The following is a 144,179-nucleotide window of genomic DNA, read 5'->3' on the forward strand; positions in this document are numbered from 1 at the left end:
CTATTATGTTGGTGCAGCTTCGGAACTTTTAACTATCTTGATATATCTCGAGAACTACGCATCTGATCAAAAAATATCATGGAAGGTAAAAAGTAGGAAACTTAATTCTCTACAAAAAAGGTCTCTTAACATTTTGCCATAGCTCGCTTCGTTTCCGAGATATTTGCAGATTTATCTCAAGGGAAGGGGCCTAACGGACATATTTCGTGATATTTCTTCTTCATGTTGTTCTTCTTCTGCACAGCTAAGCTGGAAGTGGCATTTGCAGCTCGCAATAGTGCAGAGTTATCTCAAAGAAAGGGGCCACGGTGTTTCTGTATCTCTATTATGTTGGTGCGGCTTCGGAAGTTTTAAATATCTCGATATATCTCGAAAACTACGCTTCTGATCAAAAAATATCATAGAACATAAATTGTAGGAAACATAATTCTCTACAAAAAATGTCTCTCAACATTTTCCATAGCTCGCTTCGTTTCCGAGATATTTGCAGATTCAGCTCGAAGGAACGGGCCTGACGGACATATTTCGAGATATTTCTTCTTCTTGTTGTTCTTGTTCTGCACAGCTAAACTGGAAGTGGCATTTCCAGCTCGCAATAGTGCAGAGTTATCTCAAAGAAAGGGGCCACGGTGTTTCTGTATCTCTATTATGTTGGTGCGGCTTCGGAACTTTTAAATATCTTGATATATCTCGAGAACTACGCATCTGATCAAAAAATATCATAGAACATAAATTGTAGGAAACATAATTCTCTACAAAAAAGGTTTCTTAACGTTTTGCCATAGCTCGCTTCGTTTCCGAGATATTTGCAGATTTATCTCAAGGGAAGGGTCCCGACGGACATATTTCTAGATATTTCTTCTTCTTGTTGTTCTTCTTCTGCACAGCTAAACTGGAAGTGGCATTTCCAGCTCGCAGTAGTGCAGAGTTATCCCAAAGAAAGGGGCCACGGTGTTTCTGTATCTCTATTATGTTGGTGCGGCTTCGGAACTTTTAAATATCTCGATATATCTCGAAAACTACGCTTCTGATCAAAAAATATCATAGAACATAAAAAGTAGGAAACTTAATTCTCTACAAAAACGGTCTCTTAACATTTTCCCATAGCTGGCATCGTTTCCGAGATATTTGCAGATTTAGCTCAAGGGAAGGGGCCTGACGGACATATTCCGAGATATTTCTTCTTCTTGTTGTTCCTCTTCTGCACAGCTAAGCTGGAAGTGGCATTTGCAGCTGGCAATAGTGCAGAGTTATCTCAAAGAAAGAGGCCACGGTGTTTCTGTACCTCTATTATGTTGGTGCAGCTTCGGAACTTTTAACTATCTTGATATATCTCGAGAACTACGCATCTGATCAAAAAATATCATGGAAGGTAAAAAGTAGGAAACTTAATTCTCTACAAAAAAGGTCTCTTAACATTTTCCCATAGCTGGCATCGTTTCCGAGATATTTGCATATTAATCTCAAGGGAAGGGGCCTAACGGACATATTTCGAGATATTTCTTCTTCTTGTTGTTCTTCTTCTTCACAGCTAAGCTGGAAGTGGCATTTGCAGCTCGCAATAGTGCAGAGTTATCTCAAAGAAAGGGGCCACGGTGTTTCTGTATCTCTATTATGTTGGTGCGGCTTCGGAACCTTTAAATATCTGGATATATCTCGAGAACTACGCATCTGATCAAAAAATATCATAGAACATAAAAAGTAGGAAACTTAATTCTCTACAAAAAGGGTCTCTTAACATTTTGCCATAGCTCGTTTCGTTTCCGAGATATTTGCAGATTTATCTCAAGGGAAGGGGCCTGACGGACATATTTCGAGATATTTCTTCTTCTTGTTGTTCTTCTTCTGCACAGCTCAGCTGTAAGTGGCATTTGCAGCTCGCAATAGTGCAGAGTTATCTCAAAGAAAGGGGCCACGGTGTTTCTGTATCTCTATTATGTTGGTGCGGCTACGGAACTTTTAAATATCTTGATATATCTCGAGAACTACGCATCTGATCAAGAAATATCATAGAACATAAAAAGTAGGAAACTTAATTCTCTACAAAAAAGGTCTCTTAACATTTTGCCATAGCTCGCTTCGTTTCCGAGATATTTGCAGATTTATCTCAAGGGAAGGGGCCTGACGGACATATTTCGAGATATTTCTTCTTCTTGTTGTTCTTCTTCTGCACAGCTAAGCTGGAAGTGGCATTTGCAGCTCGCAATGGTGCAGAGTTATCTCAAAGAAAGAGGCCACGGTGTTTCTGTACCTCTATTATGTTGGTGCAGCTTCGGAACTTTTAAATATCTTGATATATCTCGAGAACTACGCATCTGATCAAAAAATATCATAGAGAATAAAAAGTAGGAAACTTAATTCTCTACAAAAAAGGTATCTTAACATTTTGCCATAGCTCCTTCGTTTCCGAGATATTTGCAGATTTATCTCAAGGGAAGGGGCCTGACGGACATATTTTGAGATATTTCTTCTTCTTGTTGTTCTTCTTCTGCACAGATAAACTGGAAGTGGCATTTCCAGCTCGCAATAGTGCAGAGTTATCTCAAAGAAAGGGGCCACGGCGTTTCTGTATCTCTATTATGTTGGTGCGGCTTCGGAACTTTTAAATATCTTGATATATCTCGAGAACTACGCATCTGATCAAAAAATATCATACAACATAAAAAGTAGGAAACTTAATTCTCTACAAGAAAGGTCTCTTTACATTTTGCCATAGCTCGCTTCGTTTCCGAGATATTTGCAGATTTATCTCAAGGGAAGGGGCCTGACGGACATATTTCGAGATATTTCTTCTTCTTGTTGTTCTTCTTCTGCACAGCTAAACTGGAAGTGGCATTTGCAGGTCGCAATAGTGCAGAGTTATCTCAAAGAAAGGGGCCACGGTGTTTCTGTATCTCTATTATGTTGGTGCGGCTTCGGAACTTTCAAATATCTTAATATATCTCGAGAACTACGTGTCTGATCAAAAAATATCATAGAACATAACTTGTAGGAAAGATAATTCTCTACAAAAAAGGTCTCTTAACATTTTGCCAGAGCTCGCTTCGTTTCCGAGATATTTGCAGATTTATCTCGAGGGAAGGGGCCTGACGGACATATTTCGAGATATTTCTTCTTCTTGTTGTTCTTCTTCTGCACAGCTAAGCTGGAAGCGGCATTTGCGGCTCGCACCAGTGCAGAGTTATCTCAAAGAAAGGGGCCACGGTGTTTCTGTATCTCTATTATGTTGGTGCGGCTTCGGAACTTTTAAATATCTCGATATATCTCGAAAACTACGCTACTGATCAAAAAATATCATAGAACATAAATTGTAGGAAACATAATTCTCTACAAAAAAGGTCTCTTAACATTTTGCCATAGCTCGTTTCGTTTCCGAGATATTTGCAGATATATCTCAAGGGAAGGGGCCTGACGGACATATTTCGAGATATTTCTTCTTCTTGTTGTTCTTCTTCTGCACAGCTAAGCTGGAAGAGGCATTTGCGGCTCGCACTAGTGCAGAGTTATCTCAAAGAAAGGGGCCACGGTGTTTCTGTATCTCTATTATGTTGGTGCGGCTTCGGAACTTTTAAATATCTCCATATATCTCGAAAACTACGCTTCTGATCAAAAAATATCATAGAACATAAATTGTAGGAAACATAATTCTCTACAAAAAACGTCTCTTAACATTTTGCCATAGCTCGCTTCGTTTCCGAGATATTTGCAGATTCAGCTCAAAGGAACGGGCCTGACGGACATATTTCGAGATATTTCTTCTTCTTGTTGTTCTTCTTCTGCACAGCTAAACTGGAAGTGGCATTTCCAGCTCGCAATAGTGCAGAGTTATCTCAAAGAAAGGGGCCACGGTGTTTCTGTATCTCTACTATGTTGGTGCGGCTTCGGAACTTTTAAATATCTTGATATATCTCGAGAACTACGCATCTGATCAAAAAATATCATAGAACATAAAAAGTAGGAAACTTAATTCTCTACAAAAAAGGTCTCTCAACATTTTGCCATGGCTCGCTTCATTTCCGAGATATTTGCAGATTTATCTCAAGGGAAGGGGCCTAACGGACATACTTCGAGATATTTCTTCTTCTTGTTGTTCTTCTTCTGCACAGCTAAGCTGGAAGTGGCATTTGCGGCTCGCACTAGTGCAGAGTTATCTCAAAGAAAGGGGCCACGGTGTTTCTGTATCTCTATTATGTTGGTGCAGCTTCGGAACTTTTAAATATCTTGATATATCTCGAGAACTACGCATCTGATCAAAAAATATCATGGAACATAAAAAGTAGAAAACTTAATTCTCTACAAAAAAGGTCTCTTAACATTTTGCCATAGCTCGCTTCGTTTCCGAGATATTTGCAGATTTATCTCAAGGGAAGGGGCCTGACGGACATATTTCGAGATATTTCTTCTTCTTGTTGTTCTTCTTCTGCACAGCTAAGCTGGAAGTGGCATTTACAGCGCGCAATAGTGCAGAGCTATCTCAAAGAAAGGGGCCACGGTGTTTCTGTATCTCTATTATGTTGGTGCGGCTTCGGAACTTTTAAATATCTCGATATATCTCGAAAACTACGCTTCTGATCAAAAAATATCATAGAACGTAAATTGTAGGAAACATAATTCTCTACAAAAAAGGTCTCTTAACATTTTGCCATAGCTCGCTTCGTTTCCGAGATATTTGCAGATTTATCTCAAGGGAAGGGGCCTGACGGACATGTTTCGAGATATTTCTTCTTCTTGTTGTTCTTCTTCTGCACAGCTAAGCTGGAAGTGGCATTTGCGGCTCGCACTAGTGCAGAGTTATCTCAAAGAAAGGGGCCACGGTGTTTCTGTATCTCTATTATGTTGGTGCGGCTTCGGAACTTTTAAATATCTTGATATATCTCGAGAACTACGCATCTGATCAAAAAATATCATAGAACATAAAAAGTAGGAAACTTAATTCTCTACAAAAAAGGTCTCTTAACATTTTGCCATAGCTCGCTTCGTTTCCGAGATATTTGCAGATTCAGCTCAAAGGAACGGGCCTGACGGACATATTTCGAGATATTTCTTCTTCTTGTTGTTCTTCTTCTGCACAGCTAAACTGGAAGTGGCATTTCCAGCTCGCAATAGTGCAGAGTTATCTCAAAGAAAGGGGCCACGGTGTTTCTGTATCTCTACTATGTTGGTGCGGCTTCGGAACTTTTAAATATCTTGATATATCTCGAGAACTACGCATCTGATCAAAAAATATCATAGAACATAAAAAGTAGGAAACTTAATTCTCTACAAAAAAGGTCTCTTAACATTTTGCCATAGCTCGCTTCATTTCCGAGATATTTGCAGATTTATCTCAAGGGAAGGGGCCTGACGTACATATATCGAGATATTTCTTCTTCTTGTTGTTCTTCTTCTGCACAGCTAAGCTGGAAGTGGCATTTACAGCTCGCAATAGTGCAGAGTTATCTCAAAGAAAGGGGCCACGGTGTTTCTGTATCTCTATTATGTTGGTGCGGCTTCGGAACTTTTAAATATCTTGATATATCTCGAGAACTACGCATCTGATCAAAAAATATCATACAACATAAAAAGTAGGAAACTTAATTCTCTATAGAAAAGGTCTCTTAACATTTTGCCATAGCTCGCTTCGTTTCCGAGATATTTGCACATTTATCTCAAGGGAAGGGGCCTAACGGACATACTTCGAGATATTTCTTCTTCTTGTTGTTCTTCTTCTGCACAGCTAAGCTGGAAGTGGCATTTGCGGCTCGCACTAGTGCAGAGTTATCTCAAAGAAAGGGGCCACGGTGTTTCTGTATCTCTATTATGTTGGTGCAGCTTCGGAACTTTTAAATATCTTGATATATCTCGAGAACTACGCATCTGATCAAAAAATATCATGGAACATAAAAAGTAGAAATCTTAATTCTCTACAAAAAAGGTCTCTTAACATTTTGCCATAGCTCGCTTCGTTTCCGAGATATTTGCAGATTTATCTCAAGGGAAGGGGCCTGACGGACATATTTCGAGATATTTCTTCTTCTTGTTGTTCTTCTTCTGCACACCTAAACTGGAAGTGGCATTTCCAGCTCGCAATAGTGCAGAGTTATCTCAAAGAAAGGGGCCACGGTGTTTCTGTATCTCTATTATGTTGGTGCGGCTTCGGAACTTTTAAATATCTTGATATATCTCGAGAACTACGCATCTGATCAAAAAATATCATAGAACATAAAAAGTAGGAAACTTAATTCTCTACAAAAAAGGTCTCCTAACATTTTGCCATAGCTCGCTTCGTTTCCGAGATATTTGCAGATTTATCTCAAGGGAAGGGGCCTGACGGAGATATTTCGAGATATTTCTTCTTCTTGTTGTTCTTCTTCTGCACAGCTAAGCTGGAAGTGGCATTTGCAGCTCGCAATAGTGCGGAGTTATCTCAAAGAAAGGGGCCACGGTGTTTCTGTATCTCTATTATGTTGGTGCGGCTTCGGAACTTTTAAATATCTTGATATATCTCGAGAACTACGCATCTGATCAAAAAATATCATAGAACATAAAAAGTAGGAAACTTAATTCTCTACAAAAAAGGTCTCTTAACATTTTGCCATAGCTCGCTTCGTTTCCGAGATATTTGCAGATTTATCTCAAGGGAAGGGGCCTGACGGACATATTTCGAGATATTTCTTCTTCTTGTTGTTCTTCTTCTGCACAGCTAAGCTGGAAGTGGCATTTGCAGCTCGCAATAGTGCAGAGTTATCTCAAAGAAAGGGGCCACGGTGTTTCTGTATCTCTATTATGTTGGTGCGGCTTCGGAACTTTCAAATATCTTAATATATCTCGAGAACTACGTGTCTGATCAAAAAATATCATAGAACATAACTTGTAGGAAAGATAATTCTCTACAAAAAAGGTCTCTTAACATTTTGCCAGAGCTCGCTTCGTTTCCGAGATATTTGCAGATTTATCTCGAGGGAAGGGGCCTGACGGACATATTTCGAGATATTTCTTCTTCTTGTTGTTCTTCTTCTGCACAGCTAAGCTGGAAGCGGCATTTGCGGCTCGCACTAGTGCAGAGTTATCTCAAAGAAAGGGGCCACGGTGTTTCTGTATCTCTATTATGTTGGTGCGGCTTCGGAACTTTTAAATATCTCGATATATCTCGAAAACTACGCTTCTGATCAAAAAATATCATAGAACATAAATTGTAGGAAACATAATTCTCTACAAAAAAGGTCTCTTAACATTTTGCCATAGCTCGTTTCGTTTCCGAGATATTTGCAGATATATCTCAAGGGAAGGGGCCTGACGGACATATTTCGAGATATTTCTTCTTCTTGTTGTTCTTCTTCTGCACAGCTAAGCTGGAAGTGGCATTTGCGGCTCGCACTAGTGCAGAGTTATCTCAAAGAAAGGGGCCACGGTGTTTCTGTATCTCTATTATGTTGGTGCGGCTTCGGAACTTTTAAATATCTCCATATATCTCGAAAACTACGCTTCTGATCAAAAAATATCATAGAACATAAATTGTAGGAAACATAATTCTCTACAAAAAACGTCTCTTAACATTTTGCCATAGCTCGCTTCGTTTCCGAGATATTTGCAGATTCAGCTCAAAGGAACGGGCCTGACGGACATATTTCGAGATATTTCTTCTTCTTGTTGTTCTTCTTCTGCACAGCTAAACTGGAAGTGGCATTTCCAGCTCGCAATAGTGCAGAGTTATCTCAAAGAAAGGGGCCACGGTGTTTCTGTATCTCTACTATGTTGGTGCGGCTTCGGAACTTTTAAATATCTTGATATATCTCGAGAACTACGCATCTGATCAAAAAATATCATAGAACATAAAAAGTAGGAAACTTAATTCTCTACAAAAAAGGTCTCTCAACATTTTGCCATAGCTCGCTTCATTTCCGAGATATTTGCAGATTTATCTCAAGGGAAGGGGCCTAACGGACATACTTCGAGATATTTCTTCTTCTTGTTGTTCTTCTTCTGCACAGCTAAGCTGGAAGTGGCATTTGCGGCTCGCACTAGTGCAGAGTTATCTCAAGGAAAGGGGCCACGGTGTTTCTGTATCTCTATTATGTTGGTGCAGCTTCGGAACTTTTAAATATCTTGATATATCTCGAGAACTACGCATCTGATCAAAAAATATCATGGAACATAAAAAGTAGAAAACTTAATTCTCTACAAAAAAGGTCTCTTAACATTTTGCCATAGCTCGCTTCGTTTCCGAGATATTTGCAGATTTATCTCAAGGGAAGGGGCCTGACGGACATATTTCGAGATATTTCTTCTTCTTGTTGTTCTTCTTCTGCACACCTAAACTGGAAGTGGCATTTCCAGCTCGCAATAGTGCAGAGTTATCTCAAAGAAAGGGGCCACGGTGTTTCTGTATCTCTATTATGTTGGTGCGGCTTCGGAACTTTTAAATATCTCGATATATCTCGAGAACTACGCATCTGATCAAAAAATATCATAGAACATAAAAAGTAGGAAACTTAATTCTCTACAAAAAAGGTCTCTTAACATTTTGCCATAGCTCGCTTCGTTTCCGAGATATTTGCAGATTTATCTCAAGGGAAGGGGCCTGACCGACATATTTCGAGATATTTCTTCTTCTTGTTGTTCTTCTTCTGCACAGCTAAGCTGGAAGTGGCATTTACAGCGCGCAATAGTGCAGAGCTATCTCAAAGAAAGGGGCCACGGTGTTTCTGCATCTCTATTATGTTGGTGCGGCTTCGGAACTTTTAAATATCTCGATATATCTCGAAAACTACGCTTCTGATCAAAAAATATCATAGAACGTAAATTGTAGGAAACATAATTCTCTACAAAAAAGGTCTCTTAACATTTTGCCATAGCTCGCTTCGTTTCCGAGATATTTGCAGATTTATCTCAAGGGAAGGGGCCTGACGGACATATTTCGAGATAATTCTTCTTCTTGTTGTTCTTCTTCTGCACAGCTAAGCTGGAAGTGGCATTTGCAGCTCGCAATAGTGCAGAGTTATCTCAAAGAAAGGGGCCACGGTGTTTCTGTATCTCTATTATGTTGGTGCGGCTTCGGAACTTTTAAATATCTTGATATATCTCGAGAACTACGCATCTGATCAAAAAATATCATAGAACATAAAAAGTAGGAAACTTAATTCTCTACAAAAAAGGTCTCTTAACATTTTGCCATAGCTCGCTTCGTTTCCGAGATATTTGCAGATGTATCTCAAGGGAAGGGGCCTGACGGACATGTTTCGAGATATTTCTTCTTCTTGTTGTTCTTCTTCTGCACAGCTAAGCTGGAAGTGGCATTTGCGGCTCGCACTAGTGCAGAGTTATCTCAAAGAAAGGGGCCACGGTGTTTCTGTATCTCAATTATGTTGGTGCGGCTTCGGAACTTTTAAATATCTCGATATATCTCGAAAACTACGCTTCTGATCAAAAAATATCATAGAACATAAATTGTAGGAAACATTATTCTCTACAAAAAACGTCTCTCAACATTTTCCATAGCTCGCTTCGTTTCCGAGATATTTGCAGATTCAGCTCGAAGGAACGGGCCTGACGGACATATTTCGAGATATTTCTTCTTCTTGTTGTTCTTCTTCTGCACAGCTAAGCTGGAAGTGGCATTTGCAGCTCGCAATAGTGCAGAGTTATCTCAAAGAAAGAGGCCACGGTGTTTCTGTACCTCTATTATGTTGGTGCAGCTTCGGAACTTTTAAATATCTTGATATATCTCGAGAACTACGCATCTGATCAAAAAATATCATAGAGAATAAAAAGTAGGAAACTTAATTCTCTACAAAAAAGGTATCTTAACATTTTGCCATAGCTCCTTCGTTTCCGAGATATTTGCAGATTTATCTCAAGGGAAGGGGCCTGACGGACATATTTCGAGATATTTCTTCTTCTTGTTGTTCTTCTTCTGCACAGCTAAACTGGAAGTGGCATTTCCAGCTCGCAATAGTGCAGAGTTATCTCAAAGAAAGGGGCCACGGTGTTTCTGTATCTCTATTATGTTGGTGCGGCTTCGGAACTTTTAAATATCTTGATATATCTCCAGAACTACGCATCTGATCAAATAATATCGTAGAACATAAAAAGTAGGAAACTTAATTCTCTACAAATAAGGTCTCTTAACATTTTGCCATAGCTCGCTTCGTTTCCGAGATATTTGCAGATTCAGCTCAAAGGAACTGCCCTGACGGACATATTTCGAGATATTTCTTCTTCTTCTTGTTCTTCCTCTGCACAGCTAAGCTGGAAGTGGCATTTGCAGCTCGCAATAGTGCAGAGTTATCTCAAAGAAAGGGGCCACGGTGTTTCTGTATCTCTATTATGTTGGTGCGGCTTCGGAACTTTAAAATATCTTGATATATCTCGAGAACTACGCATCTGATCAAATAATATCATAGAAAATAAAAAGTAGGAAACTTAATTCTCTACAAATAAGGTCTCTTAACATTTTGCCATAGCTCGCTTCGTTTCCGAGATATTTGCAGATTTATCTCATGGGAAGGGGCCTGACGGACATATTTCGAGATATTCCTTCTTCTTGTTGTTCTTCCTCTGCACAGCTAAGCTGGAAGTGGCATTTGCAGCTCGCAATAGTGCAGAGTTATCTCAAAGAAAGGGGCCACGGTGTTTCTGTATCTCTATTATGTTGGTGCGGCTTCGGAACTTTTAAATATCTCGATATATCTCGAAAACTACGCTTCTGATCAAAAAATATCATAGAACATAAATAGTAGGAAACTTAATTTCCTACAAAAAAGATCTCTTAATATTTTGCCATAGCTCGCATTGTTTCCGAGATATTTGCAGATTTAGCTCAAGGGAAGGGGCCTGACGGACTTAATCCGAGATATTTCTTGTTCTTGTTGTGCTTCTTCTGCACAGCTAAGCTCGAACTGACATTTGCAGCTCGCAATAGTGCAGAGTTATCTCACAGAAAGGGGCCACGGTGTTTCCGTATCTCTATTATGTTGGTGCGTCATCGGAACTTTTAAATATCTTGATATATCTCGAAAACTACGCATCTGATCAAAAAATATCATAGAACCTAAATTGTAGGAAACGTAATTCTCTACAAAAAAGGTCTCTTATCATTTTGCCATAGCTCGCATCGTTTCCGAGATATTTGCAGATCTAATTCAAGGGAAGGGGCCTGACGGACATATTTCGAGATATTTCTTCTTCCTGTTGTTCTTCTTCTGCACAGCTAAAGTGTAAGTTGCATTTGCAGCTCGGAATAGTGCAGAGTTATCTCAAAGAAAGAGGCCACGGTGTTTATGTATCTTTATTATGTTGGTGCGGCTTCGGAACCTTTAAATATCTCGATATATCTCGAAAACTACGCATCTGATCAAAAAATATCATAGAACATAAATAGTAGGAAACTTAATTTCCTACAAAAAGGGTCTCTCAACGTTTTGCCATAGCTCGCATCGTTTCCGAGATATTTGCAGATCTAATTCAAGGGAAGGGGCGTGACGGACATATTTCGAGATATTTCTTCTTCTTGTTGTTCTTCTTCTGCACAGCTAAACTGGAAGTGGCATTTCCAGCTCGCAATAGCGCAGAGTTATCTCAAAGAAAGGAGCCACGGTGTTTCTGTATCTCTATAATGTTGGTGCGGCTTCGGATCTTTTAAATATCTCGATATATCTCGAAAACTACGCTTCTGATCAAAAAATATCATAGAACATAAATTGTAGGACACATAATTCTCTACAAAAAAGGTCTCTTAACATTTTGCCATAGTTCGTTTCGTTTCCGAGATATTTGCAGATATATCTCAAGGGAAGGGGCCTGACGGACATATTTCGAGATATTTCTTCTTCTTGTTGTTCTTCTTCTGCACAGCTAAAGTGGCAGTGGCATTTCCAGCTCGCAATAGCGCAGAGTTATCTCAAAGAAAGGGGCCACGGTGTTTCTGTATCTCTATTATGTTGGTGCGGCTTCGGAACTTTTAAATATCTTGATATATCTCGAGAACTACGCATCTGATCAAAAAATATCATACAACATAAAAAGTAGGAAACTTAATTCTCTACAAAAAAGGTCTCTTAACATTTTGCCATAGCTCGCTTCGTTTCCGAGATATTTGCAGATATATCTCAAGGGAAGGGGCCTGACGGACATATTTCGAGATATTTCTCATTCTTGTTGATCTTCTTCTGCACAGCTAAACTGGAAGTGGCATTTCCAGCTCGCAATAGTGCAGAGTTATCTCAAAGAAAGGGGCCACGGTGTTTCTGTATCTCTATTATGTTGGTGCGGCTTCGGAACTTTTAAATATCTTGATATATCTCCAGAACTACGCATCTGATCAAATAATATCGTAGAACATAAAAAGTAGGAAACTTAATTCTCTACAAATAGGGTCTCTTAACATTTTGCCATAGCTCGCTTCGTTTCCGAGATATTTGCAGATTTATCTCAAGGGAAGGGGCCTGACGGACATATTTCGAGATATTTCTTCTTCTTGTTGTTCTTCTTCTGCACAGCTAAACTGGAAGTGGCATTTCCAGCTCGCAATAGTGCAGAGTTATCTCAAAGAAAGGGGCCACGGTGTTTCTGTATCTCTATTATGTTGGTGCGGCTTCGGAACTTTTAAATATCTTGATATATCTCCAGAACTACGCATCTGATCAAATAATATCGTAGAGCATAAAAAGTAGGAAACTTAATTCTCTACAAATAAGGTCTCTTAACATTTTGCCATAGCTCGCTTCGTTTCCGAGATATTTGCAGATTCAGCTCAAAGGAACTGCCCTGACGGACATATTTCGAGATATTTCTTCTTCTTCTTGTTCTTCCTCTGCACAGCTAAGCTGGAAGTGGCATTTGCAGCTCGCAATAGTGCAGAGTTATCTCAAAGAAAGGGGCCACGGTGTTTCTGTATCTCTATTATGTTGGTGCGGCTTCGGAACTTTAAAATATCTTGATATATCTCGAGAACTACGCATCTGATCAAATAATATCATAGAAAATAAAAAGTAGGAAACTTAATTCTCTACAAATAAGGTCTCTTCACATTTTGCCATAGCTCGCTTCGTTTCCGAGATATTTGCAGATTTATCTCATGGGAAGGGGCCTGACGGACATATTTCGAGATATTCCTTCTTCTTGTTGTTCTTCCTCTGCACAGCTAAGCTGGAAGTGGCATTTGCAGCTCGCAATAGTGCAGAGTTATCTCAAAGAAAGGGGCCACGGTGTTTCTGTATCTCTATTATGTTGGTGCGGCTTCGGAACTTTTAAATATCTCGATATATCTCGAAAACTACGCTTCTGATCAAAAAATATCATAGAACATAAATAGTAGGAAACTTAATTTCCTACAAAAAAGATCTCTTAATATTTTGCCATGGCTCGCATTGTTTCCGAGATATTTGCAGATTTAGCTCAAGGGAAGGGGCCTGACGGACTTAATCCGAGATATTTCTTGTTCTTGTTGTGCTTCTTCTGCACAGCTAAGCTCGAACTGACATTTGCAGCTCGCAATAGTGCAGAGTTATCTCACAGAAAGGGGCCACGGTGTTTCCGTATCTCTATTATGTTGGTGCGTCATCGGAACTTTTAAATATCTTGATATATCTCGAAAACTACGCATCTGATCAAAAAATATCATAGAACCTAAATTGTAGGAAACGTAATTCTCTACAAAAAAGGTCTCTTATCATTTTGCCATAGCTCGCATCGTTTCCGAGATATTTGCAGATCTAATTCAAGGGAAGGGGCCTGACGGACATATTTCGAGATATTTCTTCTTCCTGTTGTTCTTCTTCTGCACAGCTAAACTGGAAGTGGCATTTCCAGCTCGCAATAGTGCAGAGTTATCTCAAGGAAAGGGGCCACGGTGTTTCTGTATCTCTATTATGTTGGTGCGGCTTCGGAACTTTTAAATATCTCGATGTATCTCGAAAACTACGCTTCTGATCAAAAAATATCATAGAACATAAATTGTAGGAAGCATAATTCTCTACAAAAAAGGTCTCTTAACATTTTGCCATAGCTCGCTTCGTTTCCGAGATATTTGCAGATTCAGCTCAAAGGAACTGGCCTGACGGACATATTTCGAGATATTTCTTCTTCTTGTTGTTCTTCCTCTGCACAGCTAAGCTGGAAGTGGCATTTGCAGCTCGCAATAGTGCAGAGTTATCTCAAAGAAAGGGGCCACGGTGTTTCTGTATCTCTATTATGTTGGTGCGGCTTCGGAACTTTTAAATATCTTGATATATCTCGAGAACTACGCATCTGATCAAAAAATATCATACAACATAAAAAGTAGGAAACTTAATTCTCTACAAAAAAGGTCTCTTAACATTTTGCCATAGCTCGCTTCGTTTCCGAGATATTTGCAGATTTATCTCAAGGGAAGGGGCCTGACGGACATATTTCGAGATATTTCTTCTTCTTGTTGTTCTTCTTCTGCACAGCTAAGCTGGAACTGGCATTTGCGGCTCGCACTAGTGCAGAGTTATCTCAAAGAAAGGGGCCACGGTGTTTCTGTATCTCTATTATGTTGGTGCGGCTTCGGAACTTTTAAATATCTCGTTGTATCTCGAAAACTACGCTTCTGATCAAAAAATATCATAGAACATAAATTGTAGGAAACATAATTCTCTATAAAAAACGTCTCTTAACATTTTGCCATAGCTCGCTTCGTTTCCGAGATATTTGCAGATTCAGCTCAAAGGAACTGGCCTGACGGACATATTTCGAGATATTTCTTCTTCTTCTTGTTCTTCCTCTGCACAGCGAAGCTGGAAGTGGCATTTGCAGCTCGCAATAGTGCAGAGTTATCTCAAAGAAAGGGGCCACGGTGTTTCTGTATCTCTATTATGTTGGTGCGGCTTCGGAACTTTTAAATATCTTGATATATCTCGAGAACTACGCATCTGATCAAAAAATATCATAGAGAATAAAAAGTAGGAAACTTAATTCTCTACAAAAAAGGTCTCTTAACATTTTGCCATAGCTCGGTCGTTTCCGAGATATTTGCAGATATATCTCAAGGGAAGGGGCCTGACGGACATATTTCGAGATATTTCTTCTTCTTGTTGTTCTTCTTCTGCACAGCTAAGCTGGAAGTGGCATTTACAGCTCGCAATAGTGCAGAGTTATCTCAAAGAAAGGGGCCACGGTGTTTCTGTATCTCTATTATGTTGGTGCGGCTTCGGAACTTTTAAATATCTTGATATATCTCGAGAACTACGCATCTGATCAAAAAATATCATAGAACATAAAAAGTAGGAAACTTAATTCTCTGCAAATAAGGTCTCTTAACATTTTGCCATAGCTCGCTTCGTTTCCGAGATATTTGCAAATTCAGCTCAAAGGAACTGGCCTGACGGACATATTTCGAGATATTTCTTCTTCTTGTTGTTCTTCCTCTGCACAGCTAAGCTGGAAGTGGCATTTGCAGCTCGCAATAGTGCAGAGTTATCTCAAAGAAAGGGGCCACGGTGTTTCTGTATCTCTATTATGTTGGTGCGGCTTCGGAACTTTTAAATATCTTGATATATCTCGAGAACTACGCATCTGATCAAAAAATATCATACAACATAAAAAGTAGGAAACTTAATTCTCTACAAAAAAGGTCTCTTAACATTTTGCCATAGCTCGCTTCGTTTCCGAGATATTTGCAGATTTATCTCAAGGGAAGGGGCCTGACGGACATATTTCGAGATATTTCTTCTTCTTGTTGTTCTTCTTCTGCACAGCTAAGCTGGAACTGGCATTTGCGGCTCGCACTAGTGCAGAGTTATCTCAAAGAAAGGGGCCACGGTGTTTCTGTATCTCTATTATGTTGGTGCGGCTTCGGAACTTTTAAATATCTCGATGTATCTCGAAAACTACGCTTCTGATCAAAAAATATCATAGAACATAAATTGTAGGAAGCATAATTCCCTACAAAAAAGGTCTCTTAACATTTTGCCATAGCTCGCTTCGTTTCCGAGATATTTGCAGATATATCTCAAGGGAAGGGGCCTGACCGACATATTTCGAGATATTTCTTCTTCTTGTTGTTCTTCTTCTGCACAGCTAAGCTGGAAGTGGCATTTGCGGCTCGCACTAGTGCAGAGTTATCTCAAAGAAAGGGGCCACGGTGTTTCTGTATCCCTATTATGTTGGTGCGGCTTCGGAACTTTTAAATATCTCGATATATCTCGAAAACTACGCTTCTGATCAAAAAATATCATAGAACATAAATTGTAGGAAACTTAATTCTCTGCAAATAAGGTCTCTTAACATTTTGCCATAGCTCGCTTCGTTTCCGAGATATTTGCAGATTTATCTCAAGGGAAGGGGCCTGACGGACATATTTCGAGATATTTCTTCTTCTTGTTGTCCTTCTTCTGCACAGCTAAGCTGGAAGTGGCATTTACAGCTCGCAATCGTGCAGAGTTATCTCAAAGAAAGGGGCCACGGTGTTTCTGTATCCCTATTATGTTGGTGCGGCTTCGGAACTTTTAAATATCTCGATATATCTCGAAAACTACGCTTCTGATCAAAAAATATCATAGAACATAAATTGTAGGACACATAATTCTCTATAAAAAACGTCTCTTAACATTTTGCCATAGCTCGCTTCGTTTCCGAGATATTTGCAGATTCAGCTCAAAGGAACTGGCCTGACGGACATATTTCGAGATATTTCTTCTTCTTGTTGTTCTTCCTCTGCACAGCTAAGCTGGAAGTGGCATTTGCAGCTCGCAATAGTGCAGAGTTATCTCAAAGAAAGGGGCCACGGTGTTTCTGTATCTCTATTATGTTGGTGCGGCTTCGGAACTTTTAAATATCTTGATATATCTCGAGAACTACGCATCTGATCAAAAAATATCATACAACATAAAAAGTAGGAAACTTAATTCTCTACAAAAAAGGTCTCTTAACATTTTGCCATAGCTCGCTTCGTTTCCGAGATATTTGCAGATTCAGCTCAAAGGAACTGGCCTGACGGACATATTTCGAGATATTTCTTCTTCTTGTTGTTCTTCCTCTGCACAGCTATGCTGGAAGTGGCATTTGCAGCTCGCAATAGTGCAGAGTTATCTCAAAGAAAGGGGCCACGGTGTTTCTGTATCTCTATTATGTTGGTGCGGCTTCGGAACTTTTAAATATCTTGATATATCTCGAGAACTACGCATCTGATCAAAAAATATCATAGAACATAAAAAGTAGGAAACTTAATTCTCTACAAAAAAGGTCTCTTAACATTTCGCCATAGCTCGCTTCGTTTCCGAGATATTTGCAGATTTATCTCAAGGGAAGGGGCCACGGTGTTTCTGTATCTCTATTATGTTGGTGCGGCTTCGGAACTTTTAAATATCTTGATATATCTCGAGAACTACGCTTCTGATCAAAAAATATCATAGAACATAAATTGTAGGAAGCATAATTCTCTACAAAAAAGGTCTCTTAACATTTTGCCATAGCTCGCTTCGTTTCCGAGATATTTGCAGATATATCTCAAGGGAAGGGGCCTGACCGACATATTTCGAGATATTTCTTCTTCTTGTTGTTCTTCTTCTGCACAGCTAAGCTGGAAGTGGCATTTGCGGCTCGCACTAGTGCAGAGTTATCTCAAAGAAAGGGGCCACGGTGTTTCTGTATCCCTATTATGTTGGTGCGGCTTCGGAACTTTTAAATATCTCGATATATCTCGAAAACTACGCTTCTGATCAAAAAATATCATAGAACATAAATTGTAGGACACATAATTCTCTATAAAAAACGTCTCTTAACATTTTGCCATAGCTCGCTTCGTTTCCGAGATATTTGCAGATTCAGCTCAAAGGAACTGGCCTGACGGACATATTTCGAGATATTTCTTCTTCTTGTTGTTCTTCCTCTGCACAGCTAAGCTGGAAGTGGCATTTGCAGCTCGCAATAGTGCAGAGTTATCTCAAAGAAAGGGGCCACGGTGTTTCTGTATCTCTATTATGTTGGTGCGGCTTCGGAACTTTTAAATATCTTGATATATCTCGAGAACTACGCATCTGATCAAAAAATATCATACAACATAAAAAGTAGGAAACTTAATTCTCTACAAAAAAGGTCTCTTAACATTTTGCCATAGCTCGCTTCGTTTCCGAGATATTTGCAGATTTATCTCAAGGGAAGGGGCCTGACGGACATATTTCGAGATATTTCTTCTTCTTGTTGTTCTTCTTCTGCACAGCTAAGCTGGAACTGGCATTTGCGGCTCGCACTAGTGCAGAGTTATCTCAAAGAAAGGGGCCACGGTGTTTCTGTATCTCTATTATGTTGGTGCGGCTTCGGAACTTTTAAATATCTCGATGTATCTCGAAAACTACGCTTCTGATCAAAAAATATCATAGAACATAAATTGTAGGAAGCATAATTCTCTACAAAAAAGGTCTCTTAACATTTTGCCAAAGCTCGCTTCGTTTCCGAGATATTTGCAGATATATCTCAAGGGAAGGGGCCTGACCGACATATTTCGAGATATTACTTCTTCTTGTTGTTCTTCTTCTGCACAGCTAAGCTGGAAGTGGCATTTGCGGCTCGCACTAGTGCAGAGTTATCTCAAAGAAAGGGGCCACGGTGTTTCTGTATCCCTATTATGTTGGTGCGGCTTCGGAACTTTTAAATATCTCGATATATCTCGAAAACTACGCTTCTGATCAAAAAATATCATAGAACATAAATTGTAGGAAACATAATTCTCTATAAAAAACGTCTCTTAACATTTTGCCATAGCTCGCTTCGTTTCCGAGATATTTGCAGATTCAGCTCAAAGGAACTGGCCTGACGGACATATTTCGAGATATTTCTTCTTCTTGTTGTTCTTCCTCTGCACAGCTAAGCTGGAAGTGGCATTTGCAGCTCGCAATAGTGCAGAGTTATCTCAAAGAAAGGGGCCACGGTGTTTCTGTATCTCTATTATGTTGGTGCGGCTTCGGAACTTTTAAATATCTTGATATATCTCGAGAACTACGCATCTGATCAAAAAATATCATAGAACATAAAAAGTAGGAAACTTAATTCTCTACAAAAAAGGTCTCTTAACATTTTGCCATAGCTCGCTTCGTTTCCGAGATATTTGCAGATATATCTCAAGGGAAGGGGCCTGACGGACATATTTCGAGATATTTCTTCTTCTTGTTGTTCTTCTTCTGCACAGCTAAGCTGGAAGTGGCATTTACAGCTCGCAATAGTGCAGAGTTATCTCAAAGAAAGGGGCCACGGTGTTTCTGTATCTCTATTATGTTGGTGCGGCTTCGGAACTTTTAAATATCTTGATATATCTCGAGAACTACGCATCTGATCAAAAAATATCATAGAACATAAAACGTAGGAAACTTAATTCTCTACAAAAAAGGTCTCTCAACATTTTGCCATAGCTCGCTTCGTTTCCGAGATATTTGCAGATTTATCTCAAGGGAAGGGGCCTGACGGACATATTTCGAGATATTTCTTCTTCTTGATGTTCTTCTTCTGCACAGCTAAGCTGGAAGTGGCATTTGCAGCTCGCAATAGTGCAGAGTTATCTCAAAGAAAGGGGCCACGGTGTTTCTGTATCTCTATTATGTTGGTGCGGCTTCGGAACTTTTAAATATCTTGATATATCTCGAGAACTACGCATCGGATCAAAAAATATCATAGAACATAAAACGTAGGAAACTTAATTCTCTACAAAAAAGGTCTCTCAACATTTTGCCATAGCTCGCTTCGTTTCCGAGATATTTGCAGATTTATCTCAAGGGAAGGGGCCTGACGGACATATTTCGAGATATTTCTTCTTCTTGTTGTTCTTCTTCTGCACAGCTAAGCTGGAAGTGGCATTTGCGGCTCGCACTAGTGCAGAGTTATCTCAAAGAAAGGGGCCACGGTGTTTCTGTATCTCTATTATGTTGGTGCGGCTTTGGAACTTTTAAATATCTCGATATATCTCGAAAACTACGCTTCTGACCAAAAAATATCATAGAACGTAAATTGTAGGAAACTTAATTCTCTACAAAAAAGGTCTCTTAACATTTTGCCATAGCTCTCTTCGTTTCCGAGATATTTGCAGATTTATCTCAAGGGAAGGGGCCTGACGGACATATTTCGAGATATTTCTTCTTCTTGTTGTTCTTCTTCTGCACAGCTAAGCTGGAAGTGGCATTTGCAGCTCGCAATAGTGCAGAGTTATCTCGAAGAAAGGGGCCACGGTGTTTCTGTATCTCTATTATGTTGGTGCGGCTTCGGAACTTTTAAATATCTCGATATATCTCGAAAACTACGCTTCTGATCAAAAAATATCATAGAACATAAATTGTAGGAAACATAATTCTCTACAAAAATGGTCTCTTAACATTTTGCCATAGCTCGCTTCGTTTCCGAGATATTTGCAGATATATCTCAAGGGAAGGGGCCTGACGGACATATTTCGAGATATTTCTTCTTCTTGTTGTTCTTCTTCTGCACAGCTAAGCTGGAAGTGGCATTTACAGCTCGCAATAGTGCAGAGTTATCTCAAAGAAAGGGGCCACGGTGTTTCTGTATCTCTATTATGTTGGTGCGGCTTCGGAACTTTTAAATATCTTGATATATCTCGAGAACTACGCATCAGATCAAAAAATATTATAGAACATAAAAAGTAGGAAACTTAATTCTCTACAAAAAAGGTCTCTTAACATTTTGCCATAGCTCTCTTCGTTTCCGAGATATTTGCAGATTTATCTCAAGGGAAGGGGCCTGACGGACATATTTCGAGATATTTCTTCTTCTTGATGTTCTTCTTCTGCACAGCTAAGCTGGAAGTGGCATTTGCAGCTCGCAATAGTGCAGAGTTATCTCAAAGAAAGGGGCCACGGTGTTTCTGTATCCCTATTATGTTGGTGCGGCTTCGGAACTTTTAAATATCTCGATACATCTCGAAAACTACGCTTCTGATCAAAAAATATCATAGAACATAAATTGTAGGAAACATAATTCTCTACAAAAAAGGTCTCTTAACATTTTGCCATAGCTCGCTTCGTTTCCGAGATATTTGCAGATATATCTCAAGGGAAGGGGCCTGACGGACATATTTCGAGATATGTCTTCTTCTTGTTGTTCTTCTTCTGCACAGCTAAGCTGGAAGTGGCATTTACAGCTCGCAATAGTGCAGAGTTATCTCAAAGAAAGGGGCCACGGTGTTTCTGTATCTCTATTATGTTGGTGCGGCTTCGGAACTTTTAAATATCTTGATATATCTCGAGAACTACGCATCTGATCAAAAAATATCATAGAACATAAAAAGTAGGAAACTTAATTCTCTACAAAAAAGGTCTCCTAACATTTTGCCATAGCTCGCTTCGTTTCCGAGATATTTGCAGATTTATCTCAAGGGAAGGGGCCTGACGGACATATTTCGAGATATTTCTTCTTCTTGTTGTTCTTCTTCTGCACAGCTAAACTGGAACTGGCATTTCCAGCTCGCAATAGTGCAGAGTTATCTCAAAGAGAGGGGCCACGGTGTTTCTGTATCTCTATTATGTTGGTGCGGCTTCGGAACTTTTAAATATCTCGATATATCTCGAAAACTACGCTTCTCACCAAAAAATATCATAGAACATAAATTGTACGAAACATAATTCTCTACAAAAAAGGTCTCTTAACATTTTGCCATAGCTCGCTTCGTTTCCGAGATATTTGCAGATATATCTCAAGGGAAGGGGCCTGACGGACATATTTCGAGATATTTCTTCTTCTTGTTGTTCTTCTTCTGCACAGCTAAGCTGGAAGTGGCATTTACAGCTCGCAATAGTGCAGAGTTATCTCAAAGAAAGGGGCCACGGTGTTTCTGTATCTCTATTATGTTGGTGCGGCTTTGGAACTTTTAAATATCTTGATATATCTCGAAAACTACGCTTCTCACCAAAAAATATCATAGAACATAAAAAGTAGGAGACATAATTCTCTACAAAAAACGTCTCTTAACATTTTGCCATAGCTCGCTTCGTTTCCGAGATATTTGCAGATTTATCTCAAGGGAAGGGGCCTGACGGACATATTTCGAGATATTTCTTCTTCTTGTTGTTCTTCTTCTGCACAGCTAAGCTGGAAGTGGCATTTGCGGCTCGCACTAGTGCAGAGTTATCTCAAAGAAAGGGGCCACGGTGTTTCTGTATCCCTATTATGTTGGTGCGGCTTCGGAACTTTTAAATATCTTGATATATCTCGAGAACTACGCATCTGATCAAAAAATATCATAGAACGTAAAAAGTAGGAAACATAATTCTCTACAAAAAACGTCTCTTAACATTTTGCCATAGCTCGCTTCGTTTCCGAGATATTTGCAGATTTATCTCAAGGGAAGGGGCCTGACGGACATATTTCGAGATATTTCTTCTTCTTGTTGTTCTTCTTCTGCACAGCTAAGCTGGAAGTGGCATTTGCGGCTCGCAATAGTGCAGAGTTATCTCAAAGAAAGGGGCCACGGTGTTTCTGTATCTCTATTATGTTGGTGCGGCTTCGGAACTTTTAAATATCTTGATATATCTCGAGAACTACGCATCAGATCAAAAAATATCATAGAACACAAAAAGTAGGAAACTTAATTCTCTACAAAAAAGGTCTCTTAACATTTTGCCATAGCTCTCTTCGTTTCCGAGATATTTGCAGATTTATCTCAAGGGAAGGGGCCTGACGGACATATTTCGAGATATTTCTTCTTCTTGATGTTCTTCTTCTGCACAGCTAAGCTGGAAGTGGCATTTGCAGGTCGCAATAGTGCAGAGTTATCTCAAAGAAAGGGGCCACGGTGTTTCTGTATCTCTATTATGTTGGTGCGGCTTCGGAACTTTTAAATATCTTGATATATCTCGAGAACTACGCATCTGATCAAAAAATATCATAGAACATAAAACGTAGGAAACTTAATTCTCTACAAAAAAGGTCTCTGAACATTTTGCCATAGCTCGCTTCGTTTCCGAGATATTTGCAGATTTATCTCAAGGGAAGGGGCCTGACGGACATATTTCGAGATATTTCTTCTTCTTGTTGTTCTTCTTCTGCACAGCTAAGCTGCAAGTGGCATTTGCGGCTCGCAATAGTGCAGAGTTATCTCAAAGAAAGGGGCCACGGTGTTTCTGTATCTCTATTATGTTGGTGCGGCTTTGCAACTTTTAAATATCTCGATATATCTCGAAAACTACGCTTCTCACCAAAAAATATCATAGAACATAAATTGTACGAAACATAATTCTCTACAAAAAACGTCTCTTAACATTTTGCCATAGCTCGCTTCGTTTCCGAGATATTCGCAGATATATCTCAAGGGAAGGGGCCTGACGGACATATTTCGAGATATTTCTTCTTCTTGTTGTTCTTCTTCTGCACAGCTAAGCTGGAAGTGGCATTTACAGCTCGCAATAGTGCAGAGTTATCTCAAAGAAAGGGGCCACGGTGTTTCTGTATCTCTATTATGTTGGTGCGGCTTCGGAACTTTTAAATATCTTGATATATCTCGAGAACTACGCATCTGATCAAAAAATATCATAGAACATAAAAAGTAGGAAACTTAATTCTCTACAAAAAGGTCTCTTAACATTTTGCCATAGCTCGCTTCGTTTCCGAGATATTTGCAGATATATCTCAAGGGAAGGGGCCGGACGGACATATTTCGAGATATTTCTTCTTCTTGTTGTTCTTCTTCTGCACAGCTAAGCTGGAAGTGGCATTTGCGGCTCGCACTAGTGCAGAGTTATCTCAAAGAAAGGGGCCACGGTGTTTCTGTATCCCTATTATGTTGGTGCGGCTTCGGAACTTTTAAATATCTTGATATATCTCGAGAACTACGCATCTGATCAAAAAATATCATAGAACATAAAAAGTAGGAAACGTAATTCTCTACAAAAAAGGTCTCTTAACAATTGGCCATAGCTCGCTTCGTTTCCGAGATATTTGCAGATCTATCTCAAGGGAAGGGGCCTGGCGGACATATTTCGAGATATTTCTTCTTCTTGTTGTTCTTCTTCTGCACAGCTAAGCTGGAAGTGGCATTTGCGGCTCGCACTAGTGCAGAGTTATCTCAAAGAAAGGGGCCACGGTGTTTCTGTATCCCTATTATGTTGGTACGGCTTCGGAACTTTTAAATATCTCAATATATCTCGAAAACTACGCTTCTGATCAAAAAATATCATAGAACATAAATTGTAGGAAACATAATTCTCTACAAAAAACGTCTCTTAACATTTTGCCATAGCTCGCTTCGTTTCCGAGATATTTGCAGATTTATCTCAAGGGAAGGGGCCTGACGGACATATTTCGAGATATTTCTTCTTCTTGTTGTTCTTCTTCTGCACAGCTAAGCTGGAAGTGGCATTTGCGGCTCGCACTAGTGCAGAGTTATCTCAACGAAAGGGGCCACGGTGTTTCTGTATCTCTATTATGTTGGTGCGGCTTCGGAACTTTTAAATATCTCGATATATCTCGAAAACTACGCTTCTGATCAAAAAATATCATAGAACATAAATAGTAGGAAACATAATTCTCTACAAAAAACGTCTCTTAACATTTTACCATAGCTCGCTTCGTTTCCGAGATATGTGCAGATTTATCTCAAGGGAAGGGGCCTGACGGACATATTTCGAGGTATTTCTTCTTCTTGTTGTTCTTCTTCTGCACAGCTAAGCTGGAAGTGGCATTTGCGGCTCGCACTATTGCAGAGTTATCTCAACGAAAGGGGCCACGGTGTTTCTGTATCTCTATTATGTTGGTGCGGCTTCGGAACTTTTAAATATCTCGATATATCTCGAAAACTACGATTCTGATCAAAAAATATCATAGAACATAAATTGTAGGAAACATAATTCTCTACAAAAAAGGTCTCTCAACATTTTGCCATAGCTCGCTTCGTTTCCGAGATATTTGCAGATATATCTCAAGGGAAGGGGCCTGACGGACATATTTCGAGATATTTCTTCTTCTTGTTGTTCTTCTTCTGCACAGCTAAGCTGGAAGTGGCATTTACAGCTCGCAATAGTGCAGAGTTATCTCAAAGAAAGGGGCCACGGTGTTTCTGTATCTCTATTATGTTGGTGCGTCTTCGGAACTTTTAAATATCTCGATATATCTCGAAAACTACGCTTCTGATCAAAAAATATCATAGAACATAAATTGTAGGAAACATAATTCTCTACAAAAAACGTCTCTTAACATTTTGCCATAGCTCGCTTCGTTTCCGAGATATTTGCAGATTTATCTCAAGGGAAGGGGCCTGACGGACATATTTCGAGATATTTCTTCTTCTTGTTGTTCTTCCTCTGCACAGCTAAGCTGGAAGTGGCATTTGCGGCTCGCACTAGTGCAGAGTTATCTCAAAGAAAGGGGCCACGGTGTTTCTGTATCCCTATTATGTTGGTGCGGCTTCGGAACTTTTAAATATCTCGATATATCTCGAAAACTACGCTTCTGATCAAAAAATATCATAGAACATAAATTGTAGGAAACATAATTCTCTACAAAAAACGTCTCTTAACATATTGCCATAGCTCGCTTCGTTTCCGAGATATTTGCAGATTCAGCTCAAAGGAACTGGCCTGACGGACATATTTCGAGATATTTCTTCTTCTTGTTGTTCTTCCTCTGCACAGATAAGCTGGAAGTGGCATTTGCGGCTCGCACTAGTGCAGAGTTATCTCAAAGAAAGGGGCCACGGTGTTTCTGTATCCCTATTATGTTGGTGCGGCTTCGGAACTTTTAAATATCTCGATATATCTCGAAAACTACGCTTCTGATCAAAAAATATCATAGAACATAAATTGTAGGAAACATAATTCTCTACAAAAAACGTCTCTTAGCATTTTGCCATAGCTCGCTTCGTTTCCGAGATATTTGCCGATTCAGCTCAAAGGAACTGGCCTGACGGACATATTTCGAGATATTTCTTCTTCTTGTTGTTCTTCCTCTGCACAGCTAAGCTGGAAGTGGCATTTGCAGCTCGCAATAGTGCAGAGTTATCTCAAAGAAAGGGGCCACGGTGTTTCTGTATCTCTATTATGTTGGTGCGGCTTCGGAACTTTTAAATATCTCGATATATCTCGAAAACTACGCTTCTGATCAAAAAATATCATAGAACATAAATTGTAGGAAACACAATTCCCTACAAAAAAGGTCTCTTAACATTTTGTCATAGCTCGCTTCGTTTCCGAGATATTCGCAGATTTATCTCAAGGGAAGGGGCCTGACGGACATATTTCGAGATATTTCTTCTTCTTGTTGTTCTTCTTCTGCACAGTTAAGCTGGAAGTGGCATTTACAGCTCGCAATAGTGCAGAGTTATCTCAAAGAAAGGGGCCACGGTGTTTCTGTATCTCTATTATGTTGGTGCGGCTTCGGAACTTTTAAATATCTTGATATATCTGGAGAACTACGCATCTGATCAAAAAATATCATGGAACATAAAAAGTAGGAAACTTAATTCTCTACAAAAAAGGTCTCCTAACATTTTGCCATAGCTCTCTTCGTTTCCGAGATATTTGCAGATTTATCTCAAGGGAAGGGGCCTGACGGACATATTTCGAGATATTTCTTCTTCTTGTTGTTCTTCTTCTGCACAGCTAAGCTGGAAGTGGCATTTACAGCTCGCACTAGTGCAGAGTTATCTCAAAGAAAGGGGCCACGGTGTTTCTGTATCCCTATTATGTTGGTGCGGCTTCGGAACTTTTAAATATCTCGATATATCTCGAAAACTACGCTTCTGATCAAAAAATATCATAGAACATAAATTGTAGGAAACATAATTCTCTACAAAAAACGTCTCTTAACATTTTGCCATAGCTCGCTTCGTTTCCGAGATATTTGCCGATTCAGCTCAAAGGAACTGGCCTGACGGACATATTTCGAGATATTTCTTCTTCTTGTTGTTCTTCCTCTGCACAGCTAAGCTGGAAGTGGCATTTGCAGCTCGCAATAGTGCAGAGTTATCTCAAAGAAAGGGGCCACGGTGTTTCTGTATCTCTATTATGTTGGTGCGGCTTCGAAACTTTTAAATATCTTGATATATCTCGAGAACTACGCATCTGATCAAAAAATATCATAGAACATAAAAAGTAGGAAACTTAATTCTCTACAAAAAAGGTCTCTTAACATTTTGCCATAGCTCGCTTCGTTTCCGAGATATTTGCAGATTTATCTCAAGGGAAGGGGCCTGACGGACATATTTCGAGATATTTCTTCTTCTTGTTGTTCTTCTTCTGCACAGCTAAGCTGGAAGTGGCATTTGCGGCTCGCACTAGTGCAGAGTTATCTCAAAGAAAGGGGCCACGGTGTTTCTGTATCTCTATTATGTTGGTGCGGCTTCGGAACTTTTAAATATCTCGATATATCTCGAAAACTACGCTTCTGATCAAAAAATATCATAGAACATAAATTGTAGGAAACACAATTCTCTACAAAAAAGGTCTCTTAACATTTTGTCATAGCTCGCTTCGTTTCCGAGATATTCGCAGATTTATCTCAAGGGAAGGGGCCTGACGGACATATTTCGAGATATTTCTTCTTCTTGTTGTTCTTCTTCTGCACAGCTAAGCTGGAAGTGGCATTTACAGCTCGCAATAGTGCAGAGTTATCTCAAAGAAAGGGGCCACGGTGTTTCTGTATCTCTATTATGTTGGTGCGGCTTCGGAACTTTTAAATATCTTGATATATCTCGAGAACTACGCATCTGATCAAAAAATATCATAGAACATAAAAAGTAGGAAACTTAATTCTCTACAAAAAAGGTCTCTTAACATTTTGCCATAGCTCGCTTCGTTTCCGAGATATTTGCAGATATATCTCAAGGGAAGGGGCCTGACGGACATGTTTCGAGATATTTCTTCTTCTTGTTGTTCTTCTTCTGCACAGCTAAGCTGGAAGTGGCATTTGCGGCTCGCACTAGTGCAGAGTTATCTCAAAGAAAGGGGCCACGGTGTTTCTGTATCTGTATTATGTTGGTGCGGCTTCGGAACTTTTAAATATCTTGATATATCTCGAGAACTACGCATCTGATCAGAAAATATCATAGAAGATAAAAAGTAGGAAACTTAATTCTCTACAAAAAAGGTCTCTTAACATTTTGCCATAGCTCGCTTCGTTTCCGAGATATTTGCAGATTTATCTCAAGGGAAGGGGCCTGACGGACATATTTCGAGAAGCTTCTTCTTCTTGTTGTTCTTCTTCTGCACAGCTAAGCTGGAAGTGGCATTTGCAGCTCGCAATAGTGCAGAGTTATCTCAAAGAGAGGGGCCACGGTGTTTCTGTATCTCTATTATGTTGGTGCGGCTTCGGAACTTTTAAATATCTTGATATATCTCGAGAACTACGCATCTGATCAAAAAATATCATAGAAGATAAAAAGTAGGAAACTTAATTCTCTACAAAAAAGGTCTCTCAACATTTTGCCATAGCTCGCTTCGTTTCCGAGATATTTGCACATTTATCTCAAGGGAAGGGGCCTAACGGACATATTTCGAGATATTTCTTCTTCTTGTTGTTCTTCTTCTGCACAGCTAAGCTGGAAGTGGCATTTGCGGCTCGCACTAGTGCAGAGTTATCTCAAAGAAAGGGGCCACGGTGTTTCTGTATCTCTATTATGTTGGTGCAGCTTCGGAACTTTTAAATATCTTGATATATCTCGAGAACTACGCATCTGATCAAAAAATATGGTGGAACATAAAAAGTAGGAAACTTAATTCTCTACAAAAAAGGTCTCTTAACATTTTGCCATAGCTCGCTTCGTTTCCGAGATATTTGCAGATTTATCTCAAGGGAAGGGGCCTAATGGACATATTTCGAGATATTTCTTCTTCTTGTTGTTCTTCTTCTGCACAGCTAAACTGGAAGTGGCATTTCCAGCTCGCAATAGTGCAGAGTTATCTCAAAGAAAGGGGCCACGGTGTTTCTGTATCTCTATTATGTTGGTGCGGCTTCGGAACTTTTAAATATCTTGATATATCTCGAGAACTACGCATCTGATCAAAAAATATCATAGAACATTATAAGTAGGAAACTTAATTCTCTACAAAAAAGGTCTCTTAACATTTTGCCATAGCTCGCGTCGTTTCCGAGATATTTGCAGATTTATCTCAAGGGAAGGGGCCTAACGGACATATTTCGAGATATTTCTTCTTCTTGTTGTTCTTCTTCTGCACAGCTAAACTGGAAGTGGCATTTCCAGCTCGCAATAGTGCAGAGTTATCTCAAAGAAAGGAGCCACGGTGTTTCTGTATCTCTATTATGTTGGTGCGGCTTCGGAACTTTTAAATATCTTGATATATCTCGAGAACTACGCATCTGATCAAAAAATATCATAGAACATAAAAAGTAGGAAACTTAATTCTCTACAAAAAAGGTCTCTTAACATTTTGCCATAGCTCGCTTCGTTTCCGAGATATTTGCAGATTTATCTCACGGGAAGGGACCTAACGGACATATTTCGAGATATTTCTTCTTCTTGTTGTTCTTCTTCTGCACAGCTAAACTGGAAGTGGAATTTCCAGCTCGCAATAGTGCAGAGTTATCTCAAAGAAAGGAGCCACGGTGTTTCTGTATCTCTATTATGTTGGTGCGGCTTCGGAACTTTTAAATATCTTGATATATCTCGAGAACTACGCATCTGATCAAAAAATATCATACAACATAAAAAGTAGGAAACTTAATTTTCTACAAAAAAGGTCTCTTAACATTTTGCCATAGCTCGCTTCGTTTCCGAGATATTTGCAGATATATCTCTAGGGAAGGGGCCTGACGGACATATTTCGAGATATTTCTTCTTCTTGTTGTTCTTCTTCTGCACAGCTAAGCTGGAAGTGGCATTTGCGGCTCGCACTAGTGCAGAGTTATCTCAAAGAAAGGGGCCACGGTGTTTCTGTATCTGTATTATGTTGGTGCGGCTTCGGAACTTTTAAATATCTTGATATATCTCGAGAACTACGCATCTGATCAGAAAATATCATAGAAGATAAAAAGTAGGAAACTTAATTCTCTACAAAAAAGGTCTCTTAACATTTTGCCATAGCTCGCTTCGTTTCCGAGATATTTGCAGATTTATCTCAAGGGAAGGGGCCTGACGGACATATTTCGAGAAGTTTCTTCTTCTTGTTGTTCTTCTTCTGCACAGCTAAGCTGGAAGTGGCATTTGCAGCTCGCAATAGTGCAGAGTTATCTCAAAGAGAGGGGCCACGGTGTTTCTGTATCTCTATTATGTTGGTGCGGCTTCGGAACTTTTAAATATCTTGATATATCTCGAGAACTACGCATCTGATCAAAAAATATCATAGAAGATAAAAAGTAGGAAACTTAATTCTCTACAAAAAAGGTCTCTCAACATTTTGCCATAGCTCGCTTCGTTTCCGAGATATTTGCACATTTATCTCAAGGGAAGGGGCCTAACGGACATATTTCGAGATATTTCTTCTTCTTGTTGTTCTTCTTCTGCACAGCTAAGCTGGAAGTGGCATTTCCGGCTCGCACTAGTGCAGAGTTATCTCAAAGAAAGGGGCCACGGTGTTTCTGTATCTTTATTATGTTGGTGCAGCTTCGGAACTTTTAAATATCTTGATATATCTCGAGAACTACGCATCTGATCAAAAAATATGGTGGAACATAAAAAGTAGGAAACTTAATTCTCTACAAAAAAGGTCTCTTAACATTTTGCCATAGCTCGCTTCGTTTCCGAGATATTTGCAGATTTATCTCAAGGGAAGGGGCCTAACGGACATATTTCGAGATATTTCTTCTTCTTGTTGTTCTTCTTCTGCACAGCTAAACTGGAAGTGGCATTTCCAGCTCGCAATAGCGCAGAGTTATCTCAAAGAAAGGGGCCACGGTGTTTCTGTATCTCTATTATGTTGGTGCGGCTTCGGAACTTTTAAATATCTTGATATATCTCGAGAACTACGCATCTGATCAAAAAATATCATAGAACATTATAAGTAGGAAACTTAATTCTCTACAAAAAAGGTCTCTTAACATTTTGCCATAGCTCGCGTCGTTTCCGAGATATTTGCAGATTTATCTCAAGGGAAGGGGCCTAACGGACATATTTCGAGATATTTCTTCTTCTTGTTGTTCTTCTTCTGCACAGCTAAACTGGAAGTGGCATTTCCAGCTCGCAATAGTGCAGAGTTATCTCAAAGAAAGGAGCCACGGTGTTTCTGTATCTCTATTATGTTGGTGCGGCTTCGGAACTTTTAAATATCTTGATATATCTCGAGAACTACGCATCTGATCAAAAAATATCATAGAACATAAAAAGTAGGAAACTTAATTCTCTACAAAAAAGGTCTCTTAACATTTTGCCATAGCTCGCTTCGTTTCCGAGATATTTGCAGATTTATCTCAAGGGAAGGGGCCTAACGGACATATTTCGAGATATTTCTTCTTCTTGTTGTTCTTCTTCTGCACAGCTAAACTGGAAGTGGAATTTCCAGCTCGCAATAGTGCAGAGTTATCTCAAAGAAAGGAGCCACGGTGTTTCTGTATCTCTATTATGTTGGTGCGGCTTCGGAACTTTTAAATATCTCGATATATCTCGAAAACTACGCTTCTGATCGAAAAATATCATAGAACATAAATTGTAGGAAACATAATTCTCTACAAAAAAGGTCTCTTAACATTTTGCCATAGCTCGCTTCGTTTCCGAGATATTTGCAGATTTATCTCAAGGGAAGGGGCCTAACGGACATATTTCGAGATATTTCTTCTTCTTGTTGTTCTTCTTCTGCACAGCTAAACTGGAAGTGGAATTTCCAGCTCGCAATAGTGCAGAGTTATCTCAAAGAAAGGAGCCACGGTGTTTCTGTATCTCTATTATGTTGGTGCGGCTTCGGAACTTTTAAATATCTTGATATATCTCGAGAACTACGCATCTGATCAAAAAATATCATAGAACATAAAAAGTAGGAAACTTAATTCTCTACAAAAAAGGTCTCTTAACATTTTGCCATAGCTCGCTTCGTTTCCGAGATATTTGCAGATATATCTCAAGGGAAGGGGCCTGACGGACATATTTCGAGATATTTCTTCTTCTTGTTGTTCTTCTTCTGCACAGCTAAGCTGGAAGTGGCATTTGCGGCTCGCACTAGTGCAGAGTTATCTCAAAGAAAGGGGCCACGGTGTTTCTGTATCTGTATTATGTTGGTGCGGCTTCGGAACTTTTAAATATCTTGATATATCTCGAGAACTACGCATCTGATCAGAAAATATCATAGAAGATAAAAAGTAGGAAACTTAATTCTCTACAAAAAAGGTCTCTTAACATTTTGCCATAGCTCGCTTCGTTTCCGAGATATTTGCAGATTTATCTCAAGGGAAGGGGCCTGACGGACATATTTCGAGAAGTTTCTTCTTCTTGTTGTTCTTCTTCTGCACAGCTAAGCTGGAAGTGGCATTTGCAGCTCGCAATAGTGCAGAGTTATCTCAAAGAGAGGGGCCACGGTGTTTCTGTATCTCTATTATGTTGGTGCGGCTTCGGAACTTTTAAATATCTTGATATATCTCGAGAACTACGCATCTGATCAAAACAATATCATAGAAGATAAAAAGTAGGAAACTTAATTCTCTACAAAAAAGGTCTCTCAACATTTTGCCATAGCTCGCTTCGTTTCCGAGATATTTGCACATTTATCTCAAGGGAAGGGGCCTAACGGACATATTTCGAGATATTTCTTCTTCTTGTTGTTCTTCTTCTGCACAGCTAAGCTGGAAGTGGCATTTGCGGCTCGCACTAGTGCAGAGTTATCTCAAAGAAAGGGGCCACGGTGTTTCTGTATCTCTATTATGTTGGTGCAGCTTCGGAACTTTTAAATATCTTGATATATCTCGAGAACTACGCATCTGATCAAAAAATATGGTGGAACATAAAAAGTAGGAAACTTAATTCTCTACAAAAAAGGTCTCTTAACATTTTGCCATAGCTCGCTTCGTTTCCGAGATATTTGCAGATTTATCTCAAGGGAAGGGGCCTGACGGACATATTTCGAGATATTTCTTCTTCTTGTTGTTCTTCTTCTGCACAGCTAAGCTGGAAGTGGCATTTGCAGCTCGCAATAGTGCAGAGTTATCTCAAAGAAAGGGGCCACGGCGTTTCTGTATCTCTATTATGTTGGTGCGGCTTCGGAACTTTTAAATATCTTGATATATCTCGAGAGCTACGCATCTGATCAAAAAATATCATAGAACATAAATAGTAGGAAACTTAATTCCCTACAAAAAAGGTCTCTCAACATTTTGCCATAGCTCGCTTCGTTTCCGAGATATTTGCACATTTATCTCAAGGGAAGGGGCCTAACGGACATATTTCGAGATATTTCTTCTTTTTGTTGTTCTTCTTCTGCACAGCTAAGCTGGAAGTGGCATTTGCAGCTCGCAATAGTGCAGAGTTATCTCAAAGAGAGGGGCCACGGTGTTTCTGTATCTCTATTATGTTGGTGCGGCTTCGGAACTTTTAAATATCTTGATATATCTCGAGAACTACGCATCTGATCAAAACAATATCATAGAAGATAAAAAGTAGGAAACTTAATTCTCTACAAAAAAGGTCTCTCAACATTTTGCCATAGCTCGCTTCGTTTCCGAGATATTTGCACATTTATCTCAAGGGAAGGGGCCTAACGGACATATTTCGAGATATTTCTTCTTCTTGTTGTTCTTCTTCTGCACAGCTAAGCTGGAAGTGGCATTTGCGGCTCGCACTAGTGCAGAGTTATCTCAAAGAAAGGGGCCACGGTGTTTCTGTATCTCTATTATGTTGGTGCAGCTTCGGAACTTTTAAATATCTTGATATATCTCGAGAACTACGCATCTGATCAAAAAATATGGTGGAACATAAAAAGTAGGAAACTTAATTCTCTACAAAAAAGGTCTCTTAACATTTTGCCATAGCTCGCTTCGTTTCCGAGATATTTGCAGATTTATCTCAAGGGAAGGGGCCTGACGGACATATTTCGAGATATTTCTTCTTCTTGTTGTTCTTCTTCTGCACAGCTAAGCTGGAAGTGGCATTTGCAGCTCGCAATAGTGCAGAGTTATCTCAAAGAAAGGGGCCACGGCGTTTCTGTATCTCTATTATGTTGGTGCGGCTTCGGAACTTTTAAATATCTTGATATATCTCGAGAGCTACGCATCTGATCAAAAAATATCATAGAACATAAATAGTAGGAAACTTAATTCCCTACAAAAAAGGTCTCTCAACATTTTGCCATAGCTCGCTTCGTTTCCGAGATATTTGCACATTTATCTCAAGGGAAGGGGCCTAACGGACATATTTCGAGATATTTCTTCTTTTTGTTGTTCTTCTTCTGCACAGCTAAGCTGGAAGTGGCATTTGCGGCTCGCACTAGTGCAGAGTTATCTCAAAGAAAGGGGCCACGGTGTTTCTGTATCTCTATTATGTTGGTGCGGCTTCGGAATTTTTAAATATCTCGATATATCTCGAAAACTACGCTTCTGATCAAAAAATATCATAGAACATAAATTGTAGGAAACACAATTCACTACAAAAAAGGTCTCTTAACATTTTGCCATATCTCGCTTCGTTTCCGAGATATTAGCAGATATATCTCAAGAGAAGGGGCCTGACGGACATATTTCGAGATATTTCTTCTTCTTGTTGTTCTTCTTCTGCACAGCTAAACTGGAAGTGGAATTTCCAGCTCGCAATAGTGCAGAGTTATCTCAAAGAAAGGAGCCACGGTGTTTCTGTATCTCTATTATGTTGGTGCGGCTTCGGAACTTTTAAATATCTTGATATATCTCGAGAACTACGCATCTGATCAAAAAATATCATAGAACATGAAAAGTAGGAAACTTAATTCTCTACAAAAAAGGTCTCTTAACATTTTGCCATAGCTCTCTTCGTTTCCGAGATATTTGCAGATTTATCTCAAGGGAAGGGGCCTGACGGACATATTTCGAGATATTTCTTCTTCTTGTTGTTCTTCTTCTGCACAGCTAAGCTGGAAGTGGCATTTGCGGCTCTCACTAGTGCAGAGTTATCTCAAAGAAAGGGGCCACGGTGTTTCTGTATCTCTATTATGTTGGTGCGGCTTCGGAACTTTTAAATATCTTGATATATCTCGAGAACTACGCATCTGATCAAAAAATATCATAGAAGATGAAAAGTAGGAAACTTAATTCTCTACAAAAAAGGTCTCTTAACATTTTGCCATAGCTCGCTTCGTTTCCGAGATATTTGCAGATTTATCTGAAGGGAAGGGGCCTAACGGACATATTTCGAGATATTTCTTCTTCTTGTTGTTCTTCTTCTGCACAGCTAAACTGGAAGTGGCATTTCCAGCTCGCAATAGTGCAGAGTTATCTCAAAGAAAGGGGCCACGGTGTTTCTGTATCCCTATTATGTTGGTGCGGCTTCGGAACTTTTAAATATCTCGATATATCTCGAAAACTACGCTTCTGATCAAAAAATATCATAGAACATAAATTGTAGGAAACATAATTCTCTACAAAAAACGTCTCTTAACATTTTGCCATAGATCGCTTCGTTTCCGAGATATTTGCAGATTCAGCTCAAAGGAACTGGCCTGACGGACATATTTCGAGATATTTCTTCTTCTTGTTGTTCTTCCTCTGCACAGCTAAGCTGGAAGTCGCATTTGCAGCTCGCAATAGTGCAGAGTTATCTCAAAGAAAGGGGCCACGGTGTTTCTGTATCTCTATTATGTTGGTGCGGCTTCGGAACTTTTAAATATCTTGATATATCTCGAGAACTACGCATCTGATCAAAAAATATCATAGAACATAAAAAGTAGGAAACTTAATTCTGTACAAAAAAGGTCTCTTAACATTTTGCCATAGCTCGCTTCGTTTCCGAGATATTTGCAGATATATCTCAAGGGAAGGGGCCTGACGGACATATTTCGAGACATTTCTTCTTCTTGTTGTTCTTCTTCTGCACAGCTAAGCTGGAAGTGGCATTTACAGCTCGCAATAGTGCAGAGTTATCTCAAAGAAAGGGGCCACGGTGTTTCTGTATCTCTATTATGTTGGTGCGGCTTCGGAACTTTTAAATATCTTGATATATCTCGAGAACTACGCATCTGATCAAAAAATATCATAGAAGATGAAAAGTAGGAAACTTAATTCTCTACAAAAAAGGTCTCTTAACATTTTGCCATAGCTCGCTTCGTTTCCGAGATATTTGCAGATTTATCTGAAGGGAAGGGGCCTAACGGACATATTTCGAGATATTTCTTCTTCTTGTTGTTCTTCTTCTGCACAGCTAAACTGGAAGTGGCATTTCCAGCTCGCAATAGTGCAGAGTTATCTCAAAGAAAGGGGCCACGGTGTTTCTGTATCCCTATTATGTTGGTGCGGCTTCGGAACTTTTAAATATCTCGATATATCTCGAAAACTACGCTTCTGATCAAAAAATATCATAGAACATAAATTGTAGGAAACATAATTCTCTACAAAAAACGTCTCTTAACATTTTGCCATAGATCGCTTCGTTTCCGAGATATTTGCAGATTCAGCTCAAAGGAACTGGCCTGACGGACATATTTCGAGATATTTCTTCTTCTTGTTGTTCTTCCTCTGCACAGCTAAGCTGGAAGTCGCATTTGCAGCTCGCAATAGTGCAGAGTTATCTCAAAGAAAGGGGCCACGGTGTTTCTGTATCTCTATTATGTTGGTGCGGCTTCGGAACTTTTAAATATCTTGATATATCTCGAGAACTACGCATCTGATCAAAAAATATCATAGAACATAAAAAGTAGGAAACTTAATTCTCTACAAAAAAGGTCTCTTAACATTTTGCCATAGCTCGCTTCGTTTCCGAGACATTTGCAGATTTATCTCAAGGGAAGGGGCCTGACGGACATATTTCGAGATATTTCTTCTTCTTGTTGTTCTTCTTCTGCACAGCTAAGCTGGAAGTTGCATTTGCGGCTCGCACTAGTGCACAGTTATCTCAAAGAAAGGGGCCACGGTGTTTCTGTATCTCTATTATGTTGGTGCGTCTTCGGAACTTTTAAAGATCTCGATATATCTCGAAAACTACGCTTCTGATCAAAAAATATCATAGAACATAAATTGTAGGAAACATAATTCTCTACAAAAAACGTCTCTTAACATTTTGCCATAGCTCGCTTCGTTTCCGAGATATTTGCAGATTCAGCTCAAAGGAACTGGCCTGACGGACATATTTCGAGATATTTCTTCTTCTTGTTTTTCTTCCTCTGCACAGCTAAGCTGCAAGTGGCATTTGCAGCTCGCAATAGTGCAGAGTTATCTCAAAGAAAGGGGCCACGGTGTTTCTGTATCTCTATTATGTTGGTGCGGCTTCGGAACTTTTAAATATCTTGATATATCTCGAGAACTACGCATCTGATCAAAAAATATCATAGAACATAAAAAGTAGGAAACTTAATTCTCTACAAAAAAGGTCTCTTAACATTTTGCCATAGCTCGCTTCGTTTCCGAGATATTTGCATATTTATCTCAAGGGAAGGGGCCTGACGGACATATTTCGAGATATTTCTTCTTCTTGTTGTTCTTCTTCTGCACAGCTAAGCTGGAAGTGGCATTTGCGGCTCGCACTAGTGCAGAGTTATCTCAAAGAAAGGGGCCACGGTGTTTCTGTATCTCTATTATGTTGGTGCGGCTTCGGAACTTTTAAATATCTCGATATATCTCGAAAACTACGCTTCTGATCAAAAAATATCATACAACATAAATTGTAGGAAACATAATTCTCTACAAAAAAGGTCTCTTAACATTTTGCCATAGCTCGCTTCGTTTCCGAGATATTTGCAGATATATCTCAAGGGAAGGGGCCTGACGGACATATTTCGAGATATTTCTTCTTCTTGTTGTTCTTCTTCTGCACAGCTAAGCTGGAAGTGGCATTTGCGGCTCGCACTAGTGCAGAGTTATCTCAAAGAAAGGGGCCACGGTGTTTCTGTATCCCTATTATGTTGGTGCGGCTTCGGAACTTTTAAATATCTCGATATATCTCGAAAACTACGCTTCTGATCAAAAAATATCATAGAACATAAATTGTAGGAAACATAATTCTCTACAAAAAACGTCTCTTAACATTTTGCCATAGATCGCTTCGTTTCCGAGATATTTGCAGATTCAGCTCAAAGGAACTGGCCTGACGGACATATTTCGAGATATTTCTTCTTCTTGTTGTTCTTCCTCTGCACAGCTAAGCCGGAAGTCGCATTTGCAGCTCGCAATAGTGCAGAGTTATCTCAAAGAAAGGGGCCACGGTGTTTCTGTATCTCTATTATGTTGGTGCGGCTTCGGAACTTTTAAATATCTTGATATATCTCGAGAACTACGCATCTGATCAAAAAATATCATAGAACATAAAAAGTAGGAAACTTAATTCTCTACAAAAAAGGTCTCTTAACATTTTGCCATAGCTCGCTTCGTTTCCGAGACATTTGCAGATTTATCTCAAGGGAAGGGGCCTGACGGACATATTTCGAGATATTTCTTCTTCTTGTTGTTCTTCTTCTGCACAGCTAAGCTGGAAGTTGCATTTGCGGCTCGCACTAGTGCACAGTTATCTCAAAGAAAGGGGCCACGGTGTTTCTGTATCTCTATTATGTTGGTGCGTCTTCGGAACTTTTAAAGATCTCGATATATCTCGAAAACTACGCTTCTGACCATAAAATATCATAGAACATAAATTGTAGGAAACATAATTCTCTACAAAAAACGTCTCTTAACATTTTGCCATAGCTCGCTTCGTTTCCGAGATATTTGCAGATTCAGCTCAAAGGAACTGGCCTGACGGACATATTTCGAGATATTTCTTCTTCTTGTTGTTCTTCTTCTGCACAGCTAAGCTGGAAGTGGCATTTGCAGCTCGCACTAGTGCAGAGTTATCTCAAAGAAAGGGGCCACGGTGTTTCTGTATCTCTATTATGTTGGTGCGGCTTCGGAACTTTTAAATATCTCGATATATCTCGAAAACTACGCTTCTGATCAAAAAATATCATAGAACATAAAAAGTAGGAAACTTAATTCTCTACAAAAAAGGTCTCTTAACATTTTGCCATAGCTCGCTTCGTTTCCGAGATATTTGCAGATTTATCTCAAGGGAAGGGGCCTGACGGACATATTTCGAGATATTTCTTCTTCTTGTTGTTCTTCTTCTGCACAGCTAAGCTGGAAGTGGCATTTGCAGCTCGCACTAGTGCAGAGTTATCTCAAAGAAAGGGGCCACGGTGTTTCTGTATCTCTATTATGTTGGTGCGGCTTCGGAACTTTTAAATATCTCGATATATCTCGAAAACTACGCTTCTGATCAAAAAATATCATAGAACATAAAAAGTAGGAAACTTAATTCTCTACAAAAAAGGTCTCTTAACATTTTGCCATAGCTCGCTTCGTTTCCGAGATATTTGCAGATTTATCTCAAGGGAAGGGGCCTGACGGACATATTTCGAGATATTTCTTCTTCTTGTTGTTCTTCTTCTGCACAGCTAAGCTGGAAGTGGCATTTGCGGCTCTCACTAGTGCAGAGTTATCTCAAAGAAAGGGGCCACGGTGTTTCTGTATCTCTATTATGTAGGTGCGGCTTCGGAACTTTTAAATATCTCGATATATCTCGAAAACTACGCTTCTGATCAAAAAAAATCATAGAACATAAATTGTAGGAAACATAATTCTGTACAAAAAAGGTCTCTTAACATTTTGCCATAGCTCGCTTCGTTTCCGAGATATTTGCAGATATATCTCAAGGGAAGGGGCCTGACGGACATATTTCGAGACATTTCTTCTTCTTGTTGTTCTTCTTCTGCACAGCTAAGCTGGAAGTGGCATTTACAGCTCGCAATAGTGCAGAGTTATCTCAAAGAAAGGGGCCACGGTGTTTCTGTATCTCTATTATGTTGGTGCGGCTTCGGAACTTTTAAATATCTTGATATATCTCGAGAACTACGCATCTGATCAAAAAATATCATAGAAGATGAAAAGTAGGAAACTTAATTCTCTACAAAAAAGGTCTCTTAACATTTTGCCATAGCTCGCTTCGTTTCCGAGATATTTGCAGATTTATCTGAAGGGAAGGGGCCTAACGGACATATTTCGAGATATTTCTTCTTCTTGTTGTTCTTCTTCTGCACAGCTAAACTGGAAGTGGCATTTCCAGCTCGCAATAGTGCAGAGTTATCTCAAAGAAAGGGGCCACGGTGTTTCTGTATCTCTATTATGTTGGTGCGGCTTCGGAACTTTTAAATATCTTGATATATCTCGAGAACTACGCATCTGATCAAAAAATATCATAGAACATAAAAAGTAGGAAACTTAATTCTCTACAAAAAAGGTCTCTTAACATTTTGCCATAGCTCGCTTCGTTTCCGAGATATTTGCATATTTATCTCAAGGGAAGGGGCCTGACGGACATATTTCGAGATATTTCTTCTTCTTGTTGTTCTTCTTCTGCACAGCTAAGCTGGAAGTGGCATTTGCGGCTCGCACTAGTGCAGAGTTATCTCAAAGAAAGGGGCCACGGTGTTTCTGTATCTCTATTATGTTGGTGCGGCTTCGGAACTTTTAAATATCTCGATATATCTCGAAAACTACGCTTCTGATCAAAAAATATCATACAACATAAATTGTAGGAAACATAATTCTCTACAAAAAAGGTCTCTTAACATTTTGCCATAGCTCGCTTCGTTTCCGAGATATTTGCAGATATATCTCAAGGGAAGGGGCCTGACGGACATATTTCGAGATATTTCTTCTTCTTGTTGTTCTTCTTCTGCACAGCTAAGCTGGAAGTGGCATTTGCGGCTCGCACTAGTGCAGAGTTATCTCAAAGAAAGGGGCCACGGTGTTTCTGTATCCCTATTATGTTGGTGCGGCTTCGGAACTTTTAAATATCTCGATATATCTCGAAAACTACGCTTCTGATCAAAAAATATCATAGAACATAAATTGTAGGAAACATAATTCTCTACAAAAAACGTCTCTTAACATTTTGCCATAGATCGCTTCGTTTCCGAGATATTTGCAGATTCAGCTCAAAGGAACTGGCCTGACGGACATATTTCGAGATATTTCTTCTTCTTGTTGTTCTTCCTCTGCACAGCTAAGCCGGAAGTCGCATTTGCAGCTCGCAATAGTGCAGAGTTATCTCAAAGAAAGGGGCCACGGTGTTTCTGTATCTCTATTATGTTGGTGCGGCTTCGGAACTTTTAAATATCTTGATATATCTCGAGAACTACGCATCTGATCAAAAAATATCATAGAACATAAAAAGTAGGAAACTTAATTCTCTACAAAAAAGGTCTCTTAACATTTTGCCATAGCTCGCTTCGTTTCCGAGACATTTGCAGATTTATCTCAAGGGAAGGGGCCTGACGGACATATTTCGAGATATTTTTTCTTCTTGTTGTTCTTCTTCTGCACAGCTAAGCTGGAAGTTGCATTTGCGGCTCGCACTAGTGCACAGTTATCTCAAAGAAAGGGGCCACGGTGTTTCTGTATCTCTATTATGTTGGTGCGTCTTCGGAACTTTTAAAGATCTCGATATATCTCGAAAACTACGCTTCTGACCATAAAATATCATAGAACATAAATTGTAGGAAACATAATTCTCTACAAAAAACGTCTCTTAACATTTTGCCATAGGTCGCTTCGTTTCCGAGATATTTGCAGATTCAGCTCAAAGGAACTGGCCTGACGGACATATTTCGAGATATTTCTTCTTCTTGTTGTTCTTCCTCTGCACAGCTAAGCTGCAAGTGGCATTTGCAGCTCGCAATAGTGCAGAGTTATCTCAAAGAAAGGGGCCACGGTGTTTCTGTATCTCTATTATGTTGGTGCGGCTTCGGAACTTTTAAATATCTTGATATATCTCGAGAACTACGCATCTGATCAAAAAATATCATAGAACATAAAAAGTAGGAAACTTAATTCTCTACAAAAAAGGTCTCTTAACATTTTGCCATAGCTCGCTTCGTTTCCGAGATATTTGCATATTTATCTCAAGGGAAGGGGCCTGACGGACATATTTCGAGATATTTCTTCTTCTTGTTGTTCTTCTTCTGCACAGCTAAGCTGGAAGTGGCATTTGCGGCTCGCACTAGTGCAGAGTTATCTCAAAGAAAGGGGCCACGGTGTTTCTGTATCTCTATTATGTTGGTGCGGCTTCGGAACTTTTAAATATCTCGATATATCTCGAAAACTACGCTTCTGATCAAAAAATATCATACAACATAAATTGTAGGAAACATAATTCTCTACAAAAAAGGTCTCTTAACATTTTGCCATAGCTCGCTTCGTTTCCGAGATATTTGCAGATTCAGCTCAAAGGAACTGGCCTGACGGACATATTTCGAGATATTTCTTCTTCTTGTTGTTCCGCCTCTGCACAGCTAAGCTGGAAGTGGCATTTGCAGCTCGCAATAGTGCAGAGTTATCTTAAAGAAAGGGGCCACGGTGTTTCTGTATCTCTATTATGTTGGTGCGGCTTCGGAACTTTTAAATATCTTGATATATCTCGAGAACTACGCATCTGATCAAAAAATGTCATAGAACATAAAAAGTAGGAAACTTAATTCTCTACAAAAAAGGTCTCTTAACATTCTGCCATAGCTCGCTTCGTTTCCGAGATATTTGCATATTTATCTCAAGGGAAGGGGCCTGACGGACATATTTCGAGATATTTCTTCTTCTTGTTGTTCTTCTTCTGCACAGCTAAGCTGGAAGTGGCATTTGCGGCTCGCACTAGTGCAGAGTTATCTCAAAGAAAGGGGCCACGGTGTTTCTGTATCTCTATTATGTTGGTGCGTCTTCGGAACTTTTAAAGATCTCGATATATCTCGAAAACTACGCTTCTGACCATAAAATATCATAGAACATAAATTGTAGGAAACATAATTCTCTACAAAAAACGTCTCTTAACATTTTGCCATAGCTCGCTTCGTTTCCGAGATATTTGCAGATTCAGCTCAAAGGAACTGGCCTGACGGACATATTTCGAGATATTTCTTCTTCTTGTTGTTCTTCTTCTGCACAGCTAAGCTGGAAGTGGCATTTGCAGCTCGCACTAGTGCAGAGTTATCTCAAAGAAAGGGGCCACGGTGTTTCTGTATCTCTATTATGTTGGTGCGGCTTCGGAACTTTTAAATATCTCGATATATCTCGAAAACTACGCTTCTGATCAAAAAATATCATAGAACATAAAAAGTAGGAAACTTAATTCTCTACAAAAAAGGTCTCTTAACATTTTGCCATAGCTCGCTTCGTTTCCGAGATATTTGCAGATTTATCTCAAGGGAAGGGGCCTGACGGACATATTTCGAGATATTTCTTCTTCTTGTTGTTCTTCTTCTGCACAGCTAAGCTGGAAGTGGCATTTGCAGCTCGCACTAGTGCAGAGTTATCTCAAAGAAAGGGGCCACGGTGTTTCTGTATCTCTATTATGTTGGTGCGGCTTCGGAACTTTTAAATATCTCGATATATCTCGAAAACTACGCTTCTGATCAAAAAATATCATAGAACATAAAAAGTAGGAAACTTAATTCTCTACAAAAAAGGTCTCTTAACATTTTGCCATAGCTCGCTTCGTTTCCGAGATATTTGCAGATTTATCTCAAGGGAAGGGGCCTGACGGACATATTTCGAGATATTTCTTCTTCTTGTTGTTCTTCTTCTGCACAGCTAAGCTGGAAGTGGCATTTGCGGCTCTCACTAGTGCAGAGTTATCTCAAAGAAAGGGGCCACGGTGTTTCTGTATCTCTATTATGTAGGTGCGGCTTCGGAACTTTTAAATATCTCGATATATCTCGAAAACTACGCTTCTGATCAAAAAAAATCATAGAACATAAATTGTAGGAAACATAATTCTGTACAAAAAAGGTCTCTTAACATTTTGCCATAGCTCGCTTCGTTTCCGAGATATTTGCAGATATATCTCAAGGGAAGGGGCCTGACGGACATATTTCGAGACATTTCTTCTTCTTGTTGTTCTTCTTCTGCACAGCTAAGCTGGAAGTGGCATTTACAGCTCGCAATAGTGCAGAGTTATCTCAAAGAAAGGGGCCACGGTGTTTCTGTATCTCTATTATGTTGGTGCGGCTTCGGAACTTTTAAATATCTTGATATATCTCGAGAACTACGCATCTGATCAAAAAATATCATAGAAGATGAAAAGTAGGAAACTTAATTCTCTACAAAAAAGGTCTCTTAACATTTTGCCATAGCTCGCTTCGTTTCCGAGATATTTGCAGATTTATCTGAAGGGAAGGGGCCTAACGGACATATTTCGAGATATTTCTTCTTCTTGTTGTTCTTCTTCTGCACAGCTAAACTGGAAGTGGCATTTCCAGCTCGCAATAGTGCAGAGTTATCTCAAAGAAAGGGGCCACGGTGTTTCTGTATCTCTATTATGTTGGTGCGGCTTCGGAACTTTTAAATATCTTGATATATCTCGAGAACTACGCATCTGATCAAAAAATATCATAGAACATAAAAAGTAGGAAACTTAATTCTCTACAAAAAAGGTCTCTTAACATTTTGCCATAGCTCGCTTCGTTTCCGAGATATTTGCATATTTATCTCAAGGGAAGGGGCCTGACGGACATATTTCGAGATATTTCTTCTTCTTGTTGTTCTTCTTCTGCACAGCTAAGCTGGAAGTGGCATTTGCGGCTCGCACTAGTGCAGAGTTATCTCAAAGAAAGGGGCCACGGTGTTTCTGTATCTCTATTATGTTGGTGCGGCTTCGGAACTTTTAAATATCTCGATATATCTCGAAAACTACGCTTCTGATCAAAAAATATCATACAACATAAATTGTAGGAAACATAATTCTCTACAAAAAAGGTCTCTTAACATTTTGCCATAGCTCGCTTCGTTTCCGAGATATTTGCAGATATATCTCAAGGGAAGGGGCCTGACGGACATATTTCGAGATATTTCTTCTTCTTGTTGTTCTTCTTCTGCACAGCTAAGCTGGAAGTGGCATTTGCGGCTCGCACTAGTGCAGAGTTATCTCAAAGAAAGGGGCCACGGTGTTTCTGTATCCCTATTATGTTGGTGCGGCTTCGGAACTTTTAAATATCTCGATATATCTCGAAAACTACGCTTCTGATCAAAAAATATCATAGAACATAAATTGTAGGAAACATAATTCTCTACAAAAAACGTCTCTTAACATTTTGCCATAGATCGCTTCGTTTCCGAGATATTTGCAGATTCAGCTCAAAGGAACTGGCCTGACGGACATATTTCGAGATATTTCTTCTTCTTGTTGTTCTTCCTCTGCACAGCTAAGCCGGAAGTCGCATTTGCAGCTCGCAATAGTGCAGAGTTATCTCAAAGAAAGGGGCCACGGTGTTTCTGTATCTCTATTATGTTGGTGCGGCTTCGGAACTTTTAAATATCTTGATATATCTCGAGAACTACGCATCTGATCAAAAAATATCATAGAACATAAAAAGTAGGAAACTTAATTCTCTACAAAAAAGGTCTCTTAACATTTTGCCATAGCTCGCTTCGTTTCCGAGACATTTGCAGATTTATCTCAAGGGAAGGGGCCTGACGGACATATTTCGAGATATTTTTTCTTCTTGTTGTTCTTCTTCTGCACAGCTAAGCTGGAAGTTGCATTTGCGGCTCGCACTAGTGCACAGTTATCTCAAAGAAAGGGGCCACGGTGTTTCTGTATCTCTATTATGTTGGTGCGTCTTCGGAACTTTTAAAGATCTCGATATATCTCGAAAACTACGCTTCTGACCATAAAATATCATAGAACATAAATTGTAGGAAACATAATTCTCTACAAAAAACGTCTCTTAACATTTTGCCATAGGTCGCTTCGTTTCCGAGATATTTGCAGATTCAGCTCAAAGGAACTGGCCTGACGGACATATTTCGAGATATTTCTTCTTCTTGTTGTTCTTCCTCTGCACAGCTAAGCTGCAAGTGGCATTTGCAGCTCGCAATAGTGCAGAGTTATCTCAAAGAAAGGGGCCACGGTGTTTCTGTATCTCTATTATGTTGGTGCGGCTTCGGAACTTTTAAATATCTTGATATATCTCGAGAACTACGCATCTGATCAAAAAATATCATAGAACATAAAAAGTAGGAAACTTAATTCTCTACAAAAAAGGTCTCTTAACATTTTGCCATAGCTCGCTTCGTTTCCGAGATATTTGCATATTTATCTCAAGGGAAGGGGCCTGACGGACATATTTCGAGATATTTCTTCTTCTTGTTGTTCTTCTTCTGCACAGCTAAGCTGGAAGTGGCATTTGCGGCTCGCACTAGTGCAGAGTTATCTCAAAGAAAGGGGCCACGGTGTTTCTGTATCTCTATTATGTTGGTGCGGCTTCGGAACTTTTAAATATCTCGATATATCTCGAAAACTACGCTTCTGATCAAAAAATATCATACAACATAAATTGTAGGAAACATAATTCTCTACAAAAAAGGTCTCTTAACATTTTGCCATAGCTCGCTTCGTTTCCGAGATATTTGCAGATTCAGCTCAAAGGAACTGGCCTGACGGACATATTTCGAGATATTTCTTCTTCTTGTTGTTCCGCCTCTGCACAGCTAAGCTGGAAGTGGCATTTGCAGCTCGCAATAGTGCAGAGTTATCTTAAAGAAAGGGGCCACGGTGTTTCTGTATCTCTATTATGTTGGTGCGGCTTCGGAACTTTTAAATATCTTGATATATCTCGAGAACTACGCATCTGATCAAAAAATGTCATAGAACATAAAAAGTAGGAAACTTAATTCTCTACAAAAAAGGTCTCTTAACATTCTGCCATAGCTCGCTTCGTTTCCGAGATATTTGCATATTTATCTCAAGGGAAGGGGCCTGACGGACATATTTCGAGATATTTCTTCTTCTTGTTGTTCTTCTTCTGCACAGCTAAGCTGGAAGTGGCATTTGCGGCTCGCACTAGTGCAGAGTTATCTCAAAGAAAGGGGCCACGGTGTTTCTGTATCTCTATTATGTTGGTGCGGCTTCGGAACTTTTAAATATCTCGATATATCTCGAAAACTACGCTTCTGATCAAAAAATATCATAGAACATAAAAAGTAGGAAACTTAATTCTCTACAAAAAAGGTCTCTTAACATTCTGCCATAGCTCGCTTCGTTTCCGAGATATTTGCAGATTTATCTCAAGGGAAGGGGCCTAACGGACATATTTCGAGATATTTCTTCTTCTTGTTGTTCTTCTTCTGCACAGCTAAACTGGAAGTGGCATTTCCAGCTCGCAATAGTGCAGAGTTATCTCAAAGAAAGGGGCCACGGTGTTTCTGTATCTCTATTATGTTGGTGCGGTTTCGGAACTTTTAAATATCTTGATATATCTCGAGAACTACGCATCTGATCAAAAAATATCATAGAACATAAAAAGTAGGAAACTTAATTCTCTACAAAAAAGGTCTCTTAACATTTTGCCATAGCTCGCTTCGTTTCCGAGATATTTGCAGATTTATCTCAAGGGAAGTGGCCTGACGGACATATTTCGAGATATTTCTTCTTCTTGTTGTTCTTGTTCTGCACAGCTAAGCTGGAAGTGGCATTTGCAGCTCGCAATAGTGCAGAGTTATCCCAAAGAAAGGGGCCACGGTGTTTCTGTATCTCTATTATGTTGGTGCGGCTTCGGAACTTTTAAATATCTTGATATATCTCGAGAACTACGCATCTGATCAAAAAATATCATACTACATAAAAAGTAGGAAACTTAATTCTCTACAACAAAGGTCTCTAAACATTTTGCCATAGCTCGCTTCGTTTCCGAGATATTTGCAGATTTATCTCAAGGGAAGGGGCCTGACGGACATATTTCGAGATATTTCTTCTTCTTGTTGTTCATCTTCTGCACAGCTAAGCTGGAAGTGGCATTTGCAGCTCGCAATAGTGCAGAGTTATCTCAAAGAGAGGAGCCACGGTGTTTCTGTATCTCTATTATGTTGGTGCGGCTTCGGAACTTTTAAATATCTTGATATATCTCGAGAACTACGCATCTGATCAAAAAATATCATAGAAGATAAAAAGTAGGAAACTTAATTCTCTACAAAAGAGGTCTCTCAACATTTCGCCATAGCTCGCTTCGTTTCCGAGATAATTGCAGATATATCTCAAGGGAAGGGGCCTGACGGACATATTTCGAGATATTTCTTCTTCTTGTTGTTCTTCTTCTGCACAGCTAAGCTGGAAGTGGCATTTGCGGCTCGCACTAGTGCACAGTTATCTCACCGAAATGGGCCACGGTGCTGCTGTATCTCTATTATGTTGGTGCGGCTTCGGAACTTTTAAATATCTCGATATATCTCGAAAACTACGCTTCTGATCAAAAAATATCATAGAACATAAATTGTAGGAAACATAATTCTCTACAAAAAAGGTCTCTTAACATTTTGCCATAGCTCGCTTCGTTTCCGAGATATTTGCAGATTTATCTCAAGGGAAGGGGCCTGACGGACATATTTCGAGATATTTCTTCTTCTTGTTGTTCTTCTTCTGCACAGCTAAGCTGGAAGTGGCATTTGCAGCTCGCACTAGTGCGGAGTTACCTCAAAGAAAGGGGCCACGGTGTTTCTGTATCTCTATTATGTTGGTGCGGCTTCGGAACTTTTAAATATCTCGATATATCTCGAAAACTACGCTTCTGATCAAAAAATATCATAGAACATAAATTGTAGGAAACATAATTCTCTACAAAAAAGGTCTCTTAACATTTTCGGATAGCTCGCTTCGTTTCCGAGATATTTGCAGATTTATCTCAAGGGAAGGGGCCTGACGGACATATTTCGAGATATTTCTTCTTCCTGTTGTTCTTCTTCTGCACAGCTAAGCTGGAAGTGGCATTTGCGGCTCGCACTAGTGCAGAGTTATCTCAAAGAAAGGGGCCACGGTGTTTCTGTATCCCTATTATGTTGGTGCGGCTTCGGAACTTTTAAATATCTTGATATATCTCGAGAACTACGCATCTGATCAAAAAATATCATAGAACATAAAAAGTAGGAAACTGAATTCTCTACAAAAAAGGTCTCTTAACATTTCGCCATAGCTCGCTTCGTTTCCGAGATATTTGCAGATATATCTCAAGGGAAGGGGCCTGACGGACATATTTCGAGATATTTCTTCTTCTTGTTGTTCTTCTTCTGCACAGCTAAGCTGGAAGTGGCATTTGCGGCTCGCACTAGTGCACAGTTATCTCACCGAAATGGGCCACGGTGTTTCTGTATCTCTATTATGTTGGTGCGGCTTCGGAACTTTTAAATATCTCGATATATCTCGAAAACTACGCTTCTGATCAAAAAATATCATAGAACATAAATTGTAGGAAACATAATTGTCTACAAAAAAGGTCTCTTAACATTTTGCCATAGCTCGCTTCGTTTCCGAGATATTTGCAGATTTATCTCAAGGGAAGGGGCCTGACGGACATATTTCGAGATATTTCTTCTTCTTGTTGTTCTTCTTCTGCACAGCTAAGCTGGAAGTGGCATTTGCAGCTCGCACTAGTGCAGAGTTATCTCAAAGAAAGGGGCCACGGTGTTTCTGTATCTCTATTATGTTGGTGCGGCTTCGGAACTTTCAAATATCTCGATATATCTCGAAAACTACGCTTCTGATCAAAAAATATCATAGAACATAAATTGTAGGAAACATAATTCTCTACAAAAAAGGTCTCTTAACATTTTGCGATAGCTCGCTTCGTATCCGAGATATTTGCAGATTTATCTCAAGGGAAGGGGCCTGACGGACATATTTCGAGATATTTCTTCTTCTTGTTGTTCTTCTTCTGCACAGTTAAGCTGGAAGTGGCATTTGCGGCTCGCACTAGTGCAGAGTTATCTTAAAGAAAGGGGCCACGGTGTTTCTGTATCTCTATTATGTTGGTGCGGCTTCGGAACTTTTAAATATCTTGATATATCTCGAGAACTACGCATCTGATCAAAAAATATCATAGAACATGAAAAGTAGGAAACTTAATTCTCTACAAAAAAGGTCTCTTAACATTTTGCCATAGCTCGCTTAGTTTCCGAGATATTTGCAGATTTATCTCAAGGGAAGGGGCCTGACGGACATATTTCGAGATATTTCTTCTTCTTGTTGTTCTTCTTCTGCACAGCTAAGCTGGATGTGGCATTTGCAGCTCGCACTAGTGCAGAGTTATCTCAAAGAAAGGCGCCACGGTGTTTCTGTATCTCTATTATGTTGGTGCGGCTTCGGAACTTTTAAATATCTCGATATATCTCGAAAACTACACTTCTGATCAAAAAATATCGTAGAACATAAATTGTGGGAAACATAATTCTCTACAAAAAAGGTCTCTTAACATTTTGCGATAGCTCGCTTCGTTTCCGAGATATTTGCAGATTTATCTCAAGGGAAGGGGCCTGACGGACATATTTCGAGATATTTCTTCTTCTTGTTGTTCATCTTCTGCACAGCTAAGCTGCAAGTGGCATTTGCAGCTCGCAATAGTGCAGAGTTATCTCAAAGAAAGGGGCCACGGTGTTTCTGTATCTCTATTATGTTGGTGCGGCTTCGGAACTTTTAAATATCTTGATATATCTCGAGAACTACGCATCTGATCAAAAAATATCATAGAACATAAAAAGTAGGAAACTTAATTCTCTACAAAAAAGGTCTCTTAACATTTTGCCATAGCTCGCTTCGTTTCCGAGATATTTGCATATTTATCTCAAGGGAAGGGGCCTGACGGACATATTTCGAGATATTTCTTCTTCTTGTTGTTCTTCTTCTGCACAGCTAAGCTGGAAGTGGCATTTGCGGCTCGCACTAGTGCAGAGTTATCTCAAAGAAAGGGGCCACGGTGTTTCTGTATCTCTATTATGTTGGTGCGGCTTCGGAACTTTTAAATATCTCGATATATCTCGAAAACTACGCTTCTGATCAAAAAATATCATACAACATAAATTGTAGGAAACATAATTCTCTACAAAAAAGGTCTCTTAACATTTTGCCATAGCTCGCTTCGTTTCCGAGATATTTGCAGATTCAGCTCAAAGGAACTGGCCTGACGGACATATTTCGAGATATTTCTTCTTCTTGTTGTTCCGCCTCTGCACAGCTAAGCTGGAAGTGGCATTTGCAGCTCGCAATAGTGCAGAGTTATCTTAAAGAAAGGGGCCACGGTGTTTCTGTATCTCTATTATGTTGGTGCGGCTTCGGAACTTTTAAATATCTTGATATATCTCGAGAACTACGCATCTGATCAAAAAATGTCATAGAACATAAAAAGTAGGAAACTTAATTCTCTACAAAAAAGGTCTCTCAACATTCTGCCATAGCTCGCTTCGTTTCCGAGATATTTGCATATTTATCTCAAGGGAAGGGGCCTGACGGACATATTTCGAGATATTTCTTCTTCTTGTTGTTCTTCTTCTGCACAGCTAAGCTGGAAGTGGCATTTGCGGCTCGCACTAGTGCAGAGTTATCTCAAAGAAAGGGGCCACGGTGTTTCTGTATCTCTATTATGTTGGTGCGGCTTCGGAACTTTTAAATATCTCGATATATCTCGAAAACTACGCTTCTGATCAAAAAATATCATAGAACATAAATTGTAGGAAACATAATTCTCTACAAAAAAGGTCTCTTAACATTTTCGGATAGCTCGCTTCGTTTCCGAGATATTTGCAGATTTATCTCAAGGGAAGGGGCCTGACGGACATATTTCGAGATATTTCTTCTTCCTGTTGTTCTTCTTCTGCACAGCTAAGCTGGAAGTGGCATTTGCGGCTCGCACTAGTGCAGAGTTATCTCAAAGAAAGGGGCCACGGTGTTTCTGTATCCCTATTATGTTGGTGCGGCTTCGGAACTTTTAAATATCTTGATATATCTCGAGAACTACGCATCTGATCAAAAAATATCATAGAACATAAAAAGTAGGAAACTGAATTCTCTACAAGAAAGGTCTCTAAAGATTTTGCCATAGCTCGCTTCGTTTCCGAGATATTTGCAGATTTATCTCAAGGGAAGGGGCCTGACGGACATATTTCGAGATATTTCTTCTTCTTGTTGTTCTTCTTCTGCACAGCTAAGCTGGAAGTGGCATTTGCAGCTCGCAATAGTGCAGAGTTATCTCAAAGAGAGGGGCCACGGTGTTTCTGTATCTCTATTATGTTGGTGCGGCTTCGGAACTTTTAAGTATCTTGATCTATCTCGAGAACTACGCATCTGACCAAAAAATATCATAGAAGATAAAAAGTAGGAAACTTAATTCTCTACAAAAAAGGTCTCTTAACATTTCGCCATAGCTCGCTTCGTTTCCGAGATATTTGCAGATTTATCTCAAGGGAAGGGGCCTGTCGGACATATTTCGAGATATTTCTTCTTCTTGTTGCTCTTCTTCTGCACAGCTAAGCTGGAAGTGGCATTTGCGGCTCGCACTAGTGCAGAGTTATCTCAAAGAAAGGGGCCACGGTGTTTCTGTATCTCTATTATGTTGGTGCGGCTTCGGAACTTTTAAATATCTCGATATATCTCGAAAACTACGCTTCTGATCAAAAAATATCATAGAACATAAATTGTAGGAAACGTAATTCTCTACAAAAAACGTCTCTTAACATTTTGCCATAGCTCGCTTCGTTTCCGAGATATTTGCAGATTTATCTCAAGGGAAGGGGCCTGACGGACATATTTCGAGATATTTCTTCTTCTTGTTGTTCTTCTTCTGCACAGCTAAGCTGGATGTGGCATTTGCAGCTCGCACTAGTGCAGAGTTATCTCAAAGAAAGGGGCCACGGTGTTTCTGTATCTCTATTATGTTGGTGCGGCTTCGGAACTTTTAAATATCTCGATATATCTCGAAAACTACACTTCTGATCAAAAAATATCGTAGAACATAAATTGTAGGAAACATAATTCTCTACAAAAAAGGTCTCTTAACATTTTGCGATAGCTCGCTTCGTTTCCGAGATATTTGCAGATTTATCTCAAGGGAAGGGGCCTGACGGACATATTTCGAGATATTTCTTCTTCTTGTTGTTCATCTTCTGCACAGCTAAGCTGGAAGTGGCATTTGCGGCTCGCACTAGTGCAGAGTTATCTCAAAGAAAGGGGCCACGGTGTTTCTGTATCCCTATTATGTTGGTGCGGCTTCGGAACTTTTAAATATCTTGATATATCTCGAGAACTACGCATCTGATCAAAAAATATCATAGAAAATAAAAAGTGGGAAACTTAATTCTCTACAAAAAAGGTCTCTTAACATTTTGCCATAGCACGCTTCGTTTCCGAGATATTTGCAGATTTATCTCAAGGGAAGGGGCCTGACGGACATATTTCGAGATATTTCTTCTTCTTGTTGTTCTTCTTCTGCACAGCTAAGCTGGAAGTGGCATTTGCGGCTCGCACTAGTGCAGAGTTATCTCAAAGAAAGGGGCCACGGTGTTCCTGTATCTCTATTATGTTGGTGCGGCTTCGGAACTTGTAAATATCTCGATATATCTCGAAAACTACGCTTCTGATCAAAAAATATCATAGAACATGAAAAGTAGGAAACTTAATTCTCTACAAAAACGGTCTCTTAACATTTTGCCATAGCTCGCTTCGTTTCCGAGATATTTGCAGATATATCTCAAGGGAAGGGGCCTGACGGACATATTTCGAGATACTTCTTCTTCTTGTTGTTCTTCTTCTGCACAGCTAAGCTGGAAGTGGCATTTGCGGCTCGCACTGGTGCACAGTTATCTCAAAGAAAGGGGCCACGGTGTTTCTGTATCTCTATTATGTTGGTGCGTCTTCGGAACTTTTAAATATCTCGATATATCTCGAAAACTACGCTTCTGATCAAAAAATATCATAGAACATAAATTATAGGAAACATAATTCTCTACAAAAAACGTCTCTTAACATTTTGCCATAGCTCGCTTCGTTTCCGAGATATTTGCAGATTCAGCTCAAAGGAACTGGCCTGACGGACATATTTCGAGATATTTCTTCTTCTTGTTGTTCTTCCTCTGCACAGCTAAGCTGGAAGTGGCATTTGCAGCTCGCAATAGTGCAGAGTTATCTCAAAGAAAGGGGCCACGGTGTTTCTGTATCTCTATTATGTTGGTGCGGCTTCGGAACTTTTAAATATCTTGATATATCTCGAGAACTACGCATCTGATCAAAAAATATCATAGAACATAAAAAGTAGGAAACTTAATTCTCTACAAAAAAGGTCTCTTAACATTTTGCCATAGCTCGCTTCGTTTCCGAGATATTTGCATATTTATCTCAAGGGAAGGGGCCTGACGGACATATTTCGAGATATTTCTTCTTCTTGTTGTTCTTCTTCTGCACAGCTGAGCTGGAAGTGGCATTTGCGGCTCGCAATAGTGCAGAGTTATCTCAAAGAAAGGGGCCACGGTGTTTCTGTATCTCTATTATGTTGGTGCGGCTTCGGAGCTTTTAAATATCTCGATATATCTCGGAAACTACGCTTCTGATCAAAAAATATCATAGGACATAAATTGTAGGAAACATAATTCTCTACAAAAAAGGTCTCTTAACATTTTGCCATAGCTCGCTTCGTTTCCGAGATATTTGCAGATTTATCTCAAGGGAAGGGGCCTGACGGACATGTTTCGAGATATTTCTTCTTCTTGTTGTTCTTCTTCTGCACAGCTAAGCTGGAAGTGGCATTTGCAGCGCGCAATAGTGCAGAGTTATCTCAAAGAAAGGGGCCACGGTGTTTCTGTATCTCTATTATGTTGGTGCGGCTTCGGAACTTTTAAATATCTTGATATATCTCGAGAACTACGCATCTGATCAAAAATTATCATACTACATAAAAAGTAGGAAACTTAATTCTCTACAAGAAAGGTCTCTAAAGATTTTGCCATAGCTCGCTTCGTTTCCGAGATATTTGCAGATTTATCTCAAGGGAAGGGGCCTGACGGACATATTTCGAGATATTTCTTCTTCTTGTTGTTCTTCTTCTGCACAGCTAAGCTGGAAGTGGCATTTGCAGCTCGCAATAGTGCAGAGTTATCTCAAAGAGAGGGGCCACGGTGTTTCTGTATCTCTATTATGTTGGTGCGGCTTCGGAACTTTTAAGTATCTTGATCTATCTCGAGAACTACGCATCTGACCAAAAAATATCATAGAAGATAAAAAGTAGGAAACTTAATTCTCTACAAAAAAGGTCTCTTAACATTTCGCCATAGCTCGCTTCGTTTCCGAGATATTTGCAGATTTATCTCAAGGGAAGGGGCCTGTCGGACATATTTCGAGATATTTCTTCTTCTTGTTGCTCTTCTTCTGCACAGCTCAGCTGGAAGTGGCATTTGCGGCTCGCACTAGTGCAGAGTTATCTCAAAGAAAGGGGCCACGGTGTTTCTGTATCTCTATTATGTTGGTGCGGCTTCGGAACTTTTAAATATCTCGATATATCTCGAAAACTACGCTTCTGATCAAAAAATATCATAGAACATAAATTGTAGGAAACGTAATTCTCTACAAAAAACGTCTCTTAACATTTTGCCATAGCTCGCTTCGTTTCCGAGATATTTGCAGATTTATCTCAAGGGAAGGGGCCTGACGGACATATTTCGAGATATTTCTTCTTCTTGTTGTTCTTCTTCTGCACAGCTAAGCTGGATGTGGCATTTGCAGCTCGCACTAGTGCAGAGTTATCTCAAAGAAAGGGGCCACGGTGTTTCTGTATCTCTATTATGTTGGTGCGGCTTCGGAACTTTTAAATATCTCGATATATCTCGAAAACTACACTTCTGATCAAAAAATATCGTAGAACATAAATTGTAGGAAACATAATTCTCTACAAAAAAGGTCTCTTAACATTTTGCGATAGCTCGCTTCGTTTCCGAGATATTTGCAGATTTATCTCAAGGGAAGGGGCCTGACGGACATATTTCGAGATATTTCTTCTTCTTGTTGTTCATCTTCTGCACAGCTAAGCTGGAAGTGGCATTTGCGGCTCGCACTAGTGCAGAGTTATCTCAAAGAAAGGGGCCACGGTGTTTCTGTATCCCTATTATGTTGGTGCGGCTTCGGAACTTTTAAATATCTTGATATATCTCGAGAACTACGCATCTGATCAAAAAATATCATAGAAAATAAAAAGTGGGAAACTTAATTCTCTACAAAAAAGGTCTCTTAACATTTTGCCATAGCACGCTTCGTTTCCGAGATATTTGCAGATTTATCTCAAGGGAAGGGGCCTGACGGACATATTTCGAGATATTTCTTCTTCTTGTTGTTCTTCTTCTGCACAGCTAAGCTGGAAGTGGCATTTGCGGCTCGCACTAGTGCAGAGTTATCTCAAAGAAAGGGGCCACGGTGTTTCTGTATCTCTATTATGTTGGTGCGGCTTCGGAACTTTTAAATATCTTGATATATCTCGAGAACTACGCATCTGATCAAAAAATATCATAGAACATAAAAAGTAGGAAACTTAATTCTCTACAAAAAAGGTCTCTTAACATTTTGCCATAGCTCGCTTCGTTTCCGAGATATTTGCATATTTATCTCAAGGGAAGGGGCCTGACGGACATATTTCGAGATATTTCTTCTTCTTGTTGTTCTTCTTCTGCACAGCTGAGCTGGAAGTGGCATTTGCGGCTCGCAATAGTGCAGAGTTATCTCAAAGAAAGGGGCCACGGTGTTTCTGTATCTCTATTATGTTGGTGCGGCTTCGGAGCTTTTAAATATCTCGATATATCTCGAAAACTACGCTTCTGATCAAAAAATATCATAGAACTTAAATTGTAGGAAACATAATTCTCTACAAAAAAGGTCTCTTAACATTTTGCCATAGCTCGCTTCGTTTCCGAGATATTTGCAGATTTATCTCAAGGGAAGGGGCCTGACGGACATGTTTCGAGATATTTCTTCTTCTTGTTGTTCTTCTTCTGTACAGCTAAGCTGGAAGTGGCATTTGCAGCGCGCAATAGTGCAGAGTTATCTCAAAGAAAGGGGCCACGGTGTTTCTGTATCTCGATTATGTTGGTGCGGCTTCGGAACTTTTAAATATCTTGATATATCTCGAGAACTACGCATCTGATCAAAAAATATCATACTACATAAAAAGTAGGAAACTTAATTCTCTACAAGAAAGGTCTCTAAACATTTTGCCATAGCTCGCTTCGTTTCCGAGATATTTGCAGATTTATCTCAAGGGAAGGGGCCTGACGGACATATTTCGAGATATTTCTTCTTCTTGTTGTTCTTCTTCTGTACAGCTAAGCTGGAAGTGGCATTTGCAGCGCGCAATAGTGCAGAGTTATCTCAAAGAAAGGGGCCACGGTGTTTCTGTATCTCGATTATGTTGGTGCGGCTTCGGAACTTTTAAATATCTTGATATATCTCGAGAACTACGCATCTGATCAAAAAATATCATACTACATAAAAAGTAGGAAACTTAATTCTCTACAAGAAAGGTCTCTAAACATTTTGCCATAGCTCGCTTCGTTTCCGAGATATTTGCAGATTTATCTCAAGGGAAGGGGCCTGACGGACATATTTCGAGATATTTCTTCTTCTTGTTGTTCTTCTTCTGCACAGCTAAGCTGGAAGTGGCATTTGCAGCTCGCAATAGTGCAGAGTTATCTCAAAGAGAGGGGCCACGGTGTTTCTGTATCTCTATTATGTTGGTGCGGCTTCGGAACTTTTAAGTATCTTGATCTATCTCGAGAACTACGCATCTGACCAAAAAATATCATAGAAGATAAAAAGTAGGAAACTTAATTCTCTACAAAAAAGGTCTCTTAACATTTCGCCATAGCTCGCTTCGTTTCCGAGATATTTGCAGATTTATCTCAAGGGAAGGGGCCTGTCGGACATATTTCGAGATATTTCTTCTTCTTGTTGCTCTTCTTCTGCACAGCTAAGCTGGAAGTGGCATTTGCGGCTCGCACTAGTGCAGAGTTATCTCAAAGAAAGGGGCCACGGTGTTTCTGTATCTCTATTATGTTGGTGCGGCTTCGGAACTTTTAAATATCTCGATATATCTCGAAAACTACGCTTCTGATCAAAAAATATCATAGAACATAAATTGTAGGAAACGTATTTCTCTACAAAAAACGTCTCTTAACATTTTGCCATAGCTCGCTTCGTTTCCGAGATATTTGCAGATTTATCTCAAGGGAAGTGGCCTGACGGACATATTTCGAGATATTTCTTCTTCTTGTTGTTCTTCTTCTGCACAGCTAAGCTGGAAGTGGCATTTGCGGCTCGCACTAGTGCAGAGTTATCTCAGAGAAAGGGGCCACGGTGTTTCTGTATCCCTATTATGTTGGTGCGGCTTCGGAACTTTTAAATATCTCGATATATCTCGAAAACTACGCTTCTGATCAAAAAATATCATAGAACATAAATTGTAGGAAACATAATTCTCTACAAAAAACGTCTCTTAACATTTTGCCATAGCTCGCTTCGTTTCCGAGATATTTGCAGATTTATCTCAAGGGAAGGGGCCTGACGGACATATTTCGAGATATTTCTTCTTCTTGTTGTTCTTCTTCTGCACAGCTAAGCTGGAAGTGGCATTTGCAGCGCGCAATAGTGCAGAGTTATCTCAAAGAAAGGGGCCACGGTGTTTCTGTATCTCTATTATGTTGGTGCGGCTTCGGAACTTTTAAATATCTTGATATATCTCGAGAACTACGCATCTGATCAAAAAATATCATACTACATAAAAAGTAGGAAACTTAATTCTCTACAAGAAAGGTCTCTAAAGATTTTGCCATAGCTCGCTTCGTTTCCGAGATATTTGCAGATTTATCTCAAGGGAAGGGGCCTGACGGACATATTTCGAGATATTTCTTCTTCTTGTTGTTCTTCTTCTGCACAGCTAACCTGGAAGTGGCATTTGCAGCTCGCAATAGTGCAGAGTTATCTCAAAGAGAGGGGCTACGGTGTTTCTGTATCCCTATTATGTTGGTGCGGCTTCGGAACTTTTAAATATCTTGATATATCTCGAGAACTACGCATCTGATCAAAAAATATCATAGAAAATAAAAAGTGGGAAACTTAATTCTCTACAAAAAAGGTCTCTTAACATTTTGCCATAGCACGCTTCGTTTCCGAGATATTTGCAGATTTATCTCAAGGGAAGGGGCCTGACGGACATATTTCGAGATATTTCTTCTTCTTGTTGTTCTTCTTCTGCACAGCTAAGCTGGAAGTGGCATTTGCGGCTCGCACTAGTGCAGAGTTATCTCAAAGAAAGGGGCCACGGTGTTTCTGTATCTCTATTATGTTGGTGCGGCTTCGGAACTTTTAAATATCTTGATATATCTCGAGAACTACGCATCTGATCAAAAAATATCATAGAACATAAAAAGTAGGAAACTTAATTCTCTACAAAAAAGGTCTCTTAACATTTTGCCATAGCTCGCTTCGTTTCCGAGATATTTGCATATTTATCTCAAGGGAAGGGGCCTGACGGACATATTTCGAGATATTTCTTCTTCTTGTTGTTCTTCTTCTGCACAGCTGAGCTGGAAGTGGCATTTGCGGCTCGCAATAGTGCAGAGTTATCTCAAAGAAAGGGGCCACGGTGTTTCTGTATCTCTATTATGTTGGTGCGGCTTCGGAGCTTTTAAATATCTCGATATATCTCGAAAACTACGCTTCTGATCAAAAAATATCATAGAACATAAATTGTAGGAAACATAATTCTCTACAAAAAAGGTCTCTTAACATTTTGCCATAGCTCGCTTCGTTTCCGAGATATTTGCAGATTTATCTCAAGGGAAGGGGCCTGACGGACATGTTTCGAGATATTTCTTCTTCTTGTTGTTCTTCTTCTGTACAGCTAAGCTGGAAGTGGCATTTGCAGCGCGCAATAGTGCAGAGTTATCTCAAAGAAAGGGGCCACGGTGTTTCTGTATCTCGATTATGTTGGTGCGGCTTCGGAACTTTTAAATATCTTGATATATCTCGAGAACTACGCATCTGATCAAAAAATATCATACTACATAAAAAGTAGGAAACTTAATTCTCTACAAGAAAGGTCTCTAAACATTTTGCCATAGCTCGCTTCGTTTCCGAGATATTTGCAGATTTATCTCAAGGGAAGGGGCCTGACGGACATATTTCGAGATATTTCTTCTTCTTGTTGTTCTTCTTCTGCACAGCTAAGCTGGAAGTGGCATTTGCAGCTCGCAATAGTGCAGAGTTATCTCAAAGAGAGGGGCCACGGTGTTTCTGTATCTCTATTATGTTGGTGCGGCTTCGGAACTTTTAAGTATCTTGATCTATCTCGAGAACTACGCATCTGACCAAAAAATATCATAGAAGATAAAAAGTAGGAAACTTAATTCTCTACAAAAAAGGTCTCTTAACATTTCGCCATAGCTCGCTTCGTTTCCGAGATATTTGCAGATTTATCTCAAGGGAAGGGGCCTGTCGGACATATTTCGAGATATTTCTTCTTCTTGTTGCTCTTCTTCTGCACAGCTAAGCTGGAAGTGGCATTTGCGGCTCGCACTAGTGCAGAGTTATCTCAAAGAAAGGGGCCACGGTGTTTCTGTATCTCTATTATGTTGGTGCGGCTTCGGAACTTTTAAATATCTCGATATATCTCGAAAACTACGCTTCTGATCAAAAAATATCATAGAACATAAATTGTAGGAAACGTAATTCTCTACAAAAAACGTCTCTTAACATTTTGCCATAGCTCGCTTCGTTTCCGAGATATTTGCAGATTTATCTCAAGGGAAGTGGCCTGACGGACATATTTCGAGATATTTCTTCTTCTTGTTGTTCTTCTTCTGCACAGCTAAGCTGGAAGTGGCATTTGCGGCTCGCACTAGTGCAGAGTTATCTCAGAGAAAGGGGCCACGGTGTTTCTGTATCCCTATTATGTTGGTGCGGCTTCGGAACTTTTAAATATCCCGATATATCTCGAAAACTACGCTTCTGATCAAAAAATATCATAGAACATAAATTGTAGGAAACATAATTCTCTACAAAAAACGTCTCTTAACATTTTGCCATAGCTCGCTTCGTTTCCGAGATATTTGCAGATTTATCTCAAGGGAAGGGGCCTGACGGACATATTTCGAGATATTTCTTCTTCTTGTTGTTCTTCTTCTGCACAGCTAAGCTGGAAGTGGCATTTGCAGCGCGCAATAGTGCAGAGTTATCTCAAAGAAAGGGGCCACGGTGTTTCTGTATCTCTATTATGTTGGTGCGGCTTCGGAACTTTTAAATATCTTGATATATCTCGAGAACTACGCATCTGATCAAAAAATATCATACTACATAAAAAGTAGGAAACTTAATTCTCTACAAGAAAGGTCTCTAAAGATTTTGCCATAGCTCGCTTCGTTTCCGAGATATTTGCAGATTTATCTCAAGGGAAGGGGCCTGACGGACATATTTCGAGATATTTCTTCTTCTTGTTGTTCTTCTTCTGCACAGCTAACCTGGAAGTGGCATTTGCAGCTCGCAATAGTGCAGAGTTATCTCAAAGAGAGGGGCCACGGTGTTTCTGTATCTCTATTATGTTGGTGCGGCTTCGGAACTTTTAAGTATCTTGATCTATCTCGAGAACTACGCATCTGATCAAAAAATATCATAGAAGATAAAAAGTAGGAAACTTAATTCTCTACAAAAAAGGTCTCTTAACATTTCGCCATAGCTCGCTTCGTTTCCGAGATATTTGCAGATTTATCTCAAGGGAAGGGGCCTGTCGGACATATTTCGAGATATTTCTTCTTCTTGTTGCTCTTCTTCTGCACAGCTAAGCTGGAAGTGGCATTTGCGGCTCGCACTAGTGCAGAGTTATCTCAAAGAAAGGGGCCACGGTGTTTCTGTATCTCTATTATGTTGGTGCGGCTTCGGAACTTTTAAATATCTCGATATATCTCGAAAACTACGCTTCTGATCAAAAAATATCATAGAACATAAATTGTAGGAAACATAATTCTCTACAAAAAACGTCTCTTAACATTTTGCCATAGCTCGCTTCGTTTCCGAGATATTTGCAGATTTATCTCAAGGGAAGTGGCCTGACGGACATATTTCGAGATATTTCTTCTTCTTGTTGTTCTTCTTCTGCACAGCTAAGCTGGAAGTGGCATTTGCGGCTCGCACTAGTGCAGAGTTATCTCAAAGAAAGGGGCCACGGTGTTTCTGTATCCCTATTATGTTGGTGCGGCTTCGGAACTTTTAAATATCTCGATATATCTCGAAAACTACGCTTCTGATCAAAAAATATCATATAACATAAATTGTAGGAAACATAATTCTCTACAAAAAACGTCTCTCAACATTTTGCCATAGCTCGCTTCGTTTCCGAGATATTTGCAGATTCAGCTCAAAGGAACTGGCCTGACGGACATATTTCGAGATATTTCTTCTTCTTGTTGTTCTTCCTCTGCACAGCTAAGCTGGAAGTGGCATTTGCAGCTCGCAATAGTGCAGAGTTATCTCAAAGAAAGGGGCCACGGTGTTTCTGTATCTCTATTATGTTGGTGCGGCTTCGGAACTTTTAAATATCTTGATATATCTCGAGAACTACGCATCTGATCAAAAAATATCATACTACATAAAAAGTAGGAAACTTAATTCTCTACAAGAAAGGTCTCTAAACATTTTGCCATAGCTCGCTTCGTTTCCGAGATATTTGCAGATTTATCTCAAGGGAAGGGGCCTGACGGACATATTTCGAGATATTTCTTCTTCTTGTTGCTCTTCTTCTGCACAGCTAAGCTGGAAGTGGCATTTGCGGCTCGCACTAGTGCAGAGTTATCTCAAAGAAAGGGGCCACGGTGTTTCTGTATCTCTATTATGTTGGTGCGGCTTCGGAACTTTTAAATATCTTGATATATCTCGAGAACTACGCATCTGATCAAAAAATATCATAGAACATAAAAAGTAGGAAACCTAATTCTCTACAAAAAAGGTCTCTTAACATTTTGCCATAGCTCGCTTCGTTTCCGAGATATTTGCAGATTTATCTCAAGGGAAGGGGCCTGACGGACATATTTCGAGATATTTCTTCTTCTTGTTGTTCTTCTTCTGCACAGCTAAGCTGGAAGTGGCATTTGCAGCTCGCACTAGTGCAGAGTTATCTCAAAGAAAGGGGCCACGGTGTTTCTGTATCTCTATTATGTTGGTGCGGCTTCGGAACTTTTAAATATCTCGATATATCTCGAGAACTACGCTTCTGATCAAAAAATATCATAGAACATAAATTGTAGGAAACGTAATTCTCTACAAAAAACGTCTCTTAACATTTTGCCATAGCTCGCTTCGTTTCCGAGATATTTGCAGATTTATCTCAAGGGAAGTGGCCTGACGGACATATTTCGAGATATTTCTTCTTCTTGTTGTTCTTCTTCTGCACAGCTAAGCTGGAAGTGGCATTTGCGGCTCGCACTAGTGCAGAGTTATCTCAGAGAAAGGGGCCACGGTGTTTCTGTATCCCTATTATGTTGGTGCGGCTTCGGAACTTTTAAATATCTCGATATATCTCGAAAACTACGCTTCTGATCAAAAAATATCATAGAACATAAATTGTAGGAAACATAATTCTCTACAAAAAACGTCTCTTAACATTTTGCCATAGCTCGCTTCGTTTCCGAGATATTTGCAGATTTATCTCAAGGGAAGGGGCCTGACGGACATATTTCGAGATATTTCTTCCTCTTGTTGTTCTTCTTCTGCACAGCTAACCTGGAAGTGGCATTTGCAGCTCGCAATAGTGCAGAGTTATCTCAAAGAGAGGGGCCACGGTGTTTCTGTATCTCTATTATGTTGGTGCGGCTTCGGAACTTTTAAGTATCTTGATCTATCTCGAGAACTACGCATCTGATCAAAAAATATCATAGAAGATAAAAAGTAGGAAACTTAATTCTCTACAAAAAAGGTCTCTTAACATTTCGCCATAGCTCGCTTCGTTTCCGAGATATTTGCAGATTTATCTCAAGGGAAGGGGCCTGTCGGACATATTTCGAGATATTTCTTCTTCTTGTTGCTCTTCTTCTGCACAGCTAAGCTGGAAGTGGCATTTGCGGCTCGCACTAGTGCAGAGTTATCTCAAAGAAAGGGGCCACGGTGTTTCTGTATCCCTATTATGTTGGTGCGGCTTCGGAACTTTTAAATATCTCGATATATCTCGAAAACTACGCTTCTGATCAAAAAATATCATAGAACATAAATTGTAGGAAACATAATTCTCTACAAAAAACGTCTCTTAACATTTTGCCATAGCTCGCTTCGTTTCCGAGATATTTGCAGATTCAGCTCAAAGGAACTGGCCTGACGGACATATTTCGAGATATTTCTTCTTCTTGTTGTTCTTCCTCTGCACAGCTAAGCTGGAAGTGGCATTTGCAGGTCGCAATAGTGCAGAGTTATCTCAAAGAAAGGGGCCACGGTGTTTCTGTATCTCTATTATGTTGGTGCGGCTTCGGAACTTTTAAATATCTTGATATATCTCGAGAACTACGCATCTGATCAAAAAATATCATAGAACATAAAAAGTAGGAAACTTAATTCTCTACAAAAAACGTCTCTTAACATTTTGCCATAGCTCGCTTCGTTTCCGAGATATTTGCAGATTTATCTCAAGGGAAGTGGCCTGACGGACATATTTCGAGATATTTCTTCTTCTTGTTGTTCTTCTTCTGCACAGCTAAGCTGGAAGTGGCATTTGCGGCTCGCACTAGTGCAGAGTTATCTCAAAGAAAGGGGCCACGGTGTTTCTGTATCCCTATTATGTTGGTGCGGCTTCGGAACTTTTAAATATCTCGATATATCTCGAAAACTACGCTTCTGATCAAAAAATACCATAGAACATAAATTGTAGGAAACATAATTCTCTACAAAAAACGTCTCTTAACATTTTGCCATAGCTCGCTTCGTTTCCGAGATATTTGCAGATTCAGCTCAAAGGAACTGGCCTGACGGACATATTTCGAGATATTTCTTCTTCTTGTTGTTCTTCCTCTGCACAGCTAAGCTGGAAGTGGCATTTGCAGCTCGCAATAGTGCAGAGTTATCTCAAAGAAAGGGGCCACGGTGTTTCTGTATCTCTATTATGTTGGTGCGGCTTCGGAACTTTTAAATATCTTGATATATCTCGAGAACTACGCATCTGATCGAAAAATATCATAGAACATAAAAAGTAGGAAACTTAATTCTCTACAAAAAAGGTCTCTTAACATTTTGCCATAGCTCGCTTCGTCTCCGAGATATTTGCAGATTTATCTCAAGGGAAGGGGCCTGACGGACATATTTCGAGATATTTCTTCTTCTTGTTGTTCTTCTTCTGCACAGCTAAGCTGGAAGTGGCATTTGCAGCTCGCACTAGTGCAGAGTTATCTCAAAGAAAGGGGCCACGGTGTTTCTGTATCTCTATTATGTTGGTGCGGCTTCGGAACTTTTAAATATCTTGATATATCTCGAGAACTACGCATCTGATCAAAAAATATCATACTACATAAAAAGTAGGAAACTTAATTCTCTACAAGAAAGGTCTCTAAAGATTTTGCCATAGCTCGCTTCGTTTCCGAGATATTTGCAGATTTATCTCAAGGGAAGGGGCCTGACGGACATATTTCGAGATATTTCTTCTTCTTGTTGTTCTTCTTCTGCACAGCTAACCTGGAAGTGGCATTTGCAGCTCGCAATAGTGCAGAGTTATCTCAAAGAGAGGGGCCACGGTGTTTCTGTATCTCTATTATGTTGGTGCGGCTTCGGAACTTTTAAGTATCTTGATCTATCTCGAGAACTACGCATCTGATCAAAAAATATCATAGAAGATAAAAAGTAGGAAACTTAATTCTCTACAAAAAAGGTCTCTTAACATTTCGCCATAGCTCGCTTCGTTTCCGAGATATTTGCAGATTTATCTCAAGGGAAGGGGCCTGTCGGACATATTTCGAGATATTTCTTCTTCTTGTTGCTCTTCTTCTGCACAGCTAAGCTGGAAGTGGCATTTGCGGCTCGCACTAGTGCAGAGTTATCTCAAAGAAAGGGGCCACGGTGTTTCTGTATCTCTATTATGTTGGTGCGGCTTCGGAACTTTTAAATATCTCGATATATCTCGAAAACTACGCTTCTGATCAAAAAATATCATAGAACATAAATTGTAGGAAACATAATTCTCTACAAAAAACGTCTCTTAACATTTTGCCATAGCTCGCTTCGTTTCCGAGATATTTGCAGATTTATCTCAAGGGAAGTGGCCTGACGGACATATTTCGAGATATTTCTTCTTCTTGTTGTTCTTCTTCTGCACAGCTAAGCTGGAAGTGGCATTTGCGGCTCGCACTAGTGCAGAGTTATCTCAAAGAAAGGGGCCACGGTGTTTCTGTATCCCTATTATGTTGGTGCGGCTTCGGAACTTTTAAATATCTCGATATATCTCGAAAACTACGCTTCTGATCAAAAAATATCATAGAACATAAATTGTAGGAAACATAATTCTCTACAAAAAACATCTCTTAACATTTTGCCATAGCTCGCTTCGTTTCCGAGATATTTGCAGATTCAGCTCAAAGGAACTGGCCTGACGGACATATTTCGAGATATTTCTTCTTCTTGTTGTTCTTCCTCTGCACAGCTAAGCTGGAAGTGGCATTTGCAGCTCGCAATAGTGCAGAGTTATCTCAAAGAAAGGGGCCACGGTGTTTCTGTATCTCTATTATGTTGGTGCGGCTTCGGAACTTTTAAATATCTTGATATATCTCGAGAACTACGCATCTGATCAAAAAATATCATAGAACATAAAAAGTAGGAAACTTAATTCTCTACAAAAAGGGTTTCTTAACATTTTGCCATAGCTCGCTTCGTTTCCGAGATATTTGCAGATTTATCTCAAGGGAAGGGGCCTGACGGACATATTTCGAGATATTTCTTCTTCTTGTTGTTCTTCCTCTGCACAGCTAAGCTGGAAGTGGCATTTGCGGCTCGCACTAGTGCAGAGTTATCTCAAAGAAAGGGGCCACGGTGTTTCTGTATCTCTATTATGTTGGTGCGGCTTCGGAACTTTTAAACATCTCGATATATCTCGAAAACTACGCTTCGGATCAAAAAATATCGTAGAACATAAATTGTAGGAAACATAATTCTCTACAAAAAAGGTCTCTTAACATTTTGCCATAGCTCGCTTCGTTTCCGAGATATTTGCAGATATATCTCAAGGGGAGGGGCCTGACGGACATATTTCGAGATATTTCTTCTTCTTGTTGTTCTTCTTCTGCACAGCTAAGCTGGAAGTGGCATTTGCGGCTCGCACTAGTGCAGAGTTATCTCAAAGAAAGGGGCCACGGTGTTTCTGTATCTCTATTATGTTGGTGCGGCTTCGGAACTTTTAAATATCTTGATATATCTCGAGAACTACGCATCTGATCAAAAAATATCATAGAACATAAAAAGTAGGAAACTTAATTCTCTACAAAAAAGGTCTCTTAACATTTTGCCATAGCTCGCTTCGTTTCCGAGATATTTGCAGATTTATCTCAAGGGAAGGGGCCTGACGGACATATTTCGAGATATTTCTTCTTCTTGTTGTTCTTCTTCTGCACAGCTAAGCTGGAAGTGGCATTTGCGGCTCGCACTAGTGCAGAGTTATCTCAAAGAAAGGGGCCACGGTGTTTCTGTATCTCTATTATGTTGGTGCGGCTTCGGAACTTTTAAATATCTCGATATATCTCGAAAACTACGCTTCTGATCAAAAAATATCATAGAACATAAATTGTAGGAAACATAATTCTCTACAAAAAAGGTCTCTTAACATTTTGCCATAGCTCGCTTCGTTTCCGAGATATTTGCAGATATATCTCAAGGGAAGGGGCCTGACGGACATATTTCGAGATATTTCTTCTTCTTGTTGTTCTTCTTCTGCACAGCTAAGCTGGAAGTGGCATTTGCGGCTCGCACTAGTGCAGAGTTATCTCAAAGAAAGGGGCCACGGTGTTTCTGTATCCCTATTATGTTGGTGCGGCTTCGGAACTTTTAAATATCTCGATATATCTCGAAAACTACGCTTCTGATCAAAAAATATCATAGAACATAAATTGTAGGAAACATAATTCTCTATAAAAAACGTCTCTTAACATTTTGCCATAGCTCGCTTCGTTTCCGAGATATTTGCAGATTTATCTCAAGGGAAGGGGCCTGACGGACATATTTCGAGATATTTCTTCTTCTTGTTGTTCTTCTTCTGCACAGCTGAGCTGGAAGTGGCATTTGCGGCTCGCAATAGTGCAGAGTTATCTCAAAGAAAGGGGCCACGGTGTTTCTGTATCTCTATTATGTTGGTGCGGCTTCGGAGCTTTTAAATATCTCGATATATCTCGAAAACTACGCTTCTGATCAAAAAATATCATAGAACATAAATTGTAGGAAACATAATTCTCTACAAAAAAGGTCTCTTAACATTTTGCCATAGCTCGCTTCGTTTCCGAGATATTTGCAGATTTATCTCAAGGGAAGGGGCCTGACGGACATGTTTCGAGATATTTCTTCTTCTTGTTGTTCTTCTTCTGCACAGCTAAGCTGGAAGTGGCATTTGCAGCGCGCAATAGTGCAGAGTTATCTCAAAGAAAGGGGCCACGGTGTTTCTGTATCTCTATTATGTTGGTGCGGCTTCGGAACTTTTAAATATCTTGATATATCTCGAGAACTACGCATCTGATCAAAAAATATCATACTACATAAAAAGTAGGAAACTTAATTCTCTACAAGAAAGGTCTCTAAACATTTTGCCATAGCTCGCTTCGTTTCCGAGATATTTGCAGATTTATCTCAAGGGAAGGGGCCTGACGGACATATTTCGAGATATTTCTTCTTCTTGTTGTTCTTCTTCTGCACAGCTAAGCTGGAAGTGGCATTTGCAGCTCGCAATAGTGCAGAGTTATCTCAAAGAGAGGGGCCACGGTGTTTCTGTATCTCTATTATGTTGGTGCGGCTTCGGAACTTTTAAGTATCTTGATCTATCTCGAGAACTACGCATCTGACCAAAAAATATCATAGAAGATAAAAAGTAGGAAACTTAATTCTCTACAAAAAAGGTCTCTTAACATTTCGCCATAGCTCGCTTCGTTTCCGAGATATTTGCAGATTTATCTCAAGGGAAGGGGCCTGTCGGACATATTTCGAGATATTTCTTCTTCTTGTTGCTCTTCTTCTGCACAGCTAAGCTGGAAGTGGCATTTGCGGCTCGCACTAGTGCAGAGTTATCTCAAAGAAAGGGGCCACGGTGTTTCTGTATCGCTATTATGTTGGTGCGGCTTCGGAACTTTTAAATATCTCGATATATCTCGAAAACTACGCTTCTGATCAAAAAATATCATAGAACATAAATTGTAGGAAACATAATTCTCTACAAAAAACGTCTCTTAACATTTTGCCATAGCTCGCTTCGTTTCCGGGATATTTGCAGATTTATCTCAAGGGAAGTGGCCTGACGGACATATTTCGAGATATTTCTTCTTCTTGTTGTTCTTCTTCTGCACAGCTAAGCTGGAAGTGGCATTTGCGGCTCGCACTAGTGCAGAGTTATCTCAAAGAAAGGGGCCACGGTGTTTCTGTATCCCTATTATGATGGTGCGGCTTCGGAACTTTTAAATATCTCGATATATCTCGAAAACTACGCTTCTGATCAAAAAATATCATAGAACATAAATTGTAGGAAACATAATTCTCTGCAAAAAACGTCTCTTAACATTTTGCCATAGCTCGCTTCGTTTCCGAGATATTTGCAGATTCAGCTCAAAGGAACTGGCCTGACGGACATATTTCGAGATATTTCTTCTTCTTGTTGTTCTTCCTCTGCACAGCTAAGCTGGAAGTGGCAGTTGCAGCTCGCAATAGTGCAGAGTTATCTCAAAGAAAGGGGCCACGGTGTTTCTGTATCTCTATTATGTTGGTGCGGCTTCGGAACTTTTAAATATCTTGATATATCTCGAGAACTACGCATCTGATCAAAAAATATCATAGAACATAAAAAGTAGGAAACTTAATTCTCTACAAGAAAGGTCTCTAAACATTTTGCCATAGCTCGCTTCGTTTCCGAGATATTTGCAGATTTATCTCAAGGGAAGGGGCCTGACGGACATATTTCGAGATATTTCTTCTTCTTGTTGTTCTTCTTCTGCACAGCTAAGCTGGAAGTGGCATTTGCAGCTCGCAATAGTGCAGAGTTATCTCAAAGAGAGGGGCCACGGTGTTTCTGTATCTCTATTATGTTGGTGCGGCTTCGGAACTTTTAAGTATCTTGATCTATCTCGAGAACTACGCATCTGACCAAAAAATATCATAGAAGATAAAAAGTAGGAAACTTAATTCTCTACAAAAAAGGTCTCTTAACATTTCGCCATAGCTCGCTTCGTTTCCGAGATATTTGCAGATTTATCTCAAGGGAAGGGGCCTGTCGGACATATTTCGAGATATTTCTTCTTCTTGTTGCTCTTCTTCTGCACAGCTAAGCTGGAAGTGGCATTTGCGGCTCGCACTAGTGCAGAGTTATCTCAAAGAAAGGGGCCACGGTGTTTCTGTATCTCTATTATGTTGGTGCGGCTTCGGAACTTTTAAATATCTCGATATATCTCGAAAACTACGCTTCTGATCAAAAAATATCATAGAACATAAATTGTAGGAAACATAATTCTCTACAAAAAACGTCTCTTAACATTTTGCCATAGCTCGCTTCGTTTCCGAGATATTTGCAGATTTATCTCAAGGGAAGTGGCCTGACGGACATATTTCGAGATATTTCTTCTTCTTGTTGTTCTTCTTCTGCACAGCTAAGCTGGAAGTGGCATTTGCGGCTCGCACTAGTGCAGAGTTATCTCAAAGAAAGGGGCCACGGTGTTTCTGTATCCCTATTATGTTGGTGCGGCTTCGGAACTTTTAAATATCTCGATATATCTCGAAAACTACGCTTCTGATCAAAAAATATCATAGAACATAAATTGTAGGAAACATAATTCTCTGCAAAAAACGTCTCTTAACATTTTGCCATAGCTCGCTTCGTTTCCGAGATATTTGCAGATTCAGCTCAAAGGAACTGGCCTGACGGACATATTTCGAGATATTTCTTCTTCTTGTTGTTCTTCCTCTGCACAGCTAAGCTGGAAGTGGCATTTGCAGCTCGCAATAGTGCAGAGTTATCTCAAAGAAAGGGGCCACGGTGTTTCTGTATCTCTATTATGTTGGTGCGGCTTCGGAACTTTTAAATATCTTGATATATCTCGAGAACTACGCATCTGATCAAAAAATATCATAGAACATAAAAAGTAGGAAACTTAATTCTCTACAAAAAAGGTCTCTTAACATTTTGCCATAGCTCGCTTCGTCTCCGAGATATTTGCAGATTTATCCCAAGGGAAGGGGCCTGACGGACATATTTCGAGATATTTCTTCTTCTTGTTGTTCTTCTTCTGCACAGCTAAGCTGGAAGTGGCATTTGCAGCGCGCAATAGTGCAGAGTTATCTCAAAGAAAGGGGCCACGGTGTTTCTGTATCTCTATTATGTTGGTGCGGCTTCGGAACTTTTAAATATCTTGATATATCTCGAGAACTACGCATCTGATCAAAAAATATCATACTACATAAAAAGTAGGAAACTTAATTCTCTACAAGAAAGGTCTCTAAACATTTTGCCATAGCTCGCTTCGTTTCCGAGATATTTGCAGATTTATCTCAAGGGAAGGGGCCTGACGGACATATTTCGAGATATTTCTTCTTCTTGTTGTTCTTCTTCTGCGCAGCTAAGCTGGAAGTGGCATTTGCAGCTCGCAATAGTGCAGAGATATCTCAAAGAAAGGGGCCACGGTGTTTCTGTATCTCTATTATGTTGGTGCGGCTTCGGAACTTTTAAATATCTTGATATATCTCGAGAACTACGCTTCTGAACAAAAAATATCATAGAACATAAATTGTAGGAAACAAAATTCTCTACAAAAAAGGTCTCTTAACATTTTGCCATAGCTCGCTTCGTTTCCGAGATATTTGCAGATATATCTCAAGGGAAGGGGCCTGACGGACATATTTCGAGATATTTCTTCTTCTTGTTGTTCTTCTTCTGCACAGCTTCACTGGAAGTGGCATTTACAGCTCGCAATAGTGCAGAGTTATCTCAAAGAAAGGGGCCACGGTGTTTCTGTATCTCTATTATGTTGGTGCGGCTTCGGAACTTTTAAATATCTTGATATATCTCGAGAACTACGCTTCTGAACAAAAAATATCATAGAACATAAATTGTAGGAAACAAAATTCTCTACAAAAAAGGTCTCTTAACATTTTGCCATAGCTCGCTTCGTTTCCGAGATATTTGCAGATTCAGCTCAAAGGAACTGGCCTGACGGACATATTTCGAGATATTTCTTCTTCTTGTTGTTCTTCCTCTGCACAGCTAAGCTGGAAGTGGCATTTGCAGCTCGCAATAGTGCAGAGTTATCTCAAAGAAAGGGGCCACGGTGTTTCTGTATCTCTATTATGTTGGTGCGGCTTCGGAACTTTTAAATATCTTGATATATCTCGAGAACTACGCATCTGATCAAAAAATATCATAGAACATAAAAAGTAGGAAACTTAATTCTCTACAAAAAAGGTCTCTTAACATTTTGCCATAGCTCGCTTCGTCTCCGAGATATTTGCAGATTTATCTCAAGGGAAGGGGCCTGACGGACATATTTCGAGATATTTCTTCTTCTTGTTGTTCTTCTTCTGCACAGCTAAGCTGGAAGTGGCATTTGCAGCGCGCAATAGTGCAGAGTTATCTCAAAGAAAGGGGCCACGGTGTTTCTGTATCTCTATTATGTTGGTGCGGCTTCGGAACTTTTAAATATCTTGATATATCTCGAGAACTACGCATCTGATCAAAAAATATCATACTACATAAAAAGTAGGAAACTTAATTCTCTACAAGAAAGGTCTCTAAACATTTTGCCATAGCTCGCTTCGTTTCCGAGATATTTGCAGATTTATCTCAAGGGAAGGGGCCTGACGGACATATTTCGAGATATTTCTTCTTCTTGTTGTTCTTCTTCTGCGCAGCTAAGCTGGAAGTGGCATTTGCAGCTCGCAATAGTGCAGAGATATCTCAAAGAAAGGGGCCACGGTGTTTCTGTATCTCTATTATGTTGGTGGGGCTTCGGAACTTTTAAATATCTCGATATATCTCGAAAACTACGCTTCTGATCAAAAAATATCATAGAACATAAATTGTAGGAAACATAATTCTCTACAAAAAACGTCTCTTAACATTTTGCCATAGCTCGCTTCGTTTCCGAGATATTTGCAGATTCAGCTCAAAGGAACTGGCCTGACGGACATATTTCGAGATATTCCTTCTTCTTGTTGTTCTTCCTCTGCACAGCTAAGCTGGAAGTGGCATTTGCAGCTCGCAATAGTGCAGAGTTATCTCAAAGAAAGGGGCCACGGTGTTTCTGTATCTCTATTATGTTGGTGCGGCTTCGGAACTTTTAAATATCTTGATATATCTCGAGAACTACGCTTCTGAACAAAAAATATCATAGAACATAAATTGTAGGAAACAAAATTCTCTACAAAAAAGGTCTCTTAACATTTTGCCATAGCTCGCTTCGTTTCCGAGATATTTGCAGATATATCTCAAGGGAAGGGGCCTGACGGACATATTTCGGGATATTTCTTCTTCTTGTTGTTCTTCTTCTGCACAGCTAAGCTGGAAGTGGCATTTGCAGCTCGCAATAGTGCAGAGTTATCTCAAAGAAAGGGGCCACGGTGTTTCTGTATCTCTATTATGTTGGTGCGGCTTCGGAACTTTTAAATATCTTGATATATCTCGAGAACTACGCATCTGATCAAAAAATATCATAGAACATAAAAAGTAGGAAACTTAATTCTCTACAAAAAGGGTTTCTTAACATTTTGCCATAGCTCGCTTCGTTTCCGAGATATTTGCAGATTTATCTCAAGGGAAGGGGCCTGACGGACATATTTCGAGATATTTCTTCTTCTTGTTGTTCTTCCTCTGCACAGCTAAGCTGGAAGTGGCATTTGCGGCTCGCACTAGTGCAGAGTTATCTCAAAGAAAGGGGCCACGGTGTTTCTGTATCTCTATTATGTTGGTGCGGCTTCGGAACTTTTAAACATCTCGATATATCTCGAAAACTACGCTTCGGATCAAAAAATATCGTAGAACATAAATTGTAGGAAACATAATTCTCTACAAAAAAGGTCTCTTAACATTTTGCCATAGCTCGCTTCGTTTCCGAGATATTTGCAGATATATCTCAAGGGAAGGGGCCTGACGGACATATTTCGAGATATTTCTTCTTCTTGTTGTTCTTCTTCTGCACAGCTAAGCTGGAAGTGGCATTTGCGGCTCGCACTAGTGCAGAGTTATCTCAAAGAAAGGGGCCACGGTGTTTCTGTATCTCTATTATGTTGGTGCGGCTTCGGAACTTTTAAATATCTTGATATATCTCGAGAACTACGCATCTGATCAAAAAATATCATAGAACATAAAAAGTAGGAAACTTAATTCTCTACAAAAAAGGTCTCTTAACATTTTGCCATAGCTCGCTTCGTTTCCGAGATATTTGCAGATTTATCTCAAGGGAAGGGGCCTGACGGACATATTTCGAGATATTTCTTCTTCTTGTTGTTCTTCTTCTGCACAGCTAAGCTGGAAGTGGCATTTGCGGCTCGCACTAGTGCAGAGTTATCTCAAAGAAAGGGGCCACGGTGTTTCTGTATCTCTATTATGTTGGTGCGGCTTCGGAACTTTTAAATATCTCGATATATCTCGAAAACTACGCTTCTGATCAAAAAATATCATAGAACATAAATTGTAGGAAACAAAATTCTCTACAAAAAAGGTCTCTTAACATTTTGCCATAGCTCGCTTCGTTTCCGAGATATTTGCAGATATATCTCAAGGGAAGGGGCCTGACGGACATATTTCGAGATATTTCTTCTTCTTGTTGTTCTTCTTCTGCACAGCTTAACTGGAAGTGGCATTTACAGCTCGCAATAGTGCAGAGTTATCTCAAAGAAAGGGGCCACGGTGTTTCTGTATCTCTATTATGTTGGTGCGGCTTCGGAACTTTTAAATATCTTGATATATCTCGAGAACTACGCTTCTGAACAAAAAATATCATAGAACATAAATTGTAGGAAACAAAATTCTCTACAAAAAAGGTCTCTTAACATTTTGCAATAGCTCGCTTCGTTTCCGAGATATTTGCAGATTTATCTCAAGGGAAGGTGCCTGACGGACATATTTCGAGATATTTCTTCTTCTTGTTGTTCTTGTTCTGCACAGCTAAGCTGGAAGTGGCATTTGCGGCTCGCACTAGTGCAGAGTTATCTCAAAGAAAGGGGCCACGGTGTTTCTGTATCTCTATTATGTTGGTGGGGCTTCGGAACTTTTAAATATCTCGATATATCTCGAAAACTACGCTTCTGATCAAAAAATATCATAGAACATAAATTGTAGGAAACATAATTCTCTACAAAAAACGTCTCTTAACATTTTGCCATAGCTCGCTTCGTTTCCGAGATATTTGCAGATTCAGCTCAAAGGAACTGGCCTGACGGACATATTTCGAGATATTCCTTCTTCTTGGTGTTCTTCCTCTGCACAGCTAAGCTGGAAGTGGCATTTGCAGCTCGCAATAGTGCAGAGTTATCTCAAAGAAAGGGGCCACGGTGTTTCTGTATCTCTATTATGTTGGTGCGGCTTCGGAACTTTTAAATATCTTGGTATATCTCGAGAACTACGCATCTGATCAAAAAATATCATAGAACATAAATTGTAGGAAACATAATTCTCTACAAAAAAGGTCTCTTAACATTTTGCCATAGCTCGCTTCGTTTCCGAGATATTTGCAGATATATCTCAAGGGAAGGGGCCTGACGGACATATTTCGAGATATTTCTTCTTCTTGTTGTTCTTCTTCTGCGCAGCTAAGCTGGAAGTGGCATTTGCAGCTCGCAATAGTGCAGAGATATCTCAAAGAAAGGGGCCACGGTGTTTCTGTATCTCTATTATGTTGGTGCGGCTTCGGAACTTTTAAATATCTTGATATATCTCGAGAACTACGCTTCTGAACAAAAAATATCATAGAACATAAATTGTAGGAAACAAAATTCTCTACAAAAAAGGTCTCTTAACATTTTGCCATAGCTCGCTTCGTTTCCGAGATATTTGCAGATATATCTCAAGGGAAGGGGCCTGACGGACATATTTCGAGATATTTCTTCTTCTTGTTGTTCTTCTTCTGCACAGCTAAGCTGGAAGTGGCATTTGCGGCTCGCACTAGTGCAGAGTTATCTCAAAGAAAGGGGCCACGGTGTTTCTGTATCCCTATTATGTTGGTGCGGCTTCGGAACTTTTAAATATCTCGATATATCTCGAAAACTACGCTTCTGATCAAAAAATATCATAGAACATAAATTGTAGGAAACATAATTCTCTATAAAAAACGTCTCTTAACATTTTGCCATAGCTCGCTTCGTTTCCGAGATATTTGCAGATTTATCTCAAGGGAAGGGGCCTGACGGACATATTTCGAGATATTTCTTCTTCTTGTTGTTCTTCTTCTGCACAGCTAAGCTGGAAGTGGCATTTGCGGCTCGCACTAGTGCAGAGTTATCTCAAAGAAAGGGGCCACGGTGTTTCTGTATCTCTATTATGTTGGTGCGGCTTCGGAACTTTTAAATATCTCGATACATCTCGAAAACTACGCTTCTGATCAAAAAATATCATAGAACCTAAATTGTAGGAAACATAATTCTCTACAAAAAAGGTCTCTTAACATTTTGCCATACCTCGCTTCGTTTCCGAGATATTTGCAGATATATCTCAAGGGAAGGGGCCTGACGGACATATTTCGAGATATTTCTTCTTCTTGTTGTTGTTCTTCTGCACAGCTAAGCTGGAAGTGGCATTTGCGGCTCGCACTAGTGCAGAGTTATCTCAAAGAAAGGGGCCACGGTGTTTCTGTATCCCTATTATGTTGGTGCGGCTTCGGAACTTTTAAATATCTCGATATATCTCGAAAACTACGCTTCTCATCAAAAAATATCATAGAACATAAATTGTGGGAAACTTAATTCTCTACAAAAAAGGTCTCTTAACATTTTGCCATAGCTCTCTTCGTTTCCGAGATATTTGCAGATTTATCCCAAGGGAAGGGGCCTGACGGACATATTTCGAGATATTTCTTCTTCTTGTTGTTCTTCTTCTGCACAGCTACGCTGGAAGTGGCATTTGCAGCTCGCAATAGTGCAGAGTTATCTCAAAGAAAGGGGCCACGGTGTTTCTGTATCTCTATTATGTTGGTGCGGCTTCGGAACTTTTAAATATCTTGATATATCTCGAGAACTGCGCATCTGATCAAAAAATATCATAGAACATAAAAAGTAGGAAACTTAATTCTCTACAAAAAAGGTCTCTTAACATTTTGCCATAGCTCGCTTCGTTTCCGAGATATTTGCAGATTTATCTCAAGGGAAGGGGCCTGACGGACATATTTCGAGATATTTCTTCTTCTTGTTGTTCTTCTTCTGCACAGCTAAGCTGGAAGTGGCATTTGCGGCTCGCACTAGTGCAGAGTTATCTCAAAGAAAGGGGCCACGGTGTTTCTGTATCTCTATTATGTTGGTGCGGCTTCGGAACTTTTAAATATCTCGATATATCTCGAAAACTACGCTTCTGATCAAAAAATATCATAGAACATAAATTGTAGGAAACATAATTCTCTACAAAAAAGGTCTCTTAACATTTTGCCATAGCTCGCTTCGTTTCCGAGATATTTGCAGATATATCTCAAGGGAAGGGGCCTGACGGACATATTTCGAGATATTTCTTCTTCTTGTTGTTCTTCTTCTGCACAGCTAAGCTGGAAGTGGCATTTGCGGCTCGCACTAGTGCAGAGTTATCTCAAAGAAAGGGGCCACGGTGTTTCTGTATCCCTATTATGTTGGTGCGGCTTCGGAACTTTTAAATATCTCGATATATCTCGAAAACTACGCTTCTGATCAAAAAATATCATAGAACATAAATTGTAGGAAACATAATTCTCTACAAAAAAGGTCTCTTAACATTTTGCCATAGCTCGCTTCGTTTCCGAGATATTTGCAGATATATCTCAAGGGAAGGGGCCTGACGGACATATTTCGATATATTTCTTCTTCTTGTTGTTCTTCTTCTGCACAGCTAAGCTGGAAGTGGCATTTGCGGCTCGCACTAGTGCAGAGTTATCTCAAAGAAAGGGGCCACGGTGTTTCTGTATCTCTATTATGTTGGTGCGGCTTCGGAACTTTTAAATATCTCGATACATCTCGAAAACTACGCTTCTGATCAAAAAATATCATAGAACCTAAATTGTAGGAAACATAATTCTCTACAAAAAAGATCTCTTAACATTTTGCCATAGCTCGCTTCGTTTCCGAGATATTTGCAGATATATCTCAAGGGAAGGGGCCTGACGGACATATTTCGAGATATTTCTTCTTCTTGTTATTCTTCTTCTGCACAGCTAAGCTGGAAGTGGCATTTACAGCTCGCAATAGTGCAGAGTTATCTCAAAGAAAGGGGCCACGGTGTTTCTGTATCTCTATTATGTTGGTGCGGCTTCGGAACTTTTAAATATCTCGATATATCTCGAAAACTACGCCTCTGATCAAAAAATATCATAGAACATAAATTGTAGGAAACATAATTCTCTACAAAAAAGGTCTCTTAACATTTTGCCATAGCTCGCTTCGTTTCCGAGATATTTGCAGATATATCTCAAGGGAAGGGGCCTGACGGACATATTTCGAGATATTTCTTCTTCTTGTTATTCTTCTTCTGCACAGCTAAGCTGGAAGTGGCATTTGCGGCTCGCACTAGTGCAGAGTTATCTCAAAGAAAGGGGCCACGGTGTTTCTGTATCTCTATTATGTTGGTGCGGCTTCGGAACTTTTAAATATCTCGATACATCTCGAAAACTACGCTTCTGATCAAAAAATATCATAGAACCTAAATTGTAGGAAACATAATTCTCTACAACAAAGGTCTCTTAACATTTTGCCATAGCTCGCTTCGTTTCCGAGATATTTGCAGATATATCTCAAGGGAAGGGGCCTGACGGACATATTTCGAGATATTTCTTCTTCTTGTTGTTCTTCTTCTGCACAGCTAAGCTGGAAGTGGCATTTGCGGCTCGCACTAGTGCAGAGTTATCTCAAAGAAAGGGGCCACGGTGTTTCTGTATCCCTATTATGTTGGTGCGGCTTCGGAATTTTTAAATATCTCGATATATCTCGAGAACTACGCTTCTGATCAAAAAATATCATAAAACATAAATTGTAGGAAACGTAATTCTCTACAAAAAACGTCTCTTAACATTTTGCCATAGCTCGCTTCGTTTCCGAGATATTTGCAGATATATCTCAAGGGAAGGGGCCTGACGGACATATTTCGAGATATTTCTTCTTCTTGTTGTTCTTCTTCTGCACAGCTAAGCTGGAAGTGGCATTTGCGGCTCGCACTAGTGCAGAGTTATCTCAAAGAAAGGGGCCACGGTGTTTCTGTATCCCTATTATGTTGGTGCGGCTTCGGAACTTTTAAATATCTCGATATATCTCGAAAACTACGCTTCTGATCAAAAAATATCATAGAACATAAATTGTAGGAAACATAATTCTCTATAAAAAACGTCTCTTAACATTTTGCCATAGCTCGCTTCGTTTCCGAGATATTTGCAGATTTATCTCAAGGGAAGGGGCCTGACGGACATATTTCGAGATATTTCTTCTTCTTGTTGTTCTTCTTCTGCACAGCTAAGCTGGAAGTGGCATTTGCGGCTCGCACTAGTGCAGAGTTATCTCAAAGAAAGGGGCCACGGTGTTTCTGTATCTCTATTATGTTGGTGCGGCTTCGGAACTTTTAAATATCTCGATACATCTCGAAAACTACGCTTCTGATCAAAAAATATCATAGAACCTAAATTGTAGGAAACATAATTCTCTACAAAAAAGGTCTCTTAACATTTTGCCATAGCTCGCTTCGTTTCCGAGATATTTGCAGATATATCTCAAGGGAAGGGGCCTGACGGACATATTTCGAGATATTTCTTCTTCTTGTTATTCTACGTCTGCACAGCTAAGCTGGAAGTGGCATTTACAGCTCGCAATAGTGCAGAGTTATCTCAAAGAAATGGGCCACGGTGTTTCTGTATCTCTATTATGTTGGTGCGGCTTCGGAACTTTTAAATATCTCGATATATCTCGAAAACTACGCTTCGGATCAAAAAATATCGTAGAACATAAATTGTAGGAAACATAATTCTCTACAAAAAAGGTCTCTTAACATTTTGCCATAGCTCGCTTCGTTTCCGAGATATTTGCAGATATATCTCAAGGGAAGGGGCCTGACGGACATATTTCGAGATATTTCTTCTTCTTGTTGTTCTTCTTCTGCACAGCTAAGCTGGAAGTGGCATTTGCGGCTCGCACTAGTGCAGAGTTATCTCAAAGAAAGGGGCCACGGTGTTTCTGTATCCCTATTATGTTGGTGCGGCTTCGGAACTTTTAAATATCTCGATATATCTCGAAAACTACGCTTCTCATCAAAAAATATCATAGAACATAAATTGTAGGAAACTTAATTCTCTACAAAAAAGGTCTCTTAACATTTTGCCATAGCTCTCTTCGTTTCCGAGATATTTGCAGATTTATCCCAAGGGAAGGGGCCTGACGGACATATTTCGAGATATTTCTTCTTCTTGTTGTTCTTCTTCTGCACAGCTACGCTGGAAGTGGCATTTGCAGCTCGCAATAGTGCAGAGTTATCTCAAAGAAAGTGGCCACGGTGTTTCTGTATCTCTATTATGTTGGTGCGGCTTCGGAACTTTTAAATATCTTGATATATCTCGAGAACTGCGCATCTGATCAAAAAATATCATAGAACATAAAAAGTAGGAAACTTAATTCTCTACAAAAAAGGTCTCTTAACATTTTGCCATAGCTCGCTTCGTTTCCGAGATATTTGCAGATTTATCTCAAGGGAAGGGGCCTGACGGACATATTTCGAGATATTTCTTCTTCTTGTTGTTCTTCTTCTGCACAGCTAAGCTGGAAGTGGCATTTGCGGCTCGCACTAGTGCAGAGTTATCTCAAAGAAAGGGGCCACGGTGTTTCTGTATCTCTATTATGTTGGTGCGGCTTCGGAACTTTTAAATATCTCGATATATCTCGAAAACTACGCTTCTGATCAAAAAATATCATAGAACATAAATTGTAGGAAACATAATTCTCTACAAAAAAGGTCTCTTAACATTTTGCCATAGCTCGCTTCGTTTCCGAGATATTTGCAGATATATCTCAAGGGAAGGGGCCTGACGGACATATTTCGAGATATTTCTTCTTCTTGTTGTTCTTCTTCTGCACAGCTAAGCTGGAAGTGGCATTTGCGGCTCGCACTAGTGCAGAGTTATCTCAAAGAAAGGGGCCACGGTGTTTCTGTATCCCTATTATGTTGGTGCGGCTTCGGAACTTTTAAATATCTCGATATATCTCGAAAACTACGCTTCTGATCAAAAAATATCATAGAACATAAATTGTAGGAAACATAATTCTCTACAAAAAAGGTCTCTTAACATTTTGCCATAGCTCGCTTCGTTTCCGAGATATTTGCAGATATATCTCAAGGGAAGGGGCCTGACGGACATATTTCGATATATTTCTTCTTCTTGTTGTTCTTCTTCTGCACAGCTAAGCTGGAAGTGGCATTTGCGGCTCGCACTAGTGCAGAGTTATCTCAAAGAAAGGGGCCACGGTGTTTCTGTATCTCTATTATGTTGGTGCGGCTTCGGAACTTTTAAATATCTCGATACATCTCGAAAACTACGCTTCTGATCAAAAAATATCATAGAACCTAAATTGTAGGAAACATAATTCTCTACAAAAAAGGTCTCTTAACATTTTGCCATAGCTCGCTTCGTTTCCGAGATATTTGCAGATATATCTCAAGGGAAGGGGCCTGACGGACATATTTCGAGATATTTCTTCTTCTTGTTGTTCTTCTTCTGCACAGCTAAGCTGGAAGTGGCATTTGCGGCTCGCACTAGTGCAGAGTTATCTCAAAGAAAGGGGCCACGGTGTTTCTGTATCTCTATTATGTTGGTGCGGCTTCGGAACTTTTAAATATCTCGATACATCTCGAAAACTACGCTTCTGATCAAAAAATATCATAAAACATAAATTGTAGGAAACGTAATTCTCTACAAAAAACGTCTCTTAACATTTTGCCATAGCTCGCTTCGTTTCCGAGATATTTGCAGATTCAGCTCAAAGGAACTGGCCTGACGGACATATTTCGAGATATTTCTTCTTCTTGTTGTTCTTCCTCTGCACAGCTAAGCTGGAAGTGGCATTTGCAGCTCGCAATAGTGCAGAGTTATCTCAAAGAAAGGGGCCACGGTGTTTCTGTATCTCTATTATGTTGGTGCGGCTTCGGAACTTTTAAATATCTTGATATATCTCGAGAACTACGCATCTGATCAAAAAATATCATAGAACATAAAAAGTAGGAAACTTAATTCTCTACAAAAAAGGTCTCTTAACATTTTGCCATAGCTCGCTTCGTTTCCGAGATATGTGTAGATTTATCTCAAGGGAAGGGGCCTGACGGACATATTTCGAGATATTTCTTCTTCTTGTTGTTCTTCTTCTGCACAGCTAAGCTGGAAGTGGCATTTGCGGCTCGCACTAGTGCAGAGTTATCTCAAAGAAAGGGGCCACGGTGTTTCTGTATCTCTATTATGTTGGTGCGGCTTCGGAACTTTTAAATATCTCGATACATCTCGAAAACTACGCTTCTGATCAAAAAATATCATAGAACCTAAATTGTAGGAAACATAATTCTCTACAACAAAGGTCTCTTAACATTTTGCCATAGCTCGCTTCGTTTCCGAGATATTTGCAGATATATCTCAAGGGAAGGGGCCTGACGGACATATTTCGAGATATTTCTTCTTCTTGTTATTCTTCTTCTGCACAGCTAAGCTGGAAGTGGCATTTGCGGCTCGCACTAGTGCAGAGTTATCTCAAAGAAAGGGGCCACGGTGTTTCTGTATCTCTATTATGTTGGTGCGGCTTCGGAACTTTTAAATATCTCGATATATCTCGGAAACTACGCTTCTGATCAAAAAATATCATAGAACATAAATTGTAGGAAACATAATTCTCTACAAAAAAGGTCTCTTAACATTTTGCCATAGCTCGCTTCGTTTCCGAGATATTTGCAGATTTATCTCAAGGGAAGGGGCCTGACGGACATATTTCGAGATATTTCTTCTTCTTGTTGTTCTTCTTCTGCACAGCTAAGCTGGAAGTGGCATTTGCGGCTCGCACTAGTGCAGAGTTATCTCAAAGAAAGGGGCCACGGTGTTTCTGTATCTCTATTATGTTGGTGCGGGTTCGGAACTTTTAAATATCTTGATATATCTCGAGAACTACGCATCTGATCAAAAAATATCATAGAACATAAAAAGTAGGAAACTTAATTCTCTACAAAAAAGGTCTCTTAACATTTTGCCATAGCTCGCTTCGTTTCCGAGATATTTGCAGATTTATCTCAAGGGAAGGGGCCTGACGGATATATTTCGAGATATTTCTTCTTCTTGTTGTTCTTCTTCTGCACAGCTAAGCTGGAAGTGGCATTTGCGGCTCGCACTAGTGCAGAGTTATCTCAAAGAAAGGGGCCACGGTGTTTCTGTATCTCTATTATGTTGGTGCGGCTTCGGAACTTTTAAATATCTTGATATATCTCGAGAACTACGCATCTGATCAAAAAATATCATAGAACATAAAAAGTAGGAAACTTAATTCTCTACAAAAAAGGTCTCTTAACATTTTGCCATAGCTCGCTTCGTTTCCGAGATATTTGCAGATTTATCTCAAGGGAAGGGGCCTGACGGACATATTTCGAGATATTTCTTCTTCTTGTTGTTCTTCTTCTGCACAGCTAAGCTGGAAGTGGCATTTGCGGCTCGCACTAGTGCAGAGTTATCTCAAAGAAAGGGGCCACGGTGTTTCTGTATCCCCATTATGTTGGTGCGGCTTCGGAATTTTTAAATATCTCGATATATCTCGAGAACTACGCTTCTGATCAAAAAATATCATAGAACATAAATTGTAGGAAACGTAATTCTCTACAAAAAACGTCTCTTAACATTTTGCCATAGCTCGCTTCGTTTCCGAGATATTTGCAGATTCAGCTCAAAGGAACTGGCCTGACGGACATATTTCGAGATATTTCTTCTTCTTGTTGTTCTTCCTCTGCACAGCTAAGCTGGAAGTGGCATTTGCAGCTCGCAATAGGGCAGAGTTATCTCAAAGAAAGGGGCCACGGTGTTTCTGTATCTCTATTATGTTGGTGCGGCTTCGGAACTTTTAAATATCTTGATATATCTCGAGAACTACGCATCTGATCAAAAAATATCATAGAACATAAAAAGTAGGAAACTTAATTCTCTACAAAAAAGGTCTCTTAACATTTTGCCATAGCTCGCTTCGTTTCCGAGATATGTGCAGATTTATCTCAAGGGAAGGGGCCTGACGGACATATTTCGAGATATTTCTTCTTCTTGTTGTTCTTCTTCTGCACAGCTAAGCTGGAAGTGGCATTTGCGGCTCGCACTAGTGCAGAGTTATCTCAAAAAAAGGGGCCACGGTGTTTCTGTATCCCTATTATGTTGGTGCGGCTTCGGAACTTTTAAATATCTCGATATATCTCGAAAACTACGCTTCTGATCAAAAAATATCATAGAACATAAATTGTAGGAAACATAATTCTCTACAAAAAAGGTCTCTTAACATTTTGCCATAGCTCGCTTCGTTTCCGAGATATTTGCAGATATATCTCAAGGGAAGGGGCCTGACGGACATATTTCGAGATATTTCTTCTTCTTGTTGTTCTTCTTCTGCACAGCTAAGCTGGAAGTGGCATTTGCGGCTCGCACTAGTGCAGAGTTATCTCAAAGAAAGGGGCCACGGTGTTTCTGTATCCCTATTATGTTGGTGCGGCTTCGGAACTTTTAAATATCTCGATATATCTCGAAAACTACGCTTCTGATCAAAAAATATCATAGAACATAAATTGTAGGAAACATAATTCTCTATAAAAAAGGTCTCTTAACATTTTGCAATAGCTCGCTCCGTTTCCGAGATATTTGCAGATTCAGCTCAAAGGAACTGGCCTGACGGACATATTTCGAGATATTTCTTCTTCTTGTTGTTCTTCCTCTGCACAGCTAAGCTGGAAGTGGCATTTGCAGCTCGCAATAGTGCAGAGTTATCTCAAAGAAAGGGGCCACGGTGTTTCTGTATCTCTATTATGTTGGTGCGGCTTCGGAACTTTTAAATATCTTGATATATCTCGAGAACTACGCATCTGATCAAAAAATATCATAGAACATAAAAAGTGGGAAACTTAATTCCCTACAAAAAAGGTCTCTTAACATTTTGCCATAGCTCGCTTCGTTTCCGAGATATTTGCAGATTTATCTCAAGGGAAGGGGCCTGGCGGACATATTTCGAGATATTTCTTCTTCTTGTTGTTCTTCTTCTGCACAGCTAAGCTGGAAGTGGCAGTTGCGGCTCGCACTAGTGCAGAGTTATCTCAAAGAAAGGGGCCACGGTGTTTCTGTATCTCTATTATGTTGGTGCGGCTTCGGAACTTTTAAATATCTCGATATATCTCGAAAACTACGCCTCTGATCAAAAAATATCATAGAACATAAATTGTAGGAAACATAATTCTCTACAAAAAAGGTCTCTTAACATTTTGCCATAGCTCGCTTCGTTTCCGAGATATTTGCAGATATATCTCAAGGGAAGGGGCCTGACGGACATATTTCGATATATTTCTTCTTCTTGTTGTTCTTCTTCTGCACAGCTAAGCTGGAAGTGGCATTTGCGGCTCGCACTAGTGCAGAGTTATCTCAAAGAAAGGGGCCACGGTGTTTCTGTATCTCTATTATGTTGGTGCGGCTTCGGAACTTTTAAATATCTCGATACATCTCGAAAACTACGCTTCTGATCAAAAAATATCATAGAACCTAAATTGTAGGAAACATAATTCTCTACAACAAAGGTCTCTTAACATTTTGCCATAGCTCGCTTCGTTTCCGAGATATTTGCAGATATATCTCAAGGGAAGGGGCCTGACGGACATATTTCGAGATATTTCTTCTTCTTGTTATTCTTCTTCTGCACAGCTAAGCTGGAAGTGGCATTTGCGGCTCGCACTAGTGCAGAGTTATCTCAAAGAAAGGGGCCACGGTGTTTCTGTATCTCTATTATGTTGGTGCGGCTTCGGAACTTTTAAATATCTCGATACATCTCGAAAACTACGCTTCTGATCAAAAAATATCATAGAACCTAAATTGTAGGAAACATAATTCTCTACAACAAAGGTCTCTTAACATTTTGCCATAGCTCGCTTCGTTTCCGAGATATTTGCAGATATATCTCAAGGGAAGGGGCCTGACGGACATATTTCGAGATATTTCTTCTTCTTGTTATTCTTCTTCTGCACAGCTAAGCTGGAAGTGGCATTTGCGGCTCGCACTAGTGCAGAGTTATCTCAAAGAAAGGGGCCACGGTGTTTCTGTATCTCTATTATGTTGGTGCGGCTTCGGAACTTTTAAATATCTTGATATATCTCGAGAACTACGCATCTGATCAAAAAATATCATAGAACATAAAAAGTAGGAAACTTAATTCTCTACAAAAAAGGTCTCTTAACATTTTGCCATAGCTCGCTTCGTTTCCGAGATATTTGCAGATATATCTCAAGGGAAGGGGCCTGACGGACATATTTCGAGATATTTCTTCTTCTTGTTGTTCTTCTTCTGCACAGCTAAGCTGGAAGTGGCATTTGCGGCTCGCACTAGTGCAGAGTTATCTCAAAGAAAGGGGCCACGGTGTTTCTGTATCCCTATTATGTTGGTGCGGCTTCGGAATTTTTAAATATCTCGATATATCTCGAGAACTACGCTTCTGATCAAAAAATATCATAAAACATAAATTGTAGGAAACGTAATTCTCTACAAAAAACGTCTCTTAACATTTTGCCATAGCTCGCTTCGTTTCCGAGATATTTGCAGATATATCTCAAGGGAAGGGGCCTGACGGACATATTTCGAGATATTTCTTCTTCTTGTTGTTCTTCTTCTGCACAGCTAAGCTGGAAGTGGCATTTGCGGCTCGCACTAGTGCAGAGTTATCTCAAAGAAAGGGGCCACGGTGTTTCTGTATCCCTATTATGTTGGTGCGGCTTCGGAACTTTTAAATATCTCGATATATCTCGAAAACTACGCTTCTGATCAAAAAATATCATAGAACATAAATTGTAGGAAACATAATTCTCTATAAAAAACGTCTCTTAACATTTTGCCATAGCTCGCTTCGTTTCCGAGATATTTGCAGATTTATCTCAAGGGAAGGGGCCTGACGGACATATTTCGAGATATTTCTTCTTCTTGTTGTTCTTCTTCTGCACAGCTAAGCTGGAAGTGGCATTTGCGGCTCGCACTAGTGCAGAGTTATCTCAAAGAAAGGGGCCACGGTGTTTCTGTATCTCTATTATGTTGGTGCGGCTTCGGAACTTTTAAATATCTCGATACATCTCGAAAACTACGCTTCTGATCAAAAAATATCATAGAACCTAAATTGTAGGAAACATAATTCTCTACAAAAAAGGTCTCTTAACATTTTGCCATAGCTCGCTTCGTTTCCGAGATATTTGCAGATATATCTCAAGGGAAGGGGCCTGACGGACATATTTCGAGATATTTCTTCTTCTTGTTATTCTACGTCTGCACAGCTAAGCTGGAAGTGGCATTTACAGCTCGCAATAGTGCAGAGTTATCTCAAAGAAATGGGCCACGGTGTTTCTGTATCTCTATTATGTTGGTGCGGCTTCGGAACTTTTAAATATCTCGATATATCTCGAAAACTACGCTTCGGATCAAAAAATATCGTAGAACATAAATTGTAGGAAACATAATTCTCTACAAAAAAGGTCTCTTAACATTTTGCCATAGCTCGCTTCGTTTCCGAGATATTTGCAGATATATCTCAAGGGAAGGGGCCTGACGGACATATTTCGAGATATTTCTTCTTCTTGTTGTTCTTCTTCTGCACAGCTAAGCTGGAAGTGGCATTTGCGGCTCGCACTAGTGCAGAGTTATCTCAAAGAAAGGGGCCACGGTGTTTCTGTATCCCTATTATGTTGGTGCGGCTTCGGAACTTTTAAATATCTCGATATATCTCGAAAACTACGCTTCTCATCAAAAAATATCATAGAACATAAATTGTAGGAAACTTAATTCTCTACAAAAAAGGTCTCTTAACATTTTGCCATAGCTCTCTTCGTTTCCGAGATATTTGCAGATTTATCCCAAGGGAAGGGGCCTGACGGACATATTTCGAGATATTTCTTCTTCTTGTTGTTCTTCTTCTGCACAGCTACGCTGGAAGTGGCATTTGCAGCTCGCAATAGTGCAGAGTTATCTCAAAGAAAGTGGCCACGGTGTTTCTGTATCTCTATTATGTTGGTGCGGCTTCGGAACTTTTAAATATCTTGATATATCTCGAGAACTGCGCATCTGATCAAAAAATATCATAGAACATAAAAAGTAGGAAACTTAATTCTCTACAAAAAAGGTCTCTTAACATTTTGCCATAGCTCGCTTCGTTTCCGAGATATTTGCAGATTTATCTCAAGGGAAGGGGCCTGACGGACATATTTCGAGATATTTCTTCTTCTTGTTGTTCTTCTTCTGCACAGCTAAGCTGGAAGTGGCATTTGCGGCTCGCACTAGTGCAGAGTTATCTCAAAGAAAGGGGCCACGGTGTTTCTGTATCTCTATTATGTTGGTGCGGCTTCGGAACTTTTAAATATCTCGATATATCTCGAAAACTACGCTTCTGATCAAAAAATATCATAGAACATAAATTGTAGGAAACATAATTCTCTACAAAAAAGGTCTCTTAACATTTTGCCATAGCTCGCTTCGTTTCCGAGATATTTGCAGATATATCTCAAGGGAAGGGGCCTGACGGACATATTTCGAGATATTTCTTCTTCTTGTTGTTCTTCTTCTGCACAGCTAAGCTGGAAGTGGCATTTGCGGCTCGCACTAGTGCAGAGTTATCTCAAAGAAAGGGGCCACGGTGTTTCTGTATCCCTATTATGTTGGTGCGGCTTCGGAACTTTTAAATATCTCGATATATCTCGAAAACTACGCTTCTGATCAAAAAATATCATAGAACATAAATTGTAGGAAACATAATTCTCTACAAAAAAGGTCTCTTAACATTTTGCCATAGCTCGCTTCGTTTCCGAGATATTTGCAGATATATCTCAAGGGAAGGGGCCTGACGGACATATTTCGATATATTTCTTCTTCTTGTTGTTCTTCTTCTGCACAGCTAAGCTGGAAGTGGCATTTGCGGCTCGCACTAGTGCAGAGTTATCTCAAAGAAAGGGGCCACGGTGTTTCTGTATCTCTATTATGTTGGTGCGGCTTCGGAACTTTTAAATATCTCGATACATCTCGAAAACTACGCTTCTGATCAAAAAATATCATAGAACCTAAATTGTAGGAAACATAATTCTCTACAAAAAAGGTCTCTTAACATTTTGCCATAGCTCGCTTCGTTTCCGAGATATTTGCAGATATATCTCAAGGGAAGGGGCCTGACGGACATATTTCGAGATATTTCTTCTTCTTGTTGTTCTTCTTCTGCACAGCTAAGCTGGAAGTGGCATTTGCGGCTCGCACTAGTGCAGAGTTATCTCAAAGAAAGGGGCCACGGTGTTTCTGTATCTCTATTATGTTGGTGCGGCTTCGGAACTTTTAAATATCTCGATACATCTCGAAAACTACGCTTCTGATCAAAAAATATCATAAAACATAAATTGTAGGAAACGTAATTCTCTACAAAAAACGTCTCTTAACATTTTGCCATAGCTCGCTTCGTTTCCGAGATATTTGCAGATTCAGCTCAAAGGAACTGGCCTGACGGACATATTTCGAGATATTTCTTCTTCTTGTTGTTCTTCCTCTGCACAGCTAAGCTGGAAGTGGCATTTGCAGCTCGCAATAGTGCAGAGTTATCTCAAAGAAAGGGGCCACGGTGTTTCTGTATCTCTATTATGTTGGTGCGGCTTCGGAACTTTTAAATATCTTGATATATCTCGAGAACTACGCATCTGATCAAAAAATATCATAGAACATAAAAAGTAGGAAACTTAATTCTCTACAAAAAAGGTCTCTTAACATTTTGCCATAGCTCGCTTCGTTTCCGAGATATGTGTAGATTTATCTCAAGGGAAGGGGCCTGACGGACATATTTCGAGATATTTCTTCTTCTTGTTGTTCTTCTTCTGCACAGCTAAGCTGGAAGTGGCATTTGCGGCTCGCACTAGTGCAGAGTTATCTCAAAGAAAGGGGCCACGGTGTTTCTGTATCTCTATTATGTTGGTGCGGCTTCGGAACTTTTAAATATCTCGATACATCTCGAAAACTACGCTTCTGATCAAAAAATATCATAGAACCTAAATTGTAGGAAACATAATTCTCTACAACAAAGGTCTCTTAACATTTTGCCATAGCTCGCTTCGTTTCCGAGATATTTGCAGATATATCTCAAGGGAAGGGGCCTGACGGACATATTTCGAGATATTTCTTCTTCTTGTTATTCTTCTTCTGCACAGCTAAGCTGGAAGTGGCATTTGCGGCTCGCACTAGTGCAGAGTTATCTCAAAGAAAGGGGCCACGGTGTTTCTGTATCTCTATTATGTTGGTGCGGCTTCGGAACTTTTAAATATCTCGATATATCTCGGAAACTACGCTTCTGATCAAAAAATATCATAGAACATAAATTGTAGGAAACATAATTCTCTACAAAAAAGGTCTCTTAACATTTTGCCATAGCTCGCTTCGTTTCCGAGATATTTGCAGATTTATCTCAAGGGAAGGGGCCTGACGGACATATTTCGAGATATTTCTTCTTCTTGTTGTTCTTCTTCTGCACAGCTAAGCTGGAAGTGGCATTTGCGGCTCGCACTAGTGCAGAGTTATCTCAAAGAAAGGGGCCACGGTGTTTCTGTATCTCTATTATGTTGGTGCGGGTTCGGAACTTTTAAATATCTTGATATATCTCGAGAACTACGCATCTGATCAAAAAATATCATAGAACATAAAAAGTAGGAAACTTAATTCTCTACAAAAAAGGTCTCTTAACATTTTGCCATAGCTCGCTTCGTTTCCGAGATATTTGCAGATTTATCTCAAGGGAAGGGGCCTGACGGATATATTTCGAGATATTTCTTCTTCTTGTTGTTCTTCTTCTGCACAGCTAAGCTGGAAGTGGCATTTGCGGCTCGCACTAGTGCAGAGTTATCTCAAAGAAAGGGGCCACGGTGTTTCTGTATCTCTATTATGTTGGTGCGGCTTCGGAACTTTTAAATATCTTGATATATCTCGAGAACTACGCATCTGATCAAAAAATATCATAGAACATAAAAAGTAGGAAACTTAATTCTCTACAAAAAAGGTCTCTTAACATTTTGCCATAGCTCGCTTCGTTTCCGAGATATTTGCAGATTTATCTCAAGGGAAGGGGCCTGACGGACATATTTCGAGATATTTCTTCTTCTTGTTGTTCTTCTTCTGCACAGCTAAGCTGGAAGTGGCATTTGCGGCTCGCACTAGTGCAGAGTTATCTCAAAGAAAGGGGCCACGGTGTTTCTGTATCCCCATTATGTTGGTGCGGCTTCGGAATTTTTAAATATCTCGATATATCTCGAGAACTACGCTTCTGATCAAAAAATATCATAGAACATAAATTGTAGGAAACGTAATTCTCTACAAAAAACGTCTCTTAACATTTTGCCATAGCTCGCTTCGTTTCCGAGATATTTGCAGATTCAGCTCAAAGGAACTGGCCTGACGGACATATTTCGAGATATTTCTTCTTCTTGTTGTTCTTCCTCTGCACAGCTAAGCTGGAAGTGGCATTTGCAGCTCGCAATAGGGCAGAGTTATCTCAAAGAAAGGGGCCACGGTGTTTCTGTATCTCTATTATGTTGGTGCGGCTTCGGAACTTTTAAATATCTTGATATATCTCGAGAACTACGCATCTGATCAAAAAATATCATAGAACATAAAAAGTAGGAAACTTAATTCTCTACAAAAAAGGTCTCTTAACATTTTGCCATAGCTCGCTTCGTTTCCGAGATATGTGCAGATTTATCTCAAGGGAAGGGGCCTGACGGACATATTTCGAGATATTTCTTCTTCTTGTTGTTCTTCTTCTGCACAGCTAAGCTGGAAGTGGCATTTGCGGCTCGCACTAGTGCAGAGTTATCTCAAAAAAAGGGGCCACGGTGTTTCTGTATCCCTATTATGTTGGTGCGGCTTCGGAACTTTTAAATATCTCGATATATCTCGAAAACTACGCTTCTGATCAAAAAATATCATAGAACATAAATTGTAGGAAACATAATTCTCTACAAAAAAGGTCTCTTAACATTTTGCCATAGCTCGCTTCGTTTCCGAGATATTTGCAGATATATCTCAAGGGAAGGGGCCTGACGGACATATTTCGAGATATTTCTTCTTCTTGTTGTTCTTCTTCTGCACAGCTAAGCTGGAAGTGGCATTTGCGGCTCGCACTAGTGCAGAGTTATCTCAAAGAAAGGGGCCACGGTGTTTCTGTATCCCTATTATGTTGGTGCGGCTTCGGAACTTTTAAATATCTCGATATATCTCGAAAACTACGCTTCTGATCAAAAAATATCATAGAACATAAATTGTAGGAAACATAATTCTCTATAAAAAAGGTCTCTTAACATTTTGCAATAGCTCGCTCCGTTTCCGAGATATTTGCAGATTCAGCTCAAAGGAACTGGCCTGACGGACATATTTCGAGATATTTCTTCTTCTTGTTGTTCTTCCTCTGCACAGCTAAGCTGGAAGTGGCATTTGCAGCTCGCAATAGTGCAGAGTTATCTCAAAGAAAGGGGCCACGGTGTTTCTGTATCTCTATTATGTTGGTGCGGCTTCGGAACTTTTAAATATCTTGATATATCTCGAGAACTACGCATCTGATCAAAAAATATCATAGAACATAAAAAGTGGGAAACTTAATTCCCTACAAAAAAGGTCTCTTAACATTTTGCCATAGCTCGCTTCGTTTCCGAGATATTTGCAGATTTATCTCAAGGGAAGGGGCCTGGCGGACATATTTCGAGATATTTCTTCTTCTTGTTGTTCTTCTTCTGCACAGCTAAGCTGGAAGTGGCAGTTGCGGCTCGCACTAGTGCAGAGTTATCTCAAAGAAAGGGGCCACGGTGTTTCTGTATCTCTATTATGTTGGTGCGGCTTCGGAACTTTTAAATATCTCGATATATCTCGAGAACTACGCATCTGATCAAAAAATATCATAGAACATAAAAAGTAGGAAACTTAATTCTCTACAAAAAAGGTCTCTTAACATTTTGCCATAGCTCGCTTCGTTTCCGAGATATTTGCAGATTTATCTCAAGGGAAGGGGCCTGACGGACATATTTCGAGATATTTCTTCTTCTTGTTGTTCTTCTTCTGCACAGCTAAGCTGGAAGTGGCATTTGCGGCTCGCACTAGTGCAGAGTTATCTCAAAGAAAGGGGCCACGGTGTTTCTGTATCTCTATTATGTTGGTGCGGCTTCGGAACTTTTAAATATCTCGATATATCTCGAAAACTACGCTTCTGATCAAAAAATATCATAGAACCTAAATTGTAGGAAACATAATTCTCTACAAAAAAGGTCTCTTAACATTTTGCCATAGCTCGCTTCGTTTCCGAGATATTTGCAGATATATCTCAAGGGAAGGGGCCTGACGGACATATTTCGAGATATTTCTTCTTCTTGTTATTCTTCTTCTGCACAGCTAAGCTGGAAGTGGCATTTACAGCTCGCAATAGTGCAGAGTTATCTCAAAGAAAGGGGCCACGGTGTTTCTGTATCTCTATTATGTTGGTGCGGCTTCGGAACTTTTAAATATCTTGATATATCTCGAGAACTACGCATCTGATCAAAAAATATCATAGAAGATAAAAAGTAGGAAACTTAATTCTCTACAAAAAAGGTCTCTTAACATTTTGCCATAGCTCGCTTCGTTTCCGAGATATTTGCAGATTTATCTCAAGGGAAGGGGCCTGACGGACATATTTCGAGATATTTCTTCTTCTTGTTGTTCTTCTTCTGCACAGCTAAGCTGGAAGTGGCAGTTGCGGCTCGCACTAGTGCAGAGTTATCTCAAAGAAAGGGGCCACGGTGTTTCTGTATCTCTATTATGTTGGTGCGGCTTCGGAACTTTTAAATATCTCGATATATCTCGAAAACTACGCTTCTGATCAAAAAATATCATAGAACATAAATTATAGAAAACATAATTCTCTACAAAAAAGGTCTCTTAAAATTTTGCCATAGCTCGCTTCGTTTCCGAGATATTTGCAGATATATCTCAAGGGAAGGGGCCTGACGGACATATTTCGAGATATTTCTTCTTCTTGTTGTTCTTCTTCTGCACAGCTAAGCTGGAAGTGGCATTTGCGGCTCGCACTAGTGCAGAGTTATCTCAAAGAAAGGGGCCACGGTGTTTCTGTATCTCTATTATGTTGGTGCGGCTTCGGAACTTTTAAATATCTCGATACATCTCGAAAACTACGCTTCTGATCAAAAAATATCATAGAACCTAAATTGTAGGAAACATAATTCTCTACAAAAAAGGTCTCTTAACATTTTGCCATAGCTCGCTTCGTTTCCGAGATATTTGCAGATATATCTCAAGGGAAGGGGCCTGACGGACATATTTCGAGATATTTCTTCTTCTTGTTATTCTTCTTCTGCACAGCTAAGCTGGAAGTGGCACTTACAGCTCGCAATAGTGCAGAGTTATCTCAAAGAAAGGGGCCACGGTGTTTCTGTATCTCTATTATGTTGGTGCGGCTTCGGAACTTTTAAATATCTTGATATATCTCGAGAACTACGCATCTGATCAAAAAATATCATAGAACATAAAAAGTAGGAAACTTAATTCTCTACAAAAAAGGTCTCTTAACATTTTGCCATAGCTCGCTTCGTTTCCGAGATATTTGCAGATATATCTCAAGGGAAGGGGCCTGACGGACATATTTCGAGATATTTCTTCTTCTTGTTGTTCTTCTTCTGCACAGCTAAGCTGGAAGTGGCATTTGCGGCTCGCACTGGTGCAGAGTTATCTCAAAGAAAGGGGCCACGGTGTTTCTGTATCTCTATTATGTAGGTGCGGCTTCGGAACTTTTAAATATCTCGATACATCTCGAAAACTACGCTTCTGATCAAAAAATATCATAGAACCTAAATTGTAGGAAACATAATTCTCTACAAAAAAGGTCTCTTAACATTTTGCCATAGCTCGCTTCGTTTCCGAGATATTTGCAGATATATCTCAAGGGAAGGGGCCTGACGGACATATTTCGAGATATTTCTTCTTCTTGTTATTCTTCTTCTGCACAGCTAAGCTGGAAGTGGCATTTACAGCTCGCAATAGTGCAGAGTTATCTCAAAGAAAGGGGCCACGGTGTTTCTGTATCTCTATTATGTTGGTGCGGCTTCGGAACTTTTAAATATCTTGATATATCTCGAGAACTACGCATCTGATCAAAAAATATCATAGAACATAAAAAGTAGGAAACTTAATTCTCTACAAAAAAGGTCTCTTAACATTTTGCCATAGCTCGCTTCGTTTCCGAGATATTTGCAGATTTATCTCAAGGGAAGGGGCCTGACGGACATATTTCGAGATATTTCTTCTTCTTGTTGTTCTTCTTCTGCACAGCTAAGCTGGAAGTGGCATTTGCGGCTCGCACTAGTGCAGAGTTATCTCAAAGAAAGGGGCCACGGTGTTTCTGTATCCCTATTATGTTGGTGCGGCTTCGGAACTTTTAAATATCTCGATATATCTCGAGAACTACGCTTCTGATCAAAAAATATCATAGAACATAAAAAGTAGGAAACTTAATTCTCTACAAAAAAGGTCTCTCAACATTTTGCCATAGCTCGCTTCGTTTCCGAGATATTTGCAGATATATCTCAAGGGAAGGGGCCTGACGGACATATTTCGAGATATTTCTTCTTCTTGTTATTCTTCTTCTGCACAGCTAAGCTGGAAGTGGCATTTGCGGCTCGCACTAGTGCAGAGTTATCTCAAAGAAAGGGGCCACGGTGTTTCTGTATCTCTATTATGTTGGTGCGGCTTCGGAACTTTTAAATATCTCGATATATCTCGAAAACTACGCTTCTGATCAAAAAATATCATAGAACATAAATTGTAGGAAACATAATTCTCTACAAAAAAGGTCTCTTAACATTTTGCCATAGCTCGCTTCGTTTCCGAGATATTTGCAGATTCAGCTCAAAGGAACTGGCCTGACGGACATATTTCGAGATATTTCTTCTTCTTGTTGTTCTTCTTCTGCACAGCTAAGCTGGAAGTGGCAGTTGCGGCTCGCACTAGTGCAGAGTTATCTCAAAGAAAGGGGCCACGGTGTTTCTGTATCTCTATTATGTTGGTGCGGCTTCGGAACTTTTAAATATCTCGATATATCTCGAAAACTACGCTTCTGATCAAAAAATATCATAGAACATAAATTGTAGAAAACATAATTCTCTACAAAAAAGGTCTCTTAACATTTTGCCATAGCTCGCTTCGTTTCCGAGATATTTGCAGATATATCTCAAGGGAAGGGGCCTGACGGACATATTTCGAGATATTTCTTCTTCTTGTTGTTCTTCTTCTGCACAGCTAAGCTGGAAGTGGCATTTGCGGCTCGCACTAGTGCAGAGTTATCTCAAAGAAAGGGGCCACGGTGTTTCTGTATCTCTATTATGTTGGTGCGGCTTCGGAACTTTTAAATATCTCGATACATCTCGAAAACTACGCTTCTGATCAAAAAATATCATAGAACCTAAATTGTAGGAAACATAATTCTCTACAAAAAAGGTCTCTTAACATTTTGCCATAGCTCGCTTCGTTTCCGACATATTTGCAGATATATCTCAAGGGAAGGGGCCTGACGGACATATTTCGAGATATTTCTTCTTCTTGTTATTCTTCTTCTGCACAGCTAAGCTGGAAGTGGCATTTACAGCTCGCAATAGTGCAGAGTTATCTCAAAGAAAGGGGCCACGGTGTTTCTGTATCTCTATTATGTTGGTGCGGCTTCGGAACTTTTAAATATCTTGATATATCTCGAGAACTACGCATCTGATCAAAAAATATCATAGAACATAAAAAGTAGGAAACTTAATTCTCTACAAAAAAGGTGTCTTAACATTTTGCCATAGCTCGCTTCGTTTCCGAGATATTTGCAGATTTATCTCAAGGGAAGGGGCCTGACGGACATATTTCGAGATATTTCTTCTTCTTGTTGTTCTTCTTCTGCACAGCTAAGCTGGAAGTGGCATTTGCGGCTCGCACTAGTGCAGAGTTATCTCAAAGAAAGGGGCCACGGTGTTTCTGTATCTCTATTATGTTGGTGCGGCTTCGGAACTTTTAAATATCTCGATACATCTCGAAAACTACGCTTCTGATCAAAAAATATCATAGAACCTAAATTGTAGGAAACATAATTCTCTACAAAAAAGGTCTCTTAACATTTTGCCATAGCTCGCTTCGTTTCCGACATATTTGCAGATATATCTCAAGGGAAGGGGCCTGACGGACATATTTCGAGATATTTCTTCTTCTTGTTATTCTTCTTCTGCACAGCTAAGCTGGAAGTGGCATTTACAGCTCGCAATAGTGCAGAGTTATCTCAAAGAAAGGGGCCACGGTGTTTCTGTATCCCTATTATGTTGGTGCGGCTTCGGAACTTTGAAATATCTCGATATATCTCGAAAACTACGCTTCTGATCAAAAAATATCATAGAACATAAATTGTAGGAAACATAATTCTCTACAAAAAAGGTCTCTTAACATTTTGCCATAGCTCGCTTCGTTTCCGAGATATTTGCAGATTTATCTCAAGGGAAGGGGCCTGACGGACATATTTCGAGATATTTCTTCTTCTTGTTGTTCTTCTTCTGCACAGCTAAGCTGGAAGTGGCATTTGCGGCTCGCACGAGTGCAGAGTTATCTCAAAGAAAGGGGCCACGGTGTTTCTGTATCTCTATTATGTTGGTGCGGCTTCGGAACTTTTAAATATCTCGATATATCTCGAAAACTACGCTTCTGATCAAAAAATATCATAGAACATAAATTGTAGGAAACATAATTCTCTACAAAAAAGGTCTCCTAACATTTTGCCAGAGCTCGCTTCGTTTCCGAGATATTTGCAGATTCATCTCAAAGGAACTGGCCTGACGGACATATTTCGAGATGTTTCTTCTTCTTGTTGTTCTTCCTCTGCACAGCTAAGCTGGAAGTGGCATTTGCAGCTCGCAATAGTGCAGAGTTATCTCAAAGAATGGGGCCACGGTGTTTCTGTATCTCTATTATGTTGGTGCGGGTTCGGAACTTTTAAATATCTTGATATATCTCGAGAACTACGCATCTCATCAAAAAATATCATAGAACATAAAAAGTAGGAAACTTAATTCTCTACAAAAAAGGTCTCTTAACATTTTGCCATAGCTCGCTTCGTTTCCGAGATATTTGCAGATTTATCCCAAGGGAAGGGGCCTGACGGACATATTTCGAGATATTTCTTCTTCTTGTTGTTCTTCTTCTGCACAGCTAAGCTGGAAGTGGCATTTGCGGCTCGCACTAGTGCAGAGTTATCTCAAAGAAAGGGGCCACGGTGTTTCTGCATCTCTATTATGTTGATGCGGCTTCGGAACTTTTAAATATCTCGAAATATCTCGAAAACTACGCTTCTGATCAAAAAATATCATACAACATAAATTGTAGGAAACATAATTCTCTACAAAAAAGGTCTCTTAACATTTTGCCATAGCTCGCTTCGTTTCCGAGATATTTGCAGATATATCTCAAGGGAAGGGGCCTGACGGACATATTTCGAGATATTTCTTCTTCTTGTTGTTCTTCTTCTGCACAGCTAAGCTGGAAGTGGCATTTGCGGCTCGCACTAGTGCAGAGTTATCTCAAAGAAAGGGGCCACGGTGTTTCTGTATCTCTATTATGTTGGTGCGGCTTCGGAACTTTTAAATATCTCGATACATCTCGAAAACCACGCTTCTGATCAAAAAATATCATAGAACATAAATTGTAGGAAACATAATTCTCTATAAAAAACGTCTCTTAACATTTTGCCATAGCTCGCTTCGTTTCCGAGATATTTGCAGATTCAGCTCAAAGGAACTGGCCTGACGGACATATTTCGAGATATTTCTTCTTCTTGTTGTTCTTCCTCTGTACAGCTAAGCTGGAAGTGGCATTTGCAGCTCGCAATAGTGCAGAGTTATCTCAAAGAAAGGGGCCACGGTGTTTCTGTATCTCTATTATGTTGGTGCGGGTTCGGAACTTTTAAATATCTTGATATATCTCGAGAACTACGCATCTGATCAAAAAATATCATAGAACATAAAAAGTAGGAAACTTAATTCTCTACAAAAAAGGTCTCTTAACATTTTGCCATAGCTCGCTTCGTTTCCGAGATATTTGCAGGTTTATCTCAAGGGAAGGGGCCTGACGGACATATTTCGAGATATTTCTTCTTCTTGTTGTTCTTCTTCTGCACAGCTAAGCTGGAAGTGGCATTTGCGGCTCGCACTAGTGTAGAGTTATCTCAAAGAAAGGGGCCACGGTGTTTCTGTATCTCTATTATGTTGGTGCGGCTTCGGAACTTTTAAATATCTCGATATATCTCGAAAACTACGCTTCTGATCAAAAAATATCATAGAACATAAATTGTAGGAAACATAATTCTCTACAAAAAAGGTCTCTTAACATTTTGCCATAGCTCGCTTCGTTTCCGAGATATTTGCAGATATATCTCAAGGGAAGGGGCCTGACGGACATATTTCGAGATATTTCTTCTTCTTGTTGTTCTTCTTCTGCACAGCTAAGCTGGAAGTGGCATTTGCGGCTCGCACTAGTGCAGAGTTATCTCAAAGAAAGGGGCCACGGTGTTTCTGTATCCCTATTATGTTGGTGCGGCTTCGGAACTTTTAAATATCTCGATATATCTCGAGAACTACGCTTCTGATCAAAAAATATCATAGAACATAAATTGTAGGAAACATAATTCTCTACAAAAAACGTCTCTTAACATTTTGCCATAGCTCGCTTCGTTTCCGAGATATTTGCAGATTCAGCTCAAAGGAACTGGCCTGACGGACATATTTCGAGATATTTCTTCTTCTTGTTGTTCTTCCTCTGCACAGCTAAGCTGGAAGTGGCATTTGCAGCTCGCAATAGTGCAGAGTTATCTCAAAGAAAGGGGCCACGGTGTTTCTGTATCTCTATTATGTTGGTGCGGGTTCGGAACTTTTAAATATCTTGATATATCTCGAGAACTACGCATCTGATCAAAAAATATCATAGAACATAAAAAGTAGGAAACTTAATTCTCTACAAAAAAGGTCTCTTAACATTTTGCCATAGCTCGCTTCGTTTCCGAGATATTTGCAGGTTTATCTCAAGGGAAGGGGCCTGACGGACATATTTCGAGATATTTCTTCTTCTTGTTGTTCTTCTTCTGCACAGCTAAGCTGGAAGTGGCATTTGCGGCTCGCACTAGTGTAGAGTTATCTCAAAGAAAGGGGCCACGGTGTTTCTGTATCTCTATTATGTTGGTGCGGCTTCGGAACTTTTAAATATCTCGATATATCTCGAAAACTACGCTTCTGATCAAAAAATATCATAGAACATAAATTGTAGGAAACATAATTCTCTACAAAAAAGGTCTCTTAACATTTTGCCATAGCTCGCTTCGTTTCCGAGATATTTGCAGATATATCTCAAGGGAAGGGGCCTGACGGACATATTTCGAGATATTTCTTCTTCTTGTTGTTCTTCTTCTGCACAGCTAAGCTGGAAGTGGCATTTGCGGCTCGCACTAGTGTAGAGTTATCTCAAAGAAAGGGGCCACGGTGTTTCTGTATCTCTATTATGTTGGTGCGGCTTCGGAACTTTTAAATATCTCGATATATCTCGAAAACTACGCTTCTGATCAAAAAATATCATAGAACATAAATTGTAGGAAACATAATTCTCTACAAAAAAGGTCTCTTAACATTTTGCCATAGCTCGCTTCGTTTCCGAGATATTTGCAGATATATCTCAAGGGAAGGGGCCTGACGGACATATTTCGAGATATTTCTTCTTCTTGTTATTCTTCTTCTGCACAGCTAAGCTGGAAGTGGCATTTGCGGCTCGCACTAGTGCAGAGTTATCTCAAAGAAAGGGGCCACGGTGTTTCTGTATCCCTATTATGTTGGTGCGGCTTCGGAACTTTTAAATATCTCGATATATCTCGAGAACTACGCTTCTGATCAAAAAATATCATAGAACATAAATTGTAGGAAACATAATTCTCTACAAAAAACGTCTCTTAACATTTTGCCATAGCTCGCTTCGTTTCCGAGATATTTGCAGATTCAGCTCAAAGGAACTGGCCTGACGGACATATTTCGAGATATTTCTTCTTCTTGTTGTTCTTCCTCTGCACAGCTAAGCTGGAAGTGGCATTTGCAGCTCGCAATAGTGCAGAGTTATCTCAAAGAAAGGGGCCACGGTGTTTCTGTATCTCTATTATGTTGGTGCGGGTTCGGAACTTTTAAATATCTTGATATATCTCGAGAACTACGCATCTGATCAAAAAATATCATAGAAGATAAAAAGTAGGAAACTTAATTCTCTACAAAAAAGGTCTCTTAACATTTTGCCATAGCTCGCTTCGTTTCCGAGATATTTGCAGGTTTATCTCAAGGGAAGGGGCCTGACGGACATATTTCGAGATATTTCTTCTTCTTGTTGTTCTTCTTCTGCACAGCTAAGCTGGAAGTGGCATTTGCGGCTCGCACTAGTGTAGAGTTATCTCAAAGAAAGGGGCCACGGTGTTTCTGTATCTCTATTATGTTGGTGCGGCTTCGGAACTTTTAAATATCTCGATATATCTCGAAAACTACGCTTCTGATCAAAAAATATCATAGAACATAAATTGTAGGAAACATAATTCTCTACAAAAAAGGTCTCTTAACATTTTGCCATAGCTCGCTTCGTTTCCGAGATATTTGCAGATATATCTCAAGGGAAGGGGCCTGACGGACATATTTCGAGATATTTCTTCTTCTTGTTGTTCTTCTTCTGCACAGCTAAGCTGGAAGTGGCATTTGCGGCTCGCACTAGTGCAGAGTTATCTCAAAGAAAGGGGCCACGGTGTTTCTGTATCCCTATTATGTTGGTGCGGCTTCGGAACTTTTAAATATCTCGATATATCTCGAGAACTACGCTTCTGATCAAAAAATATCATAGAACATAAATTGTAGGAAACATAATTCTCTACAAAAAACGTCTCTTAACATTTTGCCATAGCTCGCTTCGTTTCCGAGATATTTGCAGATTCAGCTCAAAGGAACTGGCCTGACGGACATATTTCGAGATATTTCTTCTTCTTGTTGTTCTTCCTCTGCACAGCTAAGCTGGAAGTGGCATTTGCAGCTCGCAATAGTGCAGAGTTATCTCAAAGAAAGGGGCCACGGTGTTTCTGTATCTCTATTATGTTGGTGCGGGTTCGGAACTTTTAAATATCTTGATATATCTCGAGAACTACGCATCTGATCAAAAAATATCATAGAACATAAAAAGTAGGAAACTTAATTCTCTACAAAAAAGGTCTCTTAACATTTTGCCATAGCTCGCTTCGTTTCCGAGATATTTGCAGGTTTATCTCAAGGGAAGGGGCCTGACGGACATATTTCGAGATATTTCTTCTTCTTGTTGTTCTTCTTCTGCACAGCTAAGCTGGAAGTGGCATTTGCGGCTCGCACTAGTGTAGAGTTATCTCAAAGAAAGGGGCCACGGTGTTTCTGTATCTCTATTATGTTGGTGCGGCTTCGGAACTTTTAAATATCTCGATATATCTCGAAAACTACGCTTCTGATCAAAAAATATCATAGAACATAAATTGTAGGAAACATAATTCTCTACAAAAAAGGTCTCTTAACATTTTGCCATAGCTCGCTTCGTTTCCGAGATATTTGCAGATATATCTCAAGGGAAGGGGCCTGACGGACATATTTCGAGATATTTCTTCTTCTTGTTGTTCTTCTTCTGCACAGCTAAGCTGGAAGTGGCATTTGCGGCTCGCACTAGTGTAGAGTTATCTCAAAGAAAGGGGCCACGGTGTTTCTGTATCTCTATTATGTTGGTGCGGCTTCGGAACTTTTAAATATCTCGATATATCTCGAAAACTACGCTTCTGATCAAAAAATATCATAGAACATAAATTGTAGGAAACATAATTCTCTACAAAAAAGGTCTCTTAACATTTTGCCATAGCTCGCTTCGTTTCCGAGATATTTGCAGATATATCTCAAGGGAAGGGGCCTGACGGACATATTTCGAGATATTTCTTCTTCTTGTTATTCTTCTTCTGCACAGCTAAGCTGGAAGTGGCATTTGCGGCTCGCACTAGTGCAGAGTTATCTCAAAGAAAGGGGCCACGGTGTTTCTGTATCCCTATTATGTTGGTGCGGCTTCGGAACTTTTAAATATCTCGATATATCTCGAGAACTACGCTTCTGATCAAAAAATATCATAGAACATAAATTGTAGGAAACATAATTCTCTACAAAAAACGTCTCTTAACATTTTGCCATAGCTCGCTTCGTTTCCGAGATATTTGCAGATTCAGCTCAAAGGAACTGGCCTGACGGACATATTTCGAGATATTTCTTCTTCTTGTTGTTCTTCCTCTGCACAGCTAAGCTGGAAGTGGCATTTGCAGCTCGCAATAGTGCAGAGTTATCTCAAAGAAAGGGGCCACGGTGTTTCTGTATCTCTATTATGTTGGTGCGGGTTCGGAACTTTTAAATATCTTGATATATCTCGAGAACTACGCATCTGATCAAAAAATATCATAGAACATAAAAAGTAGGAAACTTAATTCTCTACAAAAAAGGTCTCTTAACATTTTGCCATAGCTCGCTTCGTTTCCGAGATATTTGCAGGTTTATCTCAAGGGAAGGGGCCTGACGGACATATTTCGAGATATTTCTTCTTCTTGTTGTTCTTCTTCTGCACAGCTAAGCTGGAAGTGGCATTTGCGGCTCGCACTAGTGTAGAGTTATCTCAAAGAAAGGGGCCACGGTGTTTCTGTATCTCTATTATGTTGGTGCGGCTTCGGAACTTTTAAATATCTCGATATATCTCGAAAACTACGCTTCTGATCAAAAAATATCATAGAACATAAATTGTAGGAAACATAATTCTCTACAAAAAAGGTCTCTTAACATTTTGCCATAGCTCGCTTCGTTTCCGAGATATTTGCAGATATATCTCAAGGGAAGGGGCCTGACGGACATATTTCGAGATATTTCTTCTTCTTGTTGTTCTTCTTCTGCACAGCTAAGCTGGAAGTGGCATTTGCGGCTCGCACTAGTGCAGAGTTATCTCAAAGAAAGGGGCCACGGTGTTTCTGTATCCCTATTATGTTGGTGCGGCTTCGGAACTTTTAAATATCTCGATATATCTCGAGAACTACGCTTCTGATCAAAAAATATCATAGAACATAAATTGTAGGAAACATAATTCTCTACAAAAAACGTCTCTTAACATTTTGCCATAGCTCGCTTCGTTTCCGAGATATTTGCAGATTCAGCTCAAAGGAACTGGCCTGACGGACATATTTCGAGATATTTCTTCTTCTTGTTGTTCTTCCTCTGCACAGCTAAGCTGGAAGTGGCATTTGCAGCTCGCAATAGTGCAGAGTTATCTCAAAGAAAGGGGCCACGGTGTTTCTGTATCTCTATTATGTTGGTGCGGGTTCGGCACTTTTAAATATCTTGATATATCTCGAGAACTACGCATCTGATCAAAAAATATCATAGAAGATAAAAAGTAGGAAACTTAATTCTCTACAAAAAAGGTCTCTTAACATTTTGCCATAGCTCGCTTCGTTTCCGAGATATTTGCAGATTCAGCCCAAAGGAACTGGCCTGACGGACATATTTCGAGATATTTCTTCTTCTTGTTGTTCTTCCTCTGCACAGCTAAGCTGGAAGTGGCATTTGCAGCTCGCAATAGTGCAGAGTTATCTCAAAGAAAGGGGCCACGGTGTTTCTGTATCTCTATTATGTTGGTGCGGCTTCGGAACTTTTAAATATCTCGATACATCTCGAAAACTACGCTTCTGATCAAAAAATATCATAGAACATAAATGGTAGGAAACATAATTCTCTACAAAAAACGTCTCTTAACATTTTGCCATAGCTCGCTTCGTTTCCGAGATATTTGCAGATTCAGCTCAAAGGAACTGGCCTGACGGACATATTTCGAGATATTTCTTCTTCTTGTTGTTCTTCCTCTGCACAGCTAAGCTGGAAGTGGCATTTGCAGCTCGCAATAGTGCAGAGTTATCTCAAAGAAAGGGGCCACGGTGTTTCTGTATCTCTATTATGTTGGTGCGGGTTCGGAACTTTTAAATATCTTGATATATCTCGAGAACTACGCATCTGATCAAAAAATATCATAGAAGATAAAAAGTAGGAAACTTAATTCTCTACAAAAAAGGTCTCTTAACATTTTGCCATAGCTCGCTTCGTTTCCGAGATATTTGCAGATTCAGCTCAAAGGAACTGGCCTGACGGACATATTTCGAGATATTTCTTCTTCTTGTTGTTCTTCTTCTGCACAGCTAAGCTGGAAGTGGCATTTGCGGCTCGCACTAGTGCAGAGTTATCTCAAGGAAAGGGGCCACGGTGTTTCTGTATCTCTATTATGTTGGTGCGGCTTCGGAACTTTTAAATATCTCGATATATCTCGAAAACTACGCTTCTGATCAAAAAATATCATAGAACATAAATTGTAGGAAACAGAATTCTCTACAAAAAAGGTCTCTTAACATTTTGCCATAGCTCGCTTCGTTTCCGAGATATTTGCAGATATATCTCAAGGGAAGGGGCCTGACGGACATATTTCGAGATATTTCTTCTTCTTGTTATTCTTCTTCTGCACAGCTAAGCTGGAAGTGGCATTTACAGCTCGCAATAGTGCAGAGTTGTCTCAAAGAAAGGGGCCACGGTGTTTCTGTATCTCTATTATGTTGGTGCGGCTTCGGAACTTTTAAATATCTTGATATATCTCGAGAACTACGCATCTGATCAAAAAATATCATACAAGATAAAAAGTAGGAAACTTAATTCTCTACAAAAAAGGTCTCTTAACATTTTGCCATAGCTCGCTTCGTTTCCGAGATATTTGCAGATTTATCTCAAGGGAAGGGGCCTGACGGACATATTTCGAGATATTTCTTCTTCTTGTTGTTCTTCTTCTGCACAGCTAAGCTGGAAGTGGCATTTACGGCTCGCTCTAGTGCAGAGTTATCTCAAAGAAAGGGGCCACGGTGTTTCTGTATCTCTATTATGTTGGTGCGGCTTCGGAACTTTTAAATATCTCGATACATCTCGAAAACTACGCTTCTGATCAAAAAATATCATAGAACATAAATTGTAGGAAACATAATTCTCTACAAAAAACGTCTCTTAACATTTTGCCATAGCTCGCTTCGTTTCCGAGATATTTGCAGATTCACCTCAAAGGAACTGGCCTGACGGACATATTTCGAGATATTTCTTCTTCTTGTTGTTCTTCCTCTGCACAGCTAAGCTGGAAGTGGCATTTGCAGCTCGCAATAGTGCAGAGTTATCTCAAAGAAAGGGGCCACGGTGTTTCTGTATCCCTATTATGTTGGTGCGGCTTCGGAACTTTTAAATATCTTGATATATCTCGAGAACTACGCATCTGAACAAAAAACATCATAGAACATAAGAAGTAGGAAACTTAATTCTCTACAAAAAAGGTCTCTTAACATTTTGCCATAGCTCTCTTCGTTTCCGAGATATTTGCAGATTTATCTCAAGGGAAGGGGCCTGACGGACATATTTCGAGATATTTCTTCTTCTTGTTGTTCTTCTTCTGCACAGCTAAGCTGGAAGTGGCATTTACAGCTCGCAATAGTGCAGAGTTATCTGAGAGAAAGGGGCCACGGTGTTTCTGTATCTCTATTATGTTGGTGCGGCTTCGGAACTTTTAAATATCTTGATATATCTCGAGAACTACGCATCTGATCAAAAAATATCATAGAACATAAAAAGTAGGAAACTTAATTCTCTACAAAAAAGGTCTCTTAACATTTTGCCATAGCTCGCTTCGTTTCCGAGATATGTGCAGATTTATCTCAAGGGAAGGGGCCTGACGGACATATTTCGAGATATTTCTTCTTCTTGTTGTTCTTCTTCTGCTCAGCTAAGCTGGAAGTGGCATTTGCGGCTCGCACTGGTGCAGAGTTATCTCAACGAAAGGGGCCACGGTGTTTCTGTATCTCTATTATGTTGGTGCGGCTTCGGAACTTTTAAATATCTCGATATATCTCGAAAACTACGCTTCTGATCAAAAAATATCATAGAACATAAAAAGTAGGAAACTTAATTCTCTACAAGAAAGGTCTCTTAACATTTTGCCATAGCTCGCTTCGTTTCCGAGATATTTGCAGATTCAGCTCAAAGGAACTGGCCTGACGGACATATTTCGAGATATTTCTTCTTCTTGTTGTTCTTCCTCTGCACAGCTAAGCTGGAAGTGGCATTTGCAGCTCGCAATAGTGCAGAGTTATCTCAAAGAAAGGGGCCACGGTGTTTCTGTATCTCTATTATGTTGGTGCGGGTTCGGAACTTTTAAATATCTCGATATATCTCGAGAACTACGCATCTGATCAAAAAACATTATAGAACATAAGAAGTAGGAAACTTAATTCTCTACAAAAAAGGTCTCTAAACATTTTGCCATAGCTCGCTTCGTTTCCGAGATATTTGCAGATTTATCTCAAGGGAAGGGGCCTGACGGACATATTTCGAGATATTTCTTCTTCTTGTTGTTCTCCTTCTGCACAGCTAAGCTGGAAGTGGCATTTGCGGCTCGCACTAGTGCAGAGTTATCTCAAAGAAAGGGGCCACGGTGTTTCTGCATCTCTATTATGTTGGTGCGGCTTCGGAACTTTTAAATATCTCGATATATCTCGAAAACTACGCTTCTGATCAAAAAATATCATACAACATAAATTGTAGGAAACATAATTCTCTACAGAAAAGGTCTCTTAACATTTTGCCATAGCTCGCTTCGTTTCCGAGATATTTGCAGATATATCTCAAGGGAAGGGGCCTGACGGACATATTTCGAGATATTTCTTCTTCTTGTTGTTCTTCTTCTGCACAGCTAAGCTGGAAGTGGCATTTGCGGCTCGCACTAGTGCAGAGTTATCTCAAAGAAAGGGGCCACGGTGTTTCTGTATCCCTATTATGTTGGTGCGGCTTCGGAACTTTTAAATATCTCGATATATCTCGAGAACTACGCTTCTGATCAAAAAATATCATAGAACATAAATTGTAGGAAACATAATTCTCTACAAAAAACGTCTCTTAACATTTTGCCATAGCTCGCTTCGTTTCCGAGATATTTGCAGATTCAGCTCAAAGGAACTGGCCTGACGGACATATTTCGAGATATTTCTTCTTCTTGTTGTTCTTCCTCTGCACAGCTAAGCTGGAAGTGGCATTTGCAGCTCGCAATAGTGCAGAGTTATCTCAAAGAAAGGGGCCACGGTGTTTCTGTATCTCTATTATGTTGGTGCGGGTTCGGAACTTTTAAATATCTTGATATATCTCGAGAACTACGCATCTGATCAAAAAATATCATAGAAGATAAAAAGTAGGAAACTTAATTCTCTACAAAAAAGGTCTCTTAACATTTTGCCATAGCTCGCTTCGTTTCCGAGATATTTGCAGATTCAGCTCAAAGGAACTGGCCTGACGGACATATTTCGAGATATTTCTTCTTCTTGTTGTTCTTCTTCTGCACAGCTAAGCTGGAAGTGGCATTTGCGGCTCGCACTAGTGCAGAGTTATCTCAAGGAAAGGGGCCACGGTGTTTCTGTATCTCTATTATGTTGGTGCGGCTTCGGAACTTTTAAATATCTCGATATATCTCGAAAACTACGCTTCTGATCAAAAAATATCATAGAACATAAATTGTAGGAAACAGAATTCTCTACAAAAAAGGTCTCTTAACATTTTGCCATAGCTCGCTTCGTTTCCGAGATATTTGCAGATATATCTCAAGGGAAGGGGCCTGACGGACATATTTCGAGATATTTCTTCTTCTTGTTATTCTTCTTCTGCACAGCTAAGCTGGAAGTGGCATTTACAGCTCGCAATAGTGCAGAGTTGTCTCAAAGAAAGGGGCCACGGTGTTTCTGTATCTCTATTATGTTGGTGCGGCTTCGGAACTTTTAAATATCTTGATATATCTCGAGAACTACGCATCTGATCAAAAAATATCATACAAGATAAAAAGTAGGAAACTTAATTCTCTACAAAAAAGGTCTCTTAACATTTTGCCATAGCTCGCTTCGTTTCCGAGATATTTGCAGATTTATCTCAAGGGAAGGGGCCTGACGGACAAATTTCGAGATATTTCTTCTTCTTGTTGTTCTTCTTCTGCACAGCTAAGCTGGAAGTGGCATTTACGGCTCGCTCTAGTGCAGAGTTATCTCAAAGAAAGGGGCCACGGTGTTTCTGTATCTCTATTATGTTGGTGCGGCTTCGGAACTTTTAAATATCTCGATACATCTCGAAAACTACGCTTCTGATCAAAAAATATCATAGAACATAAATTGTAGGAAACATAATTCTCTACAAAAAACGTCTCTTAACATTTTGCCATAGCTCGCTTCGTTTCCGAGATATTTGCAGATTCACCTCAAAGGAACTGGCCTGACGGACATATTTCGAGATATTTCTTCTTCTTGTTGTTCTTCCTCTGCACAGCTAAGCTGGAAGTGGCATTTGCAGCTCGCAATAGTGCAGAGTTATCTCAAAGAAAGGGGCCACGGTGTTTCTGTATCTCTATTATGTTGGTGCGGGTTCGGAACTTTTAAATATCTTGATATATCTCGAGAACTACGCATCTGATCAAAAAATATCATAGAAGATAAAAAGTAGGAAACTTAATTCTCTACAAAAAAGGTCTCTTAACATTTTGCCATAGCTCGCTTCGTTTCCGAGATATTTGCAGATTCAGCTCAAAGGAACTGGCCTGACGGACATATTTCGAGATATTTCTTCTTCTTGTTGTTCTTCTTCTGCACAGCTAAGCTGGAAGTGGCATTTGCGGCTCGCACTAGTGCAGAGTTATCTCAAGGAAAGGGGCCACGGTGTTTCTGTATCTCTATTATGTTGGTGCGGCTTCGGAACTTTTAAATATCTCGATATATCTCGAAAACTACGCTTCTGATCAAAAAATATCATAGAACATAAATTGTAGGAAACAGAATTCTCTACAAAAAAGGTCTCTTAACATTTTGCCATAGCTCGCTTCGTTTCCGAGATATTTGCAGATATATCTCAAGGGAAGGGGCCTGACGGACATATTTCGAGATATTTCTTCTTCTTGTTATTCTTCTTCTGCACAGCTAAGCTGGAAGTGGCATTTACAGCTCGCAATAGTGCAGAGTTGTCTCAAAGAAAGGGGCCACGGTGTTTCTGTATCTCTATTATGTTGGTGCGGCTTCGGAACTTTTAAATATCTTGATATATCTCGAGAACTACGCATCTGATCAAAAAATATCATACAAGATAAAAAGTAGGAAACTTAATTCTCTACAAAAAAGGTCTCTTAACATTTTGCCATAGCTCGCTTCGTTTCCGAGATATTTGCAGATTTATCTCAAGGGAAGGGGCCTGACGGACAAATTTCGAGATATTTCTTCTTCTTGTTGTTCTTCTTCTGCACAGCTAAGCTGGAAGTGGCATTTACGGCTCGCTCTAGTGCAGAGTTATCTCAAAGAAAGGGGCCACGGTGTTTCTGTATCTCTATTATGTTGGTGCGGCTTCGGAACTTTTAAATATCTCGATACATCTCGAAAACTACGCTTCTGATCAAAAAATATCATAGAACATAAATTGTAGGAAACATAATTCTCTACAAAAAACGTCTCTTAACATTTTGCCATAGCTCGCTTCGTTTCCGAGATATTTGCAGATTCACCTCAAAGGAACTGGCCTGACGGACATATTTCGAGATATTTCTTCTTCTTGTTGTTCTTCCTCTGCACAGCTAAGCTGGAAGTGGCATTTGCAGCTCGCAATAGTGCAGAGTTATCTCAAAGAAAGGGGCCACGGTGTTTCTGTATCTCTATTATGTTGGTGCGGCTTCGGAACTTTTAAATATCTCGATACATCTCGAAAACTACGCTTCTGATCAAAAAATATCATAGAACATAAATTGTAGGAAACATAATTCTCTACAAAAAACGTCTCTTAACATTTTGCCATAGCTCGCTTCGTTTCCGAGATATTTGCAGATTCAGCTCAAAGGAACTGGCCTGACGGACATATTTCGAGATATTTCTTCTTCTTGTTGTTCTTCCTCTGCACAGCTAAGCTGGAAGTGGCATTTGCAGCTCGCAATAGTGCAGAGTTATCTCAAAGAAAGGGGCCACGGTGTTTCTGTATCCCTATTATGTTGGTGCGGCTTCGGAACTTTTAAATATCTTGATATATCTCGAGAACTACGCATCTGATCAAAAAATATCATAGAAAATAAAAAGTAGGAAACTTAATTCTCTACAAAAAAGGTCTCTTAACATTTTGCCATAGCTCGCTTCATTTCCGAGATATGTGCAGATTTATCTCAAGGGAAGTGGCCTGACGGACATATTTCGAGATATTTCTTCTTCTTGTTGTTCTTCTTCTGCACAGCTACGCTGGAAGTGGCATTTGCGGCTCGCACTAGTACAGGGTTATCTCAACGAAAGGGGCCACGGTGTTTCTGTATCTCTATTATGTTGGTGCGGCTTCGGAACTTTTAAATATCTCGATACATCTCGAAAACTACGCTTCTGATCAAAAAATATCATAGAACCTAAATTGTAGGAAACATAATTCTCTACAAAAAAGGTCTCTTAACATTTTGCCATAGCTCGCTTCGTTTCCGAGATATTTGCAGATATATCTCAAGGGAAGGGGCCTGACGGACATATTTCGAGATATTTCTTCTTCTTGTTATTCTTCTTCTGCACAGCTAAGCTGGAAGTGGCATTTACAGCTCGCAATAGTGCAGAGTTATCTCAAAGAAAGGGGCCACGGTGTTTCTGTATCTCTATTATGTTGGTGCGGCTTCGGAACTTTTAAATATCTTGATATATCTCGAGAACTACGCATCTGATCAAAAAATATCATACAAGATAAAAAGTAGGAAACTTAATTCTCTACAAAAGAGGTCTCTTAACATTTTGCCATAGCTCGCTTCGTTTCCGAGATATTTGCAGATTTATCTCAGGGGAAGGGGCCTGACGGACATATTTCGAGATATTTCTTCTTCTTGTTGTTCTTCTTCTGCACAGCTAAGCTGGAAGTGGCATTTACGGCTCGCTCTAGTGCAGAGTTATCTCAAAGAAAGGGGCCACGGTGTTTCTGTATCTCTATTATGTTGGTGCGGCTTCGGAACTTTTAAATATCTCGATACATCTCGAAAACTACGCTTCTGATCAAAAAATATCATAGAACATAAATTGTAGGAAACATAATTCTCTACAAAAAACGTCTCTTAACATTTTGCCATAGCTCGCTTCGTTTCCGAGATATTTGCAGATTCACCTCAAAGGAACTGGCCTGACGGACATATTTCGAGATATTTCTTCTTCTTGTTGTTCTTCCTCTGCACAGCTAAGCTGGAAGTGGCATTTGCAGCTCGCAATAGTGCAGAGTTATCTCAAAGAAAGGGGCCACGGTGTTTCTGTATCTCTATTATGTTGGTGCGGCTTCGGAACTTTTAAATATCTCGATACATCTCGAAAACTACGCTTCTGATCAAAAAATATCATAGAACATAAATTGTAGGAAACATAATTCTCTACAAAAAACGTCTCTTAACATTTTGCCATAGCTCGCTTCGTTTCCGAGATATTTGCAGATTCAGCTCAAAGGAACTGGCCTGACGGACATATTTCGAGATATTTCTTCTTCTTGTTGTTCTTCCTCTGCACAGCTAAGCTGGAAGTGGCATTTGCAGCTCGCAATAGTGCAGAGTTATCTCAAAGAAAGGGGCCACGGTGTTTCTGTATCCCTATTATGTTGGTGCGGCTTCGGAACTTTTAAATATCTTGATATATCTCGAGAACTACGCATCTGATCAAAAAATATCATAGAAAATAAAAAGTAGGAAACTTAATTCTCTACAAAAAAGGTCTCTTAACATTTTGCCATAGCTCGCTTCATTTCCGAGATATGTGCAGATTTATCTCAAGGGAAGTGGCCTGACGGACATATTTCGAGATATTTCTTCTTCTTGTTGTTCTTCTTCTGCACAGCTACGCTGGAAGTGGCATTTGCGGCTCGCACTAGTACAGGGTTATCTCAACGAAAGGGGCCACGGTGTTTCTGTATCTCTATTATGTTGGTGCGGCTTCGGAACTTTTAAATATCTCGATACATCTCGAAAACTACGCTTCTGATCAAAAAATATCATAGAACCTAACTTGTAGGAAACATAATTCTCTACAAAAAAGGTCTCTTAACATTTTGCCATAGCTCGCTTCGTTTCCGAGATATTTGCAGATATATCTCAAGGGAAGGGGCCTGACGGACATATTTCGAGATATTTCTTCTTCTTGTTATTCTTCTTCTGCACAGCTAAGCTGGAAGTGGCATTTACAGCTCGCAATAGTGCAGAGTTATCTCAAAGAAAGGGGCCACGGTGTTTCTGTATCTCTATTATGTTGGTGCGGCTTCGGAACTTTTAAATATCTTGATATATCTCGAGAACTACGCATCTGATCAAAAAATATCATACAAGATAAAAAGTAGGAAACTTAATTCTCTACAAAAGAGGTCTCTTAACATTTTGCCATAGCTCGCTTCGTTTCCGAGATATTTGCAGATTTATCTCAGGGGAAGGGGCCTGACGGACATATTTCGAGATATTTCTTCTTCTTGTTGTTCTTCTTCTGCACAGCTAAGCTGGAAGTGGCATTTGCAGCTCGCTCTAATGCAGAGTTATCTCAAAGAAAGGGGCCACGGTGTTTCTCTATCTCTATTATGTTGGTGCGGCTTCGGAACTTTTAAATATCTCGATACATCTCGAAAACTACGCTTCTGATCAAAAAATATCATAGAACATAAATTGTAGGAAACACAATTCTCTACAAAAAACGTGTCTTAACATTTTGCCATAGCTCGCTTCGTTTCCGAGATATTTGCAGATTCAGCTCAAAGGAACTGGCCTGACGGACATATTTCGAGATATTTCCTCTTCTTGTTGTTCTTCCTCTGCACAGCTAAGCTGGAAGTGGCATTTGCAGCTCGCAATAGTGCAGAGTTATCTCAAAGAAAGGGGCCACGGTGTTTCTGTATCCCTATTATGTTGGTGCGGCTTCGGAACTTTTAAATATCTTGATATATCTCGAGAACTACGCATCTGATCAAAAAATATCATAGAAAATAAAAAGTAGGAAACTTAATTCTCTACAAAAAAGGTCTCTTAACATTTTGCCATAGCTCGCTTCATTTCCGAGATATGTGCAGATTTATCTCAAGGGAAGGGGCCTGACGGACATATTTCGAGATATTTCTACTTCTTGTTGTCCTTCTTCTGCTCAGCTACGCTGGAAGTGGCATTTGCGGCTCGCACTGGTGCAGAGTTATCTCAACGAAAGGGGCCACGGTGTTTCTGTATCTCTATTATGTTGGTGCGGCTTCGGAACTTTTAAATATCTCGATATATCTCGAAAACTACGCTTCTGATCAAAAAATATCATAGAACATAAAAAGTAGGAAACTTAATTCTCTACAAGAAAGGTCTCTAAACATTTTGCCATAGCTCGCTTCGTTTCCGAGATATTTGCAGATTCACCTCAAAGGAACTGGCCTGACGGACATATTTCGAGATATTTCTTCTTCTTGTTGTTCTTCCTCTGCACAGCTAAGCTGGAAGTGGCATTTGCAGCTCGCAATAGTGCAGAGTTATCTCAAAGAAAGGGGCCACGGTGTTTCTGTATCTCTATTATGTTGGTGCGGGTTCGGAACTTTTAAATATCTTGATATATCTCGAGAACTACGCATCTGATCAAAAAATATCATAGAAGATAAAAAGTAGGAAACTTAATTCTCTACAAAAAAGGTCTCTTAACATTTTGCCATAGCTCGCTTCGTTTCCGAGATATTTGCAGATTCAGCTCAAAGGAACTGGCCTGACGGACATATTTCGAGATATTTCTTCTTCTTGTTGTTCTTCTTCTGCACAGCTAAGCTGGAAGTGGCATTTGCGGCTCGCACTAGTGCAGAGTTATCTCAAGGAAAGGGGCCACGGTGTTTCTGTATCTCTATTATGTTGGTGCGGCTTCGGAACTTTTAAATATCTCGATATATCTCGAAAACTACGCTTCTGATCAAAAAATATCATAGAACATAAATTGTAGGAAACAGAATTCTCTACAAAAAAGGTCTCTTAACATTTTGCCATAGCTCGCTTCGTTTCCGAGATATTTGCAGATATATCTCAAGGGAAGGGGCCTGACGGACATATTTCGAGATATTCCTTCTTCTTGTTATTCTTCTTCTGCACAGCTAAGCTGGAAGTGGCATTTACAGCTCGCAATAGTGCAGAGTTGTCTCAAAGAAAGGGGCCACGGTGTTTCTGTATCTCTATTATGTTGGTGCGGCTTCGGAACTTTTAAATATCTTGATATATCTCGAGAACTACGCATCTGATCAAAAAATATCATACAAGATAAAAAGTAGGAAACTTAATTCTCTACAAAAAAGGTCTCTTAACATTTTGCCATAGCTCGCTTCGTTTCCGAGATATTTGCAGATTTATCTCAAGGGAAGGGGCCTGACGGACAAATTTCGAGATATTTCTTCTTCTTGTTGTTCTTCTTCTGCACAGCTAAGCTGGAAGTGGCATTTACGGCTCGCTCTAGTGCAGAGTTATCTCAAAGAAAGGGGCCACGGTGTTTCTGTATCTCTATTATGTTGGTGCGGCTTCGGAACTTTTAAATATCTCGATACATCTCGAAAACTACGCTTCTGATCAAAAAATATCATAGAACATAAATTGTAGGAAACATAATTCTCTACAAAAAACGTCTCTTAACATTTTGCCATAGCTCGCTTCGTTTCCGAGATATTTGCAGATTCACCTCAAAGGAACTGGCCTGACGGACATATTTCGAGATATTTCTTCTTCTTGTTGTTCTTCCTCTGCACAGCTAAGCTGGAAGTGGCATTTGCAGCTCGCAATAGTGCAGAGTTATCTCAAAGAAAGGGGCCACGGTGTTTCTGTATCTCTATTATGTTGGTGCGGCTTCGGAACTTTTAAATATCTCGATACATCTCGAAAACTACGCTTCTGATCAAAAAATATCATAGAACATAAATTGTAGGAAACATAATTCTCTACAAAAAACGTCTCTTAACATTTTGCCATAGCTCGCTTCGTTTCCGAGATATTTGCAGATTCAGCTCAAAGGAACTGGCCTGACGGACATATTTCGAGATATTTCTTCTTCTTGTTGTTCTTCCTCTGCACAGCTAAGCTGGAAGTGGCATTTGCAGCTCGCAATAGTGCAGAGTTATCTCAAAGAAAGGGGCCACGGTGTTTCTGTATCCCTATTATGTTGGTGCGGCTTCGGAACTTTTAAATATCTTGATATATCTCGAGAACTACGCATCTGATCAAAAAATATCATAGAAAATAAAAAGTAGGAAACTTAATTCTCTACAAAAAAGGTCTCTTAACATTTTGCCATAGCTCGCTTCATTTCCGAGATATGTGCAGATTTATCTCAAGGGAAGTGGCCTGACGGACATATTTCGAGATATTTCTTCTTCTTGTTGTTCTTCTTCTGCACAGCTACGCTGGAAGTGGCATTTGCGGCTCGCACTAGTACAGGGTTATCTCAACGAAAGGGGCCACGGTGTTTCTGTATCTCTATTATGTTGGTGCGGCTTCGGAACTTTTAAATATCTCGATACATCTCGAAAACTACGCTTCTGATCAAAAAATATCATAGAACCTAAATTGTAGGAAACATAATTCTCTACAAAAAAGGTCTCTTAACATTTTGCCATAGCTCGCTTCGTTTCCGAGATATTTGCAGATATATCTCAAGGGAAGGGGCCTGACGGACATATTTCGAGATATTTCTTCTTCTTGTTATTCTTCTTCTGCACAGCTAAGCTGAAGTGGCATTTACAGCTCGCAATAGTGCAGAGTTATCTCAAAGAAAGGGGCCACGGTGTTTCTGTATCTCTATTATGTTGGTGCGGCTTCGGAACTTTTAAATATCTTGATATATCTCGAGAACTACGCATCTGATCAAAAAATATCATACAAGATAAAAAGTAGGAAACTTAATTCTCTACAAAAGAGGTCTCTTAACATTTTGCCATAGCTCGCTTCGTTTCCGAGATATTTGCAGATTTATCTCAGGGGAAGGGGCCTGACGGACATATTTCGAGATATTTCTTCTTCTTGTTGTTCTTCTTCTGCACAGCTAAGCTGGAAGTGGCATTTGCAGCTCGCTCTAATGCAGAGTTATCTCAAAGAAAGGGGCCACGGTGTTTCTCTATCTCTATTATGTTGGTGCGGCTTCGGAACTTTTAAATATCTCGATACATCTCGAAAACTACGCTTCTGATCAAAAAATATCATAGAACATAAATTGTAGGAAACACAATTCTCTACAAAAAACGTGTCTTAACATTTTGCCATAGCTCGCTTCGTTTCCGAGATATTTGCAGATTCAGCTCAAAGGAACTGGCCTGACGGACATATTTCGAGATATTTCTTCTTCTTGTTGTTCTTCCTCTGCACAGCTAAGCTGGAAGTGGCATTTGCAGCTCGCAATAGTGCAGAGTTATCTCAAAGAAAGGGGCCACGGTGTTTCTGTATCCCTATTATGTTGGTGCGGCTTCGGAACTTTTAAATATCTTGATATATCTCGAGAACTACGCATCTGATCAAAAAATATCATAGAAAATAAAAAGTAGGAAACTTAATTCTCTACAAAAAAGGTCTCTTAACATTTTGCCATAGCTCGCTTCATTTCCGAGATATGTGCAGATTTATCTCAAGGGAAGGGGCCTGACGGACATATTTCGAGATATTTCTACTTCTTGTTGTCCTTCTTCTGCTCAGCTACGCTGGAAGTGGCATTTGCGGCTCGCACTGGTGCAGAGTTATCTCAACGAAAGGGGCCACGGTGTTTCTGTATCTCTATTATGTTGGTGCGGCTTCGGAACTTTTAAATATCTCGATATATCTCGAAAACTACGCTTCTGATCAAAAAATATCATAGAACATAAAAAGTAGGAAACTTAATTCTCTACAAGAAAGGTCTCTTAACATTTTGCCATAGCTCGCTTCGTTTCCGAGATATTTGCAGATTTATCTCAAGGGAAGGGGCCTGACGGACATATTTCGAGATATTTCTTCTTCTTGTTGTTCTTCTTCTGCACAGCTAAGCTGGAAGTGGCATTTGCGGCTCGCACTAGTGCGGAGTTATCTCAAAGAAAGGGGCCACGGTGTTTCTGTATCCCTATTATGTTGGTGCGGCTTCGGAACTTTTAAATATCTCGATATATCTCGAGAACTACGCTTCTGATCAAAAAATATCATAGAACATAAATTGTAGGAAACATAATTCTCTACAAAAAACGTCTCTTAACATTTTGCCATAGCTCGCTTCGTTTCCGAGATATTTGCAGATTCAGCTCAAAGGAACTGGCCTGACGGACATATTTCGAGATATTTCTTCTTCTTGTTGTTCTTCCTCTGCACAGCTAAGCTGGAAGTGGCATTTGCAGCTCGCAATAGTGCAGAGTTATCTCAAAGAAAGGGGCCACGGTGTTTCTGTATCTCTATTATGTTGGTGCGGCTTCGGAACTTTTAAATATCTCGATATATCTCGAGAACTACGCATCTGATCAAAAAACATTATAGAACATAAGAAGTAGGAAACTTAATTCTCTACAAAAAAGGTCTCTTAACATTTTGCCACAGCTCGCTTCGTTTCCGAGATATGTGCAGATTCATCTCAAGGGAAGGGGCCTGACGGACATATTTCGAGATATTTCTTCTTCTTGTTGTTCTTCTTCTGCACAGCTAAGCTGGAAGTGGCATTTGCGGCTCGCACTGGTGCAGAGTTATCTCAACGAAAGGGGCCACGGTGTTTCTGTATCTCTATTATGTTGGTGCGGCTTCGGAACTTTTAAATATCTCGATATATCTCGAAAACTACGCTTCTGATCAAAAAATATCATAGAACATAAATTGTAGGAAACTTAATTCTCTACAAAAAAGGTCTCTTAACATTTTGCCATAGCTCGCTTCGTTTCCGAGATATTTGCAGATATATCTCAAGGGAAGGGGCCTGACGGACATATTTCGAGATATTTCTTCTTCTTGTTGTTCTTCTTCTGCACAGCTAAGCTGGAAGTGGCAGTTGCGGCTCGCACTAGTGCAGAGTTATCTCAAAGAAAGGGGCCACGGTGTTTCTGTATCCCTATTATGTTGGTGCGGCTTCGGAACTTTTAAATATCTCGATATATCTCGAGAACTACGCTTCTGATCAAAAAATATCATAGAACATAAATTGTAGGAAACATAATTCTCTACAAAAAACGTCTCTTAACATTTTGCCATAGCTCGCTTCGTTTCCGAGATATTTGCAGATTCAGCTCAAAGGAACTGGCCTGACGGACATATTTCGAGATATTTCTTCTTCTTGTTGTTCTTCCTCTGCACAGCTAAGCTGGAAGTGGCATTTGCAGCTCGCAATAGTGCAGAGTTATCTCAAAGAAAGGGGCCACGGTGTTTCTGTATCTCTATTATGTTGGTGCGGCTTCGGAACTTTTAAATATCTCGATATATCTCGAGAACTACGCATCTGATCAAAAAACATTATAGAACATAAGAAGTAGGAAACTTAATTCTCTACAAAAAAGGTCTCTTAACATTTTGCCACAGCTCGCTTCGTTTCCGAGATATGTGCAGATTCATCTCAAGGGAAGGGGCCTGACGGACATATTTCGAGATATTTCTTCTTCTTGTTGTTCTTCTTCTGCACAGCTAAGCTGGAAGTGGCATTTGCGGCTCGCACTGGTGCAGAGTTATCTCAACGAAAGGGGCCACGGTGTTTCTGTATCTCTATTATGTTGGTGCGGCTTCGGAACTTTTAAATATCTCGATATATCTCGAAAACTACGCTTCTGATCAAAAAATATCATAGAACATAAATTGTAGGAAACTTAATTCTCTACAAAAAAGGTCTCTTAACATTTTGCCATAGCTCGCTTCGTTTCCGAGATATTTGCAGATATATCTCAAGGGAAGGGGCCTGACGGACATATTTCGAGATATTTCTTCTTCTTGTTGTTCTTCTTCTGCACAGCTAAGCTGGAAGTGGCAGTTGCGGCTCGCACTAGTGCAGAGTTATCTCAAAGAAAGGGGCCACGGTGTTTCTGTATCTCTATTATGTTGGTGCGGGTTCGGAACTTTTAAATATCTTGATATATCTCGAGAACTACGCATCTGATCAAAAAATATCATAGAAGATAAAAAGTAGGAAACTTAATTCTCTACAAAAAAGGTCTCTTAACATTTTGCCATAGCTCGCTTCGTTTCCGAGATATTTGCAGATTCAGCTCAAAGGAACTGGCCTGACGGACATATTTCGAGATATTTCTTCTTCTTGTTGTTCTTCTTCTGCACAGCTAAGCTGGAAGTGGCATTTGCGGCTCGCACTAGTACAGAGTTATCTCAAGGAAAGGGGCCACGGTGTTTCTGTATCTCTATTATGTTGGTGCGGCTTCGGAACTTTTAAATATCTCGATATATCTCGAAAACTACGCTTCTGATCAAAAAAGATCATAGAACATAAATTGTAGGAAACAGAATTCTCTACAAAAAAGGTCTCTTAACATTTTGCCATAGCTCGCTTCGTTTCCGAGATATTTGCAGATATATCTCAAGGGAAGGGGCCTGACGGACATATTTCGAGATATTTCTTCTTCTTGTTGTTCTTCTTCTGCACAGCTAAGCTGGAAGTGGCATTTGCGGCTAGCACTAGTGCAGAGTTATCTCAAAGAAAGGGGCCACGGTGTTTCTGTATCTCTATTATGTTGGTGCGGCTTCGGAACTTTTAAATATCTCGATACATCTCGAAAACTACGCTTCTGATCAAAAAATATCATAGAACATAAATTGTAGGAAACATAATTCTCTACAAAAAACGTCTCTTAACATTTTGCCATAGCTCGCTTCGTTTCCGAGATATTTGCAGATTCACCTCAAAGGAACTGGCCTGACGGACATATTTCGAGATATTTCTTCTTCTTGTTGTTCTTCCTCTGCACAGCTAAGCTGGAAGTGGCATTTGCAGCTCGCAATAGTGCAGAGTTATCTCAAAGAAAGGGGCCACGGTGTTTCTGTATCTCTATTATGTTGGTGCGGCTTCGGAACTTTTAAATATCTCGATACATCTCGAAAACTACGCTTCTGATCAAAAAATATCATAGAACATAAATTGTAGGAAACATAATTCTCTACAAAAAACTTCTCTTAACATTTTGCCATAGCTCGCTTCGTTTCCGAGATATTTGCAGATATATCTCAAAGGAACTGGCCTGACGGACATATTTCGAGATATTTCTTCTTCTTGTTGTTCTTCTTCTGCACAGCTAAGCTGGAAGTGGCATTTACAGCTCGCAATAGTGCAGAGTTATCTCAAAGAAAGGAGCCACGGTGTTTCTGTATCTCTATTATGTTGGTGCGGCTTCGGAACTTTTAAATATCTTGATATATCTCGAGAACTACGCATCTGATCAAAAAATATCATACAAGATAAAAAGTAGGAAACTTAATTCTCTACAAAAAAGGTCTCTTAACATTTTGCCATAGCTCGCTTCGTTTCCGAGATATTTGCAGATTTATCTCAAGGGAAGGGGCCTGACGGACATATTTCGAGATATTTCTTCTTCTTGTTGTTCTTCTTCTGCTCAGCTATGCTGGAAGTGGCATTTGCGGCTCGCACTAGTGCAGAGTTATCTCAAGGAAAGGGGCCACGGTGTTTCTGTATCTCTATTATGTTGGTGCGGCTTCGGAACTTTTAAATATCTCGATATATCTCGAAAACTACGCTTCTGATCAAAAAATATCATAGAACATAAATTGTAGGAAACAGAATTCTCTACAAAAAAGGTCTCTTAACATTTTGCCATAGCTCGCTTCGTTTCCGAGATATTTGCAGATATATCTCAAGGGAAGGGGCCTGACGGACATATTTCGAGATATTTCTTCTTCTTGTTGTTCTTCTTCTGCACAGCTAAGCTGGAAGTGGCATTTGCGGCTCGCACTAGTGCAGAGTTATCTCAAAGAAAGGGGCCACGGTGTTTCTGTATCCCTATTATGTTGGTGCGGCTTCGGAACTTTGAAATATCTCGATATATCTCGAAAACTACGCTTCTGATCAAAAAATATCATAGAACATAAATTGTAGGAAACATAATTCTCTATAAAAAACGTCTCTTAACATTTTGCCATAGCTCGCTTCGTTTCCGAGATATTTGCAGATTCAGCTCAAAGGAACTGGCCTGACGGACATATTTCGAGATATTTCTTCTTCTTGTTGTTCTTCCTCTGCACAGCTAAGCTGGAAGTGGCATTTGCAGCTCGCAATAGTGCAGAGTTATCTCAAAGAAAGGGGCCACGGTGTTTCTGTATCTCTATTATGTTGGTGCGGGTACGGAACTTTTAAATATCTTGATATATCTCGAGAACTACGCATCTGATCAAAAAATATCATAGAACATACAAAGTAGGAAACTTAATTCTCTATAAAAAAGGTCTCTTAACATTTTGCCATAGCTCGCTTCGTTTCCGAGATATGTGCAGATTTATCTCAAGGGAAGGGGCCTGACGGACATATTTCGAGATATTTCTTCTTCTTGTTGTTCTTCTTCTGCACAGCTAAGCTGGAAGTGGCATTTGCGGCTCGCACTAGTGCAGAGTTATCTCAAAGAAAGGGGCCACGGTGTTTCAGTATCCCTATTATGTTGGTGCGGCTTCGGAACTTTGAAATATCTCGATATATCTCGAAAACTACGCTTCTGATCAAAAAATATCATAGAACATAAATTGTAGGAAACATAATTCTCTATAAAAAACGTCTCTTAACATTTTGCCATAGCTCGCTTCGTTTCCGAGATATTTGCAGATACATCTCAAGAGAAGGGGCCTGACGGACATATTTCGAGATATTTCTTCTTCTTGTTGTTCTTCTTCTGCACAGCTAAGCTGGAAGTGGCACTTACAGCTCGCAATAGTGCAGAGTTATCTCAAAGAAAGGGGCCACGGTGTTTCTGTATCTCTATTATGTTGGTGCGGCTTCGGAACTTTTAAATATCTTGATATATCTCGAGAACTACGCATCTGATCAAAAAATATCATAGAACATAAAAAGTAGGAAACTTAATTCTCTACAAAAAAGGTCTCTTAACATTTTGCCATAGCTCGCTTCGTTTCCGAGATATTTGCAGATTTATCTCAAGGGAAGGGGCCTGACGGACATATTTCGAGATATTTCTTCTTCTTGTTGTTCTTCTTCTGCACAGCTAAGCTGGAAGTGGCATTTGCGGCTCGAACTAGTGCAGAGTTATCTCAAAGAAAGGGGCCACGGTGTTTCTGTATCCCTATTATGTTGGTGCGGCTTCGGAACTTTTAAATATCTCGATATATCTCGAAAACTACGCTTCTGATCAAAAAATATCATAGAACATAAATTGTAGGAAACATAATTCTCTACAAAAAAGGTCTCTTAACATTTTGCCACAGCTCGCTTCGTTTCCGAGATATGTGCAGATTCATCTCAAGGGAAGGGGCCTGACGGACATATTTCGAGATATTTCTTCTTCTTGTTGTTCTTCTTCTGCACAGCTAAGCTGGAAGTGGCATTTGCGGCTCGCACTGGTGCAGAGTTATCTCAACGAAAGGGGCCACGGTGTTTCTGTATCTCTATTATGTTGGTGCGGCTTCGGAACTTTTAAATATCTCGATATATCTCGAAAACTACGCTTCTGATCAAAAAATATCATAGAACATAAATTGTAGGAAACTTAATTCTCTACAAAAAAGGTCTCTTAACATTTTGCCATAGCTCGCTTCGTTTCCGAGATATTTGCAGATATATCTCAAGGGAAGGGGCCTGACGGACATATTTCGAGATATTTCTTCTTCTTGTTGTTCTTCCTCTGCACAGCTAAGCTGGAAGTGGCATTTGCAGCTCGCAATAGTGCAGAGTTATCTCAAAGAAAGGGGCCACGGTGTTTCTGTATCTCTATTATGTTGGTGCGGGTTCGGAACTTTTAAATATCTTGATATATCTCGAGAACTACGCATCTGATCAAAAAATATCATAGAAGATAAAAAGTAGGAAACTTAATTCTCTACAAAAAAGGTCTCTTAACATTTTGCCATAGCTCGCTTCGTTTCCGAGATATTTGCAGATTCAGCTCAAAGGAACTGGCCTGACGGACATATTTCGAGATATTTCTTCTTCTTGTTGTTCTTCTTCTGCACAGCTAAGCTGGAAGTGGCATTTGCGGCTAGCACTAGTGCAGAGTTATCTCAAAGAAAGGGGCCACGGTGTTTCTGTATCTCTATTATGTTGGTGCGGCTTCGGAACTTTTAAATATCTCGATACATCTCGAAAACTACGCTTCTGATCAAAAAATATCATAGAACATAAATTGTAGGAAACATAATTCTCTACAAAAAACGTCTCTTAACATTTTGCCATAGCTCGCTTCGTTTCCGAGATATTTGCAGATTCACCTCAAAGGAACTGGCCTGACGGACATATTTCGAGATATTTCTTCTTCTTGTTGTTCTTCCTCTGCACAGCTAAGCTGGAAGTGGCATTTGCAGCTCGCAATAGTGCAGAGTTATCTCAAAGAAAGGGGCCACGGTGTTTCTGTATCTCTATTATGTTGGTGCGGCTTCGGAACTTTTAAATATCTCGATACATCTCGAAAACTACGCTTCTGATCAAAAAATATCATAGAACATAAATTGTAGGAAACATAATTCTCTACAAAAAACGTCTCTTAACATTTTGCCATAGCTCGCTTCGTTTCCGAGATATTTGCAGATATATCTCAAAGGAACTGGCCTGACGGACATATTTCGAGATATTTCTTCTTCTTGTTGTTCTTCTTCTGCACAGCTAAGCTGGAAGTGGCATTTACAGCTCGCAATAGTGCAGAGTTATCTCAAAGAAAGGAGCCACGGTGTTTCTGTATCTCTATTATGTTGGTGCGGCTTCGGAACTTTTAAATATCTTGATATATCTCGAGAACTACGCATCTGATCAAAAAATATCATACAAGATAAAAAGTAGGAAACTTAATTCTCTACAAAAAAGGTCTCTTAACATTTTGCCATAGCTCGCTTCGTTTCCGAGATATTTGCAGATTTATCTCAAGGGAAGGGGCCTGACGGACATATTTCGAGATATTTCTTCTTCTTGTTGTTCTTCTTCTGCTCAGCTAAGCTGGAAGTGGCATTTGCGGCTCGCACTAGTGCAGAGTTATCTCAAGGAAAGGGGCCACGGTGTTTCTGTATCTCTATTATGTTGGTGCGGCTTCGGAACTTTTAAATATCTCGATATATCTCGAAAACTACGCTTCTGATCAAAAAATATCATACAACATAAATTGTAGGAAACAGAATTCTCTACAAAAAAGGTCTCTTAACATTTTGCCATAGCTCGCTTCGTTTCCGAGATATTTGCAGATATATCTCAAGGGAAGGGGCCTGACGGACATATTTCGAGATATTTCTTCTTCTTGTTGTTCTTCTTCTGCACAGCTAAGCTGGAAGTGGCATTTGCGGCTCGCACTAGTGCAGAGTTATCTCAAAGAAAGGGGCCACGGTGTTTCTGTATCCCTATTATGTTGGTGCGGCTTCGGAACTTTGAAATATCTCGATATATCTCGAAAACTACGCTTCTGATCAAAAAATATCATAGAACATAAATTGTAGGAAACATAATTCTCTATAAAAAACGTCTCTTAACATTTTGCCATAGCTCGCTTCGTTTCCGAGATATTTGCAGATTCAGCTCAAAGGAACTGGCCTGACGGACATATTTCGAGATATTTCTTCTTCTTGTTGTTCTTCCTCTGCACAGCTAAGCTGGAAGTGGCATTTGCAGCTCGCAATAGTGCAGAGTTATCTCAAAGAAAGGGGCCACGGTGTTTCTGTATCTCTATTATGTTGGTGCGGGTACGGAACTTTTAAATATCTTGATATATCTCGAGAACTACGCATCTGATCAAAAAATATCATAGAACATACAAAGTAGGAAACTTAATTCTCTATAAAAAAGGTCTCTTAACATTTTGCCATAGCTCGCTTCGTTTCCGAGATATGTGCAGATTTATCTCAAGGGAAGGGGCCTGACGGACATATTTCGAGATATTTCTTCTTCTTGTTGTTCTTCTTCTGCACAGCTAAGCTGGAAGTGGCATTTGCGGCTCGCACTAGTGCAGAGTTATCTCAAAGAAAGGGGCCACGGTGTTTCAGTATCCCTATTATGTTGGTGCGGCTTCGGAACTTTGAAATATCTCGATATATCTCGAAAACTACGCTTCTGATCAAAAAATATCATAGAACATAAATTGTAGGAAACATAATTCTCTATAAAAAACGTCTCTTAACATTTTGCCATAGCTCGCTTCGTTTCCGAGATATTTGCAGATACATCTCAAGAGAAGGGGCCTGACGGACATATTTCGAGATATTTCTTCTTCTTGTTGTTCTTCTTCTGCACAGCTAAGCTGGAAGTGGCACTTACAGCTCGCAATAGTGCAGAGTTATCTCAAAGAAAGGGGCCACGGTGTTTCTGTATCTCTATTATGTTGGTGCGGCTTCGGAACTTTTAAATATCTTGATATATCTCGAGAACTACGCATCTGATCAAAAAATATCATAGAACATAAAAAGTAGGAAACTTAATTCTCTACAAAAAAGGTCTCTTAACATTTTGCCATAGCTCGCTTCGTTTCCGAGATATTTGCAGATTTATCTCAAGGGAAGGGGCCTGACGGACATATTTCGAGATATTTCTTCTTCTTGTTGTTCTTCTTCTGCACAGCTAAGCTGGAAGTGGCATTTGCGGCTCGAACTAGTGCAGAGTTATCTCAAAGAAAGGGGCCACGGTGTTTCTGTATCTCTATTATGTTGGTGCGGCTTCGGAACTTTTAAATATCTCGATATATCTCGAAAACTACGCTTCTGATCAAAAAATATCATACAACATAAATTGTAGGAAACAGAATTCTCTACAAAAAAGGTCTCTTAACATTTTGCCATAGCTCGCTTCGTTTCCGAGATATTTGCAGATATATCTCAAGGGAAGGGGCCTGACGGACATATTTCGAGATATTTCTTCTTCTTGTTGTTCTTCTTCTGCACAGCTAAGCTGGAAGTGGCATTTGCGGCTCGCACTAGTGCAGAGTTATCTCAAAGAAAGGGGCCACGGTGTTTCTGTATCCCTATTATGTTGGTGCGGCTTCGGAACTTTGAAATATCTCGATATATCTCGAAAACTACGCTTCTGATCAAAAAATATCATAGAACATAAATTGTAGGAAACATAATTCTCTATAAAAAACGTCTCTTAACATTTTGCCATAGCTCGCTTCGTTTCCGAGATATTTGCAGATTCAGCTCAAAGGAACTGGCCTGACGGACATATTTCGAGATATTTCTTCTTCTTGTTGTTCTTCCTCTGCACAGCTAAGCTGGAAGTGGCATTTGCAGCTCGCAATAGTGCAGAGTTATCTCAAAGAAAGGGGCCACGGTGTTTCTGTATCTCTATTATGTTGGTGCGGGTACGGAACTTTTAAATATCTTGATATATCTCGAGAACTACGCATCTGATCAAAAAATATCATAGAACATACAAAGTAGGAAACTTAATTCTCTATAAAAAAGGTCTCTTAACATTTTGCCATAGCTCGCTTCGTTTCCGAGATATGTGCAGATTTATCTCAAGGGAAGGGGCCTGACGGACATATTTCGAGATATTTCTTCTTCTTGTTGTTCTTCTTCTGCACAGCTAAGCTGGAAGTGGCATTTGCGGCTCGCACTAGTGCAGAGTTATCTCAAAGAAAGGGGCCACGGTGTTTCAGTATCCCTATTATGTTGGTGCGGCTTCGGAACTTTGAAATATCTCGATATATCTCGAAAACTACGCTTCTGATCAAAAAATATCATAGAACATAAATTGTAGGAAACATAATTCTCTATAAAAAACGTCTCTTAACATTTTGCCATAGCTCGCTTCGTTTCCGAGATATTTGCAGATACATCTCAAGAGAAGGGGCCTGACGGACATATTTCGAGATATTTCTTCTTCTTGTTGTTCTTCTTCTGCACAGCTAAGCTGGAAGTGGCACTTACAGCTCGCAATAGTGCAGAGTTATCTCAAAGAAAGGGGCCACGGTGTTTCTGTATCTCTATTATGTTGGTGCGGCTTCGGAACTTTTAAATATCTTGATATATCTCGAGAACTACGCATCTGATCAAAAAATATCATAGAACATAAAAAGTAGGAAACTTAATTCTCTACAAAAAAGGTCTCTCAACATTTTGCCATAGCTCGCTTCGTTTCCGAGATATTTGCAGATTTATCTCAAGGGAAGGGGCCTGACGGACATATTTCGAGATATTTCTTCTTCTTGTTGTTCTTCTTCTGCACAGCTAAGCTGGAAGTGGCATTTGCGGCTCGAACTAGTGCAGAGTTATCTCAAAGAAAGGGGCCACGGTGTTTCTGTATCCCTATTATGTTGGTGCGGCTTCGGAACTTTTAAATATCTCGATATATCTCGAAAACTACGCTTCTGATCAAAAAATATCATAGAACATAAATTGTAGAAAACATAATTCTCTACAAAAAACGTCTCTTAACATTTTGCCATAGCTCGCTTCGTTTCCGAGATATTTGCAGATTCAGCTCAAAGGAACTGGCCTGACGGACATATTTCGAGATATTTCTTCTTCTTGTTGTTCTTCTTCTGCACAGCTAAGCTGGAAGTGGCATTTGCGGCTCGCACTAGTGCAGAGTTATCTCAAAGAAAGGGGCCACGGTGTTTCTGTATCCCTATTATGTTGGTGCGGCTTCGGAACTTTTAAATATCTCGATATATCTCGAGAACTACGCTTCTGATCAAAAAATATCATAGAACATAAATTGTAGGAAACGTAATTCTCTACAAAAAACGTCTCTTAACATTTTGCCATAGCTCGCTTCGTTTCCGTGATATTTGCAGATTCAGCTCAAAGGAACTGGCCTGACGGACATATTTCGAGATATTTCTTCTTCTTGTTGTTCTTCCTCTGCACAGCTAAGCTGGAAGTGGCATTTGCAGCTCGCAATAGTGCAGAGTTATCTCAAAGAAAGGGGCCACGGTGTTTCTGTATCTCTATTATGTTGGTGCGGCTTCGGAACTTTTAAATATCTTGATATATCTCGAGAACTACGCATCTGATCAAAAAATATCATAGAACATAAAAAGTAGGAAACTTAATTCTCTACAAAAAAGGTCTCTTAACATTTTGCCATAGCTCGCTTCGTTTCCGAGATATGTGCAGATTTATCTCAAGGGAAGGGGCCTGACGGACATATTTCGAGATATTTCTTCTTCTTGTTGTTCTTCTTCTGCACAGCTAAGCTGGAAGTGGCATTTGCGGCTCGCACTAGTGCAGAGTTATCTCAAAGAAAGGGGCCACGGTGTTTCTGTATCCCTATTATGTTGGTGCGGCTTCGGAACTTTGAAATATCTCGATATATCTCGAAAACTACGCTTCTGATCAAAAAATATCATAGAACATAAATTGTAGGAAACATAATTCTCTATAAAAAACGTCTCTTAACATTTTGCCATAGCTCGCTTCGTTTCCGAGATATTTGCAGATTCAGCTCAAAGGAACTGGCCTGACGGACATATTTCGAGATATTTCTTCTTCTTGTTGTTCTTCCTCTGCACAGCTAAGCTGGAAGTGGCATTTGCAGCTCGCAATAGTGCAGAGTTATCTCAAAGAAAGGGGCCACGGTGTTTCTGTATCTCTATTATGTTGGTGCGGGTACGGAACTTTTAAATATCTTGATATATCTCGAGAACTACGCATCTGATCAAAAAATATCATAGAACATAAAAAGTAGGAAACCTAATTCTCTACAAAAAAGGTCTCTTAACATTTTGCCATAGCTCGCTTCGTTTCCGAGATATGTGCAGATTTATCTCAAGGGAAGGGGCCTGACGGACATATTTCGAGATATTTCTTCTTCTTGTTGTTCTTCTTCTGCACAGCTAAGCTGGAAGTGGCATTTGCGGCTCGCACTAGTGCAGAGTTATCTCAAAGAAAGGGGCCACGGTGTTTCTGTATCCCTATTATGTTGGTGCGGCTTCGGAACTTTGAAATATCTCGATATATCTCGAAAACTACGCTTCTGATCAAAAAATATCATAGAACATAAATTGTAGGAAACATAATTCTCTATAAAAAACGTCTCTTAACATTTTGCCATAGCTCGCTTCGTTTCCGAGATATTTGCAGATTCAGCTCAAAGGAACTGGCCTGACGGACATATTTCGAGATATTTCTTCTTCTTGTTGTTCTTCCTCTGCACAGCTAAGCTGGAAGTGGCATTTGCAGCTCGCAATAGTGCAGAGTTATCTCAAAGAAAGGGGCCACGGTGTTTCTGTATCTCTATTATGTTGGTGCGGGTACGGAACTTTTAAATATCTTGATATATCTCGAGAACTACGCATCTGATCAAAAAATATCATAGAACATAAAAAGTAGGAAACTTAATTCTCTACAAAAAAGGTCTCTTAACATTTTGCCATAGCTCGCTTCGTTTCCGAGATATTTGCAGATTTATCTCAAGGGAAGGGGCCTGACGGACATATTTCAAGATATTTCTTCTTCTTGTTGTTCTTCTTCTGCACAGCTAAGCTGGAAGTGGCATTTACAGCTCGCAATAGTGCAGAGTTATCTCAAAGAAAGGGGCCACGGTGTTTCTGTATCCCTATTATGTTGGTGCGGCTTCGGAACTTTTAAATATCTCGATATATCTCGAAAACTACGCTTCTGATCAAAAAATATCATAGAACATAAATTGTAGGAAACATAATTCTCTATAAAAAACGTCTCTTAACATTTTGCCAGAGTTCGCTTCGTTTCCGAGATATTTGCAGATTCATCTCAAAGGAACTGGCCTGACGGACATATTTCGAGATATTTCTTCTTCTTGTTGTTCTTCCTCTGCACAGCTAAGCTGGAAGTGGCATTTGCAGCTCGCAATAGTGCAGAGTTATCTCAAAGAAAGGGGCCACGGTGTTTCTGTATCCCTATTATGTTGGTGCGGCTTCGGAACTTTGAAATATCTCGATATATCTCGAAAACTACGCTTCTGATCAAAAAATATCATAGAACATAAATTGTAGGAAACGTAATTCTCTACAAAAAACGTCTCTTAACATTTTGCCATAGCTCGCTTCGTTTCCGAGATATTTGCAGATTCAGCTCAAAGGAACTGGCCTGACGGACATATTTCGAGATATTTCTTCTTCTTGTTGTTCTTCCTCTGCACAGCTAAGCTGGAAGTGGCATTTGCAGCTCGCAATAGTGCAGAGTTATCTCAAAGAAAGGGGCCACGGTGTTTCTGTATCTCTATTATGTTGGTGCGGCTTCGGAACTTTTAAATATCTCGATATATCTCGAAAACTACGCTTCTGATCAAAAAATATCATAGAACATAAATTGTAGGAAACGTAATTCTCTACAAAAAACGTCTCTTAACATTTTGCCATAGCTCGCTTCGTTTCCGAGATATTTGCAGATTCAGCTCAAAGGAACTGGCCTGACGGACATATTTCGAGATATTTCTTCTTCTTGTTGTTCTTCCTCTGCACAGCTAAGCTGGAAGTGGCATTTGCAGCTCGCAATAGTGCAGAGTTATCTCAAAGAAAGGGGCCACGGTGTTTCTGTATCTCTATTATGTTGGTGCGGCTTCGGAACTTTTAAATATCTTGATATATCTCGAGAACTACGCATCTGATCAAAAAATATCATAGAACATAAAAAGTAGGAAACTTAATTCTCTACAAAAAAGGTCTCTTAACATTTTGCCATAGCTCGCTTCGTTTCCGAGATATGTGCAGATTTATCTCAAGGGAAGGGGCCTGACGGACATATTTCGAGATATTTCTTCTTCTTGTTGTTCTTCTTCTGCACAGCTAAGCTGGAAGTGGCATTTGCGGCTCGCACTAGTGCAGAGTTATCTCAAAGAAAGGGGCCACGGTGTTTCTGTATCCCTATTATGTTGGTGCGGCTTCGGAACTTTGAAATATCTCGATATATCTCGAAAACTACGCTTCTGATCAAAAAATATCATAGAACATAAATTGTAGGAAACATAATTCTCTATAAAAAACGTCTCTTAACATTTTGCCATAGCTCGCTTCGTTTCCGAGATATTTGCAGATTCAGCTCAAAGGAACTGGCCTGACGGACATATTTCGAGATATTTCTTCTTCTTGTTGTTCTTCCTCTGCACAGCTAAGCTGGAAGTGGCATTTGCAGCTCGCAATAGTGCAGAGTTATCTCAAAGAAAGGGGCCACGGTGTTTCTGTATCTCTATTATGTTGGTGCGGCTTCGGAACTTTTAAATATCTTGATATATCTCGAGAACTACGCATCTGATCAAAAAACATCATAGAACATAAGAAGTAGGAAACTTAATTCTCTACAAAAAAGGTCTCTTAACATTTTGCCATAGCTCGCTTCGTTTCGGAGATATTTGCAGATTCAGCTCAAAGGAACTGGCCTGACGGACATATTTCGAGATATTTCTTCTTCTTGTTGTTCTTCCTCTGCACAGCTAAGCTGGAAGTGGCATTTGCAGCTCGCAATAGTGCAGAGTTATCTCAAAGAAAGGGGCCACGGTGTTTCTGTATCTCTATTATGTTGGTGCGGCTTCGGAACTTTTAAATATCTTGATATATCTCGAGAACTACGCATCTGATCAAAAAATATCATAGAACATAAAAAGTAGGAAACTTAATTCTCTACAAAAAAGGTCTCTTAACATTTTGCCACAGCTCGCTTCGTTTCCGAGATATGTGCAGATTTATCTCAAGGGAAGGGGCCTGACGGACATATTTCGAGATATTTCTTCTTCTTGTTGTTCTTCTTCTGCACAGCTAAGCTGGAAGTGGCATTTGCGGCTCGCACTGGTGCAGAGTTATCTCAACGAAAGGGGCCACGGTGTTTCTGTATCTCTATTATGTTGGTGCGGCTTCGGAACTTTTAAATATCTCGATATATCTCGAAAACTACGCTTCTGATCAAAAAATATCATAGAACATAAATTGTAGGAAACTTAATTCTCTACAAAAAAGGTCTCTTAACATTTTGCCATAGCTCGCTTCGTTTCCGAGATATTTGCAGATATATCTCAAGGGAAGGGGCCTGACGGACATATTTCGAGATATTTCTTCTTCTTGTTGTTCTTCTTCTGCACAGCTAAGCTGGAAGTGGCATTTGCGGCTCGCACTAGTGCAGAGTTATCTCAAAGAAAGGGGCCACGGTGTTTCTGTATCCCTATTATGTTGGTGCGTCTTCGGAACTTTTAAATATCTCGATATATCTCGAGAACTACGCTTCTGATCAAAAAATATCATAGAACATAAATTGTAGGAAACATAATTCTCTACAAAAAACGTCTCTTAACATTTTGCCATAGCTCGCTTCGTTTCCGAGATATTTGCAGATTCAGCTCAAAGGAACTGGCCTGACGGACATATTTCGAGATATTTCTTCTTCTTGTTGTTCTTCCTCTGCACAGCTAAGCTGGAAGTGGCATTTGCAGCTCGCAATAGTGCAGAGTTATCTCAAAGAAAGGGGCCACGGTGTTTCTGTATCTCTATTATGTTGGTGCGGGTTCGGAACTTTTAAATATCTTGATATATCTCGAGAACTACGCATCTGATCAAAAAATATCATAGAAGATAAAAAGTAGGAAACTTAATTCTCTACAAAAAAGGTCTCTTAACATTTTGCCATAGCTCGCTTCGTTTCCGAGATATTTGCAAATTCAGCTCAAAGGAACTGGCCTGACGGACATATTTCGAGATATTTCTTCTTCTTGTTGTTCTTCTTCTGCACAGCTAAGCTGGAAGTGGCATTTGCGGCTCGCACTAGTGCAGAGTTATCTCAAGGAAAGGGGCCACGGTGTTTCTGTATCTCTATTATGTTGGTGCGGCTTCCGAACTTTTAAATATCTCGATATATCTCGAAAACTACGCTTCTGATCAAAAAATATCATAGAACATAAATTGTAGGAAACAGAATTCTCTACAAAAAAGGTCTCTTAACATTTTGCCATAGCTCGCTTCGTTTCCGAGATATTTGCAGATATATCTCAAGGGAAGGGGCCTGACGGACATATTTCGAGATATTTCTTCTTCTTGTTGTTCTTCTTCTGCACAGCTAAGCTGGAAGTGGCATTTGCGGCTCGCACTAGTGCAGAGTTATCTCAAAGAAAGGGGCCACGGTGTTTCTGTATCTCTATTATGTTGGTGCGGCTTCGGAACTTTTAAATATCTCGATACATCTCGAAAACTACGCTTCTGATCAAAAAATATCATAGAACCTAAATTGTAGGAAACATAATTCTCTACAAAAAAGGTCTCTCAACATTTTGCCATAGCTCGCTTCGTTTCCGAGATATTTGCAGATATATCTCAAGGGAAGGGGCCTGACGGACATATTTCGAGATATTTCTTCTTCTTGTTATTCTTCTTCTGCACAGCTAAGCTGGAAGTGGCATTTACAGCTCGCAATAGTGCAGAGTTATCTCAAAGAAAGGGGCCACGGTGTTTCTGTATCTCTATTATGTTGGTGCGGCTTCGGAACTTTTAAATATCTTGATATATCTCGAGAACTACGCATCTGATCAAAAAATATCATAGAACATAAAAAGTAGGAAACTTAATTCTCTACAAAAAAGGTCTCTTAACATTTTGCCATAGCTCGCTTCGTTTCCGAGATATTTGCAGATTTATCTCAAGGGAAGGGGCCTGACGGACATATTTCGAGATATTTCTTCTTCTTGTTGTTCTTCTTCTGCACAGCTAAGCTGGAAGTGGCATTTGCGGCTCGCACTAGTGCAGAGTTATCTCAAAGAAAGGGGCCACGGTGTTTCTGTATCCCTATTATGTTGGTGCGGCTTCGGAACTTTTAAATATCTCGATATATCTCGAGAACTACGCTCTGATCAAAAAATATCATACAACATAAATTGTAGGAAACGTAATTCTCTACAAAAAACGTCTCTTAACATTTTGCCATAGCTCGCTTCGTTTCCGAGATATTTGCAGATTCAGCTCAAAGGAACTGGCCTGACGGACATATTTCGAGATATTTCTTCTTCTTGTTGTTCTTCCTCTGCACAGCTAAGCTGGAAGTGGCATTTGCAGCTCGCAATAGTGCAGAGTTATCTCAAAGAAAGGGGCCACGGTGTTTCTGTATCTCTATTATGTTGGTGCGGCTTCGGAACTTTTAAATATCTTGATATATCTCGAGAACTACGCATCTGATCAAAACATATCATAGAACATAAATTGTAGGAAACATAATTCTCTATAAAAATCGTCTCTTAACATTTTGCCATAGCTCGCTTCGTTTCCGAGATATTTGCAGATTCAGCTCAAAGGAACTGGCCTGACGGACATATTTCGAGATATTTCTTCTTCTTGTTGTTCTTCTTCTGCACAGCTAAGCTGGAAGTGGCATGTGCAGCTCGCAATAGTGCAGAGTTATCTCAAAGAAAGGGGCCACGGTGTTTCTGTATCTCTATTATGTTGGTGCGGGTACGGAACTTTTAAATATCTTGATATATCTCGAGAACTACGCATCTGATCAAAAAATATCATAGAACATAAATTGTAGGAAACATAATTCTCTATAAAAAACGTCTCTTAACATTTTGCCATAGCTCGCTTCGTTTCCGAGATATTTGCAGATTCAGCTCAAAGGAACTGGCCTGACGGACATATTTCGAGATATTTCTTCTTCTTGCTGTTCTTCCTCTGCACAGCTAAGCTGGAAGTGGCATTTGCAGCTCGCAATAGTGCAGAGTTATCTCAAAGAAAGGGGCCACGGTGTTTCTGTATCTCTATTATGTTGGTGCGGGTACGGAACTTTTAAATATCTTGATATATCTCGAGAACTACGCATCTGATCAAAAAATATCATAGAACATAAAAAGTAGGAAACTTAATTGTCTACAAAAAAGGTCTCTTAACATTTTGCCATAGCTCGCTTCGTTTCCGAGATATTTGCAGATTTATCTCAAGGGAAGGGGCCTGACGGACATATTTCAAGATATTTCTTCTTCTTGTTGTTCTTCTTCTGCACAGCTAAGCTGGAAGTGGCATTTACAGCTCGCAGTAGTGCAGAGTTATCTCAAAGAAAGGGGCCACGGTGTTTCTGTATCCCTATTATGTTGGTGCGGCTTCGGAACTTTGAAATATCTCGATATATCTCGAAAACTGCGCTTCTGATCAAAAAATATCATAGAACATAAATTGTAGGAAACATAATTCTCTATAAAAAAGGTCTCTTAACATTTTGCCATAGCTCGCTTCCTTTCGGAGATATTTGCAGATTCAGCTCAAAGGAACTGGCCTGACGGACATATTTCGAGATATTTCTTCTTCTTGTTGTTCTTCCTCTGCACAGCTAAGCTGGAAGTGGCATTTGCAGCTCGCAATAGTGCAGAGTTATCTCAAAGAAAGGGGCCACGGTGTTTCTGTATCTCTATTATGTTGGTGCGGCTTCGGAACTTTTAAATATCTCGATATATCTCGAAAACTACGCTTCTGATCAAAAAATATCATGGAACATAAAAAGTAGGAAACTTAATTCTCTACAAAAAAGGTCTCTTAACATTTTGCCACAGCTCGCTTCGTTTCCGAGATATGTGCAGATTTATCTCAAGGGAAGGGGCCTGACGGACATATTTCGAGATATTTCTTCTTCTTGTTGTTCTTCTTCTGCACAGCTAAGCTGGAAGTGGCATTTGCGGCTCGCACTGGTGCAGAGTTATCTCAACGAAAGGGGCCACGGTGTTTCTGTATCTCTATTATGTTGGTGCGGCTTCGGAACTTTTAAATATCTCGATATATCTCGAAAACTACGCTTCTGATCAAAAAATATCATAGAACATAAAAAGTAGGAAACTTAATTCTCTACAAAAAAGGTCTCTTAACATTTTGCCACAGCTCGCTTCGTTTCCGAGATATGTGCAGATTTATCTCAAGGGAAGGGGCCTGACGGACATATTTCGAGATATTTCTTCTTCTTGTTGTTCTTCTTCTGCACAGCTAAGCTGGAAGTGGCATTTGCGGCTCGCACTGGTGCAGAGTTATCTCAACGAAAGGGGCCACGGTGTTTCTGTATCTCTATTATGTTGGTGCGGCTTCGGAACTTTTAAATATCTCGATATATCTCGAAAACTACGCTTCTGATCGGAAAATATCATAGAACATAAATTGTAGGAAACTTAATTCTCTACAAAAAAGGTCTCTTAACATTTTGCCATAGCTCGCTTCGTTTCCGAGATATTTGCAGATATATCTCAAGGGAAGGGGCCTGACGGACATATTTCGAGATATTTCTTCTTCTTGTTATTCTTCTTCTGCACAGCTAAGCTGGAAGTGGCATTTACAGCTCGCAATAGTGCAGAGTTATCTCAAAGAAAGGGGCCACGGTGTTTCTGTATCTCTATTATGTTGGTGCGGCTTCGGAACTTTTAAATATCTTGATATATCTCGAGAACTACGCATCTGATCAAAAAATATCATACAAGATAAAAAGTAGGAAACTTAATTCTCTACAAAAGAGGTCTCTTAACATTTTGCCATAGCTCGCTTCGTTTCCGAGATATTTGCAGATTTATCTCAAGGGAAGGGGCCTGACGGACATATTTCGAGATATTTCTTCTTCTTGTTGTTCTTCTTCTGCACAGCTAAGCTGGAAGTGGCATTTGCGGCTCGCGCTAATGCAGAGTTATCTCAAAGAAAGGGGGCACGGTGTTTCTGTATCCCTATTATGTTGGTGCGGCTTCGGAACTTTTAAATATCTTGATATATCTCGAGAACTACGCATCTGATCAAAAAATATCATAGAAAATAAAAAGTAGGAAACTTAATTCTCTACAAAAAAGGTCTCTTAACATTTTGCCATAGCTCGCTTCATTTCCGAGATATATGCAGATTTATCTCAAGGGAAGGGGCCTGACGGACATATTTCGAGATATTTCTACTTCTTGTTGTTCTTCTTCTGCACAGCTAAGCTGGAAGTGGCATTTGCAGCTCGCAATAGTGCAGAGTTATCTCAAAGAAAGGGGCCACGGTGTTTCTGTATCTCTATTATGTTGGTGCGGCTTCGGAACTTTTAAATATCTTGATATATCTCGAGAACTACGCATCTGATCAAAAAATATCATAGAACATAAAAAGTAGGAAACTTAATTCTCTACAAAAAAGGTCTCTTAACATTTTGCCATAGCTCGCTTCGTTTCCGAGATATGTGCAGATTTATCTCAAGGGAAGGGGCCTGACGGACATATTTCGAGATATTTCTTCTTCTTGTTGTTCTTCTTCTGCTCAGCTAAGCTGGAAGTGGCATTTGCGGCTCGCACTGGTGCAGAGTTATCTCAACGAAAGGGGCCACGGTGTTTCTGTATCTCTATTATGTTGGTGCGGCTTCGGAACTTTTAAATATCTCGATATATCTCGAAAACTACGCTTCTGATCAAAAAATATCATAGAACATAAAAAGTAGGAAACTTAATTCTCTACAAAAAAGGTCTCTTAACATTTTGCCACAGCTCGCTTCGTTTCCGAGATATGTGCAGATTTATCTCAAGGGAAGGGGCCTGACGGACATATTTCGAGATATTTCTTCTTCTTGTTGTTCTTCTTCTGCACAGCTAAGCTGGAAGTGGCATTTGCGGCTCGCACTGGTGCAGAGTTATCTCAACGAAAGGGGCCACGGTGTTTCTGTATCTCTATTATGTTGGTGCGGCTTCGGAACTTTTAAATATCTTGATATATCTCGAGAACTACGCATCTGATCAAAAAATATCATAGAACATAAATTGTAGGAAACTTAATTCTCTACAAAAAAGGTCTCTTAACATTTTGCCATAGCTCGCTTCATTTCCGAGATATTTGCAGATTCAGCTCAAAGGAACTGGCCTGACGGACATATTTCGAGATATTTCTTCTTCTTGTTGTTCTTCTTTTGCACAGCTACGCTGGAAGTGGCATTTGCGGCTCGCACTAGTACATAGTTATCTCAACGAAAGGGGCCACGGTGTTTCTGTATCTCTATTATGTTGGTGCGGCTTCGGAACTTTTAAATATCTCGATATATCTCGAAAACTACGCTTCTGATCAAAAAATATCATAGAACATAAATTGTAGGAAACAGAATTCTCTACAAAAAAGGTCTCTTAACATTTTGCCATAGCTCGCTTCGTTTCCGAGATATTTGCAGATATATCTCAAGGGAAGGGGCCTGACGGACATATTTCGAGATATTTCTTCTTCTTGTTGTTCTTCTTCTGCACAGCTAAGCTGGAAGTGGCATTTGCGGCTCGCACTAGTGCAGAGTTATCTCAAAGAAAGGGGCCACGGTGTTTCTGTATCTCTATTATGTTGGTGCGGCTTCGGAACTTTTAAATATCTCGATACATCTCGAAAACTACGCTTCTGATCAAAAAATATCATAGAACATAAATTGTAGGAAACATAATTCTCTACAAAAAACGTCTCTTAACATTTTGCCATAGCTCGCTTCGTTTCCGAGATATTTGCAGATTCAGCTCAAAGGAACTGGCCTGACGGACATATTTCGAGATATTTCTTCTTCTTGTTGTTCTTCCTCTGCACAGCTAAGCTGGAAGTGGCATTTGCAGCTCGCAATAGTGCAGAGTTATCTCAAAGAAAGGGGCCACGGTGTTTCTCTATCCCTATTATGTTGGTGCGGCTTCGGAACTTTTAAATATCTTGATATATCTCGAGAACTACGCATCTGATCAAAAAATATCATAGAAAATAAAAAGTAGGTAACTTAATTCTCTACAAAAAAGGTCTCTTAACATTTTGCCATAGCTCGCTTCATTTCCGAGATATGTGCAGATTTATCTCAAGGGAAGGGGCCTGACGGACATATTTCGAGATATTTCTTCTTCTTGTTGTTCTTCTTCTGCACAGCTACGCTGGAAGTGGCATTTGCGGCTCGCACTAGTACAGAGTTATCTCAACGAAAGGGGCCACGGTGTTTCTGTATCTCTATTATGTTGGTGCGGCTTCGGAACTTTTAAATATCTCGATATATCTCGAAAACTACGCTTCTGATCAAAAAATATCATAGAACATAAATTGTAGGAAACAGAATTCTCTACAAAAAAGGTCTCTTAACATTTTGCCATAGCTCGCTTCGTTTCCGAGATATTTGCAGATATATCTCAAGGGAAGGGGCCTGACGGACATATTTCGAGATATTTCTTCTTCTTGTTGTTCTTCTTCTGCACAGCTAAGCTGGAAGTGGCATTTGCGGCTCGCACTAGTGCAGAGTTATCTCAAAGAAAGGGGCCACGGTGTTTCTGTATCTCTATTATGTTGGTGCGGCTTCGGAACTTTTAAATATCTCGATACATCTCGAAAACTACGCTTCTGATCAAAAAATATCATAGAACCTAAATTGTAGGAAACATAATTCTCTACAAAAAAGGTCTCTTAACATTTTGCCATAGCTCGCTTCGTTTCCGAGATATTTGCAGATATATCTCAAGGGAAGGGGCCTGCCGGACATATTTCGAGATATTTCTTCTTCTTGTTATTCTTCTTCTGCACAGCTAAGCTGGAAGTGGCATTTACAGCTCGCAATAGTGCAGAGTTATCTCAAAGAAAGGGGCCACGGTGTTTCTGTATCTCTATTATGTTGGTGCGGCTTCGGAACTTTTAAATATCTTGATATATCTCGAGAACTACGCATCTGATCAAAAAATATCATAGAACATAAAAAGTAGGAAACTTAATTCTCTACAAAAAAGGTCTCTTAACATTTTGCCATAGCTCGCTTCGTTTCCGAGATATTTGCAGATTTATCTCAAGGGAAGGGGCCTGACGGACATATTTCGAGATATTTCTTCTTCTTGTTGTTCTTCTTCTGCACAGCTAAGCTGGAAGTGGCATTTGCGGCTCGCACTAGTGCAGAGTTATCTCAAAGAAAGGGGCCACGGTGTTTCTGTATCCCTATTATGTTGGTGCGGCTTCGGAACTTTTAAATATCTCGATATATCTCGAGAACTACGCTCTGATCAAAAAATATCATACAACATAAATTGTAGGAAACGTAATTCTCTACAAAAAACGTCTCTTAACATTTTGCCATAGCTCGCTTCGTTTCCGAGATATTTGCAGATTCAGCTCAAAGGAACTGGCCTGACGGACATATTTCGAGATATTTCTTCTTCTTGTTGTTCTTCCTCTGCACAGCTAAGCTGGAAGTGGCATTTGCAGCTCGCAATAGTGCAGAGTTATCTCAAAGAAAGGGGCCACGGTGTTTCTGTATCTCTATTATGTTGGTGCGGCTTCGGAACTTTTAAATATCTTGATATATCTCGAGAACTACGCATCTGATCAAAACATATCATAGAACATAAATTGTAGGAAACATAATTCTCTATAAAAATCGTCTCTTAACATTTTGCCATAGCTCGCTTCGTTTCCGAGATATTTGCAGATTCAGCTCAAAGGAACTGGCCTGACGGACATATTTCGAGATATTTCTTCTTCTTGTTGTTCTTCTTCTGCACAGCTAAGCTGGAAGTGGCATGTGCAGCTCGCAATAGTGCAGAGTTATCTCAAAGAAAGGGGCCACGGTGTTTCTGTATCTCTATTATGTTGGTGCGGGTACGGAACTTTTAAATATCTTGATATATCTCGAGAACTACGCATCTGATCAAAAAATATCATAGAACATAAATTGTAGGAAACATAATTCTCTATAAAAAACGTCTCTTAACATTTTGCCATAGCTCGCTTCGTTTCCGAGATATTTGCAGATTCAGCTCAAAGGAACTGGCCTGACGGACATATTTCGAGATATTTCTTCTTCTTGCTGTTCTTCCTCTGCACAGCTAAGCTGGAAGTGGCATTTGCAGCTCGCAATAGTGCAGAGTTATCTCAAAGAAAGGGGCCACGGTGTTTCTGTATCTCTATTATGTTGGTGCGGGTACGGAACTTTTAAATATCTTGATATATCTCGAGAACTACGCATCTGATCAAAAAATATCATAGAACATAAAAAGTAGGAAACTTAATTGTCTACAAAAAAGGTCTCTTAACATTTTGCCATAGCTCGCTTCGTTTCCGAGATATTTGCAGATTTATCTCAAGGGAAGGGGCCTGACGGACATATTTCAAGATATTTCTTCTTCTTGTTGTTCTTCTTCTGCACAGCTAAGCTGGAAGTGGCATTTACAGCTCGCAGTAGTGCAGAGTTATCTCAAAGAAAGGGGCCACGGTGTTTCTGTATCCCTATTATGTTGGTGCGGCTTCGGAACTTTGAAATATCTCGATATATCTCGAAAACTGCGCTTCTGATCAAAAAATATCATAGAACATAAATTGTAGGAAACATAATTCTCTATAAAAAAGGTCTCTTAACATTTTGCCATAGCTCGCTTCCTTTCGGAGATATTTGCAGATTCAGCTCAAAGGAACTGGCCTGACGGACATATTTCGAGATATTTCTTCTTCTTGTTGTTCTTCCTCTGCACAGCTAAGCTGGAAGTGGCATTTGCAGCTCGCAATAGTGCAGAGTTATCTCAAAGAAAGGGGCCACGGTGTTTCTGTATCTCTATTATGTTGGTGCGGCTTCGGAACTTTTAAATATCTCGATATATCTCGAAAACTACGCTTCTGATCAAAAAATATCATGGAACATAAAAAGTAGGAAACTTAATTCTCTACAAAAAAGGTCTCTTAACATTTTGCCACAGCTCGCTTCGTTTCCGAGATATGTGCAGATTTATCTCAAGGGAAGGGGCCTGACGGACATATTTCGAGATATTTCTTCTTCTTGTTGTTCTTCTTCTGCACAGCTAAGCTGGAAGTGGCATTTGCGGCTCGCACTGGTGCAGAGTTATCTCAACGAAAGGGGCCACGGTGTTTCTGTATCTCTATTATGTTGGTGCGGCTTCGGAACTTTTAAATATCTCGATATATCTCGAAAACTACGCTTCTGATCAAAAAATATCATAGAACATAAAAAGTAGGAAACTTAATTCTCTACAAAAAAGGTCTCTTAACATTTTGCCACAGCTCGCTTCGTTTCCGAGATATGTGCAGATTTATCTCAAGGGAAGGGGCCTGACGGACATATTTCGAGATATTTCTTCTTCTTGTTGTTCTTCTTCTGCACAGCTAAGCTGGAAGTGGCATTTGCGGCTCGCACTGGTGCAGAGTTATCTCAACGAAAGGGGCCACGGTGTTTCTGTATCTCTATTATGTTGGTGCGGCTTCGGAACTTTTAAATATCTCGATATATCTCGAAAACTACGCTTCTGATCGGAAAATATCATAGAACATAAATTGTAGGAAACTTAATTCTCTACAAAAAAGGTCTCTTAACATTTTGCCATAGCTCGCTTCGTTTCCGAGATATTTGCAGATATATCTCAAGGGAAGGGGCCTGACGGACATATTTCGAGATATTTCTTCTTCTTGTTATTCTTCTTCTGCACAGCTAAGCTGGAAGTGGCATTTACAGCTCGCAATAGTGCAGAGTTATCTCAAAGAAAGGGGCCACGGTGTTTCTGTATCTCTATTATGTTGGTGCGGCTTCGGAACTTTTAAATATCTTGATAT

The sequence above is a fragment of the Osmia lignaria genome, chromosome 1 (genome assembly GCF_051020975.1).
Source record: "Osmia lignaria lignaria isolate PbOS001 chromosome 1, iyOsmLign1, whole genome shotgun sequence".
In the NCBI taxonomy this organism is placed as follows: domain Eukaryota; kingdom Metazoa; phylum Arthropoda; class Insecta; order Hymenoptera; family Megachilidae; genus Osmia; species Osmia lignaria.